General features: G+C 43.6%; 1 protein-coding gene across 1 annotated transcript; it reads right to left on the bottom strand.

The window, feature by feature from the left end:
• Positions 1-81403: 81403 nt before the first annotated feature.
• On the bottom strand, positions 81404-143161 carry LOC133371350 (diacylglycerol O-acyltransferase 2-like). Its single transcript, XM_061598685.1, has 8 exons — positions 143013-143161; positions 112969-113097; positions 105755-105862; positions 96212-96282; positions 94861-95065; positions 90489-90663; positions 88270-88472; positions 81404-85055 (listed from the first exon to the last, which is right to left on the bottom strand). Exons 1-8 carry the CDS (start codon positions 143050-143052, stop codon positions 84901-84903), a joined length of 1086 nt encoding a protein of 361 aa, XP_061454669.1. The 5' UTR covers positions 143053-143161; the 3' UTR covers positions 81404-84900.
• Positions 143162-144179: the final 1018 nt, after the last annotated feature.

Here is a 144179-nt window from a genome sequence, read left to right as displayed (position 1 = left end):
TCCCAAAGTTCCTGGGAAGAGGGATTGGTTGTTAAACCACTCTGGAAATTGTAGCTTTGTGAGGAGAAGAGGGTTCATAAAATCATAGAATACTAGAGTTGGAGGGGGCTATAAGGCCATCAAGTCCAACCCACTACTCAAGGCAGGAATTCAACTTAAAGCATCCCCATCAGGTGGCTGTCCAGCTGCCTCTTGTTAGGATTCTCCTAACAACTCTCAACACCTTTAACAAATGACAGTTCCCAGGATTCTTAGGGGGAAGCCATGCCTATTTCGAATGATATGATACTGCTTTAAATGCACAGTGCAGATGGATCCCATAAATAAAACTTTCTGGATGCAAAGGTGAACTGTTTGCTTCTCATTCAGAAGAAAAAAAATGCCTCAGCTCAGAAATTTGAGAAACACTGAATGCAGTTAATATGCCTTCTCTGTGGAACTCCCTCCCTTTGGAAGCACAAATGGCCACAAACAGTCCTAGGCTATGGTCTGAAGGCACTTAAAGCCAGCTCCAGGGTCAGGTCTGGTCAGTGCCTGGATGGGAGACTGCCTGGGAACCATATGTAAGCCGCCTTGGGTTTCTATCATGAAAAGAAAGGTGGGGTAGAAATGTAATAAATAAATAAAATAAACATTAATGAGCTTTTGCCTGTTGGTGAAAATCCATTTATATTCAAAAGCCTTTGGAGTTTGATCTTGTTTTTCACTTTCACTTGGGGTTTTCGGTACCGTTGTTAATTGGAAAACAACCATTAGAAGTGATGATGGTATGTTTTAATTGCATTTTATTGATTTTGTTCTATGCCCACATTTATGGAAATGACTTGGGGGAGGTCAGTCTGATATAATGTGATATATAAGAATAGAAAACCGACTGATGCAAGACTGGGTGCTGTTAGGTAGGAAGACTTGCGCTGTAAGGGCAACAAATGAGGAATGTGAGAACCTCATAAGATAAATGATTATCTCTTTTGGACTGATGTTACACATACCGATAGTTACACCCCTTTTAGCCTCCTCTTTTGGCTCCAAACTTCCTTGCCTCTTCCCTTCTCTTTCTTTCCTAAAGTGTCTGGGTATCACTTTTTATTCTGGATGTGAGAGCATCAGTGTGGCACTTCAGATTCAGAGCTGCCTCTGTTCTCATTATGTGGAGTGGGACAGGCAGAATGAAAGCAACAAATGTTTTCTGGTGTCTGGTGTCCCTTCACTGGCTGTTCTAATTTGGATCCTTCATCCAGTGTTTATTTGCGGTAAGGCGGAGGAGAGAATCTATGAATATAAACAAAAATTAAGCTGTCCGGATAACTCCTTCATCCTTGAATTAGCATGGAAAGAAGAAAATATTCTCATGAACCAGCACGGTTGCAGAATCACACAGGTGAGTGTTGCATGACTTGCTTTAAAATATTTGGGGCGGGCACTCGCCCACAGCAAAGCGTTTCCATTAGCCACACCTGGAGGAGGAACGGGTTGATCTGCTGGTCAGCTGAGAAATCTCTTCGAAGCTGAATTTTTTTTAAAAAAGCACTCAAGCTGATCTGACCAGATTTTAGAGTAAAAAAGGCCAAGGTCTGATTAGGGTCATGTATCCTGGTTTTCAGAAAAGAGAGGTAGAGGAGACACTAGAACTGGCAGAACAGTGCGTATGTCTCTGTAGAATGCAGACTGCTTGTTCTGATCAACTTCGGATGTTCCCTTTTTCTCTGGTTTCTGACTCACTGTTCAATTTTTACCACCATTTCCCCACCCTTCACCCTTGTTCAGTGTTTATGAACCCTCTCCCTTTTGAAGAAGCACCATCATTGGACATGGTGCTTTCTAAAGTAGAAGAGGCTAGAACCAAGCCCTGAGGGGGCCTCCAATCTAAAATTTGGCATGGGGGAAACAAATGGAGAAGGAGGGAGGGTCAACATGGGGCCGATAGACAGTTACTTCAGTTACCTGCACTTCAGTTAGTTATTGGCTCACTGGAATATTTGGACTAAGGTCTGGTGCCAAAGGCAAGAAAAGTGAGCTTTGAGGATGGATTTAACGGAAATGAGAGGGGTGGCATCACGTAGGTGTCCTACTTGGGAGATCATTCTGGGCAGGAGAAGGGGTGGCAAGGGAGAAAGGGTGGCATCATTTGAAGGAGCAAGAAATCTCCAGACTCTGAGGGTGGTGGACCTAGGGCCGGAAGGTCATAGGAAGGGATTATTATGTGCAGCAAGGACAGAGAATCTTATCATCCTGAGAGCTACATTTTCTCATGAGTAACCTTTTGGGGGCCACACACCAATGGCGGATGGGGCCAGAGGAAAAAAGTGAGTGGGGCATTGGATTGGATGGTAGGAGATAAATTTGATTCAGTTTGCATTTAAAGCCAAATTTATCAAATTCACACTTTCCGAAACAATATGAGAACCAAAACATAGCCATCTTTCGAAATTCACGATTACCCGAGTACTGAGATGCAGTCCTTCAACCAATAAGTGTTTACAGAAATGCATATATTAGGGGAGAGTGTGCACAAAGTGAATATATTGGTGAAAATAGCTTACAAAAGTACACTACGTTAGGATAAATTGCTTGCAAAACGTGTAGATCAGTCAAAACTGCATATAAAAATTAGGAGAAATTGCTGCAGAAATGTGGAGAACCAAATTTAAGTTTAGAAAAATGAGAAACCGAGAGAATTAAAATTAACAGATCCTTCCATTCCTATTGGACCGTAGGCTTCATTCCAGAAATGCAAAAGTCTTCAGTTTCTACACACACCTATATTGCCATCCAGGCAATCAAGAGCCATGAACACAGCTCAAGGAGATATTTCAGACAACTAAAGGCAATTTGAGGAGAACATAGAGCAGGGCAGGTAAGGGGTGTGGCCTGGGAAGAGGAGGCGTGGCTCAAAGGGCACCTCAAGCGCTGGATAGAGAGCCCTGGGGGGGCACATTCAGTCTCCGGTCTTGAGGTTCCTCACCTTCAGGTATGTATATTTACCCAAGTCTCTCAAAGGCCTTTTTTACTTATTTATTAATTAGAACTGTTTCTATTTTACATTTCATGTAAACTTCAGAAAGCCACAGTGTACAAAAATACATTAGAATTACCCTAAAACTTACAGAATAAATAAACTAATAGCTTACCCTTGTACTTTACCTATCCAGGCATATTATTCATAACTCATGCTGTCAAGTTTATTTTCATTTCTTTTTGTTGGAGGTGTGGCAAGAGCAAATGTTTGGGTTCTTGTGTTTGCATTCCAGAAGGAAGATAGAGTTAGGGTCCTCCAGCTGGCTAGGCTTGCCTACCTTTACCTGTGATCTTCTCTACCTAACCTCCTTCCCTTGTAAGCTGATATGCTCAGGGAAGCTTATCTGCCTCTCCTTCCTTTGTCGTCTTCTTTGACTGTCCAAGGAGAGAGGAGACATCTTTGTCTTTGTTCTCTCTCCTGAGCCATGAGGGTAATACCCAAGTCTGGGCATTGCACCTCCAGCTTAGTTAGAACTAGGCATGCCTTTCCTATCTTCTATGTAGCTCTATAAATAAAGTTTTTTTTCTTGTTTTACTAAAAGCTCATCTACATGGTGGTTTAGTGTGTGTTTGATGCTACTCACATCTCCTTTTATTTCGCATGATTCACATGACTTTACTGGCAAACAGAAGCTATCACGCAATGTTCCCCTTGTAAATCCATATTAACCCAATCCGCTGATAATACAAAAAGGGAAGGAAAAAATGTCTCCACTCCGTATCTCTAGGGCTTGCAGATGCTTTGCTCCAATGCATCTGTGGGTGTGTCAATCGTTCCCCTCTCCATGCCCATTCCCTCCTCCTCCCTTCTTTCATTTCATTTCCTGTGCGCTGGAAAGCAACCTCAGGATGCTCTCCCCCGTTCTGCAAGTCTTTTTTATGTTGCTGCCGATGGTGCCTTATTTTTCTTTATCCCCTAACTTGTGCACAAACGCATAACATTGCTCAAACAAAGATTTGTATTTCTGCTGTATTGTACCAGTGAAAATACAAATAATCACACTTCCGGGTTGTTGTTTTTTAAATGAAACTAACTGATAGAACAAACTGAGTATGCCTGGTTGCTAGGTAACCAGAGGGAGTAGAAATGTTAAATTAGAGGGAGTGGTCATTAGGAAACTACGTGATTGATCCTTCCCCTCAGTGTGAATAGAAAACACCAAGTTTGCAGCTGGCATTGGGCCCTTACTGTGGACAGTGCAAACAGAAAACAGAGGTAAAAACATGAAGAAATGCTCCCATGTGGATAACACCCAAAATCTTAAGTCTCGGTGATTTAAATGCAGGGTAAAAGCCTGCTTCATAGGTAAATACACACACTGGCACACACAGCCCAGACTGCTGAGTTACTCTCCATATGCATAACAGTTTTTACTGAATAAATTTGCTATTTTTATTTTCATTTGTACTAGTTAATGAAAACAAATTAAAAACATTTTTAAAAATAAATAAATTGCCAAGATTGGGCTGTTTAGGTCATTTAGGTCCAGGATTCCTTAAGGACCACCCGAGCCCTTACATCTCATCCTGATCATTGAGATCCTCTGGAGGAGCACTATGAGCTGCCCCCCAGTGTTACAGAGGCCCAGCTGGCCTCAGCCAGTAGTTGGGAATTTAGGGCCACCGTCCCATTCTCTGGAACACTCTTCCAGAAAAGATTTGGCAGGGATCCATGCTTTTGACTTTCAGGAGTCTCTTGAAGATGTTTCCCCCCTGACAGGCCTATGCATTTGTTTTTTAAAAATTGAGTATCCAGTCTTTTAATGATTGTTTTGTGTTGCTTTGCAATAGTGTATTGCATAGCATTTTTATGTTGTTGTACGGCACCCTGTTGTTTTGTGAAAAAGCAGCATGTACATACTTTTATAAACAAATAAATATAAACTGGCATCAATGTCCATAAAAGGTCTAAGAGAATCAATACGTTTTTAGCAGATGCCAAAATGTCAGCATGACTGTCAGTGCTTCCGGTCTTAATTCAGAGGAGACGGAAGGGGGTTCCAAAGGCACCATTACTGACAAGGCCCTCCCACTGCTTATTGCAATTTAGGAGGACCCAATTGTTTAAACAGGCATTCATTAATGACACTGGGCTGATGATTTTTTAAAAAGCGCTTTCCCTGTTTGTTGCTGTATTGTAACTATGAAGTTCATTGTGGATCAGATTGTGTCATTTGATGTTTAGTTTGGGTTTAGCTGCCATTTTGAATGGTTTTTAATTGTTTCAACAATTTAGCTGTTGTTTTTGAAATAGTTTGTGAACTGTTTTGAACTGCCGCATAAGTGAAGCAAAATATTTTAAAATATTTAAATTCTTCATTTCTTAATTTTCAGATGGTATACCTGTAGATATATCTGTTTTTAATGACTGCCCAATGTTGTTTAAGCACATTAATGTAACAATAATTAGTACCAGCAGCCGCAGCACCACCAATGATTTTCAAGCTCTTTCACACAGGACTTGGGGAAAGCTTATATGAAACCTGGTCACAGGTGCCTCCACCTCTCTTGGGGCAGGTGGGCCCTGAAACTCACCCACCTGCCAACCCTTTTTCTCAGGGTTATCCCAGGGGTAGCTAGTCACTCTGTTGATGTCCTGCCCGAAGTTGAAGGACTCAGTCTCAGACAGGTCTGTGATCTTTTCTCTTTTTATTATCAAAAGCATTTTTATACATCCAAAGCAGTGCACCTCATTAACCTAACTATGCTTTCTAGGAACTTTTGCCCTGAACTAACTCTGACTAAGCATGTCTTGGCAGCTGTAAGACGTTGACTCAGCAACTGGGTCCCCCCCCCACGAGTCCCCTTAAGTAGGATGGGATCTCGCACGCACACGCAGGCTCCTCCTCAGCTCAGCCTGTTGAGCTTCCCACTTCAAACACCTCCAAGTGCGGGGTGAAGGTGGTGTGATCTCAGTTTCTGTCTCCGATGGAGGAGGGCTGCTAGCTGACAGTTCAGGTGGAGGAAGGTGGGCAGCGTTGGGCTGGGAAACGTCTGACGTCCAAGGCTGTATCTCTGGCAGCGGCAGCGGCTCCACAGGGGGTCAGGAGCTGAGGGGGCTGAGCTGTCCAAGATGGGGCCTGTGGCGCCCTGTGAGTCCATCCTGCTATCTGCCCCTCCACAGGCTCCCGGTCCAAGTCCTCACCCTCTGTTTCGCCCTCGTCTATCTGCCCGCTCCCTGCTTGGCTATGACAGTTGAAGGCCAGGAAGGGAATCTTTCAGGGCAGAGATAGAAGGCTTGGCATCCTCCCCCTCCCCCTATATTTGGTTCTCCGGTCTGAATGGCTTTGTGCTTGTAGATCAGCCTTTGACTACTTGGGACCCTCCAGGTGCTCTGGACTACAACTCCCATCAGCATTGCAGTCAGGCTGGCTGGGGAAGGCTGCTGTAAATATTTCCATAAAGCAAGGGTCCTCCTGTTATATACCAAGGCTGTTACCTGTCTCTTCCTTTCCGAATGCAAAGAAAAAGAGGGAGGAAATTTAAAGAGGAATGTGTTTGTTAAACAGCATTTCCCAGTTTTGCTATATATGGTATGCATAGATGGGGGGGGATCCACAGAGTTCCCCATCCAGACCCAATCCTGCTTAGCTTCAGAGAGGAACATTCCCTGAGACCGTATGCTTCTGCATACCAGTTACTGGAGGAGATGAGCAGCTCTCATCATGTCCTGCTTGTGTGCAAATGCTGTTTTCATTTCTGGGATGTTGGAGGGTATGGAAAAGCAGACAGTGTGGAAAAAGAGTACAGAAGCAGGATCCTGTTACCTCTTCTGGGCAGCGATTAAAAACCTGGTGGGGGCTGCTGTTAGTCATCTGCCTTGAGCACACTTTAGGCATATCTACACTATAAAAGTGTAGTCAGTATTCATATCAGTTTAATTGACATGACTTCCCCCAAATAGGGCTGACAACTTCCCCTTCTTGGCCCCTGTTTCTCTGCTTTTAACAGCTGCTTGATCTGCAGATATTAACAGATGAAAATGCTTACTTTAAAAAAAAAAAACTGCTGATTGCTGCAGACCTAGTTACAATTAAAAACACAGCAGCTGGCCAGGTCATTTTTTTCTGGTTAGTTGCCAACCCTATGCTGTAGCCACCCCATATCCTCTCACACCCCAAAGTACCCTGGAACATGTTTCTTAGTGATGTTACTGAAAATTCTTTCTCAGAGCCCCTCACCCCCATCCCAGAAAGACAGTTCCCAGGGATTCCCTTGGGGAGAAGGAATGACTGTTAAACCGGTTTATGTCTGCAGTGCAGACACACCAGCCTTTGGAAGGAGAAAGTGAGATGTTTGTATCCAGTTTTCTTTAGGGTTAAGTGTTCACAGATATATTTTTTCCATCTGTTTTTAACGTCGCCTACTGAGAATTCCAGCACCTTTTCAATAACCTCTGTTCTGCAAGTTCTATAGAAATCCCTAAAGCCAAAACCTCCATATGTGTATGTTCTCAATTAGGGTTGCAGCACTTCCATCTCATGTGTTGGTAGGATGGGAACATTTAGCAGTTCATATTTGCCAGCCTTCAGAGGTAACAGCAGAGCTTAATAGCGTTTCCCACACAGGGTTCTGCCTTCCCAAAATCACACCCAATGGGTGTATCTTGGAATCCAAGCCATGGCTGTTCCTTCTTGGGGCCACACACCTTCCCCATCCTAGCCGGCGTGGATATTTCAAAAGAAAAATCCTTCCCCCACCCACATTAAAAGTTGCTCGGGAATAATGTGCAGAGGAATTTACATCGAAAACATTGGAGATGATAAAAATATGTGGCCTTTGCATAGCACTTCAGCATCTTCAAAGGAGTGCTAATACACCATCCAGAAACAGCTCCCTGAGCAGGGCAGAGTTGCTATGTTAGCTTCCCAGCAGATGGGTCACTGCTGCTTACCAGGAGGGAGAAGCAGCAGGGAGGTCAGCATGGTGGAGACACACTGGCAAGAGTGCTGGAGTGGTTCCACTGGTGCATTTGCTCCATGCAGACATCCCCGCTGCTGCACCTCTCCTCGTCACCTTCTCGGTCAGCAAACAGCAACCTGCTTGCCAGGAATCTAGCATAAAAACTCTGCCCCACTTGCCAAAATACTTCTGACAATTAACAAACCACTTATATGGTGGCGATACATTGATGACATCTTTATGGTCTGGACAAATGGTAAAGAGAGTTTAGAACAATTTAAAAATTACTTCAACTCTAACCATCCATCTATTAAGTTTACATTTAATAGTACAAATGATAATCCACACATCCCTTTTCTTGATGTTCTCCTCACCACTGAAAACAACAAAATAGCTACTGATCTCTACAGCAAACCCACTGATGCCCCACCTACCTAAACTGGAAATCCTGCCATCCGACGCATATAAAGAAAAACACTGTGTATAGCTTAGCTTTGAGAATCAAACTTATTTGCAATACTGAAGATAAATACCAGAGAAGGATCAGTGAACTTAAAGAACACCTTCTTCTGAGAGCATATCCTCCACATATTGTCGATTGCAACATCCACCAAGCCTCCATTCTGTCCAGAGAAAACCTCCTCCAACATACTGAGGTGTCAAACAGCAGAGAGCAATGGATTCCATTTGTGGTAGATTTCCATCCAGCATCGCCTAACTATCACCGAGCAACCACGGAGAGCTACCCATTGCTGGCCAACTCTGAACATCTTGCGAGAGCCATCAGCAGGCCTCCTGTTGTAGCATTTCACCAGCCTCCTAATTAGTGTTAGTGACAGCTGTACTTAAGTCACCTATCACCAATCCTGGGTCTCATCCATGTCACTCCAAACGCTGTATCACCTGTGTGTACCTCAGGGAGACAGCCACTTTAACAAGCACTAGGACAGGCAGGACATATTACATCAAACAGAACATCACCTGCAGGTCTTGCAATATAATTTATGTCATTGAATGCAAAAGACCAGGATGTCATATCCAATATGTAGGAAAAACTACAACTGATCTACGCACACACTTCAGAAACCACAAATCAGCAATCTTGACCAAAAAAGTGGAGCAACCAGTTGCAAAACATTTCAGTACTGAGGGCCACAGCCTGTTGGACTTTTATATAACATAGTGGTTAAGGACTACGACCTGGGACACCAGGGTTCAAATCCCCACCTAGCCATGAAGCTCACTGGGTGACCTTGGGCCAGTCACTGCCTCTCAGCCTCATGAAAACCCTATTCATAGGGTCGCCATAAGTCGGAATCGACTTGCAGGCAGTACATTACATTATTACATTATAGAGATACCAACAGATTCAGCAGCACTTACTGAGAAGGAAAACTTTTGGATATACTCTCTGAACACATTGGCACCACATAGCCTTAACCTGGAGGACAGTAGGAGCATTATTTAGCTTGTGCAAATGAAGCCCCTCTGAGCATTCCATCCTCAGAGCTCTATAACTGCCACCTTGGTAACAGCATTTGCATCTTAGCAGCTGATGAAGGCGGAAGCCAAAAAGTTTTGGTAGAACAATAAAAACCTCTGTTTTGCCAATCACAATTATGTGCATATATTTTTAGGTGATTAACAGAATCCTTATAGGGATCCAGGGTAAGCTTGGGTGAAGTTCTGTTTGTTGCATATATGTGTGTGTGTGTAGATTTTACTCACAGCACAGCAGTACCCCCCCCTCTCTCTCTCTCCCCCACTCAAATCCAAGCAGAAGAAGCAAGCCAAATCTCATCCATGTTACGGACTCAGGGTTTGCCGAGAAGGAGGTAGGGGCATGGGTGGGGCACTGACAGCTGCTTCCCTCTTCCTTTCGAAAAGGAAAATAGCCAGTCTCTGCTTGCAAGGGTTGCCATATTGCCCGGTTAGCCGGGTTTTACCTGGATTCTTTGCATGCCACCCGGCACCCATTTAGCCCCTTAGGTGGCCCGGATTCTCAGCTTTAATTAAAAAAAAAATTAAGTTTCTAGGTGGTCCGGTTCTCGAGATATACATAAAAACGTCAGTCGCCCCGACTGTTAAATCTTTCTTTAAACAGTACTGTATAGCACTTCGTAGCTTTAACCCCGCCCTTCAGGATTGCAGCCAATCAGTGAAGCCAGGGTTGTGCTTCAGTTTGGTTGACCTGAGGCAGTGTCTAGAAAACCTCATGGCGAGGCCAGAAAATGGTGGTTTCACCCCTTGTTTATCTGAAAATCTCATAAATTGGGTAAGTATATACATTTCAGTTTCTTTTCCTCTTGTGTGCAGGAGTCAGATCTTGGGCAGTGTTTTGAAAACCTTCCCAATACTTGCTTTTTGTAAAAGCAATGCTAATCCCATATGCCCAGAGTAAATCCCATTGAATTCAATAGGACTTACTTTTGAGTAGACATAGTTATGAATGTGCTGAAAATCAATGGGACTTTGGAGTGAATGTAAAAAAGAATTGTGTTTGCGTTCTAACTCTTTCTGTTCCTCCCCCCTCCAGTCCTATTTTAAAGCAAGTAGGCAGGGCTTACTTAGGTATTACAGTTTTATTCTGTAGGAAACTAATACTGATTTTTTAAAAACTAATACTGATTTTTCTGCAATGACCAACTGGTTTGACAATAAACTATTATATGGACTGTATGTATTTATACACCTGCAGTGTGTGCGTGTGCGTGTATGGAGTCTTTCCAACAACCCTGTGAGGTAGGGTTGGAAACCAAGGTAGCTCACAACAAGAAATAAAGCCATTTAAAATCCGATAACCATAAAAACAAGTATAAACAATTGCAAAACATCGTAAAGTGGCATGATTCGGAATTTTGGGTTGTGTGAATGAAGTTGCTTGTCACTTGAGGTTGCATGTCTGTCCCTGTTTGAGTAAGCCCCACTGAATACACTGGGACTTGATTCTGAATAAATAAACTTAGGATTGCACTATAAATATCTTTACAGTTTGTGTAAATAATAAATATATTTGATAGTCATGCTTATATAAATATTTCTTCATTTATCATATTTTTGGTTTTCGGTTAGGAATCCTGACTGGTTGTGAGATGCTTAGTTTTCTGCCTTACTCATAGGAATCTTGTGGTGGTTGGTATGGTATTGCATTTAAGAAATCATGGTACGAAATGGCCTGAATTTGGTTCCTAAAAGTGGGAAGGGACTCAAGGGCCACAGTGACTCCAACATTTATTTATTTTTATTTACAACGTTTATATACCGCTTTATTGTAAAAAATCTCAAAGCAGTTTACAGAAAGAATTAAAACAATAAAATTATTGACAAAAGCATTAAGGACAGATACTTTAAAATATTCAAAATAATAAAACGAATAATGAGTTAAAAACAGATTTAAAAATACAATAGCTTCCACATGCCTGGAGAGGCTTGCCTCAAGAAAACTGATTTTAGCAGGTGCTGAAAAGAGGCGTCTGCCTAATGTCAATAGGCGAGTTCCAAAGCGTAGGTGCTGCCACTTTACAGGACTGATTTCTTACAAGAGCAGAACAAGTACTATGTGGCACCCATAACATGGAAAGCACAGCTTGAACTTGGCCTGGTAGCAAATCAGCAACCAATGCAGATTTCAGAGCAGAGGTGTTATGTGCTGATAGGATCTCACTCATGTCAGCAATTGTGCTGCAGCGTTTTGCATTAACTGCAGTCCCCAGGTCAGGTTGTGCTGCATGGGGATTTCTGTGACCTTGGCTGACTTGCTGCTAGGATTTCTTTAGTTTGGGTTTTTGGTTAAGAATCCTGACTGGTTGTGGGATGCTGAGTTTTCTGCCTTACTCATAGGAATCTTGTTGTGGTTGGTATGGTATTACATTTAGGAAAGTGTTACAGTAGGGCTCCGCTTTACGGCGTTCCGCTTTAAGGCGTTCCACTGATGCGGCGCCTTTCATTTTCAATTTTAAAGTTTTTTTTCCCCATTTTGTGACATTTTGCGCCATTTTCGCGTCATTTTCGCACGACGCAGCCCATTAAAGTCAATGGGGTTCTGCTTTACGGTGTTTTCCGCTTTACGGCGGGGGTCCGGAATGGAACCCGCCGTATAAGCGGGGCCCTACTGTATTGCCTTTTGTGTTGGTTTTTTCCTATTTGCATTTCACTTATCTTTAACCTCACTCCGTTACAGCCATAGAAGCAACAGCAGCATATGCAAGATAATTAACTCCCATTAGTGATAAGAGCACGAATTTATAATTATTGTTTTAATTAAAACAAGAGGCTTATCAGTACTTTGAAGAGGACCAGATATTTATTTTCTTTCTGAGCCCGGGGCTGGGTCTTTCATGATGCCTGGGGGGGGAGCAGGAGAGTAGTCGATAAGACAGACATCCTGGCATTGGTAATCTAATTAGCAAGGTATGTGTGGGGTTGTTGCACACTTCCAGGCCCAGTTTCATTTTGAGTATGGAGGTGGAAACTGTGTAGATGTGGTTGATCAAAGGGAGAAGAAATTTTGAGTTAAGCAAAGCTCTGCTTTTATAAAACCTAAGGAACATACAGATACTTTGAATGTCTGAGTGCCTGCACCAGTGGAATACTGGAGGAACTTGTAAAGCTGCAACAGTATTTAGAACTGAGCATGTGGCGTGAAAGACTCCTTTTCCTAACATTTTGGCTTCTTGTTTTTCTCCACCCACCACATCTGTGAAATATATCGTATATGTAATGGTTAACCGTACTGCTGCCCTGACTGTTATGTTTGTTGCTATTTTGTGTTTTTATTATGTTTTTATATTGATTGTGTATTTTTATTGTTTTTATTATATTTGTAAGCTGTGCTGAGCTCTGTTTTTAACAGCAGAAGGTCAGGATATATATCCTCTTAATCAATCAATAAATATTCCATAGTGTTGGAAACTAGAGTCTAGGCATTTAAGGCTGACAATGTTGCTTTTTAAAAAGATTTCTCACATCTTTCCCCAATTTTTGGTGGTAATTCCTAGGCACAAAAACAAAACAACTGGACAATCCAAATATTAATATGCAAATAATTAGCATAATATGCAAATAATATGTAAATAATCTGCATAATATGCAAATTAGCCTGCCCGGATTTGTGGAACTGGAATATGGCAACCCTACTGCTTGCTAACTTGAAAACTGATCAGCCTCAGTCACAAATTAACAGTGGAGAAGGAGGAGGCAGAGCCACTTTCCTTTATCAACACTTTCTCTCAAATTATCAATATTTTATTTCAATATTGAAATATTGATATTTTTCAAAATAAATTGATGTTTTATTTCAAAAATATTGATATTTTCTGTATTTTCTTTCATGTATCTATCTGTCTTTACTTCTGAAATATCAATATTTCAAAACATGAATTGGTATTTTGGAAATATTGATAGTTTGAAAGAAAATATTGATATTAATATCAGTATTTTGGGGGAGGGAAAAAACTGGACTGGTGGAAGCAATGGATAGCAGACAAAGAATGAACTGACTGTTAGGTCGAGGGAATGCTTTCGAAGCGGCACTGGCCAACGGATCCCATCCCTATCCTGGCCTGAGTCTGAGTGAGACCATCCAGAAACCCTCTGAAGAGGCTTCATTGGTTGGCAACAGCTTGATTCTGCAGACAATACAAAACCCTCTGGCAGAGGGAACTGAGCAGACCAACCATCCTGCTGATGGCAGAGTAGCCACTGAACACAACTGCCAGCCTGACTCTGGCTCTGGCTCTGCTTGGACTCCACTGAGTCCCTGCCCTGGCTGAAAGACCAGTTTGTGCAGAGGCTCTTGCTGCTTTATTGTGGAATTTTTTAAACAAATCATGGAAGGCCAGATATCAGTATATTTCTCTCATTCAAATGTATCTTTCAGACAATCAGCAGATCAGCATGTGTTTCAGTAGATCTATTGGCACGTGGAATAGATCAGGGCATAAATTTAGGCCTCGGTGTCTCGAGGCCTTGTGTGCTGCTGCCTCGGCCTACTTGGTTCATCCTGCGTTGGGCCTCGTGGCTGCCAGCCGGGGACTCGCTCTGGGCTGCAGCCGCCTTAAACTGAGGGAGCGAAGAAGGTTTGAGAAGGAAGGAGGAGGAACCTGCAGGCCCTGAAGAAAGAGCTGGGCCTGCCCTGGGGCATTTTTCTAAATGGAGAGAACTAATGGAGAATGTAGCAGAACCAGGACTAAGTTCTGTGGAAGGGCTGAGGAAGAAGACGACGACCTTCATGGGGAGAGGAGAGCTGGAGCTGCTGCTGGAGGCAGTTTTCGGCGTTCCTTGCTGGCTGGGTCAAGCACAAGCCAAGGTCTGTGTCTGACTCCAGACAGGGATGCTTTTAGTCCAGAATGGAGTGGGGGGAGTCATTATCTTGACATCTTGTGGTGTATTTTTTTACCCGTATATATGTCCCTCACCCCTGAACCTACAAATACCCAAAACAATCATGCCTGATGGTGTCAGGAGTTGCCCTGTTTTTTCTCTGAAGTAACAGGCATCAGTAGCAAAAGCTTCAGCGGGATTGCACTGGTGTAAGTGTCACTGGGTTGGGATTTTCATCAGTGCAAGAGCCATTGGTTTGTCCTGTACTAACAGGAGTATAACACAACAGTGCAGACGTGAACTATAGTGAATGAAGGCAGATTCATAAATGAATTGTTGTTGAATAATAGATAAGAACTACTGACATATGGAGCAATTGCCTTGGTACTGGGTGTAAGCAAGGAGCAAAGCATGCTTTGTGTTCGTTTGGCTTTTTTTTTAGTGTGGGGTGTTCAGTGGATAATTTGTGCAGTTGGAAAAATCTGCTTTAAAAAACTCTGATGGTGGATGGTCTGGGTCTGTCCAGCCCTGCACTTTGCAGTGAGCCCAACCACATTAAAATAATTTGTTTTAAATTTTAAAAGGGGGGCAAGGGCAGGAGATCTGGGGTCCACCTGGGCCTCAGGTCCCCTAGGCCACATCCTAATAGCCCCCTGCTCAAAACACTCCTTGCTTGGTTGAAGCCTCCACTGAGGCTTTTGGAACAGGCTGTAAGGCTGCAAATTCCAGTGGTCATTCTGGAAAGGTTTCTGATGCCCATTTAATAGCCAAGTGCCCACTGGAGTGTCTTGGAGATATCCCAAGATCTGTCTTGAACACCTTGATCTCAAGCAAGTCTTGTCACATGTCAATAACATCCTCAACTGTGGTCCAGGAATCAAGTTGTGGGGGTGACTTGTTGGGATTTGACTGGCAGGTTCAGTTGTTTTCATGGCACTTAGTATTTTGCATGGACTACAATGACGCGCACTGATGGAACAGACTGTGTACTTTGTGCATCTTCCCAACTATGCGTCTGATTTATTTGTCCAGACATAAAGCCAACTCCCTTCTTTACTTTATTAATAGCTTTCTATCCCACCCTTGAAATAAACTTTTCCCTTATTGTGTCCAGATTACCATGAGTATTGGTTAAGAGATCTTGAGATTAGTTTTTCCACTGGGGTCTCAGTTCAGATTGGGGGTGACAACACAGCTGTGCTGCATTTGATATCCCTTGCAATTTATTAGCTGTGAACTGAAGAATGAATAACGCAGCACTTGCTGAAGAAAGAAGCTCCCTGGGCTGGAGTAATCCTGTTTACAAGACACCCCCAGACAAAGCTCACATTTCATAACTGCCAAATAGCTTTCTTGTAGGTCTTAAGGCCGTGGAGGTGGGGAGGAAGAGACTTGTACTCTAAAATTGAGTGCACCCGGGATTGTCACATCTCTGGTAAAAGGTGGATAGTTTTTAATGTCTGATGACATTCTCCAACTACTCTTTGAAATCATCTCCACCTGCCCTAGCAATGCTTTGAGGTTTGACCCTGTGTTATTGTTTCAGATGTCAGGCATCCATGCTCAGATAGAGAAACTGGAAATACTTGGGCAAGGCAAGAGGGAAGTGCAGGCAACCCACCAATGGCTTTGCTTGCTCCTGCTTCCACTGAGCTGCAGAGAGGTCGAGCCAGCCTGACCACCCCCAGTTGGTCCCAGAGGTCTACCTGGTTAATACTTCATGGGGTGGGGAGGAGAGAGAAAGTTTCCCTGCAATTGCCCAGGTGAGAGACTTTGCATGCACAGCACTCGTGAGAAGGAAGGCTACAGGTATATTGCCAAGTTAGCAATCTCAGCTACAAGTGAACAGGAATACAAGGGCAAATAATGAGCAGATTCATCTGCCCATATGGACGGAGTAACCTTCAGACTCATCAGCATTAGAGACAAAGAGAAGGGAATCTTATTTGTTTATAATTTTTTTTATTCAAATTTTTCAAAAGACAAACAAAACAAAGTCAAACAACAAAAACATAACAATACAACAAAAGAAAAAAAATAGTTGACTTCCGATTTGTCGCAGATCAGCTATAAGTATATAATATATATCAAACCTGTCCCTTAATATATACATACAGGATCACTTTTCTCCATAGGTTATCTTAGTTAATCGTCAAATCCCAATATCATCATTTTGTTTTGATCTTTCAACAAAAAGTCTAAGAGAGGCTTCCATTCCTTAAGAAATGTGTCTGTTGATTTTTCTCTAAGTAAGCATGTCAATTTATCCATCTCTACTAAGTCCATTAATTTCAATAGCCATTCTTCCGTTGTTGGTGTTGATTCCATTTTCCACTTTTGTGCATATAATAATCTTGCTGCCGTGATCATATATAATATTATTCTTCCATATTTCTTTTCTATTTGTTTATCCATAAAACCCAATAAAAAAAATTCTGGTTTTGACTGAATATTTATCTTCAGAATTTTTTGCATCATCCTACCTATCTGTGCCCAAAATGATTTTGCCTTTTTACACAACCACCACATATGATAAAATGATCCTTCTTGTTGTTTACATTTCCAACAAACATTAGAAACATTACTATACATTTTTGACAACTTTTCTGGAGTCATGTACCAACGATACATCATTTTATAGAAAATTTATTTAAGATTATAGCATAATGTAAATCTCAAGCCTTTTTTCCACATATTTTCCCATTGATCCATTTGTATGTTATAACCAAAATTTTTTGCCCACTTTACCATACACTCTTTTACTTGTTCTTCTTCCATATCCATTTTCAGCAAGAGTTCATACATTTTCGCAATTATATTTTCATCATTTGTACACAAACCTATTTCAAAATCAGATTTACTTATTTCAAACCCATACATTTTCTTATCCATTTTATATCTTTCTAACAATTGTAAATAGGCAAACCATTGAGAACTATATCCTTCCTTTATCAGTTGTTCTCTCTCTTTCATTATATATTCTCCACGTACATTTTCTAATAGTTCTTGATAAGTTAACCATTTCTCTTTTCCAGCCATTTCTCTTCTGTAAAAAGCTTCTTGACTTGAGACACATAATGGTATTTTCGAATAGAACCTTGGTTTATATCTATTCCATATTTTCAACAGAGGACGTCTTATAAAGTGATTATTAAAGTCTACATTTACTTTTACTTTGTCATACCATAGATATCCATGCCATCCCCACTTTAGGTTATGGCCCTCCAAATCCAATAGTCTTTTATTCCTCAATAAAATCCATTCCTTTATCCAGACTAAACAACAGGCAGCAAAGTAAAGTCTCAGATTTGGTAATCCCAGACCTCCTCTTTCTTTGGCGTCTTGTAGTAATTTAAATTTAACTCTTGGTTTTTTTCCTTGCCATACAAATTTAGAGATATCTTTTTGCCATTGTTTAAAAGGTAAGTCAGAGGATATTACAGGTATTGTTTGAAACAGAAACATCATTCTCGGTAATACATTCATTTTTATCACAGATATTCTACCCATTAATGACAATTGTAGTTTATCCCATTTTAGCAGATCTTTCTTAATCTCTGTCCATAATTTTTCATAATTATTATGAAACAACTTTGAATTTTTATTTGTCATAATAATACCTAAATATTTCAACTTTTTCTCTATTGTAAAATCTGTCTTGTCCATTAACTCTTTCTGTTCCCTTAAAGATAAATTTTTCACCAACATCTTTGTTTTTTGATTGTTGATCTTAAATCCTGCTAACGGTCCAAATTCTTTTAATTTGTCCATCAATGCATTAATTTCTTCCAAAGGGTTTTCTAATACAATTATCAAATCATCAGCAAATGCTCTCAGTTTATATTCTTCTTTTTTTATCTTTAGTCCCGAAATCCTTTTATCTTGCCTTATATCTCTAAGCAGCACTTCTAAGACCAGAATAAATAGAAGGGGAGATAATGGACATCCCTGTCTTGTACCCTTTTGTATTTCACATGAATCCGTTAAATCTCCATTAACAATTATCTGAGCCTTCTGAGATGTATAAATCGATCTAATCCATTTTATAAAATTGTTTCCAAAATCCATTTGCTCCAAAACCTGAAACATAAATTTCCAATTCAAATTATCAAATGCTTTCTCAGCATATAAGAAAATCAAAGCTGCTTGTTTATCATTTCGTTGTTCTAAATATTCCAACACATTCAAAACATTCCTGACGTTGTCACGTAATTGTCTTTTAGGTAAAAACCCCGATTGATCTTCCTGGATAAATTGTTGCAATATTATTTTCATTCTTTCTGCCAAAATCATTGTAAAAATTTTATAGTCATTATTCAATAGAGATATCGGCCGATAATTTTTTGTTTTAGTTAAATCTTGCTCCTCTTTAGGTATTAATGTTATGTTAGCATTTTTCCAACTATCCGGTATCTTCCCCTCTTGCAAAATAGAATTCATTGTATACTGTAAAGGTAACAAGAGTTCTTTCCTCCAAACATTTATAGTACACTGCTGATAACCCATCCGGTCCTGGCGCCTTTCCTGATTTAATTTTGCTTATAGCTTCAGATATCTCTCTTGACGTGATAGGACCATTAATAACTTGTCTCTGAAAATCTGTAATTTTAGGCAAATTCTGTTTAGATATATACTCTTCTATTTTTTCAGATGGCATTTCCTGACACTTGTACAATGTTGAATAATATTGATGAAAAACTTTTTTGATTTTTACATTATCTGTCAGCATCTCATCTCCTTCTTGTATCTTTAAAATAAGATTTTTTTGACGTTCTTTTCTTAATTTATATGCTAACCATTTCCCCGGTTTATTTGCAAATTCAAAAGACCTTTGTTTAGCAAAATTTAGTTTCCTTTCCATTTCTCTAACTGTCAGCATTGATACTTGATTCTGTAACATTTTAATTTGATTTACAATAGAAACTTTAGTTGGATTCTTTTTCAATTCTTCCTCTTTTTGTTTTATTTCTTCCAAAATTAATTCCATTTTCTGTTGTTTCTTTTTTTTTAATTCAGAGTTACATTTAATAAAATATCCCCTCATAAATGCCTTACTTGTATCCCAGACAATATTTTCATTTGTTCCTTTATGTAAATTATGTTCAAAAAACTCTTTTAATTTCTTCTTACATTCTTGTACTACTTTATCATTCTATAATAAGGATTCATTTAGTCTCCATCTAAATCCAAGATTTTTTTTTTTTGAAAGTTAATATCACAGGATTGTGGTCCGAAAAAGTTTTTGGTAATATATCCATTTTAAAAATGTCTTTCACTAGGTTTTTAGACATCCAAATCATATCAGTCCTCGAGAATGTTTTATGTCTTTCTGAAAAATAAGTAAATTCCTTTGCGTTATCATTTATATATCTCCAGGTATCCACCAATTCTAAATTTTCCATCAATTCAAAGCAAATCTTCGGTAGTTTACCCTGTGTCTCTTTAATATTTTTTTCAGAAAGTCTATCAATTTTTGGTGAGATTACCCCATTCCAATCACCCATGACACACCAATGATCATATGAAAACTCTGACAATTTGTCCATAAGTCCTGTGTAAAACCTTGTTTTATCTTCATTGGGGGCATAAATACCCACTATCAAAATTTTTATACCCTGTAAAGTAATTTCAGCTCCCACAAATCTACCACTATCATCCAGTAATATCAATTTAGGAAGCAATTGTGGATTAATGTAAAGAACCACACCATTTTTTTTTAATCCAGCCGAAATAAATTCTTCGCCCAAATTTTTACAAATCAAATATTTGGAATCTTTCTTCTTAATATGAGTTTCTTGTAAACAAATTATATCCAATTTTAATTTTTTCAAATAATGAAACACTTTCTTTCTCTTCTGCGCCGTGTTGGCTCCATTTATATTCCAAGTTAGATATTTGTAATCCATCTTTAATCGTGTATTTTAAAATGTACCTGATGCTCCCTTTAATCCATCATCTTCCTTTCCCTCCTCTGCATGTTCCTGTTGACTTTGTTTCCCAGGAATTATATCCATATCTTTGAGTTTATCTTCTTCCATGTCGTTTGAAGCTTTTCTCAAGAAATCCCTTGCTTTTTGAACAGTATTCAATCGATATTTCTGTTGTCTGAATGTAAAAATCACTCCTTCTGGAACATCCCATCTAAATTGAATTTTGCATTGCTTGAGTTTTTCTGTAAAGAAAGCATATTCTTTTCTCTTACGTAAAAGTCTAATAGGAATTTCCTTCATCACCAGTATTTCCTTGCCATCAATTTTAAAGGTATTGTTGAAGTGTTGTTGTAATACCATATCTCTGGTCCTCTTTTTTATAAAGTGAACAAGCACATCTCTTGGAATTTTTTCATTGTTGCATATCTGGAATTAATTCTATAAACTTTATTTATTTCAAATTCCATCCGATCTTCATTCCAATCCAAAAAATTTACTAAGGCATTAACAATTTTATCTCTGATATCTTCACCTGTTTCCTCAGGGATTGCACGGAATCTCAAACAATGTTCTTTATTTCTGAATTCCATCACAGCCATGTAATCCAATTTTTTTTCTAATTCCAGATTTAATATATCTGTTCTATTCTCCAAGATTTGTACCTTTTCTTTAGTATTTTTTACATCCTCTATTATTTGCCCAATTGTCCCTTTAATCTCATCCACTTGTGTTTTAATATAGTCTTTTATATCTTTCAATTCCATTTTCATTTCTTGTTTTAGATCACTAATCCCTTCCATTATTTTTTGAAACATATCTGGGGATACAGCCCCTTCCTGTGGATCAATTGAACCTCTTCGCTCCTGAGCCTTAGCTGCTTTTCTGGTTGTCATTCTCAAAAAAAGCCTTTAATTTCTGATATTAACCACTGTTCCCAAACCTAGAGGCAGTCTATTTCTTTTTTTTTTTCCTCCACCAACAAAAGAGTTAATATTCCAGGCCTGTTATTATGGTCCGGCCAGCACAGTTCTTAGTAATTTAAGCCAAATGATAAGATTTAGACAGAAGGAGGCTCGCTGGTTATAGAACGTTTTTAAGAAGAAAAAAAAAGTCTCGCTTTTTTTCAGTACAGCTTGTTGGAAGTCCTGACTTCGTCTTCAGCCGATCGGTATGCCTTCTTATCTCAGGGAATTCCTGATCAATTCCAGCCGCCGACAGCTCAACGAAGTCCTGTGGATAATCTGTTCGGTTCACCTTTGCCTTGGAGAACATTTAAGCCAGTCAAAGTTTCCTCTTGACTGGTTTTTAATCTGAAAAAAGCTTCCTCTGAGACAGAGATCTCTCAGAGACGGCCACCAGCTGAGCACTCACTTCCGGGAAGTCCAAGAGAAGGGAATCTTATGAGCTAAATAACATTTATGATCCAGGCAGGAGTTTTAGCAAAAAATTCTCTTGTTTTTCCTGATGTGGGAAAGCTACAGATTGATAACAAGCTGTACCTTTCTCAAAGCCATCAGCTATTCTTTATTTAGATTTATAAATTTTCATGTTGAGTTGCTCATGGTAAAGCAATGCTGCAGTACATACATCCCTGTTATTGCTCCAGTCACTGGTCAGAAGGCAAGCATGACCCAATTGCATCTCCAACTGCCTCATCTCTGATCTCTGGGATCCTATAAAGGCTGGTGGTATGGAAGGAAGCCAGCTGACCGGGCAGCGAGGACAGACCGTAAGAGAGAGGGAATCACTGAGTGGCCTTTGCCTGGGCATCAAATGGCTCTGACTGAGGAATCAGCTCAGACCAGCAGCCTCACAGGGCCAGTCAGAACCCTGTTGGCCCCATGTATCACCAGACACACCCACACTCACTATTTGGAGCTGCAATGCCATTTTTAGGCACTCCCAGTGGTGGCACTAAAGCACAGTAGTCTGCAGGCCAGCAGCTCTAGCAGGCTGCACAGCAGCACGCAAACAGGAAGAGGCCTGAGTCCTGCTATCAGAGACCCCAGTCCAAATCTTTGGCGCCTTAGAAATACTGACCACACGGTGGGCTGGGTATCTTTCTGCCTCTCTCAGCCTCTCCAGGTCAGCTACCTTGGCTTCAGGGAACAAATTTGTTCTCTAAGAGCCAGGAGTTCATTGCTCCAAGAACACCTCTAGAATTATTGCCCCACAGTCAGTCAGTTATGCATGTGGACAATACATTGGATAGCTCTTATACCCCTACTGGGTGTTCTGCCTTCATAACTGGTATGGGATATAGACCTTGTTTACTTGGCCTCCTGACCATGTCTCTAAATTCACAGACGTACATAACTTGCCCCACTGCATCCTGTTTCCCTTGGCATTTTCGTGCTGGGGCTGCCTCCTGCATGCAGGGAGTCTCAAGCCCCCTTCATGTTCAGTTCCACGACCACTTGAGGCTCACAAGGGAAGCAAGCAGTATCCAACCCAGAGTCCCTGTCAAGCAGAGAGCATACAGAACCTTGGATGGTTCCAAGGGCCCTGCTAAGGCACTTACGAGAGAAGTTGCCTCTGCAGAGGGCTAGCACCAACTGAAGCCTTATGTAGGATGCCATCAAGGCTGTATCTTCTAACCAGGAGGGCTCATCTGGTGGCTGTCTGTCCAAGGAAGAGCCTGAACCAAGTCTTCATCTGAGACTTCAGCTGCATACTGCAAGGTCTCCAGGATGTGGGTCGTGACCCCTCCTCTGCCATTGGTTTAGCAGCTCTCATGTCATAGAGGTGGAGGGCAGCTGAACACTTAGAAGAGAGTCTTTAGATCTAGAATTCTTAAGTCAATGAGAAACATATATCCTTATCTTTTTTTGTTTAACAAAGTTTATATACCGCTTGATTATGAAAAACCTCTAATTAGTTTACAGGAAACATTAAAATCATCAATGAAGACAGTTAAAGCAAGCAATCAAAAACATTTTTAAAATTATTAGACTAAAAAGAGATTGAAACGCCATCATCTATGTGTCTAGATAGACATTTTTAAACCGCTACTGGAAAGAATACAGCGAAGGTGCCTGCCTGATGTCTGTAGGCAGGGAATTCCAAAGTGTAGGTGCTGCCGCACTAAAAGAGCAATTTCTTACAAGAGTGGATGGAAGTTGAAGTCCAAAACAACTGAAGAATAGTGGTAGGTTGTGGAAGGCTGCTTTAGAATTGCGCTCTCTCTCTCTCCTGCTTTTTCCCCAGATCATATTTTAACGGCCACCTGTTGTAACCCTCTGAGTCCCCCAGGGTAAAGATGCTGGCACATGTGACTCCTAACAGGCCAGGTGCTGTTAGAGGGATCTAGCAGAATATGAACAGAACATCTTGATGAAGAACAAAAAATAATAAGTCAACTGTTGCCAGGGAGGAATGCTGCCAATTAAAAAACTGCATATGGTACTATGCAGCCTCCTGCCTCTCCCCACAAACTTTTTTTTATCACTGGAATAATTCCCATCAAATCCAAAGGAAGGCACAGCAGCTGCATGGTGAACCAATAACGAGAAAAAGCCAGTGCCTGCAGGTGAATCTTCAGCATCAAGGAGTTCAGCTAGGAATTTTCTGAATTCTTTTCCGTTGCATCCCTTGGGCTCAAGGCAGAGATAACCCCACACATAGCAGCACTGCTCACTGTGCTCGATTTGCATCAGTTGCACCTGAAACTAACCAGGCTGAAATTAAAGCCAGACAAAAGGAAAGAAATGCTGGAAGGTAATCCCAGTGCTGTCTCAAGGGCATCTTACGACAATGCTCTGGTACTCTCCTTGTCAAATACTGGTGTTTTTAAAGATTTTAAGGATTTCATGGATTTGTGTATGCATGGTTCTTTGTATGTTTTTGTATTTTTAAATTTCTGTATGGTTTTATGTATGCTTTGTGTTATTCAATCTATGTAATCCGCCTCGGGACCCACATTCCGGTTGAGGGGCGGACAACAAAATAATAATAATTGTTGGTGTTGCTTTTGCATTTGTATGCCACCTTTACCTTTCCTCCAAGGAGCTCAAGATGGCAAACATGATTTAATTTTTTGTAAGATGTTTTGAGGTGTTTTTAGTGTTTTGTCCCTTGTTTGCATCCCAGGGCTCCTGGGAGGAAGGGCAGGATAGAAATTTAATTAATAACAACAAACAACAGCATGTTTTGAACAGAGGCACTCTTATTTATTTTCTTGCACTTTATATCTTGTCTTTCTGCGATAGTGCTCATGCATATGGCCCCCAGGCAGTCCCCCATCTATACAACTGATGAAATCCACACCTGCTTACCTTGAGCAGTGGTAGCCTCTTGCGCCTTCAGACCTGGGAAGGTCTGGGAAATCAAGGAGATACCCTCCAGATGTTTAGACTGCTACTCCCAACATCACTGTCCATTAGCCATGCTGGCAGGACTACCATCGCTTTTGGAGATGCTGCGTCAGGGGCGAGACTCAGAGGCATTTGGTGGGAAAACTAAGAGGGCGACTGCATTACCGAGCAGTCTTCCTCTCAGAGCCAGGCAGGGCTGAGAGGTGCTGCTACCACTGTCATCACCAGTCCCCCTGCATATGTTTTCACCACTGAAGTTCGCAGGCACACCACTGCTGTGACCAGGGCCCATCACATCAGTGGCAGCATCCCTCCCTCGTTATTTGGCTAGAAGGGGCCACAAGTCTGCCTCTGGGATTTCTACTGCAGAACATCTTGCCCAAGGCTCCCTTCAACCTGGAGCCAGCTCTCCATATTTCTTTTAAGGCCCACTTGGAAATGTGGAAGCCCCACCAGCAAAGAAGGGTGGCCACAGCCTTCATGCCAATTATTTTGTATATTTACTGAAAGCATCAACATCCCACTTTACAAGAATACAACCTCCCCCCCCCAAAAAGAAATAAACACAACCTCCCAAAGTGGTTCACAAAATTTTCAGAAGACTCAGTAACAGTGCATATTGCATACAAACATTACAATATAACAGAAGATCAGTCAAACTAAGCATATTTATTTATTTATTTATTTATTTATTTATTTATATACCGCCCCATAGCTGAAGCTCTCTGGGTGGTTTACAGCAATTAAAAACAAATATACAAATTTTAAACCACAAAAAACAATTTAAAAATGCATGCTAAAATGCCTGGGACAAAAGGAATGTCTTGACCTGGCGCTGAAAAGATAACAGTGATAACACCTCGTCAGGGAGATCATTCCATAATTTGGGGGCCATTACTGAGAAGGCCCTCTCCCTTGTTGCCAGACTCCCAGCTTCCCTCGGAGTAGGCACCCGGAGGAGGGCCTTGGATGTTGAGCATAGTGTATGGGTGGGTTCATGTTGGGAGAGGCGTTCCATCAGGTATTGTGGTCCTAAGCCGTGTAAGGCTTTATAGGTTAAAGCCAGCACCTTGAATCAAGCTTGGAAACATACAGGCAGCCAATGCAAGCAGGCCAGAATCAATTTGATATGTTCGAACCATCTGGTCCCTGTTACCAACCTGGCTGCTGCCATTTGCACAAGCTGCAGCTTCCGAACCGTCTTCAAAGGCAGCCCACATAGAGCGCATTACAGTAATCTAACTTGGAGGTTACCAGAGCATGGACAACTGAAGCCAGGTTATCCTTGTCCAGATAGGGGTGTAGCTGGGCCACCAACCATTGATAGAAGGCACTCCGTGCCACCGAGGCTACCTGAGCCTCAAGTGACAGAGATGGTTCTAGGAGAACCACCAAGCTATGAACCTGCTCCTTCAGGGGGAGTGCAACCCCATCCAGGACAGGTTGGACATTCACCATCCGGTCAGAAGAACCACCCACTAGCAGCATCTCAGTCTTGTCTGGATTGAGCCTCAGTTTATTAGCCCTCATCCAGTCCATTGTTGCAGCCAGGCACCGGTTCAGCACATTGACAGCCTCACCTGAAGAAGATGAAAAGGAGAAATAGAGCTGTGTGTCATCAGCATATTGATGGCAACGCACTCCAAAGCTCCGGATGACCGCACCCAATGGTTTCATGTAGATGTTGAACAGCATGGGGGACAGAACTGACCCCTGCGGAACCCCATACTGGAGAGTCCAGGGTGCCGAGTAATGTTCCCCAAGCACCACCTTCTGGAGGCGACCTGCCAAGTAGGAGTGGAACCACCGCAGTGCAGTACCATCCACTCCCAACTCAGCCAGTCTCCCCAGAAGGATACCATGGTCGATGGTATCGAAAGCCGCTGAGAGATCAAGGAGAATCCACAGAGTCACACTCCCCCTGTGTCTCTCCCGACAAAGGTCATCATACAGGGCGACCAAGGCTGTTTCCGTGCCAAAACCAGGCCTGAAACCCGACTGAAATGGATCCAGATAATCGGTCTCATCCAAGAGTGTCTGGACCAGTCGTTCCAGGACCTTGCCCAGGATAATCAAAAGCCTGGGAAAAGAAAGTCTTCACCAGGTGTCCAAAAGAGTATCTCAATTAAAATAAATGGGGCAAGGAATAAAAGGAACATGGCGGTTGGAGTCTACTACCGACCACCTAATCACGGAGGAAACAAGGATGAAACGTTTGAAAAGCAAATTGCCAATATTTCCAGGAAGTATGATGTAGTAGTAAACGGGGATCAATCAGAGCCTGGCAAAGAGAGAAGGCTGGCAGAGTCTAGCTATTCATTCAGTGTTCATTTCAAGTAGATGTGATCAAATTCACAATTTCTGAAACAATATAAGAGAACCGAAACACAGCCATCCTTTGAAATTTTGCATTTATTAGGATTTTGGGATGCAGTTCGCCAACTAAACAACATTTACAAAAATGGATATATGAGGGGAAAGTGTGCATGAAAATGGGTACATGAGTGAAAACAACATGCAAAAAGGCATAAAATGATGAGAAATGGCTGGCAAAAATGTGTATCCTTGTCAAAACTGCCCACAAAAATGTGTCTATTTGGAGAAATTCGCACTAAAATGCTGGAGAATTTTCCTGAGGATTTTAAAAAAAAATTCACAGATTGCTTTAGAAATGTACAGAACTGGAAAAATAATAATCTGAGAGAACCGAAACCGACAGATCTTTGCATCCCTAGTCTGTATGCAAGATTTACCTGGCCTGGTTGTTTCATTTCAGACATGCGTATTGTTAGATTTTCATAAAAAGTTTGCTGAAATATGTTGAACTTCTCTTCTTTTTTTGGGATGTAGGAACCTATCCCTGTTCTTTCCACATTATTCCTACCTGTGGTACCAAACTTTCTGTGAATGAAGTCATGTCCAGGAACGCATCTCCTGAATTTCCTGAGATATTGCTGTACAGGGATCTGCTGTTCATTTTAAATCCAGGAGGCACAGTAGAGGTCTGTTGTGTGGACTCCAGCACCCTCCAGCGGTGTGCTGAAAGTGTTGCCCTCATTTTATTTTAGTAGCCAAAGCATCTCTCCCTCCCTGATTGCTCTCCCTTGATGGGAGCAGGCTGTCTCGAAGTGGGCAGCTTCACACATCCCACAATTTCTGCACAGAAAAGCAAATCTGTCTGTGCAAGACTGGTGTGGAGAAATGTGGCTGAACTGCAACTCCCATCACCCTGGACATTGGCCATGCCGGCTGTGGCTTCCATGTGTGTAGATTGTATTTATATATTTATTTATTGCATTTGTATACCGCCCCATAGCCGAAGCTCTCTGGGCAGTTTACTACAATTAAAAACAGTAAAAACAAATGTACAAATTTAAAAACACATTTTTAAAAAGCAATTTAAAAACACATGCTAAAATGCCTGGGAGAAGAGGAAAGTCTTGACCTGGCACTGAAAAGATAACAGTGTTGGTGCCAGGCGCACCTCATCAGGGAGATCATTCCATAATTTGGGGGCCACCACTGAGAAGGGCCTCTCCCTTGTAGGCACCCGGAGGAAGGCCTTTGATGTTGAGTGTAGTGTACAGGTGGGTTTGTGTCGGGAGAGGTGTACCATCAGGTATTGTGGTCCCAAGCCGTGTAAGGCTTTATAGGTTAAAACCAGCAGCTTGAATCGAGCTCGGAAACATACAGGCAGCCAATGCCAGTGGGCCAGAATCGGTTTTATATGTCTGGTCCCTTAAGCAGTTTTGTATGGCTGCAAGTGAAGCCCCCTAAACAAAATCTCAAGGCCACATACTCTTTCTTGTTCTACACACATTTTATACTTCTATTTGAAGTCAGAGAAGTTCTCCATACATTTATGTCAGTCTGGTGTTCTCTGGCCAATCAGCTTCTTGTTCTTTGGTACCACTCAGCCAATCCTAATCCAGAAGTGCAGCTATGGCAAAGAGGCCCCTCCCCTTGTTCCGCAGGCTTGTCAGCCCTCTTAGAAGGCTTCTACTGCACCTGTTGTGAAGCGGCCTCTCTGACACGCCCACCATGGCAAAGTACGGAGGAGTCAGGGAGGAGCCTGGATGGCTTCAAGAGCAGCTCACTTGGTACTGTTAGCCTAGATCAGACTGACACATTCCTTCTGAGCATGCTCAGACAAACAGAGACATATCTGTAAGAGGCGTGGGACCCTATAGATTGTATTGGGTTGGGAAGGGAGAGGAGATTCTCCTTGGTGGCAAACTGCCCCTACAAATACTTGGTTGGCATCATAAGGGGTGGGGATCTGCTTTCTTCATGGGCCAAACTGGCCTTTTTATTATCAGGTTGGGAGGAAGAGGCTGTTCTGGGGGGCAAACTGCCCTCCCAAATATTTGGCTGGCATCATAAGTATGTGTGTGTTTGTGTGTAGAGATTTTGTTTCATGGGCTGGTCCTGAACTGGACCTTTTTATTGTCAGGGTCGGACAGAGGAGAGATTCTTGGTGACAAACTTGGTTTTCCATGGAAATGGTAAATACTGATGACATGGGGAATGCTGAGGATGACGTTGTGTGGATGCTGCCCAAGGCTTGCAGGCCATGTGGAAGCACCCAGAGGCTGCGTCTTTCACACATACTAGTGAGTAGGCCCCACTGAACAACAAGGCAAGAGTTACTACTTAGTAAGCATGGGCAGGACTGTGGCGTGTTGGGAGTGGAAAGTGGTTTTTGGAGAGGCATCCCTTCCCATGGCACGTGTGCACACTTTCCTCCCGCTGCCTTCCCTGGTCAAGCAGGTTTTTGAAACAATACACTAACCAGCAAACCCTGTTTGGCCAGAGCTGAAAGAGCTTTTGTGTGTCCATGGCACAAGAAGCAGCAGCCTTCTAGGGAAGAAAAACTCTCCTCTGTCTCTCGCTCTCTAACCTGTGTCCTCCTGACAGACCCCTTTTTGGGGATTATTGGAAAGCAGCCAGAGGATGGGGTGCACTCTGAGGGGAGGAGTAAATAGCAAAATGTTACTTGTTGTGCCTTTTTAAAAGCGGAAGTGTGGCTCTGAAAGCGTGTACGCTGGAAGGATGTGGATAAATTGAGCCGGGACACACAAAGTTCAGCAGAACTGAATTGAGGAAGTGCAAGCCCACCTAGGCAGCTCTGCCAAGCGCTTGGCTTTCTTTCATTATGCCTTTTTATCTTTCTGGCCGATCGTTAAGTCCCATGTCTATCAATCCACTTCTCACATTTTCCTTTCTGTTTCAGCAACAATAATGCCACAAACATCACAAATGGAGACGTCTGCCCAGCCAGCCCTGGAGGAGCCACCGGTGCATGTGAATGCGAGTACAAGGAACCCACCATCCGGATTGACAACTACACCATCGACCCTATGAAGGGCAATGAATATGTCATCATGGACACCAAGACAGACAATGAATACGAGTCCCTTGTGAGCAAGATGGAGTCTGAGTATGAAGCGGTAGATACCAAATAAGAAGCCTGCTGTTGCCACCTCCAGCGCTGGATGAGGATGTAACCCCTGTGGCTGAACTTTTCAGACGCTGATGAAGAGGACCGTGTCCTCTTTCTCTGCCCTTTCTGTGTGGGCCTGTATTAGTGTGCTTTATTTGAGCTGGAGGATTGCATTGCCCTCAACCTGGGGAGGAGCCTTAGCCGAGTGGCAGAGCTCCCGCTTTGCGTGCAAAATATCCCAAGTTCAACCCTGGCATCTCCAGCAGAAAGGATTTGGCAGCGGGGGAGAGGGAAGGCCTCTGCCTGGGCCGCTGCCATTGGAGGACACGTGCTGGGGTACAAGGACAAACCGTCCGACAATACGACTTCAAATTGTTCATTGAAGATATTTCCATCGTGTGGTCAAGAAATCTGAAGCAAAAGCGTCTTCTACCTGCCTTGCATAGAAAAAAGGGACCCTTCCAGCTTAGATTCTCCAAGGGACTCTGTAGGGACAGAAACGGTGCATGTATCCCTAGCGCTATTGGGAACTGCATATGCAAACAAGTGCTGTATGCACATTCCAGAGCCCAGTCCACAGCCATGGCTGCACCTGGACCGTGGCAGTCAGATCCCTGGCAATCATGGCGCTTGCAGCCATGCAGGTCAATTGCCCAGGAGGACAGAGGGCTAGAGACTAGCCTGAGTCTCTCTTCCCCTTACCTGAGGAATGGCTGGTATCCAACTGAGGCTGTGGAGGTGCAGCCACAACTCTGCAGGGGTATGAGTGGGTTGGGGCCTCAGAGGACTGTGGGAAGGCAAGAGAGGCCAAAATCCTGATGTCGTCGAGCAGGGATGGGCAACCTTTTTCCTGTTCAGAATCATGTTCCTCCTGGGGCAATCTGGAGCCAAATGAGGGTGGTGGGCAGAGCCAGAGGCGATGATCGGTGGGGAGTCTGGCTGACATCACTGTGTGTGGTTTGAAGACCAGCCTGTCTCACTGCTGCTGTTTCCTCTATAATGTTTGGTTCTGATTTCAGCAAGGCCCAGATGAGATCTTTGGCCAAGATGCTCTTGCTTTCTCGCTTTCCATGACCATTTATGAAGGAGACATAGGACAAAACCTGCAAAACGCACCAGTCTAGAGGGGCCCTTGGACGACTATACAGAGTAAGCGAAAATCCTCAGAACTGGGAATTTGCCATCGCTACTGCAGAGGCATGTTATGAAGAGCCATCATGAACTACTAGCACCATAAAGCTTGGTTTTGAGTGAGGGATATTAAAAAATGCCAACAAGAGATAAAAACCACAGGAGCGCAAGTCCAGGTGGCACTCATCTCACAGCCATCTGAGAACCTGGTAAGGCAGCTACCATTGATGTGGTAGAAAAAGTCCCTGGAAAGGGGAGGAGGGCTGTGTGGTTATTGGAAATGGACTCTGCTGACATTCAGAGACCTTTTCTTCCAGCAAATCCCTTTAAGATCCGGACAAGTATAGATACATGTAGATGAGGGAAATCCGTTTGCTCAGTGGTAGAGTGCCTCCACTTTGCTCGCAGAAGGAGCCAGGTGCAATCTCTGGTGACATCTGCAGGCAGAGCTGGAGGAGACCCCAGCCTGGATCCCTGCAGAACCGCTGCCAAGTCTGTGTAGGCGATACTGGCCTTGATGGACCAATGGTCTGACCTGGTACACAGCAGCCTCATAAGTTCATGTTTGCACAAACATCTTCAGCTTTTTCAGTTCCAGTATTCGCTTGGGTCCATGGGTTTGTGTGCAGCAGCCCAGGCCAAGCTAGAGCACAGAGCTTTTATTGAAATAGCCCCCACAGTGCCAAGAACACCCTAGACATATTATGTTATGTTACGGTTTATTTCTATGCTGCCTTTTGGCCAAAACGGCCCTCAAGGCGGCTCACAAAAAATAAACCCAAATACAAAATACACATCAGAAAAGAACAATACAGTTTACAAAAATTTAAATAACAAAATATTAACATTGTTTGAAAAGCAGCAGCAACATCTTTCAATAACAATGCAGTAACAATCAGCACTTCCTAATGTTTTGACAATATCTACTAGTTCTTATGAGAGCCAGTGTGGTGTAGTGGTTAAGGTGCTGGACAATGACCTGGGAGACGAGGGTTCGAATCCCCACACAGCCATGAAGCTCACTGGGTGACCTTGGGCCAGTCACTGCCTCTCAGCCTCAGAGGGAGGCAATGGTAAACCCCCTCTGAATACCGCTTACCATGAAAACCCTGTTCGTAGGGTCGCCATAAGTCGTAATCGAGTTGGAGGCAGTCCATTTCCATTTACTAGTTCTTACATCAATGCGTTGACATCAAAGGTGGTGCCACTGGGGTGTCCTGCTGGCACTGCACTTGCCAGTCCTGGTGCCAGAAAGGGAACAGGAGGAACCCCAGCTTTTTGCTGGTCTTATCTTTGCCATTCAAAACTAGCTGCAGTCTGGTGGAAACCTGCTATAAGTGACATTTGCATCTAAATCAAACCTATAAAATTACATCCTGATTAAAAAAAAATACTCTGATTCTTGAGTTAATGTCCTCATTTTAAAAGAGGACATACAAGGAGCTCCTTATTTTTTTTTATTACAGAAGTAGTTTTAAAGAAAACATTTTACTTAAGTGCATCAGTTAAAATATTTAAATGGACTTGAAGTGTGCATTTAAGCATAGTATTTACTCAGAAGTAATGTTTAATGGAACAGCATTTGTGTCCAAGTAGGTGCGCCTAGCATTTCAGCCTCAGATTCATTTTCAAATGTGAATATGCTTCAAAATTGTTTTATTGCATAATAATTGAAAAAAACCAGCATGATAAAAAAATTTTTGAAGACTTTCAAGCAAGGGATCACAGTTTCTCTCAGGCAGTTCGAGAAACCAGCACATCATTTTCTAAGCCTTGGCATCTGGGTAGAATTCTAAAGATTTATTTTCTTTTTTTTCTAGATATGCCAATAAAAGCTATAGATTTAAACGTTTAATTTTATTTCCTCCTCTCTTTAAAAAACTAATTAATAATATTTCAGCTCTTAATTTTTCTTCAGTTCAGCCATGCATACTAGTCCTAAATCCAACAGCTCTCAAGTAATAATTTCATACTCTAGAGAAGGTAGGAAGAGATTAGCCGCAGGTGGCAATCACACACACACGCACACGCGCACGCACGGACACAGACACAGTTACTTGGGAGTAAGCTCTATTGAACTCAATGAGGTTTAATTCTGAATAGACTTGTATAGGGGTGTGCTGCTTATTGTAAATCCAGATGCACAGTAAGGGACGATTATGTGGACTCCATCGCCCTCTAGTGATGTGTCTTCATTTTATTTTAGTAGCAAAAGCACCTCTCCATTGGGAACAGGGTGAACATCAGACGGCAGCTTCACACATCCTGCAATTTCTATATAGAAAGCATTTATGTGCAGCCGGACAGGTGTGGAGAACGTTTGGCCCTTCAGATGTTGCTGAATTACAACTCCCATCACTCCAGGCCTTTGGCCATGCTGGCTACACCTTCCATGTGTGTAGATCTTGAACCCCAGAGGTTCCTTCCATTTCTGCTCTTGGCTGTCAGGATCTTTGTGAGAGGAAGTTTCTTGGGGATTGTCTGGATCATTTTAGCTCTTAAAGCTACTAGTCTTCACTACTGAGCCACTTTTCAGGCATATATTTATCCAGGTATGGCACGGGCCAGGGAGAAGCCAGATGCTCAAGCAATCTGGAGGTGAATATATCATTTTTTAGTAAATACATCTCTACAACTGAATATAAAACTAACTCAGTCTTGATCTCAGCTGATGTGATTACATCACACGACTTATGGTGACCCTATGAACCAGCAACCTCCAAGAGCATCTGTCATGAACCACCTTGTTCAGATCTTGTAAGTTCAGGTCTGTGGCTTCCTCTTTTTCTACCCCCCTCTGTTTTCCCCAGCATTATTGTCTTTTCTAGTGAAACATGTCTTCTCATTGTGTGTCCAAAGTATGATCACCTCAGTTCCATCATTTTAGCTTCTAATGATAGTTCTGGTTTAATTTGTTCTAAATTATTTATCTTTTTTGCAGTCCATGGTATGGTCAAAGCTCTCCTCCAACACCACATCTGAAATGAGTTGATTTTTCTCTTATCTGCTTTTTTCACTGTCCAACTTTCACATCCATACATAGAGATCGGGAATACCATGGTCTGAATGATCCTGACTTTAGTGTTCAGTGATACATCTTTGCATTTGAGGACCTTTTCTAGTTCTCTCGTAGCTGCCCTCCCCAGTCCTAGTCTTCTTCTGATTTCTTGACTATTGTCTCCATTTTGGTTAATGACTGTGCCAAGGTATTGATAATCCTTGACAAGTTCAATGTCCTCATTGTCAACTTTAAAGTTACATAAATCTACCCTTGTAATTACTTTAGTCTTGACATTCAGCTGTAGTCCTGCTTTTGTGTTTTCCTCTTTAACTTTCATTAGCCTTCATTTCAAATCATTACTGGTTTCTGCTAGTAGTATGGTATCATCTGCATATCTTAAATTATTGATATTTCTCCCTCCAATTTTCACAACTCCTTCATCTTGGTCCAATCCTACTTTCCATATGATAAGTTCTGCATATTGATTAAACAAATAGGGTGATAAAATACACTCCAATTGGTTTCTCCATATTCTGCCCTTACAGTAGCCTCTTGTCCAGAGTATAGGTTGCGCATCAGAACAATCAGATGCTGTGGCACCCCCATTTCTTTTAAAGCATTCCATAGTTTTTCATGATCTACACAATCAAAGGCTTTGCTGTAATCTATTAAGCATAGGGTGATTTCCTTCTAAATTCCTTGCTCCGTTCCATTATCCAACGTATGTTTGTGATATATCTTGTATCTCTTCCTTTTCTAAATCCAGCTTGGACATCTGGCGTTTCTCGCTCCATATATGGTAAGAGCCTTTGTTGTAGAATTTTGAGCATTACTTGCATAGTATTTTATGGCAATAGTTCGATAATTACTGCATTCCTTGGGATCCCCTTTCTTTGGACCTGGAATGTATATTGAACACTTCCAGTCTGTGGGCCATTGTTTAGTTTTCCATATTTGCTGACAAAGTTTTGTCAAAATTTGGACAGATTCAGTCTCAGTAACTTGTAGCAACTCTATTAGCATGCCATCTGTTCTTGGTGATTTGTTTCTTTCAAGTATTTTAAGAGCAGCTTTCACCTCACATTCTAAAATTCCTGGTTCTTCATCATATGGTTCCTCCATGAATGAATCTGTCATCCTTGCATCTCTTTTATAGAGTTCTTCAATGTATTGCTTCCATCTTTCTTTTATTTCATCTCTGTCAGTCAGTGTGCTCGCCAGTGGATTATTCAGCATCCCTACTCTTGGTTCAAATTTCCCTTTTATTTCTCTAATCTTTTGGAATAGGGCTCTAGTTCTACCTTTTTTGTTGTCCTCTTCTATTTCTATACAGTAACCACTGTAATAGTTCTCTTTGTCCCTATGTACTAGTCGCTGTATTGTTGCATTTAGGGTTCTGACCGTGTTTCTATCTCATTTTGTTTTTGCTTTCCTTCTCTCTTTAACCATTATAAGAGTTTTATCAGTCATCCATTGAGGTCTTTCTCTCTTTTTAACGAGAGGTATTGTCTTTTTGCATTCTTCCCTGATAATGTCTCTGACTTCACTCCATAGTTCTTCTGGTTCTCTGTCAACTAAGTTTAAAGCCTCAAATCTGTTCCTGTATTAGCAGAACGCCAAAAAGTGGGCCACCCAAAAGCGGGGCCCTACTGTATTCTTCTGGGATGTTATTCAAATTGTATTTTGGCATTATGATTGCTTTGTTCTTCTTCTTTAGCTTTACTCTGATTTTCAATATAACCAGTTCATGATCTGTACTGCAGTCTGCTCTTGATCTTGTTTTCTCAGAAAGTATGGAACTTCTTCTGCTTCCAATTATATAATCAATTTGATTCCTGTATTGACCATTTGGTGATGTCCACGTGTACAGTTGTCTTTTCGGTTGCTCAAAAAATGTGTTTGCAAGAAACAAATGATTGGCTTCACAGAATTCAATAACTCTTTCTCCTGCTTCATTCCTATCTCCTAAGCCACATTTCCCCACAATTTCTAGTTCTTTTCTGTTCCCTACTTTTGCATTCCAGTCCCCCATGATTATCTGAACATCTTGTTTTGGTGTGATCAATTTCTTCCTGTAATTCTGCATAAAATCTCTCAAATTCCTCCTCTTCTGTGTTTGGCATTGGAGCATAGACTTGGATGATGGTTATGTTAACAGGTTTTCCGTTAAATCTCATTGATATCACTCGCTCAGTCCTTGTGTTATAGCTCCTGATTGCTTTTGCTACATCACTTCTCACTATTAAAACAACCCCGTTACTTCTTAATTTCTCATTTCCTGCGTAAAATATTTTGTAGTTGCCTGATTGAAAATGTCCCATTGCCATCCATTAGTAATAATAAATAAATAAAATGTTATTTGTGAGTCGCCTATCTGGCCGAATAAACGGCCACTCTAGGCGACGTACAATATCATGATAAAATACAATTGTAGTATTACAATAGTATTGTAATGTTGATGCGTTCCATTTCTTGCTTGACAGTTTCTAACTTTCCCTGGTATTTAAAAAATATCTTGAACTACATTTTCTTATAACATCGATCCTTTGTGGTTTTTATGTTTATGTTCTTGTTTGATTTATTATCCTCCTCCAATCATCGTACCTGTTTGAGAAACCATTAGGTTTGCTACAGCTGACTTGTATGAGGAGCAATATCACTGAGCAGTATCGCTCCCTAAGCCATCCCATCCAGGCCCCGAACCAGCTCCACTGGTATGGTTAAAATTATGCTACATTCAAGCAAATATAATGTTATCTGTTCAACGTTATCATCAAGAGCCTTCCCTCGATAGGTAGGATGGCTCCATTAGTCATCTCACTCTGGCTGGACTCATATCCTTATTTGCTTTCCAAATGGGGAAATGCAACAAATGGGATCCATTCTCGTTGGTCATGGAAAGAATGGCGTAGAAACTAGCGAGTCCCACCAACTGAATAGCTTTGCCTTAGTCACCATTTGTGTCACTTTTTGTTCTTTTGGGTTTGGTTTTGTTTTTAGCTCTACAATATCCTTTTTGAGGTGCAGTGATCAGAACTGTACCCAGTATTCCAAGTATGTATGTATAGATTTGTAGAAAGGCATTTAGGATACTGGCAGTTTTATTTTCAATCCCTTTCCTGAAGATCTTTAGCATGGAATTTGCCTTTTTCACAGCTGCTGCACACTGGATTGATATTTTCATCCAGTGGAAGAGATCTCTTTCGAGGTCACTCACTGCCAGTTCAGTCTCCATAGGTGAAGTTAGGCTTTTCTGCCTCAATGTGCATAAACTTCCTTCTATGGAACTGCAGTGGCCATCTGAATGCTTATTCTATGAGATTGGAGGGACCCTTTTGGAGTGCCCTTGCAATCCCTTCTTGTTCTTAGAACCCTGAACAATTGGGTGTCAGCAGCAGAGAACCTTGCTACCTCACTTCTCACCCCTAACTCCAGTTTGAATGAAATACTTTATTGCTTCTAGCCGTAGCCCATTGCAAAATATACTATACAGATATAAAACATCATTTTAAAACATTATGAGCAGACAAAACATAACACAGTTATTCAGGGTTTATCATTATTAGATTTGACAAAATGAGCTCTAATGTGCTTTGCTGCCAGCGCAAAATTTGTGACCGCTAGGGTAACCTCTTTATAATTGTCAGCCAATAAATCAGCTATTAAGTTATCAGGGTTAAGAGCCTCCCTGGGCTTTAAAAACGGGTCTAAGAATTTGCGTCTGGGCAGTTTGTAAAGTGAGCAATTCAGTAAATAATGAGTAAGATCCTCTATCGCCCCAATTCCACATATACAGAGACGTTGGGATTTCGGGACGCCCCTATATCGGCCTTCTAAAACTGCTGTAGTCATTGTCTGGAACCTCAATTCAGTAAAAGCTCTACGTTTCGTAGAAGAAAGTAAAATGGTAAAATAGGGAGCAATAACATGATTAGTTTTAAAGAGGGGGAACCAATGCAAATATAAGGACATCGCTATGTGGAACCTATCATGGGCCTCATCCTGGTTAAGGACCCAGTTTCGTAGCTCCCTGGGGGAGAATATTTTTAAGTTGCTGGCTGTAAGGTTATAGTGCTCAATTAAGGTCATAGTTAATTGAGCCCAACCTCCTTTTTGTAATTGTTCCTGCCAGCAACCTTTGAGGACAGATAAGTTATCATGCAGAAAAATTTCCTCGCAAACCTTAAAACTGCCAAGTCAATTTTGGCAGACAATGAGTGGATACCCAGTTCGAACCTTACGTGGGCAGAAGGGGTACCCCGCGGTAGGCCCAAGAGGAGTTTCAGGAAGGAATTTTGAAGGGGCTCCAAATATGATTTAAGGGAGGGACCCCACAATTCGGACCCATAAAGTATTTTAGATAAGACTTTGGCTACATAGATTTTCAACATTGGTGCAATCATTTGTCCACCTCGAGTATAAAAGATTTTTTTTAATTGGCCAAGTATTCTAGAGGTAGCGAGTTTAGTGACTTCTGATTGTGATTTCCATGAAAGTGTGTGGGGGGGGGAATTTATACCAAGGTATTTATATGACTGGACTTGTTCTAAGGGTATTCCGTTCAATGTCCAAAGACTTTTGGCCTTCCTATGATTTCCACATACCATAATTTTAGATTTTGAATGATTAATCCGCAGGTGATTTGCTTTACAATATCCTTCTAAATTTACAAGCATTCTTTTTAAGCCAATTTTGTTTAAAGAAAAAAGTACCAAATCGTCAGCGTATAATAAAACTGAAATTTTGTTTACTCCAACAGAGGGGGGGGGAAACTTAAGAGAGGACAGGGTTGGAATTATATCATTTATAAAAAAATTAAAAAGGAAGGGAGCCAATATGCAGCCCTGTTTCACACCTTTTGAGGATGGAATAGTTCGGGAAAGGGCCCCATTTCTGCCTAAACGAACTCTTAAAAGGTTTGACTGGTGGAGAGATTTAATGAGCCACCCCAATCTTTTATCCACATTAGATTGGGCTAGTTTGTGCCATAAGAGCTCTCTATCCACCGAGTCAAACACAGCCGCAAAATCTATAAACGCAACATAAAGCGACGAAGATGGACTTTTAATGGCCTTATTTATAAGATGGTGTAGGATGAATGCTTGGTCTAGTGTGCTCCTTCCCTTTCTGAATCCTGCCTGTTCTTGATGTATAATCGAGTTCTTTATATCCCATTCCTCCAATTTATTTAGTAAAAAACGGGCATAAAGTTTAGCAGAAATATCTAGGAGACTGATAGGCCTATAATTACTAGGCTCAGCTGGGTCACCTTTCTTATGTATAGGGATAATTATACTAGTACGCCAGCCTTGTGGATAGTCACCCGTGCTATTAATATGGGTGAAGAGAGGGGCTAATAGCAGAGTCCACCATGAAATTTCCTCAAGGAAAATCTCCGGGGGCAACATGTCTTCTCCTGGAGCTTTATTTGTACGGAGCGTCAATATCAAGTCGCCAATCTCGGAGCAGCTAACTGGGGGCCAATGGGGCATGTTAGGGCACCTTGTTGAGGGGGAAGGCGGGGCTGATGACACTGCACCAAAAATGTTAGTGAAATGTGCGACCCAGGTTTCAGGTAGAATCGGAGGAATAGAAGCTGGATCGGACTGAGCAATACCCCCGTGAACAAGTTTCCAGAAGGCATCATCCTTTCTCAGTTGGAATGCCTGGTCCAGCTCTCTCCAGTTATTTACATAAAAATTTTGTTTTTTTTCCTTTATGGTTTTTTATAAGCTCTCTTCAGTAGCAATAAATGGTGAGTAGCTTCAATTGAGTAATTGTGGCGCAAGAATTTAATATGTGATGATAACTCTGTCCTCTTGTCTCTGCATTCCCGGTCAAACCAGGAATTTGGACCTCTATTTGATCTTACAGGAGTAACAGAGGATACTAGACTTTTAAGAGCTGAGGACACTTTCTCAAATATTCCCAGGATGTCCTCAGGGTCAGTAATAGCCTGATTACGTAACTCTGTTAGTAGAGGTGAATCTAAGCACTGTTTTACAGAGGCTGCAGTGTCAATTGACCACTTAATGCACCTTAAGCCTGTAAAATTGTCTAAAATGGGTTTAGAGACACAAGGGAAGATGTTTAGGCTAGGCGCTCTTATGTGTAGACAAAGGGGAACATGGTCACTATCTGCCCTATTTATTATCACCATGTCTTTGACCAGCGGAAGTAAGGAAGGGGTATCTACGAAATAGTCAACCACACTGGCTCCCCCGGATGAAATAAAGGTGTAAAAACCATGGGAGGAGTCAAGAAAGGTTCCATTAAAACAAATTAACTGATGACTAATCATTAGTCTAAACAAGGATTTCCCATTTAAATTTATGGATTTATCTCTTGAATCTCTGGGAATTTGAGGCAGCTCATCCAGAGAAACTCCCACTAGATCCCCCACTAAAGGATAGTTCTGACCCAATCTTGCGTTTAGATCCCCAGCAATTAAAAGCAAGTGAGATGGGTAGGCAAGCCTGAGAATTTCAAGATAATTACCCAAAGAAATCCAATTAGAGAGACAGATTTGTGAATGTAAGGGAGGGAGATAGACATTTAAACATATAATAGAAACGCCGTTAGGAAACGTGATTATTAACGCCAGGGAAAAGTCAGGTGAAGGATCAGCAGGAGTTGTTACCAAGACATCAAGCGTAGTATCTATTAATGTAGCAACTCCACCACTAGCTCGTCCCATTGCAGCACTCTTTGTGGCCGGCTTAACCCAGGTTCTAAAGCCTTGGAGAATAAATGGGTTTTGGTCGCTAATCCAGGTCTCTTGTAAACAAATAATATCAAAAGATTGAATAAAATTTGTAAAATCTGGGTCCCTGGCTTTGTTGTTCCAGCCGGCAATATTCCATGAGAGGCATGTTATGTCCGAATGTCTGACAGAAGAATAATTTGGGCAATGACGAAATATGGACTTTCCCCCTTGACTAATAGGGAGTGGGACAGGCAGTAGGGGGAACTGACGAGGAAGAATAAGGTTTGAGTGATTATCTCATTTATCTAGCACGGGCTCAGCTGTGATTTCAAGAGTATCTGCTACTGTTATAGCAGCCTTCAAGACATGAAACACATAAGGCTTTTTCGATAAGATGAGCAGGAGATGCAACAACAAGGGAGTCTTTGTTGATGTCAGCTTCATGCAATTGTAATCCTCTTTTTGTTGCGGAACTTCCGATATTAATATTCCACTGGAATTTCTCATTCGGATTAGATGGAGAACCCAGTTCTTTTGGATATAGAAACCGCGCTTTGTCCCATGAATCACCCACCATGATTGGATTTAGAGATATAGATGAATTAAGGACTGGAGGAGGATTACTAAGGCCTGGGAGCGAGGTGTTTGGTAAAAAATTTCCAAATAATCCGTGTTCTGTAGACTCCTTGGTATAATCAGCCTCTGTTGCAGTATCCTTAAGGTGTTTAATCAGTCTATTGAACTTGTTGGTGAGAATTTGGCGTTCTGCATTTGGTAATTGTGTATAAAGTTGTGTAAGTTGATTTTCCTCCGGTTCTAGCTCTTTCAGACTAGTTAGCATCGGTAAGGCTTCTGGAACTGATTCAGCAAAAGGTGTTGATGTCGTCTGAGATGGATGGATAGAGTGATAGAGATTAGCACCTGTGGCTAAATCTTCTGTAGAGAGATTGTTATGATATTTCCCAGAAGTGACAAGAGCAGATTTCACAGCAAGTGGATCAGGGAAAGCCATATTAATAAAATACCTTTGTAGAGTATAATTATATTTCCTTAAAAGATAGTCTTTTTCTTGAAAGATTTGTGTGGCATAATGCTGTGAATGAAAGGTCATTATAAGTCGGAACTTATAGGGATTGATGGATATGTTCTTCATCGACTTAATATAGTTAGTTCTAGTACCATGATGCAATGCTCTGCCAATATGTTTGTCCAGATAAGGGATACTTGGGAAATGAAAATTGGATCCTTGGGGTGAACGATTGTAAGTAATAACTAATTTAGTAGATTGAAGAACCAGGTTCCAGGGGGAAAAATGATGTTTGGAGTTAGCTGTGCTCGTGTCAGAACTGGAGTCTGTTTGTGTTGACGATGACGTCAGAGATATTGAAGCAGTGTCATCATCTTTGGGAGAATCAATAATGGAACTTTCGCTTTTTGTGTCATGGTTTATAATTGCTTGCTTAGAAGTAAGCTTAGATCTCTTGCCTTTCCCCTTAAGCTTTGCACGTTTAGATTTTGTTTGGGAATCCAACACCTTAAATAACGGTGTAAAATTAAATTTCTTGGATTTTTTTGGTTGAAAGTTCTTAATGTTTTTGGATTTTTTGGTCTTTTTACTTTGTTTGACATCAGGGAGGAGTAAAGAAGTTCTCTTTATAGCGTTGTCTTTACTTTCGTGAACAACTTTAGACAACATAGGTGTTGGAGCCTCATCATTCTTTGTTGACTTGGGACTCATGGCACGTACCAACGTAGTGAGTAGTTTATTCGTTTCTACTATATAAATTTTTACCAGATTTACTTCTTCAAGCAAAGCTTGATATCTCTGTAAACAGAGAGCTTCCAAGGCAGTGTTAGATTCTATTAGGTTTTCAACACCAGGTGGTGCTAGTTGTTCCTCTAAAGCTTGATATGAGTCAATTGTTATCATGTCTTGGTATGTTTCTTCATTTCTCACCCCTAACTCCAGTTTGCTTATGAATCATTTAAAAACCAAGGGTACCAGCTGGGCTTTTTTTGTGGTGGAACTAGGTGGAACTGAGTTCTGGCACTGCTTGTTCTGTTGCTGCATGGACACAAATTATATAAGGGTAGTATGCACTCAATTTCCATCCTTTAAAAAAACTGCCCAACCATACCAATCATAGGCCTGGAGTGTGTCTGAGCAAGACCATCTAGAAACCCTCCGAAAAAGCTTCATTGGTTGGTAACAACGTCATTCTGCAGACAATACAAAACCCTCTGGCAGAGGGAACTGAGCAGACCATCCTGCTGATTGCAGAGTACACAGTGAACACAGCTGTCAACCTGACTCTGGCTCCACTTTGACTCCACTGAGAGAGAGGCTGCAATCACAGTACCCAATCAAAGCGTTTCCATTAGCCATACCTGGAGGAGGATTGGGTTGATCTGCTGATCAGTTGTGAAATCTCTTTGAAGCTGAATTTGAAAACAAACGCACTCAAGCTGCTCCCACCAGGTTTCACAGTAAAAAGGGGTGGGGTTTGACGAGTGTCGTGTGCCCCCGTTTTCAGGAGAGAGAGATAGAGGCACACTGGAACCGGCAGAACAGCGAGTATGTCTCTACCCTCAGTCGCCTGCCTGAAGAAGCAACCTGTGCAGAGGCTCTTGCTGCTTTATTGTAGGTGTTTTTTTAAAATCACATAAGGCCAAATATCAGAAGATTTCTCTCATTCAAAGGTATCTTTCAAGCAATCAGTAGATCAGCATACATTTCAGTAGAGATTTCCGTAGACCTGGCAATATCGGAATAGATCAGGGCATAAATTTAGGCCTCGGTGTCTCGAGGCCTTGTGTGCTGCTGCCTCGGCCTACTTGGTTCATCCTGCGTTGGGCCTCGTGGCTGCCAGCCGGGGACTCGCTCTGGGCTGCAGCCGCCTTAAACTGAGGGAGCGAAGAAGGTTTGAGAAGGAAGGAGGAGGAACCTGCAGGCCCTGAAGAAAGAGCTGGGCCTGCCCTGGGGCATTTTTCTAAATGGAGAGAACTAACGGAGAATGTAGCAGAACCAGGACTAAGTTCTGCGGAAGGGCTGAGGAAGAAGACGACGACCTTCATGGGCAGAGGAGAGCTGGAGCTGCTGCTGGAGGCAGTTTTTGGCGTTCCTTGCTGGCTGGGTCAAGCACAAGCCAAGGTCTGAATTTTGCTTATCTTGCTGACAAAAGGAGAAGGCCAGTGTCAGAGAGGTACCAATTTTGGCAGCACAAGTTTGATGAGGCAGCAGGAATAGAAAAATAACTTTCAGGGGGATCCATTGCCCTTGTATTATTATTATTATTTATTATTTATTAAATTTATATACCGCCCGACTAGCGATAGCTCTCTGGGCGGTGAACATAAAATAGTATAAAAATACAATGAATAACAAAATAATATTAAAATACAATCAACAATACAATAAACATTATTAAAATTAGATCAATGTAACTTAAAATGCTTCAGAGAATAGGAAGGTTTTGACCTGGCGCCGGAAGGAAAGCACTGGTGTAAGCGTCACCAAGTCAGGATTTACATCAGTGCAAGAGCCATTGGATTGTGTAACAAAGAATTAATCTTATATTTGCTGGCCAGATGATGCTCTGATTTAGTGACTGAGTGATATGTTTTATTAAGCCAGCAGTTCCTAAATTGCAGGCCAGAGCACACTAGCATGCCATAAGAGAACTGCTGGAAAGAAATTAAATTCTCCCATAAGCCTAAAGTGTCCGTTCATTTATATTCCACCTTTTCTCCAATGGCGTCAAGGCACCATACATGGCTCAGCCTTCACCAACCTGGTGCCCTCCAGGTGTTTGGACTACAACTCCCATCAGGCCCTGCCAGCACAGCCATTGTAGTCCAAAGCATCTGAAAGGCAGTGGCTTGGAGAGGTCTGCCCTATCTTATCTTCACAACAACCTTGCGAGGTAGGCTGGAGTAAAAGGGAACAAGAGAAGGCAAGTGACCAAAGTCATATAGCAGTTGCTGGAAAGTGAAGGAGGGGAGCGTGCTCTTGTGCTTCTCATAGAAGCATCGGATCGGGCACTGTGCGGACAGGATGCTGGACTAGATGGGCCTTTGGCCTGATCCAGCAAGTCTTCTTATGTTCTTATTCAGCGAGCTTTATGGCTGAGTGGGGATTTGAACCAGCTCTGCTTTGCAATATTGGCTTCACTGCTCACCATGTGCAAAGACTGACTTCCAGGATTTGGGGTTGTGGCTCAGGATCCATGGAATACCCACCAATCGGAAGTCTGTCTGTGACCATGTATTAAGTGTGGATATGTGCAAGACATACCTCCCTGTGCCACTAGATGTCAGGGCTGCAGTGCAATAAGGAAACAGAGCTGGAAATGCAACTTTTTCTTGCTCAAACACATTGCGACTGGTCTGACTCTATTCTCACATTGGCTTCATAAATGCATTCAAGGTTGTGCACACCCATGTTGATTTTCATGTATGAAAATAGCACAGGTGTCTAGAAACATGTCAGAAACATGTATTTACTCTGCTTTGCGCTTGTACTATAACAAGCCTGATCCCCACACACACTTTTCCTCCCCCCCTTTCCCAAGCCTGAACTCCTGCTTCCCCTTTGGAGAACTGAGCCCATGGTACTGATTTTGCTTTGCCCTTCTGCTGTAACCAAGGGTGATAAGTAACCAAAGGTGGCAGGTGCGAGGTAACCTTAAAGTTGAAAGCGGATGTGGCCTTCCTTTAGGAAACGCATCTCCCATCAGAGCAGAAAGGTAGACTTTGTGAAGAATGGCTAGGGGAAGTCTATGCCAGTGGGTCATCTATGAAGTCCAAGGGGGTAGCTGTAATGTTCCACAAGGGAGCCCCTCTCTCGGTTCTGGAAGTGGTAGCAAACCAGGATGACCAGTATCTCATTCTCTCTGCAAAGGCACAGACGGAAGTGTGAACATCTGTGGACCCAGTGCAGATGCTGATCGATGCTGCCCTTCATCTTGGCTTTGTCCAACCATCCTTTCCCTTGCTCATCCACCCCATGAAAAAAACAGGACACAAGTTGTACAATTTCAGGACCATTTTTATTTATCTATTGTATAGTTTGATTTAGTTTCAAAAACATACAAACATAACATAATCACTCCACAAATACCCATCTCTACCCCCCCCGTGCGCATCTCCCACCTGTGCGCATCTCCCAGAAAAGGCATCACAGAGTCTCTCCATTATTCTGTAGTCACACTCGCCATTGTGACATCAAGGCCATTGCTCACTCTGGTGCTCCCTCATCGGTCCCATTCCCAAAGTCTTAGACCGGCTGGGGATAACTCCATGTCCAACTGGTGCAGTTTGGTATACTGTAGAAAATTATGCCATGTGGCATAACAATCTACGGCAGAGCACATCCCTTGTGGTACTCGGATGTTAACCTCCCATGGGCAGCTGGTTGACCACTGTGAGAACAGGATGCTGGACTAGGTGGGGCACTGGCCTGATCCAGCAGGTTGTTCTGTGCACCCATGGCAGTTGGTTTTTGTGGGCCTTCTAAAGGTCCTTTATGATGAGATCCTCTGGATGGAAGAGAAAAGAAGAAAAATTATACTTCAGGAAAGGGAAACAATTGCAAGCATGAATTACATGGGCATGTGTGTGCCCATGTGTGGCATAAGGGCACCTTCTAATCGAAGTTCTGCATTTGGAAGCTTTCACTTCCAAAGCATTGAGGAAATGGTGGTGGTACCTTCTCTGCAGCCTTTTTCCCCAATGATGATGAATCTGTGGGAAAGGTCAGAAGGAAAGCAAAATGAGTATCGCCCCCTTCCTCAAATGGGAGCCTCCCAAGTCTCCTGCCGCCTCCTTGTCCACTTCTCTCTGGCCTCCCAAGAATTCCCCTTCGCATCAGACATTTCTCCTCACCTGAGCTGCTAGAGCCGCTCATTTCCACCACCTGGTCCTCGGGCCTCTCGTAGATGACATGGATTTTGGACTCCTTTTTGGAGGCCAGGGGATGGGCTCTGCAGTCCCTGCAGCATCTGCGCAGCATATTGTATATCCTTCTGAACCTAGGACAGAATGGGGAGACAGTGAGAAACAGGTTATAATTGTGTCTTCATGCACTGAATCTGAGGCACCTCCAGGCTTGACATGCATTTGCTGTCAGGAGCCTCTTGTGGAGAGTGCAGCAAGGAGTTAGGCCCTCTGAGGACATCTTGGCAAAAGACCCTCCAAAACCTGGGGGTGGGCTTGGTCCCAAGGGGTACTAAGTCTGCACGGATGGGGAGAGAACCAGCATAAAGAACCCACTAAGAAATCCTACTTACATTTTCAAAGAGCCTCCTTCACTTTCCACCTCCCTCCCTATCGCCTGACTCCCCACAAAGAGTTGAACTTGCCAAAGCTCCCTCGCAAGTCATCCAGCTGGGGGACATGTTGCAATGGAGGATATGTCAGCGTTACTTTGCCAGCCTTGCTCAACAAGGGGCATTGTTCCTCTTTATATCAGTCTTTATAGCTTTCAATGGATTCAGCCATTTTAATTTTAATTTTTAAAAAAGTTCTAGACCACCCTTCATTCAGTGGATTCCATTGCAGTGTCCAGTCATAAGAACACAATAAATCCTCTCCCCCTCCAACCATTCACTGCAGATGCTACAAAACTCTTCCACTGATAGCCTGCATTCTAGTATTATTTATTTATTACATTTCTGTCCCACCTTTCCTCCCAAAAGGAGCCCAGAGCGGCAAACAACCCTAAAAACATCTTTTGAAACATCTGCAAGCAGTAGAGATGTGCACTGGATTTGGCCAAGGCCCGAGCCAAATTGGGCCCGTCTGGAGGGTTTGGGGCCTCGGCCAACTCAGGTTCAGACAGCGAGGTCTGCAGGTCAGACCCAGCGTGACCAGGGCTGTCAGGGGTGGGGCACGAGGCAGGTAGAAGAGGCAGCTATCAGACGGCCAATCAGCGAAAAGGCCAAGAAGGCCGGCCACACGCTGCAGCTCTTTCCTGCCCTAGTGTTGCTGACACTGTTACATGGTCCACATCACACTCGTTCTGCACTGATTAGCCTTTTCGTGTGGCAGCATCTGCACTATGGAACTCGCAGCCTATTGACATCCGGCAGGCACCTTCGCTGTATTCTCTGCGGCCCCAGCTTAAAACATTTTTAAATCAAGTGTATCCAGGCATGTAGAAAGTTCACATGTAGTTCAATTCACTTTTAGCTTAATATAAATACATTCTTTTTTTATAGTGGGGAGAAAAGGCTGGAGCGGCTGCTGTGTCAAAAACCTCCCCAAGCAGGGCCAGACCGCAGAGGAAGAAGAAGAGCAGGAAGAGGCAGCACCACACTCACTGCGGGGCCAGCGGCAGGCTGCAATGGGCGAATATCTGCTGAATTCTTACCCCTGTGGACAGAATTAAGAAGACTTTTTGCTCACCCTAGCCTGCCATCTGTCCCTTGGCCAGTGGTGTGGTGCTGCCTCTTCCTCTTCCTCCTCTGTGGTGTAGCCCTGATCCGGGAGGCTTCTGTCCACCCAGGGAGGCCCCTTCTCTCCTGTCGCCTGCTTCCCCATGATTTCCAGGGTGAGCAGGGCAGATCAGGGGGTGAATCCCATCCATAGTGCTGCCGTCGTCTGACCACGAGTCATTTGCTGTGCTTGAGGATGTGGGGCAGTTGTGTCAGTCTGTCTGCCTGCTTCCAAATTCTTTGTTTAAAAGTATTTCTAGTGACATTTCCTCATGGATTCAGTACCTGTAAAGAGAATCCAAGATTTGGAATAGTTTTGAGAGTTGTTCAACGAAAGGTTTCCTAGAGTATTTGCCTTCTGATCCTCTAAGCGGACTTTAGGAAGCCTGCCAGCTGATTTATCCTACACCAGCAATTTACCACCCGGTCATAGATTAGGCCAGAAATCTTTTCCATGACCAGCTCTGCCCTAATTAAATAAGCTGGGGTAGATTTGGAAACAAAAAGGAACTTTGAAATCTTTCCATTGTCTGAAAACCCTGAAATGTCTACGTTAAAGATTGGCATGGAAGGGGAAATGGAGAGGGGGAAGGAGGGAGGCCGAAAAACCAGACCCAGAAACTGTTCAATAAGCAACAGAACTTGTTTCCCTGGATCAACTAAAATTCCAGGGTTCTTAGAATATAGCAATCAAACATATTACGAATTTGATAAAATACTATTACAAATTGAAAATTATTAAATATTGGCAAATAAATAGTGACAAAACCATTAATCCATTTTCAAATTAAAGAACTGGAGGGGATATATCAAAATAAGGCTTTATTAACATATTTTTATTTTTTATTTTGGAAAATTACATGAACTGAAACAGATCAAGAAGTGATACAGTCATGCCCAGAAAAATTGGGAATGCAGCAACTGAATCAGAATCAAAGAAGGCATTTAAATCAACCATTCACATCTGAAGAAATTAATAAGGCCGTAAATGTGAAATCACCTGGGAAGGCTGGATTTCGGGGGGGGGATTATATCCATGTGCAGTGTTTCTGTGTACACTTTTTAATTATATAAGGAGTGGTGGCTGCATCCTTAATTTCTGGAAAGACAGTAACTTTCTTGTAATACCTAAACCTAATAAGGACAAGGAGCTTACAGAATCATATAAACCAACTCCATAGATAAGCATTGACACTAAACTGTCTACAGGGATATTGGCGGAGACATTGGCCACACTGGCCCCTAGCTGTATATGGGAAGACCAGGTGGGATTTTTGGAAAGACAGTTTATTGCAGATCTGTTATTGACAGACCTACATAAATTGAATATGGGCAAAACAATTACAGATACGATCCAAGGTTCAATTCAATTCAATTTGTTTATTACGGTCATAGACCCGAACAAGACAAAAAAAGCAGAATACAAGTCCTGCTAGACATACATAAGAAATATAAAAGACAGTGTACAAGCATATATAATTAAAACTAAAATTAGTTGGCCTTACAGATAAAAATATGAAGTAGAAATTAAAATTAATAATATCAGCACTGAAGGATTCTAGCTTGCCTTTTCCGTAAAAATTGCGCAATATATAGAAATTTGGCTACTTGTTTGGTTATAGTTTTATCTTTATCAGATAAGAGGTAGCAAACAAGCCACTCTGGGGATTGTTCAGGATATCCTGAAATGAGTGGTAAAATAACTTTGGTTCTTAAGTCTTGATGTAGCTCGCATTCAAGAAGAACATGTTCTAGGGTTTCAGGTGTGTTTGAATTACAAATACAAAAACGATTTTCTTGTGGGGTACCTTGGTACTGACCCGTAAGAAGAGCAGAGGGTAGGCAGTTGAATCTCGCTCTGGAGAACAAGAATCTGTATTGAGGGAAAGTGAGTGTTTCTAGATATGACGCATGCAATGGAAAGCGAAAGTTCAGGTCGAAGTAAATTGGAGAGCAAGATGTTTTTGCCTTAGAGAATAAATATTGACTATCAAGGTCTTTTATACGTTGGTTAATTACAGATGTGGCCAGTTTATAGCTCCAAGATGACAATAGTTCTTTGGATAGGCCTAAAAGATTTAACTTTCCGTTGAATGTTTTGATCCAGGAACTTTCAAACGGGTCTTCCCATAGAAGATGTGGGAGCCCAGAAGAAGGTCCTGAATAAGCTACCTTAAGCCAGAAATTAAAGGCTTGCAGCCAAGCTGTACACTCTATTGAATTGAATCCCGCCTCTAGTCGGAGGCCAGCTGAGGAGGCACAGTTTGGGGAGCCAAAGATGCTCAAAAGAAAACCTGAGAGTATAGCTTCATACCATAGAGAAGTTGTGAAATAATTTTAATTTTAAAAACTTTGGAGACTGCTGGGATAAAGCAGCCTCCTTTAGTATAAAAAAATCTAATGAGAGCTTTAGAAATGTTTTGTGCTACTTGGGTTGCAGCCTTGATATGGGGAGTCCAGGAGAGTGTAGAGGAAAATATAATCCCAAGGTATTTGAATTCTTTGACCTGTTCAAAGAGTTTGCCTTTTATTTTCCACTGTTTTGAGACCCTTTTTTTGGAAAAAGCCATTATTTTTTATTTTGTATAGTTGATGGTGAGAAGATTTTGTTCACAGTAACATAAAGATTCGAAGAAGGCGTTTGAGGCCGATTTCGGAGAAAGACATTAGGACCGTATCATCTGCATATAATAGCAGAGGGCATCTCGCTCCTGCAATGTTAGGGGAATGCAGATATAAATGGGACAAAAAATCCCCTGAATCTTTAATATATGATCCTATCATAGGTATAAATGGTTTTATATATAAAATAGAACCACATCCTGAAATGATGGGTCTGCCAGGGACTGGAGAAATGCCTTTATGAATTTTAGGAAGTAAATAAAAGATAGGTGTTCTTTCCTGTGATTCCAATATTTTTACTTTATTTAATAATTTGCATATAGCCATTGGCTGTTACAAAAGGAACTAAAAACATTTGTACAAAATGAAAAAAAACATTCTGAGTTAAAATACAATAAAATTCAAATAATTTGGTTACAACAACTGTTCGTGATGTAGGAGACTCTGAGTTTCTTAGCTGCCAAAGCAGAATTGGCAATAGAAATTATTATACATGGTTGAATGGAAGATAATAGGGAAATCACTGTCTGTGTGCTACTATTGTTTGGTTGGATTAGAGGTAGAATAAATCTCGCTCTTGGGAGGGAAAACAATGGACATTCTAGCATATAATGTATTAGATCTTCCGGGACTTTACAGCCTGCTATGCATAGCCTGTCGGCGTGAGGGATGCCTAGGTATCTACCATAGAGATACGCCGAGGGCATCACCTGAAAACGGAGTTCAGTATATGCTCTTCGGAGGGGGGCACTTGTCAGAATGTCCAGGTAGTGGGGCCACACTTGGTTAGCTTTGATCTGAGAAAACCATTTGGAGAATTTTGAGGTAGCAATTGCTAAACTGTCTAACTTTGCATCCTGGTCGTAGATCTGTTGTCGCAGGGCCTTTGCATTTAAATTAGCAAGCATAGGAGGGGTCAAAAGATATTGTACCCCCAGAGCAAAGAAATTTTTGGCCCAACCCCCATTTTCCATCTGCTCCTCCCAACAAAGTTTGACCAGTGAAGAAGGATCAGCAACCGAGAATTTCTTCCAGAGTCGCAAGAACGCTAAATCGACCCTGGCCATTAGGGAGGGAGAATTTAGTTTGGCTCTTAAATGAGCTGCCGGGGTGCCCTTGGGCAGACCCAGAATTTGTTTGTAAAAAGTGTTTTGGATCGGCTCAAGGGCTAGTCGCAAAGAAGGGCCCCAGATCTCACTCCCATACAAGATGGCCGGGAGAGTTTTTGTTAAATAAAGTTTGGTCATGGGTCTCAACAGTTGACCTCCCTTGGAGTAAAAAAAAATTTTCAGTGAGCCGAGGGCCCTGAGTGCTTGACATTTAATGTGGGCCAGTTGGTGGGACCATGACAGTTTATTATTGATGTATATGCCCAAATATTTGAAAGTGTGGACCTGCTCAATAGAATGTCCATTTAAACGCCAGATGGATTTGACTTTGCTATATTTCCCACATGTCATTATTTTAGATTTTTTGTAATTGATCTGGAGACATTGGGAATCGCAGTAATCTTGAAAATGCGCAAGCATTCGTTTAAGGCCAATTCTGTTTTGCGAAAGCAGGAGTAGATTGTCGGCGTACAATAAGACCGGGATTTTCCTTTCTTTAATTGGAGGTGGAAAAAATGCAGGGGAGGCCAGTACTGAAACGATATCGTTAATGAAAAAATTAAATAAAAAAGGAGCCAGTATACATCCCTGTCTTACGCCTTTTTCCATTGGGATTTTTTGTGATGAGACCATTTTGGCCTAGGCGAATTCTTAAAACAGTATCCTGATGGAGAATTTGAAGAAGCCAAAGCAATCTCTTATCGATGCCTGCCTTATCTAATTTACTCCAAAGAAGATGGCAATTAATTGAATCGAAGGCGGCCGTAAAGTCAATGAAAGCTAAGTATAATGAGTGAGGGGGTCTCATCTTTATTTGCATGATGAGATGCTGTAATATGAACAGTTGGTCTAGTGTGGAGGCCCCTTCCCTAAATCCTGCCTGGACATCTGATATGATGGATTGTTCCATGTCCCAGTCCAGGAGTTTATTTAGAAGATAGCGCCCATATAATTTTGCCGCTACGTCCAAAAGACTGATGGGTCTATAATTAGCCGGCATGGCAGGATCGCCTTTTTTAAAAATGGGAACAACTATACTCATTTTCCAGCCCATGGGGATACTTCCGGATTCGTTAATTTTTGTAAATAAGGTTGCAAAAATGGGAGACCACCAGGCGGGAAAGGATTGATACAGATCTGAAGGTATCATGTCTTGGCCCGGGGCTTTTCCTGAGCGTAATGATGAAATTAAATTTTCGATGTCAGCCACAGTTACTGGGAGCCATTGAGGGCAATCAGGGGGAATGATAAGTGAACGTTGAGGTGTGGGGGTTGGATCGCCAAAAATAGTTTGAAAATGTGAGATCCATGTATCTGGAGGAATTTGAGGGCTTGGCGTGAAAGAATTTCCAGATAAGGAACCATGGACCAATCTCCAAAAGTCCCCTTGGTTGCCATGGAGGGCCGCAGAACCAAGGCGTTGCCAGATTGTGGTTATGCAAGTGATCTTTTGAATTTTAATAAGTTGTTATATTCTTTTTTAAGAATTAAGAGCTTAGCTATGGCCGTTTCTGAGTAGTGTTGCCTAGTGAAGCGTGTTTGGTAACAAACTTGCTTCTTTTTGGCCATGCAGAGCTTATCAAACCATGGCTTATCGTTGTACTGAGCCTTGGCTAGATGCGCCTTAGTTAAAGTGACAGTTGGATGGAGAAGTTTGATTATCTGGTCAAAAATCTCCCTAGTATCATTTGTTGGTGAAATAGCTTTTTGTCTTAATTCCATCAACAAAGGGGACGACAAAGTTGTTTTGACCTCTTCCAGTAACAAAGGAGACCACCTTCGACGATTCAAGCCTGGATGAACGCCCATGTCGGGTATAGATTTTAGACAACTAAGTGGAGAGGACAATGACAACCATAACGGGAGACGGTCACTATCTGATCTGTCTGCAATAGACAAATTCTTTACAGAATCAAGTAATTGTGGGGAGATCAGAATGTAATTGACTACGCTTGCTCCTTTTTTTGTTATAAAAGTAAAGAACCCTTTAGATGAATCATATTTTGTGCCGTTAAGGCACAAGAGGTGGGCACCTAACAACATTTCATATAAAGCATGCCCATTTCTATTTATTATTTTATCATGTTAAATGCGAGGGAGGAATGAGTAATCACCTAGGGAAGTATCTGGAAAATCCGGAGATTTCTGAAAGGTGGTGCCCATCCTAGCATTGAAATCTCCACCAATAATTAAATTAGTTTTAGGATACTTTTGTTGGATTAGATCTATGAAATCCAGAAGCTCTTGCCATCTTTGAGAACTTAGCCTTGAACCAATAGGGGGAAAATATACATTAATACATATAAACGAAAAATGTGAAGAGGAAAAATGTGTAGAAGTTGTTTTGAGGGAGATGATTAAGGCTTGGCAATTTTCTGGAGTTGAATATGGTATTTCTATTACTGAGGCATTTAATTCGGAGGAAATTAGAAATGCTAGACCCCCACTAGCTCGGCCTTTCTGAGCTAAGCGTTTAGCTGGGTTTAACCAAGATTTAAATCCCTTGAAATAGAGAAAATGGTCTTCCGTTAACCACGTTTCTTGAAGACATACGATGTCGAATGAAAGAAGAAAAGATAATAACTCCGGGTCATTTGCTTTGTTGTTCCAACTGGCTATATTCCAGAATAATAAGTTAAAAAAAGAGGATGAAGATTGGACGGGAGGATCAACCGTGGGAGACTGGGACACCTTGTCGGCGCAACATAATGCAGGATTTCAAGGATTTGGTTTGTCTAAAGAGAAAATTAAATCTAAATCCGGTCTTATGACACTTACGTTTGTAATAGGCAATTTGTCCCCCCGTTTGGAGCGCCGGGGAACCTGTGTAGGTTGGGATACTTCAATCTCATTGGGAGCCAGGTATCACATCTCTGTCCAAGAAACAAGGGGTGAGGTGGAAACCTTGGTATGCGGTAAGGAGGAGCCCTTGGTGGATGTTACTGAGGGTCTGGAGGGGATGGGAGGAGGCAGCTGATGCTGTTGTTGTAAGTTGGCCTTCAGACGATCTATTCTATTGATTATTTTTATTTGCTCCTCTCGAGGAAGGTCGGGAAAAACTTCGATAAGTTGGAGGTCTTCCGAGTCGCGTGATTCATTGCATATGTCCTTAGGGGAAACTTGCTGGTCGCAATCGGACAATTGAAGTGAGCCAATCGAATCGGAAAGGGGGTTAATGGGTTTACTTAAGGAGTTACTTATACGAGAAGGATTAACCACCAACGGGAAAGGAGGAGCTACATTTTTAAAATCGTGAACGATAAATAGTCCAATGTCCGCCAGAAGTGGTTTCAAAGAATAAAACAGCCGTGAGGTCTCCTTGTTTATAAAAGTTATTATTACACCAGTAGTGGAGTAGTTGCTATGGAGAAAAAAGAGGTTGCTTACATCGGAGGCAGTAAAATGAATTGATGCAGTAGACGTTAAAAACTCACAAAGCTGATATTTGTCAGGATAGCATCCACGTCTCCTTGGAAATTTTGGAAAATTTAGGAGGACAACTTTATTTTGTTCCATAACTAAGTTCATGCAACTCTTAGATAGATCAGTTTCTATCACCTTTTTGAAAGAGGGTTTCATGACTGGCATTGATGAAGGCTTATTTCTTGCAAGCAATCCCTCCTCAGCCTTTGCGCAGGAAAAATGTTCTTGAGCGTTAAGAATACAGGAAGAAAGGGCGCTTTTTTTTGAACCATTTGCACAATTTGGAACATTCACTGTTCTCGAGTCAGAGTGGACTGACTTGCTGGAGGACAAGGAGGAAGTGAAGTCTAACAATTTCAATATTTCAAACAAGGGCTTAAAGTTTAACTTCGCCCGAGTGGAGTGCTTGTAGTTCTTCATGTTCTTAGGTTTCTTTAGTTTCCTCTCTTCTTTCTTGCGTCTCTTGATTTTCTTTGGCTGGGATAACTGGGTAGTCGTGTTGGTAAGCTTTAAATGATCCTCCTTGTTTACTTTAGTTGTGGTTGTAGCAGAGGTTAGAGATGAAGCGTTATTTGACAGAAGAGCTTTAGCTGTTGTTATTAGAGTCTTAAGGAGAGCATTGGTCTCCTCAAAGAAAGGCTTCATTAAATTGAGTTCATCAATAATGAAAGACCCAAATTGTTGCCAGACTGCGTAGATGACATAAGTTCTTCAGTCATCGTGCTTTTATTTAGAAAAGAACACAAGGTAGGAATGGTGGGCGAAGGTGGCACAAACTGTATGCACGATTGAGGACAGCTGGCTGGAATCCCTCTAATTAGTAGATCGGCATCTGCCAACTCCACGCTAAGTGGAGTAGAGTAAGAGTCTTGTCTCTGTTGGGGGGGTTCGTTGATGTAATTTAGAGACCAATCCAATGTTAAAGGTGTTATCTTTGGGTCAGAGTCTGTTGATGGACTTCTTAAATCTTGTCGTTCCGGGAGCGGAGTCAGGCAAGAAAAAGGAGGTAATTTTCGCCTGGTAGGCTCCTTGTGATGATGTTTGAGACTGTGATTGCTGGTTGTCCATGAGCTCTCTACATCTTTGCCTGGTTAGGACCATTTTGATGTACAGCTACAGCGAAAGGTAAGCAAGATTTAAAATATATTTTTGTAAAGTCCTGTTTTCCACTCAGTTTAGAAGATTAAGAAAGTTCCAATCCAAGATAAAAACTGAGCCTCTCCCAAGAATTCTCAGGAAAGCACCAAGAAAACACCAAAATAGCAAGGGATCTGTCTTGTAAAATAAACTGTAAGCAGGAACGTCCGGGGGAGAGAAAGCAATGAATCAAAGTTTCTCGCCGAAAGCTTCAAAGTAAACTTAGCTGAGGTTTTAATGAGCGAAGAGTTGAATGTTGCTTAAGATAGTAGAGCCTTTCAGGTGGGAGCTGCTTATCAAGGAAAGAAGTCAATAGATCATTAAATCAAATTCTTACAGGAGACGTTTTGCAGCGGCTTGGGGAATCGCCGCCATCTTCCTTATTTCCAATAAGAAATCATAAATTTTTCTGGTTATATATCCTTCTAATAATGCTTCTTCCAGTATCTGAACTATCAATTGTTTAATTTCTTTTGTGGGATCCAATTTACATTTAGAATAATGAACTTGTGATGACAGTTGTCGATATGCCTCCGAGAGGTAATCTTTTTTATCCCAGACCACTTACATAACATTAAGAGGTTGAAAGTGGATGTGCCTTTCCTTGAGGAAACGCACCTCCCCTCAAAGGAGGGGATGGACTGTGTAAATAATGGGTAGGGGAGGTCTCTGCTCACAGGTCATCTACGAAGTCCAAGGAGGAAGCTGTGTTGTTCCACAAGAAAGCCCCTCTCTCAGTTCTGGATGGAGTAGTGACCCAGGATGACTGGTAACTTAGTCACAGTACAAAGGTGCAGATGGAAGTGTGCGCTCTGCTGAACATCCATGGACCCAATGCAGGTGCCCCAGTGGGCAAAGGCACCAAGAACCAGAACTAGCCCTTGAAGCTGTGGCCTGATGTTGCCCTTGATCTTGACCTTGTCCAACTATGCTTTCAATTGCTCATCCCTTGGTCACATTGGTACCCTCTAATTGAACTACTGACACAGAGAGTTCAGCTTTCACTTCAAAATCAGTGAGGAAGATAGTGGTGGTACCTTTCCTCCACACCTCGAGGTGCCGGAAGACTTTAGGAGGGTTCTTCTCCTGAATCGTTCCTTTAAGGGGAAGGTTATGTCCATTGGGCTTGAGTCTGATGATGAAGATGCTACAGGAAAGGTCCAAAGGAAACCAAAATGAATATCACCCCCCTCCTTCAAATGGGATGCCCCAAAGCCTCCTTGAATCAGAGACTTCCCTCCTTTTCACCCAGTTTTCACTGGCCTCCCAATTATTACCTCTCAGCCCAGGATGTTTCCTCACCTGAACTGTCCAATCCACTCGCATCCCTTCCCTGGTCCTCAGGCCTCTGAAAGATGACTTTTATTTGTTGTCCTTGTTTGGAGACCAGGAGATGCTTCTAATCCTTTTGAACCTAGGACAGAACTGGGGCTGTCCTGTCTTCATCCACTGAATCTGAGTCACCGGATCCCTCTGGACTTGACATTCATTTGCTGGCATGAGCCTCTTGTGGAGACTGCAGCAAAGAATTAGGCCCTCCGAGGACATCCTAGCCAAAGACCCTCTCAATCCTGGAAGTGGCCTTCTTGCCATCAAGCCATTTCACTTGAAACCTTTAAACTGGCTCTGAGCATCATCCTTCAAGAATAATGCAGCCATGACTGGGGTGGGATGGTCCCAAAGGGTACTAAGTCTCCATGGATAGGGAGAGAACCAGCACAAAGAAACTACTAAGAAAATCTACTTACATTTTCAACGATCCTCCTTCTTCTCTCTGCACAGCCCTCCCTATCGCCTGATTCCCCACAAAGAGTTGAACTTGCCAAAGGAGTAAATTATCTTCCATTTGGAGCTGCACACAATGTTTTTGCATAGATTCCACTTTTGCAGTGTATTTCTTTATTTGATCCTTTTCGGCTTGTAGTGCTTTTTACTTCCAAGAGCTTTTCTCCGAGACTTTGCTTTGCAAGGGAAGGTTCATTTTCAAGATGTTTCATTTTACTTTTAGCTTTCCTTAAGCCATTGTTTCTTTCTTGTAGATAATATTCTTGTTTTTCTCCACCAGGTCTCTTTCTTGGACAGAGATCTGAATGATTCATAAATAAAAAGCAAAGTTTATATGGCTCAACCATAATTCTTGATTTTCTTTTCCCCATCAGACTCATGGAATTAAATTGTATTTTTAGCAGTAGCACGGTTGTAGTACCAATCTTGCTCAACAATGGACATTGTTCCTCTTGCTATTACTTTTTATAGCTTTCAATGGATTCAGTGTTTTAATTAATTTTTAAAAAAAATCTAGACCACCCTCCATTCAGTGTATTCACTGCAGTGTCCAGTCCTAAGAACGCAATATAAATCCTCTCCTCCTCCAACCGTTCACTGCAGATAAAAACCTTCCACTGGCAGATGCATACTCCTACCTCCCTTGACCAAGGCCTGCACAGGAGACTCTGCTGAGCCAAAAAAGACACAAATATGCCAGGGAGAATCTCAAAATGCCAGAGTCTGGATACTTGGGATGGGAAGACTTGCATCTCAGTGCTGGAGAGCAGGAATGCTTCTCACTGTCTTCGAAATTAAACCTGAACGAAAGCATTGCTTTCCTTGTTTACTTATTTTTCTCTGCGGTTCTTGCTACTTTGCTATAAAGAGCACAGTGGGTTTCACAGGCAGGGTGTGAGTGCCAAGAGTGCAAAGGCCGAACGAGGGAGCTGCCTTTTTTGTCTAATGCTGGGCACCCAGGAAGCTGCCTTATCCCAAGTCAGACCGTTGGTCCATCTAACTGCGTATTGCCTTCACCAAGGGCTGCATTCAGCTTTGGCCAACCCCACAGGGATTGCATGCCAGCAGTGGCTGTGGCCACCCCACACTCTGCACTGGGGGTGGGAAACGTCAGGCTTGGGGCCAAATGCAACCCTCTGGGCCTTTTCACATGGCCCTCTGGACTCTCCAAGCCACACCCCCTGTCCCTAGGCCACACCCCTCACTGCCCCGCCTCACACCCTGAAGCAATATATTTATTTATTTTCTTACATTTATGTCCCACCTTTCTTTCAACAAGAAACCCAAGGTGGCATACATGTGGTTCCCGGGTGGTCTCCCATCCAGGCACTGACCAGACCCAGACCTGCTTAGCTTCAGCAAGGTGGTGGCCTCATGTGCCTTCAGACTATCCCCTGGGCTTGAATAGATGCTTGAACTCTCAGCCTGTCTTTAACTGACTCTCCTTCTGGATGCTTGGGTGACATCTGTGGCCAGGATGAATGGGAACACACATGAAACATGAGAAAAGCCCACCAGAAATCTATCTCTTCAAGTGCCTCCAGGCCTAGCTAATCTGAGCCTGCTTTTTGACTATGGGCCTGTCCAAACTCACCCGGATAATCCTCATTTTCCCTATTCGCTTTCTGCTTGGATAGTCCCCACTTCGGCTGTTTGTTCGCTTTTTTCAAAGTAAAGAAATCCGCTGTTTTTGAGCCCACACATTAAACAAATTATTTTTGGTTTTTCCCAAAGCCCCAGCCCACTCCGCCCCTGTGAGGCAATTGGTCCGCAAAATATGATGTGTGCTCTCCCCCCCTTGCACCAAAGCACAGTAACTCGCAGGCGTTTGGACGCAAGAGCGTGACATTTTGTCGTTGGCTGCAGTTGGGGCAGACTGACACTCAGCAAGCCCATGGCCATGATGCCCACCCCGGCAGGGCTGCAGACAGAGCGGGCCACCAGCAGGTTGCCCTGGACTGCTGGGGAATGCAGATGCCTCTCGCACCATCCAACACCACAATTTCCCACCCACTGAGCCTCCAGCAACGCCCAGGGCATCCCCATGGAAGCTGCTTGCGCCTTCCTTGCTGCTCGCCACTCCAGAGCGGGCTGGCTGGGGGGGGTCTTCAGGTGCCCCTGACCATCCAGGGGGATTGTGGGCAGTGCAAGGGATCAGTGCTTGTAATCGCCGGGCAAATCCCCATATTCCCTGGGCTCATTCACTGCAGGTTTCAGCCCAGAGCATTGTGCGGCTTGGCTACAGGAATGCTGCCCCCGAGGGAAGCAAACAGCCCACCAATGGGTGGCCGCTGTGGGCTCGGGCAGGGAATGCTGGCAAACAGCCACGCGCTGCTGTGTCAATCTGTGCTGAAGCGCCCAGCACAGGCTTTGCAATGTTCCGTCTGATAAAAGAAACATGCCAATAATTCCTGTGTTTTTGTTTGCTTGTATTTGCGATATTTTGCAAAAGCAAATGTATGTGGTTTTGCCTTTATGCATATTCAACTTTCTGGAGATACACGTGGCTGGCAATTCCACTTATTTCTCCAGAACTGCAAGTAAGGATGTGTCTAGGGTTGCCAGGTCTCCGGTTTTCTGCCGGAGTTTCAGGGAAAAGGGGGCCGTCTCCGGCCTCCGGCTATACTTCATTTAAAAAGGTGGATCTCTGGCTTTTTAGTGAGGCCGTGAGCCACGCATGCGTGATAGACATGGGAGCCTCCGTAGTCGCTCCTGCAGGGCCCCTCCCAGCAGTGGCTCGAGTTTCGTCGTCTGCAAATGATGACGTAGTGTAGGTTGCTGGGCAGGAATGCCTTTTATCGGCAGGCTGGTCACAGAGAGAGAGAGGCCTGTCAGCCTCAGCAGGAGCCGTGGAGGGCAGGCCGGGCCGGCTCCTTTTTAGCCCCGGAGCCGGTTCTCCTGCTCCGGAAAGGACGGCCGGCCACTTTACCCCTCCTGCTGTGGGTGCCGCTGGGCGGGAGTGGCCGCGATGAAGCTCAGTGGCGGCGGCGGCGGCCACAGCATCTCTGCCTGGGGGGCCCCATCGATGTACTTCCCTGGAGCGGAGTCTGGGGGGAAAGAATGCTTCCAGTATGGCTTTTTTACTGCTGAGGGGAAGGGAGGGTTGTTTCTCAGGCATCTGTATTTCCCCACGAAAATATTTTTTGCTTAACATGGTGTATAGTTTCCAACAAAACGTTAAAGTAAGTAGTTTCTTTTCTTTAAACATGGATGCTGCTCTTTCTTTCTCACTAATAGCAAGAGGCAGGCAGCATATTAATGCTGGAGGAGGGGAGGTGGAAGAGCTTTTTGGCACAGATTTCAGTAGCTGTAGTTTTATGTTAAACTGCCTTAAAATAAAAAGACAACTTGTTTATTGCACCACACTTTCTGACAGCACCTCCTATTTGCATAAATGTGTGCATAGGAATCTGTATGCCTAGAACAATATTAAGTGCACAGCAGGACCAAGTTTAGCATGTAAATATGGGACCAAAATGCAATGTTCAAGTGGTGTGTGATGGAGACACTTTTGGACAGCGGTATCATCTTCCCCTTAAGCCCCTATTTAATAAATAAAATAAAGGATTTGTAAATTTAGCTTGAACATACTTATATTGCTATTATTTTTCTTCCCCCAAGGAGATAATAGTATTTGCTGCTTCTTTAAAATACAGCTACTAAAAAGTGTGTGAGAGGGAGGCAGGAAACCAGCAAACGCAGACGTTATTAAGCCATCTGCAACATTTTTCATTTTCATAATGGCATTCTGCACACAGTGCAACCAGTTCTATTCGTTCAGCCTCTACCTACTGAGGGATCTTCTGCCTGTTGCTTATATCCAGTACCCCATAATCCAACATATTTCTTTTCCATGCAGTGCCATTGCGGGCGGGGGAGACTGTTCAAGCCTGTGTAGCAAATAGAATGCTGGCATAGATGGATTTCAGTCCGATTCCACAAACCTGTCATGTTCTTAGGAGGAAAGGAAGTCAGTGTCAAAATGCATAATCACCTCTGCATGCTGTAGACTATTGATTATATTATGTTTGTGCCACCATTGTACAGACATGTGTTATTACTTAATATGACCAAAAGGGCCCCCAAAGCAGTGAACAAGGTATTGAAAATAAAATATAGTTAAGTACAATAGAAACAGATAAATAGCATGTTGTTGTTGTTATGTGCCTTCAAGTCGACCACGACTTATGGCGGCCCTATGAATCAGCAACCTCCAAGAGCATCTGTCATGAACCACCCTGTTCAGATGTTGTAAGTTCAGGTCTGTGGCTTCCTTGATGGAGTCAATCCATCTCCTCTTTGGCCTTCCTCTTTTTCTACTCCCTTCTGTTTTTCCCAGCATTATGGTATTTTCTAATGAATCATGTCTTCTCATTATGTGTCCAAAGTATGATAACCTCATTTTCATCATTTTAGCTTCTAGTGATAGTTCTGGTTTAATTTGTTCTGACACCCAATTATTTGTCTGTTTTGCAGACCATGATATCCGCAAAGCTCTCCTCCAACACCACATTTCAAATGAGTTGATTTTACTCGGGGGTGGGAGGGCAGAGAGGTGCCGGGGCTGAAGCGGCCCAGAGATCACCAAGGTTGCCTGGCCCAGAAGGCCCTGGCGTCGAGGCTGGGTGGGGCAGCTTCGGGGGGAAACGGAGGCAGGCGCTCTGCACAGTGCACATGCTTATTGCTTAGGAGGAGGCGCTCTCTTCCTTTATTTTTATTTTTTTTCTTTTTCTGGTCCTCCCCTCCCTCCTGCTGCCTGTCGGTCCTATATAAGGCCTCTTAAAGTAGAAAGGCAATTGCTGCCTACACTCACCCTGGTTGTATGGCCATAAATATTAGGGGACACCCACTGCAGTAGCCAGCCAACACATAAAGTTGCAGTGCCTTATGGATAACTTTGTGGATGATCCCCAGTCAAGTCTTAGCAACAGCACAATGCTGACAGGCAGTTGCCAACTGCTTGCCTAGAATGCCCTCCCTTGTCCTTAACATGGCTGCAACCATATCTGCTCAGAAGTAAGTCCTATTGAGTTCTATGGGGCTTAGTTCCTTAATAAGCATGTTTACAGTTGCTGCCTTCAGGGGCATCCATCTGTGCTCCCATCTAACATCACTGTAACACTAAGCTCCTTTCTTCCAATAATGGCCTGGCCTGAGGGCACGAAAACCCTTCTTGCCAGAAGCAAGTAGGCTAGATTAAATGTTCCCTAAAGGCGTTGAACTGTGACCTGGCAGACCAGGGTTTGAATCTACACACAGCCATGAAGCTCACTGGGTGATCTTGGGCCAGTCATTGCCTCTCAGGCTCAGAGGAACGCAATAGTAAACCACCTCTGTCCCTATCATGAAGACCCTATCTGGGATCAACTTGAAGGCAGTCCATTTCCATTTTGCATCCATGCTCCCTAAGCTTGTGAGAAGGAATGACCTTGTCACTTGTCAATGTGTTTCATTTAATCAATGTGTTTCATTTAATTTTTTTTTTCCGTTTAACTTGTTGCTGATTTTATTGTAATTTTATTGTAATATTGTATTTTAATCTTGTTTTGTTCACCGCCCAGAGAGCTATTCGCTATGGGCGGTTTAAAAATGAAATAAATGAAATGAAAATGAAAACTTCACATGGACCTAGGAACACCCTATTTTAGGTAAGATTCCTATTTTAATCTCCAATCAGAGATTTTATTTTTGAATGGTATGCTCCAAGCAACTGTGGTTGATACAATGTATCATGCTTAATGATGTCACTAGGGACCGCCCCATGACATCACTACGGACCGCCCCGTGATGTCACTAGGGATGGCCCTGTGACATCACTAGGGACCGCCCCGTGACATCACTAGGGCCCGCCCCCATTTTCTCAGGTTTTTGGATGGCTCCGACCTGGCAACCCTAGACGTGTCATGTCTAGGGAGGTAGACAACCAGTCTCTATGGTTGTGGGTGGCTGAGCTACTCTAGCAAACCACTTATATGCCAATAATTCCTGTATTGTTGTTTGCTTGTGTTTGCGATATTTCGCTAAACCGAACGTATCTTTTTGCCTTTATGCATATTAAACTTTCTGGAGATACACATGGCTGGCAATTCCAAATATTTCTCCAGAACTGGACGTGTCATGTCTAGGAAGGTAGACCACCAGTCTCTATGGTTGTGGGTGGCTGAGACGCTGTAGCAAAGAACGTGCAGTTTGTCAATAGGACTCTGAGCACTTCTCCCTCCCAACGAGAGAGGAAATCCGTTCCAAAATTGTTCTTGGTGAAGCTGCACCAGCAACAAAAATAGTTGCTGGCTCTGGCAAGGAGCTTCCTTTCTCTGAAGAACAGGGATGTGCCTGAACAGGGACTTTGGTGCGTTTAATTCTGGGCTGTTTGTTAAAGAGGGAAGCAATGCCTTACAGTGGCGTGTGTAAGGGGAGGTATTGGCGCACTGAGGAGCTGCTACTACTTGCTTCTTTTGTAAAGAATGGCAGGAAAGCTGAGCGTTTAATGGGGAGCACCCCCCTTCTTACAGCACCAACTTTTCCTGGGGTGGCACAGCAGCTTTGTGACTCTGGGTATTTGTGCACACCCGCCCAGGTGCGTTCTCGATTCAAATGACTAAAAGCTGATTTCTTCTAAGTTGTCCTTGTACCTTTGATTTCCCCCCAAATGTCCAATAAATTGAATACCACGCAGGAATGCCAGCTGGGACCTCTGGCTCTACTGCAAGGTTCCTGACCCCCAACATACGGAGAGACAAGCCCTTGCTGTTCCATCCTCTGTTTCTTGAATTGGCTTTCCCCGTCTCTCTGTCCCTAACGAGGCTTGCCGGGGTGGACACAAGGCTGGTTGCCGCTCTCCTACTTGCCATCAACGGCAGAGGTTAAATGCTGAGCTTTTCTCTCTCGCTCTGCCTGCCTCTCACTCTCCGCGTATCGTGCGCAGGCGGCTCTGCTGCAGGAGCAGCGGCGGTGGCACCATCAGGGAAGAGCCACCCTCCCCAGCCATTTCCCAACCACTTCAGGCAAAACTTGATGCTCCGTTGCCTTCACCCCCCCTCCCTTTCCGGGCAAAACTTGATGCTGTGTTGCCTTCACCCCCCCCTCTTTTTCCCTTTCCTTCCCGTGGCCATTTGCAAAGTGCCAGGCTCTCGCTTTTCTCTGCCGTGTGTGCCTGTGTGTGTCTGTCTGCCTCCCAGCGAGGAGGAAAGAGCAAAGCGATCTCCCTGCACCAACCAGCCGCACTTGAACGAGACCAGCCAGGAAAAGGGGGGCTTTACAAACAACCACAATTGCAGATCTCACCCAGAGCAGCTGTCCAGTTCACAGGCTGGGTAAAAATAAACGGCTGTGACTGCTTCTGCACAAATGCACATTTTTGCATTTGCGCAGTAGAAGTTGCAGAGCCCCCCCAACACCACTCCATTGCTCTGATTAGTTCAGTTTTCCCGGGCTTTCCACGGACATTCACGCACATGCGCAAAAGTAGAAATACATGATTGGCTAGGAATGAGGGAAGGGGTATGGGGAAATGCCCATGGACTGCCCATAGCTCTAAAATCATCGGTATTGCATCCGAGCACCTTAAGGTAAAGCAGATGATTTAAAAAATCATATTGCATTTTTCGTGGTACTACAAATGTGGATTTAACAGCGCGAAAATGCTCAAAAATGGATGATGTCATATGGGCCACCAAAAATTAATGAATGCACAAAGCGATCATATCGCACATTATACAGTCGTTTGGATGAGCCCTAAGTAGAACACTGGGGAATGATAGGGAAGTGTGGAATTTGCAGATTGTGTTAGAAATGTAGAGAACTGAATTTAACACTGGAAAAATGAGGAACTGAGAGAACCAAAACCGACAGATCTTTCCATCCCTAGTCTGTATGCAAGACTTACCTGGCCTGGTTGTTTCATTTCAGACATGAGTATTGTTAGTTTGGAATAAAAGGTTTGCTAAAATATGTTGAACTGCTCTTCTCTTTTGGGGTGTTGGAACCTATCCCTGTCCTTTCCGTGTTGTTCCTACCTGTGGTACCAAACTTTCTGTGAAAGAAGTCATGTCCAGGAGCGCATCTCCTTCATTTCCTGAGATATTGCTGTACAGGGATCTGCTGTTCATTTTAAATCCAGGAGGCACAGTAGAGGTCTGTTGGACTCCAGCACCCTCCAACAGTGTGCTGCAGTGTTGCCCTCATCTTATTTTAGTAGCCAAAGCACCTCTCCCTCCCTGATTGCTCTCCCTCGATTGGAACAGGCTGTCCCAAAGTGGGCAGCTTCACACATCCCACAATTTCTGCACAGTAAAGCAAGTCTGTCTGTGCAGGACCGGTGTGGGGAATCTTCACTCCTCTAGATGTGGTTGAACTACAACTCCCATCCCCCTGGACATTGGCCATGCCGGCTATGGCTTCCATGTGTGTAGATTTTAAGAACTAAGCAGTTTTGTATATTTGCAAGAGAAGCCCACTGGGCACAGCGCCAATGGAGGCTGGTCCATTGGGGCTACTGGGCAGAGCCCTCTCAATGAAAATGTCAAACAATTTTTTTATTTTCCTCCACAAAATCTCAAAGCCACACACTCTTTCTTGTTGCACACCCATTCTATACTTCTCTTTGAAGTCAGAGAAGTCCTGTATACATTCATGTCAATCTAGTGTTCTCTGGCCAATCAGCTTCTTGTTCTCTGGCACCACTCAGCCAATTCTAATCCAGAAGTGTAGCTATGGCAAAGAGGTCCCTCCCCTTGGTCCACCGGCTTGTCGGCCCTGTTAGAAGGCTTCTGCTCCACCTGTTGTGAAGTGGCCTCTCTGACACGCCCACCATGGCAAAGTAGGGAGGAGTCAGGGAGGAGCCTGGATGGCTTCAAGAGCAGCCCACCCAGTTGTCTTAGCGTATATCAGGAAATAAGCTTCTTTTAATAAAAGTCTTTTTTGCTTATGATTGGGGCCGTCTATAAATGCCAGTATGAGCTGGCAAATCTCCATACTGTTGACATCTCTTCTAATTTTTTTACTGTGGAACTCAGCAAATATAATTGTCATGAACCAACCCTGGTTCGGTCCCAAGAGTCAATCCCCAAACCCAGGGCAATGATCCTGGCAAGGTACAACCCCGTGCCACCCTTTACTAGGGCTGAGTAAACCAACAACAACCCTGTAAGGTAGGGAGACTGCCACCACCCCTGAATCTGGTCACGCACTCTGGGCCAAAGGGAAATCCAAAGTGCTGAATATAAATTACTGTTACTATTTCACTGTCATTTTGTATTTTATGTGTATTTTATTGTGATGTATTATTGCATTTGAATTGTACGTCGCCTAGAGTGGCCATCGGCCAGATAGGCGACACATAAATTAAATTATTATTATTATTATTATTAAATCTGCCAAGGATTCCAACGGACAAGAGCCAAAGGTGCACTCCTTGTCTTGGAGCCTTAGGCAAAATATCCAATTATACAGTAGACTGTGGTCATGTAGCCAAGGTACTAGATTCGGGGCCCCACACTACTCCTGTAATGAACACACACAGGTAAATAAGAAGTAGCTTTAGTAAACAAAATATAAGTGCACAGATATAGCAGCAAATTGGTTCCTTAAAATCCATAGCCCTGTGGGCCAGATAAAATACAGAGAGTTACAGTCACAGACAAAAATAACAAAACTGTCTAGCCTATTCTGTACTTACAAAGAGATAAACAGCAAAATAGCTTCATGGTTCCATATCTCCCCAGAGATGTATAGCCTGGATAGCAGATGGTAAGGTGGAACCCCACTCAAGTAGCATCAACAACCCCTGAGGGACATTGAGGAACAAAGACCTCAGGTCTAAATCCTATTCTTAAGGGAAAATCCCCAGCAACAGCCGGGAATTAATTAGCCAGTAAGGGGGCTTTCAGATGATAAAATGCTTCTGATGTTTTCGCGCCTAACGGTGGCGTACTCCTCAAGCCTTCCCAGGCCTGTGGCCTTGATGTCCCAGTCTCCACTGATAAGCAGGTGCTCTTGCTTTGGCCTAATTAACTAGCTTCAGCCGTGGAAACTGCAAAGCCATGCCTCTCAGAGGCTCCATCTCAGGCAAGATGTCTTTCCCCAGAATTCTTTGCCTGTGAGCCATTTTAGAAATCAGGCGTTCTTGACAATAATAGCCTCATCTTGATTTGGAGGTGCCCACATCAGTGGTCTCCAAAAAAAAGGGGATTCTAAGGAAATGCTCTTCAGAATTAGAAGGATGGGTCTCTTGAAGAAAAGTAAAAGAGGGATTTTTTTAACATAGTCTGAGACTCATAACCTTTTAATAGCACCTCTTCATCCCTCTCTCCCCCAACTCATGGTTAATATTTCGACATCCATCCCAGGGGATTTGCCTCGATCCCCGTCCATCCTTCCAAATTAGGACCAGATGTCTTGTCTGGATGTGAATTGAGTGTATATTGCCCAAGAACATGGCTCAAACAGTAATATTACAATAAGAACAAACATATCAGTTCCTCCTCTAGGGTCTTCCTGAGGTATCATCTGTTGGTTCTCTCATAACCTTTGGGCATCTCCCAACAGGGAAATGACAGCATATGCACTTCTACACTTTGCCTCCACCAAACCAGCTATATCTTGCCCCAAAAGGGGGGGGGGTTATATAGATTACATAAACCTCTGTACCACATTTCACCAGTGTTTTGTAGAAATATCCTGGCTCTCCAAAAGAAAAAAAATGCGTAGTCAAGTAAGTGGCACAATCTTGTAACCACAGCACCAAAACTGATTCCGACGTCTAAAGTCACTCAGCTGGCTCAGCCTTTATGATTCATTTTCTGTTTGCAAATAATTATCTCGTTGACCAAGATGTGTTGGTGCGACTGACTGGGCCATGCCCTGGTCTTGGTCTGCAATGTTTCAGTGCAGAAGGAGGAGCCGAGTTTGAATCCTCCCTATCTAGTATTGCCACTCTCTTCCTCGGCATCAATTTCCTCTTCTAGGGGACTGAGAGGGTGTTGTTGTTTTTTGTAACTCATGTTGCATCCCATCTACAAGAAATTAATGCAACGGGGAAGCCTCATTGATGCTCCATTTCCATTTCCCTCAGGAGCTCAGCTGCTGGTTTGAAGGCTTTCCTACGCTATCATGTCTCAGCACTCAGGTCCTGCAAGACTAGCATTTTTTTCATTCTCAGCCCTAGGCTGAGAGTTGGTATTTCAGGTATCAGTTATGAAACTGCACATACTGAAGAGTATTTTTTGCTTGTTGTTTTTTATCTGGGTTGGCAAACTTTTCTTGGTTTTGTTTTGGTATTTTGCTGTAAATATGACGAGTATGAAACATAGCAATTAAGGAAGGTGAGTTCCTTTTCTGCCTTTCTTTTCATGATCAGTGAATGACATATATTTGTATCTTGCTTTTCCACCCAGGAGTTCAAGGTTGTGTTCATTATGCTTCACCCCCCTCCGGGTTTATCTTTGCAACAGCCCAGTGAAGTAGGCTAGGCTGAGTTAATATATGTACATAAGCAATAGTTCTTGCCAATAGATTATGGGGAAGGGGGATGGAGGAGGCCCAATCCACATACAGTGTATCAGGGCCAGGAAATCCTATCTCAGCATAAGCTTTTGTGCAAGAACGAATGCTCAATAAATAGCTCAACTGGAGGAGCCCTCATATGCAGGAGAGTCAGAGGAATGATCCAGGGATGCTGTGAGCTGAAAAGGATTGGGAACAGATCTAGAAGGTTGATTCCCATTTTCCTTATGGTGGATAGATGAGGGAGGGCATAAAAAAGTGGATTGCTGGGGCATTTTCTATTAGGAATTGTCTAGGATTTTAAGTCTTTAGTAATGCCATCCACCATCGCTCTATACATCTTCCTTAGGAAATAGAAAGGAAGGGAGGGGCCTCATTTGCCCACATCAATGCCTCAGGTGGTAAACACAAAGACACTTCTGTTCCCAATATAGAATACTGGCAAAAGAGGAGGGCCATCAATAACGTAAGTGTAAAGAAATACTGTATATTGGTGTGCCATGCTTTGCAGAAAAATCTCAGGTGGCTTCTGGCACTCATGTTAGCCATGCAGACCAAGCAACAAGCAGTTTGGCAGGCCTCAAAATACTTGTCTGTGATGTTCTCACCATAGTGCAAGACAATATTGGCCGTGCAACTCAAATGTCAAATGTATATGAGGTGCTAAACTCATCTATCAATGTCATGTAGCCTCTTCAATTGTTTGAGATTGTGTGTGTTTTTGATCATGCACTTTATGTCAAAGCTGTAGAAATCACATGGAAGCATCCAGATAAATTCAAATATACCACCATAATGAGAATGGGTGTATTTCACATCTTACGCACTTTTTTGACCATTCTTGGTAAGCAGTTTCAGGATGCAGGATTGCAAATTTGTGGACTGAGTCAGGCACAGTTGCAGAAGGTTAAGTGGCGGGGTAATAGAAGGTCACAGGTATAAGCATGCAGTTAGACCTCACAAGCTGGTTTATGAAACGCTCACAAGGTTAGCATGGCATGGTTTCCAGTCATGGTTGACAGACATGCAAGCAGAAGACATTGTATTGGATGACATGCTGCACAGCATAAGCAAGCATAAGCAAACTCTGCCAAGATATATGCACAGCTTCGCTGAAGAAAATCCTTGGTAAGCAATCATGTTCAAGGATTATAGAGCTCTTTGAGGACTGCCGTAATTACCTCAGATGTGAAAATGGAAGTCTCTCAGCATTTGGGGTGTCCTATCTGGACATGTAAGAAATTCTGCTGGGCTTAATTAGAACATCACAAGAAGGTGATTGGATGCTTCACTTGACATGCATCCATGCAATGATCTCATGGTGCTTTGCCTATGACAGAATGAATTATGCATGCTACCTTCTCTAGTATTATGACCAGGCTGCCCACCCAGAGATACATGAACATTTCATGAAAGGTGGGTTTTCAGCACTGCTGGGATCTAGCTGGGATCACCCTTTGGATGAATTCCTGTAGACCAGGCAATACAGGAAACAGTCAACAAAGACACTCAAGACTCATCTACATGATTGTTTACTGGGTGTTTGGTGCTACTCACATCTTTTAATTCACATGGTTCACATGACATTATTGGCAAACAGAAGCTATCATGCAGTTTCCACCCTGTAAATCCATTCTAACTTAGTCCACTGATAATACAAAAAGTGTGTTCCTTCTTGCAGATGCTTTGCTCTGATGCTTTTAGTGGATGTATCAACCGTTCCCCTCTCCATGCCCACTATCTCCTCCTCCCTTCATTTATTTTATTTCCTGTAGGCTGACAAGCAACATCCGGTTGCTCTCCTCTGTTCAGCTGGCCTTTCTTATGTTGCTGCAAACAGTGCCTCTGTCTGTCTGTCCGTCCGTCCGTCCGATTTATACCTAATAAAGATATTCAGTAGGAGCCCAGGGTGGTTCCTATTTGTGCAGCTCCCCTAACTTGTTTGCAAAAGCATAACACTACTCAAACAAAGATTTGTATTTTAGCTGTATCCTATGAGAGAAAACACATATATTTGCACTTCTGGATTTTTTAAAAAGGAATCCACTGCAGCATGCTCAGTTGCCAAGCAACCAGAGGGAGTGGAAATGTTAAATTAGACGGTGTGGTCATTAGGAAACTGCGTGATTGATTCTTCCCCTCAGTGTGTATAGAAAACACCGTGTTTGCAGCTGGCATTGAGCCTTTACTGTGGACTGTGCAAATAAAAAACAGAGGTAAAAACAGCGTCTTTAGAACAAAGTAATGCTCCCATGTGGATAAGCCCTCAGACACCAGGAAGAACAAAGGGATTTAGCCTCAATCAAGGAGCTTAGTAAATACTATCTGACATCAGAATACAGGAGAATGTTGCTGAATCTGTTGAAACACATGATTGGTCACTGCAGCAGTAGGGTGACACATCCTGATTTCCATCTGAACAGAATAAAAATGGTAAGGCAGATCTCCAAGCTTTAGTTGACCTAATGATGAACAGCTGGCTGAATCCAGTGAGCCATGATCAGGCAGATTGGATTAGTTTGTCCAGTGGTTTAGCAGCTTCCCCTGATGTGGCCAATTATCTTTTCACAGTTCATGAGACTGGAGAAACAACATGTTTGGATTTCAAGAAGATGCATTTGGAACAAAGTTCTACAACTACCAACTTCCATGACAAGATGCCCAGAAAGAACCTTCAAACATTTTCCACTGTTAACAGGAAGACACTATTCAGTTATGGTGAAGCTAAAGAAGTTGTAAAGACCCTCCGTGGCGCAGAGTGGTAAGCGGTGGTAACACAGCCGAAGCTCTGCTCACGGCCAGAGTTCGATTCCAACGGAAGGAGGAAGTCAAATCTCCAGTAAAAGGGGTCGAGGTCCACTCAGCCTTCCATCCATCCGTGGTCGGTAAAATGAGTACCCGGCATACGCTGGGGGGTAAAGAAAGACCAGGGAAGGAACTGGCAATCCCACCCCATATATACGGTCTGCCTAGTAAATGTCACAAGACGTCACCCTAAGAGTCGGAAACGACTCGCACTATAAGTGCGGGGACACCTTTACCCTTTTTTAAAAGACGTTGAACTCAAGGCTGACAGAAACCTCCTTGGGCATATGGTCCTTGTTGCCCAAAGTTGACAGCTGCATATGACAGATGTCTTAGCTCAACCCTCTGGGACCTTTGCCTTGAGCACTTGCAAATGGAGATGAATCACCATGGAAGAGTAACAAGGCTCCACTTGCTAGAGCATTGGGGGAAAAATGTCTCTCCAGCAGAAAACAACACACCAAGTCTGTCACTGATGGAATGAATTTGGTGCAGATGATAAATGGCAATGAGAAAATTTTTGAACTGGTAGCAGAATCTCTGTTCTGTGTTATAACACTATGCAGAGTGAAAGGATCAATATTGTCTTTGATGTTTACCTGGAAACTTCTATCAAAGGTGTGGAAAGATTCAGGCGAGCCACAAATGCTAATCTGCAGTTGAATAACATTACACCAGCTCACAAAATCAGCAGTTAAGGAGGTATCTGAGCAGCTCATCTAACAAGTCTGGGCACATCAATTTCTTGGTGCAACTTAGGAGTTTCCTAAGTACATGAAGAGGGTGGAAGACAAAACATTTTATGGAACAAATGAGGAGGCATGTTTGAAAATCACCAACAACTATTGTGATATAGAATTGCAGAATCATTTAGCTGCAATACATCCTGATTTCAGGGACAATGGGAGGGCATTACTTGGTAAACCTGACTATTCCTAAATTCAGAAAAGTTTTACATTATCTAGATTCAATTATTTACCACTGGTGCTTCTGGAAGGAAGATTTAGGAGTGTTCTTTACCAAGAGTGATTATTTTGTTTGGGTAAACTCCCTGGTCCATCTCTAGGATGTACACCTTAACTTGGTGAGTGGGTTTGAGAGTGTTGAAGAAGCTGAGAGCAATGCCGTCAGGAGTCTAGACCAAGAGGTTAGACTCCTAGCAGGGGCATCCAAGGCAGAATGGTCAAAGCTGAGGCACCAGACTAAGATGCATCCAAACTCAAAGGAAGGCAATGGTAAACCACCTCTGAATATCTGTCACCACGAAAGCCCTATGAACAGAGTATCCAAAATGCAACACGAGATAGTGCTGGAAGATGAGACCCCCAGGTCAGAAGGCACTCAACGAGCTACTGGGGAAGAACAAAGGACGAGTATGAGTAGCGCTGTGACTAATGATGCAGCTGGGTCAAAGCCGAAAGGAAGCCCAGAGGCTGATGCGTACAGATGCAAAAGGAGAGTCCAGAGTTGTACAACACAATAGGAACATGTAATGTGAGAAGCATGAACCAGGGAAAGTTAGAAATTGTCAAGCAAGAAATGGAATGTATCAACATTACAATACTTGGTGTGAGTGAATTAAAATGGATGGCAATGGGACATTTTCAGGCAACTAAAAATATTTTATGCAGGAAATGAGAAATTAAGAAGAAACGGGGTAGCAAAAGCAATTAGGAGCTACAACGCAAGGTCTGAGCGAGTGATATCAATGAGATTAAATGGAAAACCTATTAACATAACCATCATCCAAGTCTATGCTCCAACAGCAAACACAGAAGAATAGGAATTGGAGAGATTTTAAACAGAAGTACAGGAAGAAATTGATCACACACTGTTAAGGGTTAATTTCTTCTTTGATATAGTACCGCCTTCAGGGTGGCATCTGTTCTGTTATGACTTAGCACCTCCATTCCATAACGGATGTCCTGCATCCACCATCTTAGAAATATAAGCTGATAATGCACTGGGGCCGGAAGCATGACTCAGGGAATACTCTGGGAGAGCCAGTTTAAATGTAACACAGTGTAGTATTACCTTATTTGGAGTTCCTACCGTTTCCTTATTTGGAGTTCCTACTGTAAGCTTCCTGTACGTTCACTGAAGGGTATAAAAATCAGGGAACGAAATTAGTTATGGTCGACCCACCCACATTGCTTGCCATTTGTGTGAGTGTCTTTTTAATAAATATTTTTATATTTTTCTTATAAACTGCTATCTGACTCCTTAAAGAACAGAGCGAGACACGGACTCCTGTTTACCATAACAACACCAAAACAAGATGGGCTGATAATCATGGGAGACTGGAATGAGAATGTAGGGAACAGAGAAGAACTAGGAATTGTGGGGAAATGGGGCTTAGGAGACAGAAATGAAGCAGGAGAAAGACTTATTGAATTCTGTGAAACCAATAATTTGTTTCTTGCAAACACATTTTTTGAGCAACTGAAAAGACAGCTGTACACGTGGACATCACCAAATGGTCAATATAGGAATCAAATTGATTATATAATTGGTAGCAGAAGATGGAGAAGTTCCATACTTTCTGCGAAAACAAGACCAGGAGCAGACTGCGGTACAGATCATGAACTGGTTATATCGAAAATCAGAGTAAAGCTAAAGAAGAACAACAAAGCAATCATAATGCCAAAATACAATTTAAATAACATCCCAGAAGAATACAGTAGGGCCCCGCTTTTTGGTGGCCCTCTTTTCGGCGTTCCGCTAATACAGCAGCTTTCAAATAGAGTAAGGCCCCACTCATACAGTGCTTGTTCCACTTTTACAGCATTTTCCGGGCATCAGGCACCATTTTATTGACGGAGTTCTGCTTTTCGGTGGGTTTCGCTTTTAGGCGGAGGTCTGGAACATAACCCACCATATGAGTGGGGCCCTACTGTATAAGAAATAAATAAGGAACAGGTTTGACGCTTTAAACTTAGTTGACAGAGAATCAGAAGAACTATGGAGTGGAGTCAGAGACATTATCAGGGAAGAATGCAAAAAGACCATACCTCTAGTTAAAAAGAGAGAAAGACCTCAATGCATGACTGAAGAAACTCTTAAAATGGTTAAAGAGAGAAGGAAAGCAAAAGCAAAAGGAGACAGAAACACAGTCAGAACCCTTAAGGAAGCAATACAGTGACTAGTATGCAGGGACAAAGAGAACTATTACAATAGTTATTGTATAAAAATAGAAGAGGACAACAAAAAGGGTAAAACAAGAGCCCTATTCCAAAAGATTAGAGAAATGAAAGGGAAATTTAAACCAAGAGTAGGGATGTTGAATAATCAACATGGGAACACACTGACTGACCGAGATGAAATAAAAGGAAGATGGAAATAATACACTGAAGAACTCTATAAAAGAGATGCCAGGATGACAGATTCATTCATGGTGGAACCATATGATGAAGAACCAGAAATTTTAGAAAGTGAGGTGAAAGCTGCTCTTAAAATACTTGGAAGAAACAAATCACCAGGAACAGATGGCATACCAACAGAGTTGCTACAAGCTACTGAGACTGTCCAAATTTTGACAAAAATCTGTCAAGAAATATGGAAAACTAAACAATGGCCCACAGACTGAAAGCGTTCAATATACATCCCAGTTCCAAAGAAAGGGGATCCCAGGGAATGCAGTTATTATCGACTGTTGCCTAAATATCTCATGCAAGTAAAGTAATGCTCAAGATTCTACAACAAAGTCTCTTACCATATATGGAGCGAGAAATGCCAGACGTCCAAGCTGGATTTAGAAAGGGAACAGACACCAGGGATCATATTGCAAACATACTTTGGATAATGGAATGGAGCAAGGAATTTCAGAAGAAAATCACCCTGTGCTTTATAGATTACAGCACAGCCTTTGACTGTGTAGATCATGAAAAACTATGGAATGCTTTAAAAGAAATGGGGGTGTCATGGCATCTGATAGTCCTGATGCGCAACCTATACTCTGGACAAGAGGACAGAATATGGAGAAACTGATTGGTTCCCAATTGGAAAGGGTATGAGACTGGTGTATTTTATCACCCTATTTATTTTATCTATACACAGAGCATAGGATACGAAAAGCAGGATCGGACCAAGATGAAGGAGGTGTGAAAATTGGAGGGAGAAATATCAATAATTTAAGATATGCAGATGATACCATACTACTAGCAGAAACCAGTAATGATTTGAAACGAATGCTGATAAAAGTTAGAAAGGAAAGCACAAAAGCAGGACTACAGCTGAACGTCAAGAAGACTAAAGTAATGACAACAGAAGATTTATGCAACATTAAAGTTGACAATGAGCACACTGAACTTGTCAAGGATTATCAATATTTTGGCACCATTATTAACCAAAATGGAGACAATAGTCAAGGCATCAGAAGAAGGCTAGGATTGGGGAGGGCAGCTGTGAGAGAACTAGAAAAGGTCCTCAAATGCAAAGATTTATCACTGAACACTAAAGTCAGGATCATTCAGACCATGGGATTCCCAATCTCTATGTATGGATGTCAAATTTGGACAGTGAAAAAAGCGGGTAAGAGAAAAATCAACTCATTTGAAATGTGGTGTTGGAGGAGAGCTTTGCGGATACCATGGACTGCGAAAAAGACAAATAATTGGGTGTTAGAACAAATTAAACCAAAACTGTCACTAGAAGTGAAAATGATGAAACTGAAGTGATCATACTTTGGGCACATCATAAGAAGACATGATTCACTAGAGAAGACAATAATGCTGGGGAAAACGGAAGGGAGTAGAAAAAGAGGAAGGCCAAACAAGCGATGGATTGATTCCATAAAGGAAGCCACAGACCTGAACTTATAAGATCTGAACAGGGTGGTTCACGGCAGATGCTATTGGAGATCGCTGATTCATAGGGTTGCCATAAGTTGGAGTTGACTTGAAGGCACATAACAACAACAACAAACCTCCCTGGTAGTCTGTGAGAATGCTGCGAACATAATATATCTCAACTTCAGCAAAGCTTTTGACAAACTGCCCCATGATATTCTGATTAGCAAGCTAACTGAATGTGGGCTGGATGGAATAACTAACAGGTGGATCCACAGTTGGCTACTGAATCATATTCAAAAAGTGCTGATCAATGGTTCCTTCTCAAATTGGGGGGAAGTAACGAGCAGGGTACCACATGGCTTGGCCCTAGGCCCAGTGCTCTTCAACATTTTTATTAATGACTTGGATGAGTTGCAGGGAACACTTATCAAATTTGCAGATGATACAGAATTGGGAGGGATAGCTAATACCCTGGAAGACAGAAACAATTTAAAGTGATCTAGATAGGCTGGAGCATTGGGCTGAAAACAAGACGAATGAAATTTATCAGGGATAAGTGTAAAGTTCTTCACCTAGGAAAAAGAAACCAAATGCACAGTTATAATATGGGCAATACTTGGCTCAGCAATACTGCATATGTGAGAAGGATCTTGGGATTGTTGTTGATCACTAGCCAAATATGAGCCAATAGTGCGATGTGGCTGCAAAAAAGGCAAATGTTATTTTAGGCTGCATTAACAAAAGTAGAGTTTCCAAATCTCATGAAGTACTAGTTCACTTCTATTCAGGACTGGTTAGGCCTCATCTGAATCCAGGTCTGGATGTCACACTTTAAGAAGAATGCAGACAAACCTCAGAGGATGGCAACGAGGATGATCAGGAGACTAGAAACAAAACCCTATGAGGAGAGGCTGAAAGAATTGGGCATGTTCAGCCTTGAGAAGGGAAGAATGAGGGGAGATATGATAGCACTCTTCACTCTTCAAGTACTGTACTTGAAGGGTTGTCACACAGAGGAGGGCCAGGATCTCTTCTTGATCATCCCAGAGTGCAGGACATGGAATAATGGGCACATGTTACAGGAAGCCAAATTTCAGCTGCACATCAGGAAAAGCATCCTAACTGTTAGAGCAGTACGACAATGGAACCAATGAATACTGGAGACTTTCAAGAGGCAGCTGGACAGCCACCTGTTGGGTATGTTTTAACTTGGATTCCTGCCTTCAGCAGGGGGTTGGACTCAATAGGCCCCTTCCAACTCTACCATTCTATGATTTGTTTTTTATTATTAATTTTTATTAATTTCTTAAGACATATAAAACTCAACCATGAAGCAGAGCCAGCATGGCTTCTGCAAGGGTAAGTCCTGTTTAACCTATTTGAGTGTCAACAAGCATATAGATAGAGGTGATCCAGTTGACATCGTGTACTTGAACTTTCAAAAAGATTTTTGCAAGGTACTTCACCAAAGACTCCTGAGGAAGCTTAGCAGTCATGGAATAAGAGAAGAGCCCTCTTGTGGATCAGGAATTGGTTAAGTAACAGGAAGCAGAGAGTAGGAGCAAAAGAACGGTCCTCCCAATGGAGGATGTATAAAGTGGAGGGCTCCAAAGATCGTTATTGGGACCTGTGCTTTTTAACTTCATAAATGCTCTAGCATTAGGGGTGAGCAGTGAGGTGGCCAAGATTGCTGATGGTATTAAATTGTTCAGGGTTGTTAAAACAAAAAGGGATTGTGAAGAGCTCCAAAAGGACCTCTCCAAACTGAGTGAACGGGTGGTAAAATGGCAAATGCATTTCAGTGTAAATGAGAATAGAGTGAAGCAGATTGGGCCAAAAAATCTTAATTTCACATTTCACGGTCATGGGATCTGAACTGGTGGTGACTGACCTAGAACAAGACCTTGGGGTCGTAGTGGATAGTTCAATAAAGATGTTGACCAAGCATGCAGCAACGATGAAAAAGGCAAATTTCCTGCTAGGGGGTTATTAGAAAAGGGATTGAAAATAAAACTGCCAATATCATAATTAGGGTTGCCAGGTTCATGGCCTGAGACTGATCCTGTAACTTTAGGAGAAGAGAAAGTCAGCCAGGCCTGGCCTCCAAGAGGTCTTCTGTATCTTTAAAAGTTGTGCAGGGGAAAGGGAGAATTCCACCTTGTGGTTTTTCCCATTACAGAGTTGCAAGAACACCTGCACTTGGCTGACTTTCTCTTCTCCTAAAGATACAGGATCAGTCTCAGGCCTGAACCTGGAAACCCTAACCATAATGCCATTATACAAATCTATGGTGCAGCCACATTTAGAATACTGTGTACAGTTCTGGTCACTTCACCTCTAAAAGGATATTGAAAAAAGTTCCAAAAAGGGCAACCAAAATGATCAAGGAGGTGGAGCGACTCCCCTATGGAGAAAGATTGCAGCATTTGGGGCTTTTTAGTTTAGAGAAAAGGCAAGTAATAGGTAGCATGATTTTGTTGTTCTTATGTGCCTTCAAGTCGATTACGACTTATGGCGACCCTATGAATCAATGACCTCCAATAGCATCTGTCATGAACTGCCCTTACAGATCTTATAAGTTCAGGTCTGTGGCTTCCTTTATGGAATCAGTCTGTCTCTTGTTTGGCCTTCCTCTTTTTCTACTTCCTTCTGTTTTTCCCAGCATTATTGTCTTTTCTAGTGAATCATGTCTTCTTCTCATGATGCGTCCAAAGTATGGTAACCACAGTTTTATCATTTTGGCTTCTAGTGATAGTTCTGGTTTAATTTGTTCTAACACCCAATTATTTGTCTTTTGTACAAAATTATGCAGGGCATAGAGCAGCCTTTCCTAACCTTTGGGTCCCCAGATGTTCTTAAAAACTCTTACGCTCTTAAAAAAATTAAATCAGGTGCACACTAGTGCCAAAATCTGTCCTTAGTTTTTCAAAGGTTTTTTTCTCCTACAAATGAGGCTTTCGTTCTTCTTATTTTTCAGGACACTTTAGAATATCTTTAGAATTTCAATTACAGTAGGGCCCCACTCATATGGTGGGTTATGTTCCGGATACCTGCTGTAAAGCAAAAACCGCTGTAAAGCAGAACGCATTGAATAGAATGGCGCGCGATGCCTGAAAACCGCCGTAAAAGTAGAACAAGCGCCATATGAGTGGGGCTTTAGTTTAATTGTGTCTAACTGAGAGCGCTGTATTAGTGAATCGCTGTAAAGTGAAGCTCCGTAAAGTGGAGCCCTACTGTACTCTATAAGGTAAGGCAAGATGGCTGAGGGTGGTTATGTGTTTTTATTTCTATTTAATATTTCTCTGCAGCCTTCTCAGCTGCCTGAACTTTCTGATCTGATCTGAAAAAGCTCCATAACAGGGATTTCCTCAAGACATTTCCCCCTGGGCACTGGTTCACATGGCGATTTAATGTGGGATAGGTGCCACTAGCATCCCTGTTTAATTCGCAGGGTTTACATGACATTGCAGGCAAACTGCAGCCGCAGGATCAGGTTATGCTGCATGGGGATTTCTGTTAAAAACTTTCTAATGAATAATGTCTTCTCATAGTGTGTCCAAAGTATGATAACCTCAGTTTCATCATTTTAGCTTCTAGTGACAATTCTGGTTTAATTTGTTCTAACACCCAATTATTTGTCTTTTTCACAGTCCATGGTATCCGCAAAGCTCTCCTCCAACACCACATTTCAAATGAGTTGATTTTTCTCTTACCCGCTTTTTTCACTTTCCAACTTTCACATCCATACATAGAGATCAGGAATACCATGGTCTGAATGATCCTGACTTTAGTGTTCAGTGATACTTCTTTGCATTTGAGGACCTTTTCTAGTTCTCTCACAGCTGCCCTCCCCAGTCCTAGCCTTCTTCTGATTTTCATCTTAAGCTGTTTTGCAACTGTTTTATACTTGTTTTATGGTTATTGGATTTTAAATGGAATTATTTCTTGTGAGCTGCCTTGGTTTCCAATTGGCAATCCTACCTCACATGGTTGTTAGAAAGACTCCATATACACACACTGGAGATGTAAAAATACATACACTCCATATAATGGTTTATTGTCAAAACCAGTTGGTCATTGCAGAACATTTTTTAAAAAAAATAAAATACAATCGGCATAAGTTTCCTACCAAATAAAAGCAGTGACACCTAGGTAAGCCCTGCCTAATTGCTTTAAAATAGGATTGAAGGGGGAGAGAAAGATTTACAACACAAACACAATCCTTTGCTATGTTCACTCAAAAGTCCCATTGATTTACAGCACAATCCTAACCATGTCTACTCAAAAGTAAGTCCTATTGAATTAAATGAGGTTTACTTCCTGTATGTGGGATCAGCATTGCAGGTTTACTCCCAGAAAAGCATCTATAGGATTACAGCTTCATACTGGGAAGGTTTTCAAAACAGGCTATGTTAGATAAATAAACTGTCCTCTTCAACAGCCTGGCAAAATTTAAACTTGTTTGACTCTTCATAATTAGAAAAGTATACACATTGTGTGGCATCATAAGCTGCATGTACACTTCTTTTAAATTTCTATTCAAAAATTATTTGAAAGATAAAATGTATAATATGCTATTTTTGCAAGTAATTAAAAAACCCTGCATGTACACATTTATTACAATCATAACTGAAATTGTTTACATTAAACAATTGCCTACCAAGTTCCTGCTGTGATTTTTTGTTCTACATCTCCACGCAGAGAGAAAGGGACTTTTACTATCGCTGAAAGCTTACTCAGTTATGATATTTTCAGACAAGCAGGAAAAGACAACCGTTTTCTAGTCTTACAATGGGTTCTAGTTATTGCCTGGAGGTTAACAAATTCTTTGGTCAATCACAACCCTGACTTCACGTATTGGCTTGCAAACCTGAAAAGGTGGGGTTAGAGCAGCCAGCTACGAGTTCATTTAACAGAAGTTGCAGGTGCGGCTGACGTTTTGGTGTATATCTCTTGAACCAGACCACCAAGAAACTTAATCTTTTTTTTAAATGAAAGCTGAGAGTCTGGAGATTGGGGTGACATGTGGAGACTTCGACCCTAAAAATCTGGAGTCTCTGGGCAAAAACCAGAGACCTGGCAACCCTAGACCATTCCATGCTATGATATCAGGATGGGAAGCACTAAGTACCAATACAGAAATATCTGAGCAAAATCAGACCAAAACCACTATGACTGCTAAATCAGGCCTGGCACCAGAGGGTGGCCAGGTTGGGCCCTGGCCGAGGACCCCTGTAGCCCAGAGAGGCCCCAGAAGGACCCCTGCTTAGGGTGGGAGGATACCCCTCCCATTCCATGATCTTCAGTAGTGTCAGGTACTGCAACCCAATATTGCCACAGATCTTGGAGTGAGGGCTTACAGGCACACACACCCTATATAGGCAGTGTGGGCTTCAACAATCCCACACACGTGCCCCATCTATCTCTCCCATCTGTGTGCAGGTCATACATGATGTGTGCATATGCCTGCCTGCCATCACCCAAGATGACATTGGGGGCTTTCTTAAGGGGTTCATTACCCGCTGCCATCTTGATTTATGGCAGGCATGCATGCTACACATGCACATCATGCACACTGCTGTAAGAGGTAGGGGGCGCATGGGGGGCTTATTAGCCCCCACGCTGCTTGTATCAGGATTGGGTGGTGGGCTACAGTACTGTACATCTGGGGTAAGCTAGTGCCCAAGGGCCCAGTGATGCCTGGTGCTGTCCCTGACTGAAATATCCTATCCCAACCAAGCTCACTAAAGCGAACCCCAGCACTGGCACCCTTATATGGGCATCCTAAGTAGCTGCCTCAGACATCAGGCACGGCATGCTGGGAGAAGGCATAGGCTTCTGTGCCAACTCCACAACACAAAACACAAACAAGTTCCACAGAAACAAACAATGCACTTTTTGCTGGGCAGCATCTGAGACTGCAGGCAGGAATTGGGGAGGGTGATCCATAAAATTCCCCAAGGTGAAGCGCCTGGCCCACCTTGCCCCATGTGAGGGGATTCTGTTTTCCCCTCCCCCCAAAATAGGAGCATTCACATCTGTAATCACCCCTCCAGGGTCTTAAATGGTACAGTCCAGGAAAAACAGCACTGTGTGTTCTTGCTGAATGTGGAAAGTGGCCCTTGTTTTATATTGTGGAGTTGGTGAGGGCCAGCAGAGGGTGCTTGAGCTTCATATGTGTGCCAAAGTCCATGTCCAGAGCACGACCAGCTGGTTAACCCTTGCCCTTTATGAAACATCACAATTATTCTATCCAGCCTCTGGCAGCAGAAGCATCTGAGCCCGCTGTGGTCCCAGGAAGCATCAGCCAACCTTACTAACAATACCCAGATTACTCGGGAATGCAAGAGGTTAGATACGCTCATGAATCATGGCTGGAGTCTAGCCACACACACACACATACCACCCCATGAAGCAGCCTGGAGCATCTGCAGGGTAACAACACCCGCTGAAAGGACTTGCCTTCAGTCACTGCCAGGTGAGTGGTAACCAGGACGACCACTGAAGCCACGCAGCAGAGGCATTCCTGACCTGGACAGTCTTTCTGTGTAATAAATGATAAGCAAGCACGGGCAATTGTTATGGGCAATCCTGATGGCAGGAGTTGGGAAGTCATGTTTTCTCAGCCCTCAGGCAGAGAAATATATATATATATATTTGGTGCTAGGAAGAGTCAAGCTCCCTTCATCAGCACGGCCTTATTTCCAGAGCGAGTCCTGGATCAAGCACCCTCCGATTCACGCTCCACCAACAGGATTGGCACATACCACCAAAGTGATTGGAGTGGGAAATCCACATGTCACCCTCCCTTCCCTCGCAATCTGCACTTCACGAGGAGGTTCTCCAGCACAATGTCCACAAAATGAAGATCTGTCCAGATTTGACATCTTGCTGGAGCCGGACAGCTAACTTGAGGGTTAGCCCACCGGGGCAGATCTTTCCCTCTGCTTTCCTTACCGTGCCTCAAAACTGTATCAGCCCTGCTCCCTGCCCCCTTTGTTGCCACCCCCAGCCATGAGGTCAATCCCCATGCGTAAGGTCAATGGGGAAGTCCAGAGACTGGCGCACGGTGGTTGTGATGATTCTGCCCCTCATTGCAGCATAACCCAAATCTGCTGTTGGAGTCAAGGCCTCGGCTCAAGTAGAAGGAGCTTGGGAAGTTTACCAGGGCCTGGACTTGCATTAGCCTTTCCTCTCTTTGCTAGAACAGGAGGCAAGGGGGAGGTCCCTCGTGTCTAGGCCGCTCCATCTAGCTCAATAGTGTCTACTCTGACTGGCAGTAGCTTTTCCTCATCAACTGCTAGTAGATTATAGTGATATCTGGGGACTGAACCTTCTGCAAGCACACCATGTGTTCTGCCTTGCAATAGCTCTGCCCCCGCTCCCTCTTGCACCCGACGGACCAGTCAGGTACAAGAGCAGGTGGGGGAGCACTTGCTGGACTCCCACCCCAGAACCCCAAAGCAGGCAGCCCCCAGGGGGTTAAGGGATCGGCAGCTTTCTCTCCCCCACCCCATCACTGGTCTCAGTCACAGGATCCGCAGTTCAGCTGTCTCTGACAATCCATACTTGACTTTGTGGTCGTTGAAGAGTTTGCAAAGAGACTGGATGTACATGGAGTGATACAGATCCACCATCTCACACGTCGGCTGCTCAATCTTGGGCACAGTCACCGGCTCTCCAACTAACGGGGGAAAGAGAAAGAAGAAGTTGGTCAGGCAAAGCTATGCACACGCAGAAAGCTCCCCTGTCACCCAGAGTGCCTATTTCTGGATGAAGTGGCAAGTCTAACTTACATAAATGATTGACAGCATGGAGCTCATGACCTTTGGAGAAAGATGCCATATACAAGGTTTTTATATACTAATGATAGATTGGCCAAGCTGGCATCCTTGGTTTTAAAGGAGATACAGTGGGCATGACAGAAATCTGGTGGAATGGAGGGAACCAGTGGGACACAGTTGTATCTCGGGATACAACTTCTATAGGAAAGGCAGGGAAGGGTGTGTACTGGAGGTGGTGTTGCTTTGTACATCAGAAAAGACCTAGAGTCCAACAAGAAATCTGCCCCAAAGGGGCAGGCTGCTCTGCAGAATCACTGTGGGTGGCACTATCAGCCCCCCTAAATGTTTAGTACTGGGAACATGCTATTGCCCCCCCCACCGCCACCAAAATGCCCGGGGTGATCTTGAGATGGAAAATAAATCAAGGAGGCATCCAAAAGAGACCTATGGAATCATGGGTTCTTGAATGCTTGGGGTGGTGGTGTCTGGATGGCATGGATGGTGCTCCTGTTGAGGGTATTGTCACACTATGGAATGGTAGGTTAAGCAGAATCATTGACCCAATCACTCCTGAATGCCTTCACCATTGCTGTGGAGCACATAGGTCACCTGGGTACTCTAGTGACTGAACATACGAGCATGAAAACAGGAAGATCAGTGGCTAGCATGCAGGTGGCATAAATCTCTGACCAAACATGGGCGAAGTCACACTGCACTCAGTTGGACTGCAGAAGCAATGAGGGGAAGGAGGCCAGTTGCAGCAAAATCCTCTTCTCTAAAGGAAGATCAGCCTGGCTCCTGTTTGAAGACTGGCCTTTTGAGCTGATCTCCTCCTCCTCCAGCCCCCTTCCCTTCCTGTGTACCCAATTTTAATTGCTGCGAGTGTCAAAACAGAGAAAAAAATAGGGAGGGGAGGGGATGCAACGCCATGTTGCCACTGCATCCGGATGATTACTGGGGTATTTCCCTCTGATGTTTTTATGAGTCCTCTTCAAGAGGTTGAATTTGTATTTGAGATTATTGAACGGAGTTCAGGATAGTGAATTATAATGAAACTTTCCTGGTCAGTGAGTTGGCAAAAAATGCTTTTTCATTGTCCCAGTAAAGGTTATAATAAGTCCATATGAACTTGTTTAAAAGAATGTAACTTCTCAGTGTGAATTCTATTGTGTTTAAAAGGTTTGCTACTTGTGCCAATCTGAACAGCTGCGCATTGCCTTCAAAATCTTGCCCTTTCACTGGTAAGTCGAGGTGTGCCTGGCACCAACACTGTTATCTTTTCGGCGCCAGGTCAGGACTTTCCTCTTCTCCCGGGAATTTTAGCATGTGTTTTTAAATTGTTTTTTTAAAAATGTGTTTTTAAATTTGTATATTTGTTTTTAATGTTTTTAATTGTTGTAAACTGCCCAGAGAGCTTTGGCTATGGGGCGGTATACAAATGTAATAATGATGATGATGATGATGATGATAATTATTATTATTTCTCTGTTTTCTGGTGTTTTTCTTGTTATTACCTACCATGTCGATGAGCATGGATTATAAATCCAAGGAAAGCAAAAAGTTTGATAAATACGTGCATGCATTCAGCAGCCCTTGGGGTGGGGGCAGGGGTGGGGAAAGTGGCGGGGGGGGGCAAAAAGGCTTCTAGCAACAGAGGCAGTTGCACAAGCTTCCAGGAGGTGGCAGCACCGCACATGCATTCCCAAAAGGGAGTGGAATACTGTCTCCTCACAAAAGGCAACACAAAAAGCAGTCGCTGGACATCCTTATGCTGGCCTTGTTAACAATACTGGAACCTGCCAGCAGGGGTGTAGTCATCCGGGGTCTTGAGGGGTCTCTTAGGGGCTTTTTTGGGAGCAGGGTCCTTATGTCTCCAGCATCCTGCAAGCCAATCAGCATGCAAGAGGAGTGTGATGGCCACTGAGAAGTCTTCTAACTTGCTTCCTTGTCCTTTCCTGCTGACTGGAGCCAATCAGAGTGAAAGGAGGTGAGTCAGCCACTGAGAAGACTCTTCTCAGTAGCTAACACTCTCCCCTTTCATTCTGATTGGCTCTTAGGGACATCTGTTGTTGTGGAAGACAGTGTTAACAAGGATCTCATTCTTAACCCAGCAGCAAAAATAAATAATAATTTTTAAAAGGATGAGATGAGGTATTGCTGTGACTATCATGAAGGGACCCTGCACTTCTGAATTTGCCACTGTGTGACTGCCTGTCAGTATTGCCTGCTCTGATTGGCAGCAGCTCTCCAGGGCCTCATGCAGGGAGGGGTCTTTCTCACTGCCTGATCACCTTAACTGGAGATCGAAATGGAGCCTTCTGAATGCAAAACATATGTTCTAGCACAGATACGGCCTCTCAGATCATTGCCGCTGTGCATGCGACGCCTTCAGGGGCTCTGCTATCAGAGTAGGCACATGACCCAAGCAGCCTGCCAGCCATAGTTTGGCAGGTTGGATGATCTGTTTTTATATATATATATGTATTTTATACATACCTTTATAACCTGCCTTTCCTCCAAGGAGCTCAAAGAGGCATGCACAGTTGTTTTGGTCCTCATTTTAGCCTCACAATCACCGTGGGAGGGATGGTGATTGGCCCCAGGTCATCCAGTGAACTTCATGGCTGAGTGGGAAACTGAACCCTGGTCTCATAGATTTTGGTCCGACACTCTAACCACTGTGCCACCCTGACTCTCATGCATCATGTTCGGATAGGACACATGCATCGTGGTTTTGCAATCCTTGTCAGGCATCACAAAACCAGAGGCTTCTTTGGCCATCAGGCTGTGTTTTGCTTCATGGGTCTGGGGTCTATGATTTCAACCACTCTCATTAGCCATTATCATATTGGAACTGGAGGGTGGGACAGGCAATCCCTGAGACTGAGTGGACCTTGAGAAATTTAGAAAGGGATAAAACTTTATCAATTGCTGCCACATGCCGTAAGGAATGGTCCCAACTCAGGATCACCCTCGCAAGCCTCTCACTGGCTCCCATGACCACTTTAACACAAACAATGACGGATTTAACCCTCTTTCCAGTTCCCCAAAACCAAAGTGACACAAGGCAAGCTCTGGGGGCAGTGGGGGGTCGAGGCGGCAGGAAATACTCACTGATGGTGGTGACTGGTCTGGGAAAAGGCAGGAAACCACGGGAATGGGCTGAAATGAAGCCCCTTCCATAAAAGAAGCAAGGAGCAAAGCCCAGAAATTTTTTGAATTTGTCTTGAACTTTCCTCATCCAAGTACCTTCCTCAAAGAGCACCTGCTGGAAAAGATCATTCTCTCCAAAAGAGAAAGCAGGAACCAGGTGGGCCCTGTGGGAGAGAGAGGACAGGGGAGTCAGATGTGTCACACTGGACAGAGAACATCAGACCAAGCCCCGAGAACCCCCCCACCCCACCAAGCTACAGCAGCTCCCCAACCAACCCCACGTCCTCCTGGTGGGTCAGAAGATGTGCCTTCGTGGTTGGCCGACGCAGCACCTCTCCAGCTTGTTTGCTTTGAGGGATTCTCGCTTTCGGGCCAAGCACATGCCGTGCACTTCCAGCTCAGGGGTGCGAAGAGGCTGGGCTTGAAGCCCTCTAGAGAAGAGGGCCTGCCTTGCCACCTCCATTCGCATAGCAAGGCTGAGTTGGCGGCTATGCAGAATGAGTGGGAGACTGTGAAAGATACAGAGGCAAACTCTACAACAGTGACAGGATGGTGTAGCTCTGCGCCAAAGAAAACTTTTATTATTCCTCCACAGAATGCTTGTGCGCAATACCAGGTCGCAAAAGTGATGTGTTATATTGGGTCACCAATCTTTGTCGGCCAGTGGACACATTTGGACGGGTGCCACTTCCTCTGGTCACTTCTCTCCACAAACGAGGTTCATTCCCCCCCCGCCCAAGAGATAGAAACAGGGGTGCAGAGGTCCAGGGTCTCAGGGGTCTTAGACCCCTTACTTTTTTGGTCCTAATGCCTCCAGTGTCCTATGAGACAATCAGCATGAAAACGGAGTGTGTTAGCCACTGAAAAGGATCTTCTTACATGGTTCCTTGTCCTTTCCTGCTGACTGGAGCCAATCAGAGTGAAAGGAGGCGAACCAGCCACTGAGAAGACTCTTCTAAGCAGCTAACGTACTCCTCTTGCATGCTGATTGGCCCCTATGGACATCTGTTTTTCTAGAAGAAGGGGCATGTGGGAAGGACTGAGGAGTGTGGAGATGGTGACAAAGAGCAAGCAAGTGAATGGTGGGATGTAGCTATGAGGAGGCGTGGCGTGACTATCATGAAGGGACCCTGCACTTCTGAACTTGTCACTACACTACTGGATAAAAATATAGAAAGCCTGGACACACACTCTTCGCTTTTCCAAGGGACCTGGGAAATAGTCACATCCAGTTGCATTAATCTGAGCCTTGGGAAGCACATCAAGTTGAAAGAGGCCGTGGAATAGAGGACAGAGCAGCTCCTGACATCCCTCAGTCAGCCTGTGGGTCCATCCAGCTCAGAACTGTCTCTTCAGGATTTCAGGCAGGAGCTTTTCCCAGCCCTGCCGGGCGATGCTACCAGGCATTGAGCTTGCCCCCTCTGGCCTGCAAAGCAGATGCGCTGCCACTCTGGCCCTTTCCCAAGCGGGAAACAGCCGTCACTCTGCCAATGCCCTCTTTCAGCTTGGCATACTTTTCAAGGGAGAAAAGGGTAAGCCCCCTCAGCACCTCATGATTGGGGGGGGGGCATGGGAGTGCTCAGACTTTTCGTGGGCACTAGAGGAAGATCTATTACTCTCCTAAGTGGGAGATTCAGGAGACAAAAGAAAAAACGTTTCTTCACACAATGCATAATTAATTTATGGCAGGCATTGCCAAAAGATGCAATAAAATGTAAATGGACTGCCTTCAAGTCGATTCCCACTTATGGTGACCCTATGAATAGGGTTTTCATGAGGCTGAGAGGCAGTGACTGGCCCAAGGTCACCCAGTGAGCTTCATGATTATGTGGGGATTCGAACCCTGGTCTCCCAGGTCGCAGTCCAACACCTTAACCACTACACCACACTGGCTCTCAAAGATGCAAAGGATGGCTTTACAGAATGAAGAGACAAATCTGCACAGCTGTGATGGCTCTGTGGCATCTCCAGAATCAAAGCAAGGACTCTGCTGAATGCTGGTGCTGGGCCTTCCCAGAGGCAACTGGTTGACCAGTATGGGACCTTTGCTCTGATCCAGCTGCAGGGCCGCTCTTTCATATGTTGTTTCATTCTTAGGGGATTGCCTGTGGCCATCCTATGGGTCTCTTTACCTCTAGACAAGTAATGGAGAAACTCAACGTTCAGCAGATGGTACGCACCCATGGCGGAGGGCCATCCGGACAAAACCCTTGCGTTTGTTTAGAATTAATGTTGTCACTCCCGGCTGGCAGGAGAGGGCCTCAGCCGCACCCCCAACTACTATTGCCACAGCGTTTCCAGTGCCATTCCTGGATATTAGGTGCTCTATTGCCTTTTGGGTCACGGGACACAAACCTGCAAAGTGGAGAATCATGAAAGTGTTAGAACCCCTCTCTCCAGGCAAGAGAGTTACCCTGCCTCACGCCCACCTCCCCACTCCCCACTTTTGCCTTTTGTCTTTCGTTTCTCCAGCCCTTTAGCCCTAAAGGGTCTGGTGCCTGCCATATTAGAGCAACAACATCCTCAGATGAAGAGATGACTCATGGGGAAAATACCACAAACCAAAAACATAATATAGTCCTTTAAAGCAAATGACAGCAAGGTTAAACTAATTGAATAGTCATTTAAAATTTGCCTTTGGGTTTATCAAGAAGGCTGTCAACAATCAAGGGCTCACCACCAATGTGTGCCAATCTGCTGGGACATCCTCACAGCTTGGATTTGAAGCTGCAATCCTGAGCATAATTCCTAGAGATCATATCCTACTGAGCTTGGTGGGACCAGCTTCTGAGTAAACATACTTAGGGCAGCATTGCACAAGTAGCAGAAGATGCCCTTGTTAGGGTGAAAGAGCTCTAGCTTTTTGTCATCCAGTAAGAGCCACAGGCAGGTAAATATCAAAGTGAATGTCAGTGGCATTCTTTAAAGCAGGAACTTCCACAATGCTGGATGGGCCTTTGACTTATTTTCCAATAGGGAACATTCCGTTTTTTTACAGAACAAAAAATTAGGATGTATTGTAAATTGTTGTAACCCACCCTGGGACCTCAGGGTGAAGGGCGGGTTAATCATCATCATCATCATCATCTCCCACATTCTTCAAAATACTGGGAAAAAACAAACACAGTAGCTATTGTTTATTTACTTGTTAAGTTGTCTAAAACAAGTACTGGGGACGTTCTATTGTCTGCCCCCCCCATCAAAACACTCAAACGATCAAAACACTCTAGATACCCTAAATGACTGTGTTCTAGAACAGTTGGTCATGGAACTGACCAGAGAGGTGGCGACCCTGGAGTTAATCTTAAGTGGCCCCCAGGATCTGATGCAAGATGTAAGTGTTGTTGAACTGATCGGGAACAGTGACCATAGTGCTATTAAATGTAAATGGCCAATTGCCAAGAAAAGCCAACAAGGTCCATTTCACTTCAAAAGAGGAAACTTCCCCAAAATGAGGGAATTGGTAAAAAGACAGTTGGAAAAAAAGAGTCCAGGGAGTCAAATCACTCCAAAATACTTGGGAGTTGTTTAAAAACACAATATTAGAAGCTCAACTGGAGTGTATTCCATAGATCAGGAAAGGCACCATCAGAGCCAAGAGGATGCCAGTGTGGTTAACAAAAGAAGCTATGAGAGGCAAGAAGGCTTCCTTCAATAATAGAAATCTTGTCCGAATTAGGAAAATAAAAAGCAGCACAAACTCTGGCAAAACAAATGCAAGAAGACAATATGGGATGCTAAAAAAGAATTTGAGGAGCACATTGCTAAGAACATAAAAACCAACAACAACAAAAATCTTCAAATACATTCAAAGCAGGAGACCATCTAGGGAGGTGGCTGGATCCTTGGATGACAAGGGAGTCAAAGGTGGGCTCAAACAAGATAAGGAGATGGCAGAGGATTGAAATGAATTTTCTGCATTTGTGTGTCTTCATAGTAGAGGATATAGGGAAAATCCCTGCACCTGAACTTACAGGAAGGGAGTCTGAGGAACTGAGGCAAATAGTGGTGATGAGTGATGAAGTTCTAGGTTTAACAGATGAAAACTGACAAATCGCCGGGTCCAGATGGCATCCACCCAAGTGTTCTCAAAGAACTCAAATGTGAGATTGCTGATCTTGTAACAAAAATATATGACTTGTCCCTCAGATCCGCTTCCATATCTGAGGACTGGAAAGTGGCCAATATAATGCCAATCTTTAAAAAAGGATCGAGGTGAGATCCTGGAAATTACAGCGTGGTTAGCTTAACATCTCTCCCAGGAAAACTGGTAGCAAGTATTATTAAAGACAAATTAACCAAGCATACAGAAGAACGAGTCCTGCTAAAGCAGAGCCAGCATGGCTTCTGCAAGGGAAAGTCCTGTCTCACTAACCGAGTAGCAGTACTGTAGTAGCAAATGCAGAAGTGCAGGGTCCCTTCATGTTAGTCACAGACACGGCCCTCCCCCCTTTTTGCTGCTGAGTTGAGAACAAGATCCTTGTTAACTCCTTCTTCCACAACAGACAATAAGCATGAACGGGAAAAGTGTAAGCTACTAAGAAGAGTCTTCTCAGTGATTGACTCACTTCCTTTCACTCTGAATGACTTCAATCAGCAGGAAAGGACAAGGAAGAATGTTAGGAGGCTCTTGTCAGTGGCTAACACACTCCCCTTTCATGCTGATTGGCTTGCAGGATGCTGGAGACATACAGACCCTGCTGAGACCCTGCTCCCAAAAAAGTAAAGGTCTAAGACCCCCCGAGGTCCCAGAGAACTAAACCCCTGCCTATTAGAATCCTTTGAGAGTGTCAACAAGCATATAAATAGTGGTGATCCAGTGGACATAGTGTACTTGGACTTTACAAAAGCTTTCGACAAGGTACCACAGCAAAGACTCCTGAGGGAGCTTAGCAGTCATGGAATAAGGGGAGAGGTCCTCGTGTGGATCAGGAATTGGTTAAGTAGCAGGAAGCAGAGAGTAGGAGCAAAAGGACGGTCCTCCCAATGGAGGGATGTAGAAAGGGGAGTCCCCCAAGAATCAGTATTGGGACCTCCTGTGCTTTTTAACTTGTTTTAACGATCTAGAGTTAGGGGTGAGCAGTGAGGTGGCCAAGGTGGCTGATGATACTAAATTGTTCAGGGTTGTTGAAATAAAAAAGGGATTGCAAAGAGTTCCAAAAGGACCTCATCAGACTGAATGAATGGGCAGTAAAATGACAAATGCAATTCAGTGCCACTAAGTGTAAAGTTTTGCATATTGAAGCAAAAAAATCTTAATTTCTCATATGGACTCACGGGGTCTGAACTAGCAGTGACTGACCAGGAATGAGACCTTGGGGTTGGAGTGGATAGCTTGATGAAGATATTGACCCAGTGTGTGGTGGCTGTGAAAAAGGCAAATTAGGAAAGATATTGAAAATAAAAACTGCTGACATCATAATGCCATTGAATAAATCTATGGTGAACGCATTTGGAATACTGTGTACAGTTCTGGTCCCACCTCAAAAAGGATATTGTAGAGTTGAAAAGGTTCTGAAAAGGGCAACCAGAATGATCAAGGGGATGGAGTGGCTCCCCTGTGAGGAAAGGCTGCAGCATTTGGGGCTCTTTTAGAGAAAAGGCGAGTCAGACGTGAAACGAGTGTATAAAATTATGCATGGCACCGGAGAAAGTAGATAGAGAATTTTTTTTCTCCCTCATAACACTAGAACTCGTAGACATTCAATGAAGCTGAATGTTGGGAGATTCAGGACAGACAAACAAAGTTCCTTCATGCTGTGCATAGTTAAACTATGGAATTCGCTCCCACAAGAGGCAGTGATGGCCACCAGCTTGGATTAGACAAATTCAAGGAGGAAAAGGCTATTGATGGTTACTGGCAGTAATGGCTGTGCTCTGCCACCGTAGTCAGATTCTTCTGAATGCAGGTTGCTGGAAAACGCGGGAGGGGAGAGTGCTCTTGCATTCAGGTCTTGCTTGTGGGTTTCCCATAGACAATTGGTTGGCCCCTGAGAGAACAGGATGCTAGACTAGATGGGCCACTGGCCTGATCCAGAAGGCTCTTCTTACGTTCTTTTGTTCTAAGAGATTGAAGCAATGGCTCCATTACTGGCGTGTTGCAAAATGTACACCTTTATATCAATAATATACCGGAAAGGTACTTATAAACAATGCCCTTCAATATTTATTTAATATTAAAGATATAATCCATAAAATGCTTTCGTTAAAATGCATTTAATTATTCAGTTAATTAAAATCCAGGCAGTTAGTTAATTATTGGTTTCCCTAACAATTAGTTGTCACTAGGAGCTGAGCCTAAGAGAAACTTGCCCACAGCTACCCAAACAGCCCAATCTCCTAGATGTACAGGGAACATGATTCGAATCCTGGCCCTGCCACAGATTCCCTGGATGACTCTGGCATTCTCACTACCTCAGTTTCCTCATCGGTGGGGTCCACTCATTAAAAAGCATGCTTTGCATGCCCCAAAGCTCTGCCTTCTGTCCCAAAGGAAGTTGGAGATTTATCTGGCTGGAAATCAGTTTAGGGAGGGCCCAGAGACAGACTCACCACCACTCATCAGGTATTCTCTGAATCCAGGCATTCGGAAGTTGCCAGCCAGGGTGGCCAAGAAGGGTTTGATTCCAGGAAATTTTTCGCAGAAGCCAGTGGAATAAGTGACGAAGTTGCAGAAAGCTCCAACACACAGGATCCCATGCGGATGGATCCCAACAATGTAGTTGTGGGTGGGAAGGAGGTTGTGTGTCTTCACTAGCTGGAAGGTAATAAGACACGCGTGAGGAGGACTCTCGCTTTCCCACACTTGACACGGGCATGTTGGTTAAGGGAACCCTGCACCTTTGAGAGGAAGCTGTGGGCTCAGTCGACTGAATTCATGTTGGGGTCAAACCTTCTTGGCCGCATTGTCGACCCCAGTGTGCTGAGTGCTCTGGCTGGAACATTACCTCCACCCATGGAGAAAATGGAAGTCCCCCCCAAAGATCAGTCCTGGGACCTGTGCTTTTTAAGGACTGGAGCCAGAGAGAGTGAAGAGGTTTGGGGGGGGAGAGGAAGAAGGTGGGGAGGAAGAAGGACGAGCAGACGAGACAGGTCAGCAGAGAGAGGTCGCAGGAGCAGCCCCGAAAGAGTGACTGGCTGCTGACTTGAAAAGATGCTGAAAAGGAAGCAAGAGAGGAGGGAATCCAGCTGCACCAGTCCCTTCCCACTCTCTCTTCTCTGTGGATTGACTAGCAGTGCTGCTGACCAGCACTGCCCCATCCTGTGCTACATGATGCCATTCAGAACAATAAGGCCCAAACACGGCAGTGCAGGGGGCAGCTTTGGCTCCGGACACCCTACCTCATGCTTGCCTATGGGGTGGTGTTTTTAAAGGGGGGCCTGGAGCTGGGGGGGAGGCTGGCCCCAATAGTGATGATTGCTGATTGGCCAGCACAAGAGAGAGACGGAATCAGCTGTCCAAGTGAGTGAAAATGGATGAATAAGTGTGCGTGAGAGGCGGGAGGGCGGCTGGGCTCTTCTGGCTCTCGGGGTTCTGGGATACTTTGGGAGGACAGTGCCCCAGTGGCCTAAGCTTAGTTATTTATCTAATTTATATCCTGCCCTTCCTCCCAGAAGGAGCTCAGGGCAGCCACGTGTGTTTGAATGTCTGAATTTGGCTCCTCAGTTGCTTATTTGAATTTCAACTCTTGTCTTATCTCAGGGTGGCTTAAAACATCTGAAATACTCCACTAGCTTATTTTGCACCAAAGCAAGTTCCACTCTGTTTTAAAGGTCTGCCAGTAGACTGATCGGTATGGACTCTCTATTCATTTTATACAGCCAATATTTAGCCGAGCGCTAAATCTTGACGTGGAGCCTTGCCGTGTTTGGGAGGACACACTTGTCCCCTATCAGCGCTTACCTGAATAGGAAAATAATCTCGGAAGTGATACCAGATGGACCAGTTCCGGACCCAGGAAGAACTTCTCCCACCTGCAAGGCAGCACAGAAAAGGGAGCAGTTTTAATCCTTGCGTGTTCAGTAAAATGCCTGAGCAGAAGACCGAAGAGGCTCCACTTCAGCTGGAAACAAGAGAACTAACATCTTGTGTCATCACCAGTGGTTTGGGGTTGCATTCGTTTGTGGCTTTGTTTATTTATTGCTATAATTGTTAATTTGTGTTAACCAGCTTAATCAACAGTGTTAACGAAATATTGGGACAGTCTTGAACAACTGGCAATTTGCCACCACATGCACAGATGGCAAATTGGGAGTGGCTCTTTTAGACCTATTTCAGGACTACAGTCCCCCACCCTCAGCCTGAAACTGTTTACGATGGTGGCCAAGGATCTCGCTCTCTGTCACTCTCCTTTTAAAAGCAATTTTGATGGCACTGGAGATCTGACAGCTGATGCCCTTCCCTGGTCCTCTGAGAAAGGTGGCTTTTAAGAGTTAAAAAGGGGGGGAAAGAAAGTCTCCACTATTTATTGTAGGCCTCATGTAGCCCCCAGACTGGTGTAAATCACATCACACTGGGCCCTTCTCTCCAGGGATTGTCAAAAATACCCCTCCCTCCAAAATTGGACACCCCCAAAAGGGGAGACAGGAGATTATCACTGGTGTCCACAGGGTGTGTGTGTGTGTGGGAAGTGTTGTGACCCTGGGTCAGACTCCTTCAGGGGGGGCTTGGGGACTTGCCATGTGCAGCAAGAACTCCAGTGAGGACAAGGCTATGGCTACTTCCTCAAGGAGGAACTACCACTACTTTATTTGGGGCCCTCTGGCTGGAGGACTCAGCCCCCTCAGTGGCGGCTGGTGTCCACTGGACCTGGTGGGACTGCTAGGAGGTCACAGGGGGCAATGAGAGGTCATAGGGGCAAAGCCAAGTTGCTCTGGTTTTCTCCCCATCTTCCTCCCTTGCAAAGACGCTGTGGACACTTAAGCACTGCAGTTTTACAAAGAGCACCTAACTAAACTGAAAAAGGTCTTTGGTTCAGAAGGGTTCCCTGCGGTCGCGGTTGCTCTTCTGCTGGGAGAAAGGTTGTGTAGCCTCCAGCTGTTCTGGTTCTCTTCCTGTCCTCCCTTTCCGAGAACAGTGGATGCTTAAATACTTATTTCAGAAAGGGCCGTTGCTGTGCTGTCACAGTTTCTCATGCAGGTCCACGGCATGCCACAATAACTGCACATTACTCAGAAACAAGCCCCAGTGATTGCTCAGTGGATTCATTTTATTTCCTATAGGCTGAAGAACAACCTCCAGCTGTTTGACCCCGTTCTGTTGGCCTTTTTATGCTGCTGCAAACGGTGCCTTTCTTTTCTTTTCCCTCTAATTTGTGCACAAAAGCATAATACTGCTCAAACAAAGATTTGTATTTCAGCTGTATCCTACCCGGAAAAACAGATATTCGCACTTCCGTGTTTTTTTTAAAAGGAACCCACTGCAGCATGCTCAGTTGCCAGGTAACTAGAGGGAGTGGAAATGTTAAATTAGAGGGTGTGGTCATTAGGAAACTGTGTGATTGATCCTCCTCCTGGGGAGGAGTCAGTGGTCGTGGTGCACGTTGGCACCAACGACATGGGGAAATGCAGCCATGAGGTCCTGGAAGCAAAATTTAGGTTGCTAGGTAGGATGCTGAAAGCCAGGACCTCCAAGGTGGCTTTCTCTGAAATGCTATCGGTTCCACGCGCAGGACCAGCCAGACAGGCCCAGCTTCACAGTCTCAATGCGTGGATGAGACGATGGTGTCGGGTGGAAGGGTTTGGATTTGTTAGGCACTGGGGAACATTTTGGGACAAGCCGGGCCTGTACAAAAGGGACAGGCTCCACTTGAACCAGAATGGAACCAGACTGCTGGCACTTAAAATTAAAAAGGTAGCAGAGCAGCTTTTAAACTGACTGAGGGGGGAAACCCGACAGGAGCTGAGAAAGGTCCGGTTCGGAATAAACCTCCCCCCTGGGATAAAAACCAAAGAAATGATGAAATTTTAAAAGGGGTAGGCCTAGAAGTAGGCATTGTGAGAGCAGGGGCACAGGATATAAATTCAGAAGAGCAAAATTACCACAGGCCAAACCACAAGTGCCAAAGACCCTTGAAGAGAGACACTGCTTACAAGTGCCTGTACGCTAATGCTAGGAGCCTCTGAACCAAGATGGGAGAACTGGAGTGCTTGGTCTTAGAGGAGAGCATTGATATAGTGAGCATAACGGAGACCTGGTGGAATGGAGAAAACCAGTGGAATACGGTTATCCCTGGATATAAACTATATCGGAAGGACAGGGCAGGATGTATTGGTGGCAGAGTCGCTCTATACGTGAAAGAAGGCATTGAATCCAGCAAGCTCGAAACCCCAAAAGAGGCAGACTCCTCCACAGAATCATTGTGGGTGGTGATACCATGCCCCTGGAGGGACTTAATACTGGGAACGATCTATTGTCCCCCTGATCAAAATGCTCAGGGAGACCTGGAGATGAGATATGAAATTGAGGAAGCATCCAAACTAGGAAATGTGGTAGTAATGGGTGACTTCAACTACCCGGACATAGACTGGCTGCATATGTGTTCCAATCATGACAAAGAAGCAAAGTTTCTGGATATTCTAAATGACTATTCCCTAGACCAGTTGGTCATGGAACCGACCAGAGGGACGGCAACCCTGGACTTAATCCTCAGTGGGGACCGGGACCTGGTGCGAGATGTAAGTGTTGTTGAACCGATTGGGAGCAGTGACCACAATGCTATTAAATTAAACATACATGTAAATGGCCAATTGCCAAGAAAATCCAACACGGTCACATTTGACTTCAAAAGAGGAAACTTCACAAAAATGAGGGGATTGGTAAAAAGAAAGCTGAAAAACAAAGTCCAGAGGGTCACATCACTCGAAAATGCTTGGAAGTTGTTTAAAAACACTCTATTAGAAGCTCAACTGGAGTGCATACCGCAGATCAGAAAAGGTACCGCCAGGGCCAAGAAGATGCCAGCATGGTTAACGAGCAAAGTCAAGGAAGCTCTTAGAGGCAAAAAGTCTTCCTTCAGAAAATGGAAGTCTTGTCCGAATGAAGAAAATAAAAAAGAACACAAACTCTGGCAAAAGAAATGCAAGAAGACAATAAGGGATGCTAAAAAAGAATTTGAGGAGCACATTGCTAAGAACATAAAAACCAACAACAAAAAATTCTATAAATACATTCAAAGCAGGAGACCATCTAGGGAGGCAATTGTACCCTTGGATGATAAGGGAGTGAAAGGTGTACTAAAGAATGATAAGGAGATTGTAGAGAAGCTAAATGAATTCTTTGCATCTGTCTTCACAGTGGAAGATACAGGGCAGATCCCTGAACCTGAACTAACATTTGCAGGAAGGGATTCTGAGGAACTGAGACAAATAGCGGTAACGAGAGAGGAAGTTCTGGGCTTAATGGACAATATAAAAACTGACAAATCACCGGGCCCGGATGGCATCCACCCGAGAGTTCTCAAAGAACTCAAATGTGAAATTGCTGATCTGCTAACTAAAATATGTAACTTGTCCCTCAGGTCCTCCTCCGTGCCTGAGGACTGGAAAGTGGCAAATGTAACGCCAATCTTCAAAAAGGGATCCAGAGGGGATCCCGGAAATTACAGGCCAGTTAGCTTAACTTCTGTCCCTGGGAAACTGGTAGAAAGTATTATTAAAGCTAGATTAACTAAGCACATAGAAGAACAAGCCTTGCTGAAGCAGAGCCAGCATGGCTTCTGCAGGGGAAAGTCCTGTCTCAGTAACCTATTAGAATTCTTTGAGAGTGTCAACAAGCATATAGATAGAGGTGATCCAGTGGACATAGTGTACTTAGACTTTCAAAAAGCGTTTGACAAGGTACCTCACCAAAGACTTCTGAGGAAGCTTAGCAGTCATGGAATAAGAGGAGAGGTCCTCTTGTGGATAAGGAATTGGTTAAGAAGCAGAAAGCAGAGAGTAGGAATAAACGGACAGTTCTCCCAATAGAGGGCTGTAGAAAGTGGAGTCCCTCAAGGATCGGTATTGGGACCTGTACTTTTCAACTTGTTCATTAATGACCTAGAATTAGGAGTGAACAGTGAAGTGGCCAAGTTTGCTGACGACACTAAATTGTTCAGGGTTGTTAAAACAAAAAGGGATTGCAAAGTGCTCCAAAAAGACCTCTCCAAACTGAGTGAATGGGCGGAAAAATGGCAAATGCAATTCAATATAAACAAGTGTAAAATTATGCATATTGGAGCAAAAAATCTGAATTTCACATATACGCTCATGGGGTCTGAACTGGCAGTGACCGACCAGGAGAGAGACCTCGGGGTTGTAGTGGACAGCACGATGAAAATGTCGACCCAGTGTGCGGCAGCTGTGAAAAAGGCAAATTCCATGCTAGCGATAATTAGGAAAGGTATTGAAAATAAAACAGCCGATATCATAATGCCGTTGTATAAATCTATGGTGCGGCCGCATTTGGAATACTGTGTACAATTCTAGTCACCTCATCTCAAAAAGGATATTATAGAGTTGGAAAAGGTTCAGAAGAGGGCAACCAGAATGATCAAGGGGATGGAGCGACTCCCTTACGAGGAAAGGTTGCAGCATTTTGGGCTTTTTAGTTTAGAGAAAAGGCGGGTCAGAGGAGACATGATAGAAGTGTATAAAATTATGCATGGCATTGAGAAAGTGGATAGAGAAAAGTTCTTCTCCCTCTCTCATAATACTAGAACTCGGGGACATTCAAAGAAGCTGAATGTTGGAAGATTCAGGACAGACAAAAGGAAGTACTTCTTTACTCAGCACATAGTTAAACTATGGAATTTGCTCCCACAAGATGCAGTAATGGCCACCAGCTTGGATGGCTTTAAAAGAAGATTAGACAAATTCATGGAGGACAGGGCTATCAATGGCTACTAGCTGTGATGGCTGTGCTGTGCCACCCTAGTCAGAGGCAGCATGCTTCTGAAAACCAGTTGCCGGAAGCCTCAGGAGGGGAGAGTGTTCTTGCACTCGGGTCCTGCTTGCAGGCTTCCCCCAGGCACCTGGTTGGCCACTGTGAGAACAGGATGCTGGACTAGATGGGCCACTGGCCTGATCCAGCAGGCTCTTCTTATGTTCTTATGTTCTTATGATGTTTTAGACTACAAGATTTGAGTTTCAGAGCATGTGCAGCGTTCCTTGCATGAAAGGAGAGAGCTTAAAAGCATCTTGGGATCCATAGTTTAGAAAACACTGTGTTCGTAGCTGGCATTGAGCCCTTACTGTGGCGGTGCAAATAGAACACAGAGGTAAAAACAGCATCTTTAGTACAAAGTAATGCTCCTGTGTGGATAAGCCCCTCTTCCCTGACGGCCAGGAGCTCATTGCACCGAGGGGGACATATCCATGTGGCAGATAGTCGTACAGATGAAAGACAGTGCAATACGCTGCCCCCACATCCTCTCTTGCTTTCTAACTGCATATCTGTTTTTGTAGTTTATTGAGTAACTTTCCCAGGGGGCTTTGCCACTGGGGCAGAGACCCTCATGTAGGGCTGTCTCTAGCTTGTGGAGTGAACAAATGGCGGCAGAAACAGCAACACTCCCAGACCAAATGAAGCAGAGAGGGGTTAAGGCCGATCAAGAGGCCCAGCTGCAGAGCAACCAGGTGACATTGGTAAAGAAAACTTAGGAGCCGGACAGATGGCTGACTTACTTGGGCTGTGCACACATCAAAGTGTTAATGTGCACACAGGTTGCACGGTTCTAATTTTTCTCTATGCATTATGTGCATGTTCGCCCACACATGAGCACTTTCAGTTGAATTCTGTTTCAGTGTAGTCTGCATCTGTGTTAGAATTGCTCTTTGATATGTTTTTATAGCTTTTATTAAAATGTTTGTAAAGATGTTTTGTTTTATTCATTTATTACATTTATATATACCGCCCCATAGCCAAAGCTCTCTGGGCGGTTTACAAAAATTAAAAACATTCAACATTAAAACAAATATAGAATTTTAAAAACATACAAAGTTTAAAACCATAAAGCACAGATGAACAAGTTAAAACACCTGGGGTCAGCACATGTTGTTAGAATGCCTGGGAGAAAAGGAACGTATCGATCTGTCGCCGAAAAGATAACAATGTTGGTGCCAGGCAAACATCGGGGAGATCATTCCATAATTTGGGGGCCACCAGTGAGAAGGCCCTCTCCCTTGTTGCCAGTGTCCCAGCTTCCCTCCGAGTAGGCACCTGGGGGAGGGCCTTGGATGTTGAGCATAGTGTATGGGTGGGTTCGTGGCGGGAGAAGCTTTCCATCAGGTATTGTGGTCCCAAGCCGTGTAAGGCTTTATAGGTTAAAACCAGCACCTTGAATTGTTTTAATATGTTTTTAATGTTTTGTTTTTAATATATTTTAATGTCTGTTTTTATGATGTTTTCAAGTGTTTTTAGTGCTTTTATTTGCCACCCTCGGCTCCTACTGGGATATAAATCTAATAAATAACATAAATAATAATAAATAATGTAGACAGTGCTTGATGGGATGTAGCTACACTGTGTGTGGTGTTGTCGATTCCCCTCAATTAGCAATTCCCCATCCTGAGTTGTGGAAACCAGAGGGCCATTATGGTCAGGCAGGCAGGCATTTGTTTAGCTGTGCATGGCCAATTTGTAATTTTTATTACTGAGATTCAGGTATTCCAACATACTAGACTTGTACAAAACAGTGATGTCATCTGGCCCCACCAGCAGCCACCAAGGAGCACCTCAACAATGGAAGAAGGAGATGTGATAGATGGCACACAGCAAAACATGACTGCACACATTTTTTTTTTAAAAAAAAACCCACACAAGGTGCTTCAATATGTCCACAATTGGGTAACCTATGATTTTATGTTGAAATTGTTTCCCTTACTGGATTATCTGCAGATCAAGAAAATCCAAATTAAATGCGGTGGGGGAGTGGGGGAGCTGTCACTTGGATGAAGACAGTGTTGTGTCTGGACAAAGGAAAAGAACATGCAGTGCACAAGGGATGCATCAAATGCACTTTCGACTTCTGCTGTGGGTTCCTTAGAATCTAGCCTATAATTTGAGTAGGGGAAAATCAAAAGGCTTTGGCCAATTTGCAACTAATCAACAGATGAAAATGAAAAGCTGCACATAGTTTTTTGGAAACTGGAAATAAGACAGTGAGAAATGAAGGAAGAGGAGCAGCCTACTGTAGGAGCAAGTGTCTTGCTGGTGGACCAACAGCCAATCATCTCTTCTACCTCAGATGTTCACCAGGAACCTTGAGAGTAGGGGGCAGATCTCCTCAGCAGGGCCACTTCAGAAACCCACTCTTTATGAGAGCAAATTATTCTTGCAGCCCATTTATTTATTTATTTAAATTTACATCCTGTCCTTCCTCCCAAAAGGCGCCCAGGATGGCAAACAGGCAATAAAATATTAAAAACATATTTAAAAACAAAACTTCTTTTAAAAAAAAATCTTTTAAAACATTTTTTTTAAAAAAATCTTTAAAATAATCTTAAAAATAATTCAATTACAGATGCAGACTGGGATTAAGGTCTCTACTTAAAAGGCTTGTTGGAAGGGAAAGGTCTTCAGTAGGCTCTGAAAAGTGAAGAGAGGTGATGCCTGTCTAATATTTAAGGGGAGGATATTCCAAAGGGTACTGACCTGATAAGACGGTATCTGCAGGAGGCCTTCAGCTGCAGAGCGCAGTGATTGACTAGGTATATAAAGGGTAAGTCGATCTTTCAGGTAACCTGGTCCCGAGCTGTATAGGGCTTTGTACACCAAAACTAGAACCTTGAACTTAGCCTGATAGCTAATGGGCAGCCAGCACAATTCTTTCAGCAGCCGGGTAACATATTGGTAATATCCTGCCCCAGTAAGCTGTCATGCCATTGCATTTTGCACAAGCTGCAGCTTTCAGACCAACCTCAAGGGCAGCCCCGCATAGACAGCATTACAGTAATCCAGCCTGGAGGTTACCAGTGCACAGACAACAGTGGTCAGGCTATTCCGGTCCAGAAACGGATTCAGCTGTCTTACCAGCCAAAGCTGGTAAAAGGCACTCCTAGCCACTGAGGTCACCTGGGCCTCTAGCGACAAAGATGGATCCAGGAGCACCCCAGACTACAGACCTGCTCTTTCAGAGGGAGTATGAACCCATCCAAAGCAGGCAACTGGCCAATTATCCAAACTTGGGAACCACTTACCCACAGTGTCTCTGTCTTGCTAAGATTCAGACTTGGTTTGTTGGCCCTCATCCAGCCCATCACCGAGTCCAGGCAGCTGTCCAGGGCTTGCATGGCCTCTCCCAATTCAGATGTTACTGAGAAATAGAGCTGGGTATCATCAGCCCCAACTCTCCTAATGACCGCTCCCAACAGCTTCATATGGCTTTCCCAACTTTTGGGTCCCCAGATGTTGCTGGACTACAGTTCCCATAATTTGCCATGCTGGCTGGAGCTGATGGGAGTTATATCTGGGGATCCAAAGGATGAGAAAGGCTGATACAGCTGTTAAACAGCATTGGGACGAGATGGCACCCTGCAGCACCCCACAGCGCAACTGCCATTGGGATGAAAGGTGATCTCCAAATGCTATTCTCTGGAAATGATCTTGGAGATAGGATCGGAACCACTGTAAAACAGTGCCTCCAATACCCATCTCACCAGGTCAGCCCAGAAGGATACCATGGTCAATGGTATCAAAAGCCGCTGAGAGATCAAGTAAGAATAACAGGGTCGCACTCCCCCTGTCCTTCTCCCAATAAAGGTCATCCATCAGGGCAACCAAGGCCGATTCAGTCACATAGCCAGGCCTGAACCCAGACTGGGATGGGTCAAGATAATCTGTTTCATCCAAGAGTACTTGCAATTGCTGCGCCACAATCCTCTCAATCACCTTCCCTAAAAAGGGGGTATTTGCAACCATGTGGTACTTGTCACAAACCAATGGGTCCAGGGTGGGTTTTTTAAGGAGCAGTTGGATCACCACCTCTTTTAGGGCAGCTGGGACCACCCCTCCAGCAAAGATGCATTGAGTACACCCTGGATCCCCTTGGCAAATTTTAATAAGCCAAGAAGGGCAAGGGGTTAGAGGACACATTGCTGGCTGCATCATCGCAAGCACCTTGCCCATGCCACCAGGCTAAATCGACAGAAACTGATCACAAGAAGTTGCAACAGACATTTGAAGTAATCTCCCAAATAAATAGCTGGACAATGGACAGTGAGGGTTCTTGGCAGCCAACTGTAGCAGATCAGCAATAAATCCTGATGGTTTTGCAGAATTTACCATTAGACAAAAGACAGATATATCCAGGAGAAAAGGCCAAGCAGCTGTAAGAGATGCCTCTCAGTTATTTACTTATTTTTAATTTTTAATTTATTATTTGATATATATCCCACCCTTTCCCCCAGCAGGAGCCCAGGGTGGCAAAATCCCTTAGAGTAGTTCAGCTGTATCGCCGTCACTTACCTTTCTCAGGTGTATTCCAGTCAAAGATCAGCCAAGCCAGGTAGAAGGCAGAAACCGGCCAGAAACTGGTGAAAACCAAGTAGGTGAGAAAAAGCAAGATGGCAGTTCCTGGGGAAGAACAACCAACATGTAAGTAACCCACTCATGTACATTTCGTCAAAGCTTGTTTCCCTCCCTGCCCCCCTGTTAGCCCCCAAATATCCCCAGTTCTACACGATACATTTGGAAGCTGAAACTATCTTAAATGTAGAGAGTAAACACACTCTGCGAAGATCCATCACCAGTCTAGGGCTAGAGAGAAGAAACTGATATTTGTCCAGAGCACTAAAATGAGTATGAAAGCCTAGTTAATTAGCATGACCCATTGAACCCCCCCCCCATTCGTACCCCTCCCCAAGCACTTCTGCCTGGTTAAAATGCATCCTTGAACTGTGATGATGCCTCTTGTCTGGCTGGAGAATGGAGACATAACACTGACACGTGGGGTGTAGAAACCTCCAACTTTTGTGTGGCTGGAGTGCACATTGGGTAATTTGGTGAGTGTGATGGATATGGCCTGGAAGGCTGGGTAGTTCAGTGGGTGTGAGCAGCCACTGTGCATGGGAGCTGCACTTGCCTCCCTCTTGCTGCTTTCATTCAAAAGTGCCGTCAGTCCGAGGTCAGGCAGAAGTTAATTTTGCCTGCTGGTCCTAGACGGAACGGTTCCTAGACAATCCTCTTGCCTTTTGGATCAGTGGTGAGTCACGAAAAATGAGCCCACTTTGTTTCTTCTGCCCTCTTCCCCAAGCAAGCTCCTTCCCTTTAATCATATCCAGTTGACTGTATTCTGCATCCTTATCAGATAGAGCCTTCTTCCTTAATCTTTGTCCTTTTTGTCTTTAGTTGTTAAGTTGCAAGGACTTAGGCTGAGAGCACACTAGTCACCTACAGCAAAGCTTTTCCATTGGCCTGAAGGGGGAACAAGCTGATCTGCCAATCGCGAAATCTGAAGCTGAATTAAAAAAAAAAAAAAAAACCCATGAGCTGCTCCCACTAGGTTTTACAGACTACCAGTGTTGAAACAATGATCCTCCAACATCAACTTCGCTGGACTGGCCATATTGTTCGAATACCTGATCACCGTCTTCCAAAGCAGCTACTTTACTCCCAACTTAAGGATGGAAAACAGAATATCGGTGGACAGCAAAAGAGGTTTAAAGATGTTCTTAAAGCTGATCTAAAAAACTGTAACATGAGCATCGAGAACTGGGAAGCCTTGGCCCATGAGCATCCCAACTGGAGGTCGGCCATTATCAAAGGTGCTATGGACTTTGAAGAAGCACGATTACAGGGCGAATGGGACAAGCGAGCTAAGCGGAAGGCACGTCAAGCAAATCCTCATCATGACCATCTGGAAACCTATGTCCTCACTGTGGGAGGCTGTGTGGATCCAGAATTGGCCTCCACAGTCACTCACGGACCCACTGTTAAAGACCTTACCCTGGAAGACAATCTTACTCAGCCACAAGTGATCGCCAATGAATGAATGACAGTCAAAAAGGGCGGGGTTTGACTAGCATCATCAGTGCCTGTTTTCAGAAGAGAGAAGTGGAGACGCATTGGAACAGGAAGAACAGTGAGTGTGTTTCTACCGTTCATCTTGATAGAGCTCCTATACCTTTGAACAGTTGCACAGACAGGAAAATTCAACCAACCATAGCTTGTCAGAGTAATGCAATGGAAAAAAGCACACAGGCTGAAATTCTCCCTTTAATGTGACCCTTAAATGTATAGGATATTCTAGCAACTTTATTTGTGTCCAGCTTATTACAAACACACACGCGCGCGCACACACACACGTGTGTGTGTACTCAGTATTCAAAAACTGTGGCATCAAATAATGAAATCAAAGAAGCATCCCAAAGAGAAGATGTTGTAGTAATGGGTGTCTTTAACCACCTTCACATAGACTGGCTGCATACGTGTTCCAGTCACAAAAAAGAGATAACATTTCTAGATACCTTAAATGACTATACCCTAGAACAGTTGGTCATGGAACTGACCAAAGGGATGTCGATCCTGGACTCGATCTTAAGTGGCATCCTGGACCTGGTGCAAGATGTAACCATTGTTGAACCAATTGGGAACAGTGATCATAGTGCTATTCAATTAAACATACATGTAAATAACCAATTGCCAAGCAAATCCAACACGGTCACATCTGACTTCAAAAGAGGAAGTTGAAAGCCAAAGTTCAGAGGGTCAAATCACTCCAAAATGCTTCCGAATTGTTTAAAAACACAATATTAGAAGCTTAACTGGGATGTATATCACAGATTAGGAAATGCACCATCAGGGCCAAGAGGATGCCAATGTGGTTAACGAGCTGAGTCAATTAGCACCAAGAAAGCTTCCTTCAAAAAATGGAAGTCTTGTCCAAATGAAGAGAACAAAAAAGAACACAAACTTTGGCAAAAGAAATATAAGCAGACAATAAAGGATGATGAAAAAGAATTTGAGGAGCACATTACTAAAAACATAAAGATGAACAACAAAATTCAAATACATTAGTAGCAGGAGACGGTCTAGAAAGGTGGTTGGACCCTTGGATGACAAGGGAGTCCAAGGCATACTAAAGCAGGAAAAAGAAATTGCAGAGAAGCTGAATTAATTATCTGTGTCAGTCTTTACCATGGAGTATACAGGGCAGATCTGTGGACCTGAACTAAATTTTGCAGGAAGGGAATCTGAGGAACTGAGGCAGATAGTGGTGATGAGAGATGAAGTCTTAGGCTTAATATACAAAATAAAAACTGACAAATAGCTGGGTCCAGATGGCATTCACCCAAGAGTTCCTGAAGAACTCAAATGTGAAATTGCTAATTTTGAACAAAAATATGTAACTTGTCCCTCAGATCCGCCTCCATATTTGAAGACTGGAAAAAGACCAATGTAACACCAATCTTTAAAAAAGGATCCTGAGGGGATCCCAGAAATTACAGGCCAGTTAGCTTAACGTCTGTCCTGGGAAAATTGGTGGAAAGTATTGTTAAAGATAAAATAACCAAGCATATAGATGAACCTTGCTGAAATGAAACCAGCATGGCTTCTGCAAGGGCAAGTCCTGCCTCACTAACCTATTCTTTGAGAGTGTCATCACACAAGCATATGGAAAGATGTGATCCAGTTAACATAATGTACTTGGACTTTAAAAAAGCTTTCAACAAGGTACCTCACCAAAGACCCCCAGGCAAGCTTAGCAGTCATGGAATAAGAGAGGATCAGGAATTGTGTGAATTGGTTAAGTAGCAGGAAGCAGAGAGGCCTCCAGAGATTGGTATTGGGACCTCCTGTGCTTTTTAACTTGTTTTAATGATCTAGAGTTAGGAGTGAGCAGCGCGGTGGCCAAGACTGCTGATGATTCTAAATTGTTGAAGGTTAAAACAAAGAGGGATTGCAAAGAGCTCCAAAAGGACCTCTCCAAACGGAGTGAAGGGGAGGTAAAATGGCAAATGCAATTCAATATAAACAAGTGTAAAGTTATGCATGTCCAGGCAACCCCACCACCCCTAAATTTCACATATACAGTATGCTCATGGGGTGTGAATTGGTGGTGACCTTGGAGTCATCATGAATGGCTCGATGAAGATGTCGGCCCAGTGTGTGACAGCTGTGAAAAAGGCAAATTTCATGCTAGGGATCATTAGGAAAGGAACCAAATATAAAACTGCTGATATCATAATGTGACCTCAGTGGCTAGGAGTGCCTTTTACCAGCTTTGGCTGATAAGACAGCTGCGGCCGTTTCTGGACTGAGATAGCCTGACCACTGTTGTCCAGGCTGGATTACTGTAATGCGCTCTATAAAGGGCTGCCCTTGAGGTTGGTCCAGAAGCTGCAGCTGATACAAAATGAGGCAGTGCGACTGCTCACTGGTGTGGGGTATTGCCAACACGTTACCCTGCTGCTGAAAGAATTGCACTGGCTGCCCATTAGCTACTGGGCCAAGTTCAAGGTTCTAGTTTTGGTGAAAAAAGCGCTATACAGCTGGGGACCAGGATACCTGAAAGACCGTCTTATCCCTTATATACCCAGTCGATCACTGCGCTTTGCTGGTGAGGGCCTCCTGCAGATACCATCTTATCAGGAGGTCCGTTCTGCACAACATAGGAAATGGACCTTTATTGTGGTGGCACCTACCCTTTGGAAGTCCCTCCCCTTAAATATTAGACAGGCGTCATCTCTGTTATCTTTTTGGCACCTACTGAAGACCTTCCTCTTTCATCAAGCCTTTTAAGCAGAGAACGTATCCCGTCTGCGTCTGTGCTGGAATTGCTTTTTAATGTGTTCTTAAAGCTTTTTTTAAAAAAATATTTTAATATGTTTTAATATGTTTTAAAGATGTTTTGTTTTACTGTATTTTGTTTTTAAGATGTTTTAGTGTGGGTTTTAGTGTTTTTGTTTGCCGCCCTGGGCTCTTTCTGGGAGGAAGGGTGGGAGAAAAGATATTGCAGAGTTGGAAAAGGTTCAGAAAAGGGCAACCAGAATGATCAAGGGGATGGAGCGACTCTTCTATGGGGAAAGCTTGCAGCAGGCTTTTTAGTAACTAGTGTATAAAATTATGCATGGCATGGAGAAATTGGACAGAGAAAAGTTTTTCTCCCTCTCTCATGGACTGCCTTCAAGTCAATTCTGACTTATGGCAACCCCATGAATGGGGTTTTCATGGTAAGCGGTATTCAGAGGGGGTTTACCATTGCCTTCCACTGAGGCTGAGAGGCAGTGACTGTCCCAAGATCACCCAGTCAGCTTCATGGCTGTGTGGGGATTCGAACCCTGGTCTCCCACATCATAGCCCAACACCTTAACCACTACACCACACACTAGAACTCATGGACATCTACTGAAGTTGAGTGTTGGAAGATTCAGGACAGTCAAAAGAAATTCCTTCTTCACACAGCACATAGTTAAACTATGGAATCCGCTGCCACAAGAGGCAGTGATGGCCACCAACTTGGATGGACTTAACAGAGAATTAGACAAATTCATGGAGGATAAGGCTACCTATCAATGGCTACTACCCATGATGGCTATGCTCTGCCACCATAGAGGCAGTATGATTCTGAATACCAGTTGCTGGAAACCACAAGAGGGCAGAGTTGCTGTTGCTCTCAGGTCCTGCTTGTGGGCTTCCCATTGGGACATCTGGTTGCCCATTGTGAGAACAGGATGGGTCACTGGCCTGATCCACCAGGCTCTTCTTATATTCTTATGATAGCTAGCCCAGATAAAACTAGCAAAAAGTGAAGTGGTTCACACATTCAGTTTCCAGAATTCCAGTCCTGAGTGATGGAATATCAAGTAATGTATGGCTGGTTCATGCATTCAGTTCTGTGTCTCTTCATTGTTTTCCAAGGATACATTCACATGGAGAACTTCTCTCTCGTAATTCGTTCTTGTGGGTGAGTCACTTGGAAAAGGTGCCACTATCGTTACAGAAATCACTGCAGACAAGTGCTGACTGTTTCTCAAAACAGCATCTACACTTATATGAGATGTTGTCTTCTTGAGTTGATTCCATGTGGAATACTTAAGGAGCACAACAGTGACACAGAAGTGACCACACACACGAACAAGCCAGGATATGGAGGTGTGAACTGACCTTGAGAGATTTATTTATTATTAAATTTATATCCCACCTTTCCTCCCAGTAGGAACCCGGCAAAAGAGTGATAAAACTTTTAAAAACATCTATAATGTCTTAAAAACAAAGCAACATAATGAAAAAAAATCTTAAAAACAAAACATCGTTTAAAACACCTTAAAAGCCCTTTTTAAGCCTTTGAACCCTTCAGTACAATGTTTAGTATCCAATTATCAGTCTTATGTTCTAGATCATCATCAAGCAAGTTCCTGGAATACATACGTTGTATAAGACATATACAGAGGGAAATTCTACTTACTTTTTTTCTATAACTTGTATATAATTAGTCTTGGCCATTCAAAATGATTAACTGGTCCTCAGTGCCCTTACACTAAAATACTGGCATCAGTCATTTGCAGTGCAGTCCTATACGTGTCTGCTCAAAAGCAAGTCCCACTGAGTTCAACAGTGCTTACTCTCAGGCAAGGCTGACTCTGAGGTTGCAATGTAGGAAGTGCTTCTGACGGAAAGTGCTGCTAATGAATCTCCAAAACAGAAAGTGTGAAGCAAGATCATAGCAGAGACCCGCAAGAGTTAGTTCTGGGTGTGAAGGAGTGGCACTCATCATTCCCTACCCCAGGAACATTCAAAAATTCAAAATTTTGTATTGTTTTTCTTTGACACTGATTTGCCATTATCAGTCAATATTTCTTTTACTTGAAAGGGTGGGGGGCCAAGAGGGAGGGGGAGTATGGTTTCAGGAGGAAAGGGAGAGGGAGGGGGCAAGCCCCCCCAATAACCTGTGCCCCAGGGCCCTTCGAAATCCAGAGCCAGTTCTGACTATATAGGTTTCCAGTGGCAGATTGAGAAAGCGATGTGACATATTTGCACAGAGACAGCACTATTGTCTCTGTTTACAGGTTTTTGTAGTGATTCAGAAACCTGCAGAACTTTTTTGGCCAGAGACAACAGTGTGTCAACTGAACAAACATGAGCAACAAGGCTGTTGGTGTTTCAGCTTAGAAGTTGAAAAACTATTGCCTGTCTTTCAGACATTTTTTCAACAAATCTAAGCCTGTAGCAATTTCAGTTGTAAAGAATAAAGTCCTCCTTCTAGGTGCTAGGAGGAGTATTTATGGAGCACAAGGTCAGTGTCCTTGCAGGGAATCAGGTTGTCTTAGCAAAGGTATGCTCTACCTCATCTGAAAGGTTAAATTTCTCTAATAAATGCTTAGCCCAGATGTAGCCATTAGAGGGCTGGACTGCACTGGAGAAAGAGTGGGATTTAAAATGTAATAAGGTAATTCTAATAAACAAAATAATAATTCTTCAGCCTTTACCTAACCTCTTTTTGAAAATAAGATGATAGGAATTGGCCTTCTTGGATTAGGCTAGCACAGCCCCCCAAATGTCTCTGGAATTTCAAAAGCAGCGCACAGAAGGCAAGTGCCTGGATGTCTGGATGCACATCAAGTATCCAGGGGTGCTTGCTTCAGTCTGAGCATGGGCTTCTTTCCAGGAATATGTCAAGTCCTCATTTTCTCAAGAAGACTGTTGGCTTGGGGAGGAGAGGGAGAGGAGATACTACTCACCCATGATTAAGAAACTTAGCATCCACTGAAGAACTGACAGCAGCTGGACGACAGCCCGGAAATCTCTTTTTGAAGGCCAGGGCACAGTTAGCAGAGTGTGCAGGGCAGCCTGGATGCTGGCATGACTCCCTGTAAAGGACAACAGTCTTTGTGACCAGGTCATGTCACATTTCCCTGTTTACTCAGCTTTTCCCTATCTACCACACCGAGGAACCGCCCTCCGCAGCTGAGCCAATCCCTAGCCATGGCTGGTGCATTCCACCCTCGAGAAGCATAGATTATCCCATCCTGTAAGAAAACAGCAGTCAGCAGCTGGGCTGGCATCACAGGTCAGCACGGATGGGCATCTTCCAAGGACCACTGACAAAATAGCCCCTCCCTGCTTGGCAAGTAAGCGGGCGGCAGCAGTGATCTGGAAGAGAAGCTGCAGCAACTGATGATGGTGGTGGCGATGGCAGAGAGGAAGTGGATTCAGTGACAGTCCAGATGCAGAAGAACTGAGCATACGTCCTAAGAGCAGGACTGCCAGGCTTGGCCAATGAAATACTTCCACGTGTGTTAGGAAGCATTTCCTACTTTTCTCTGTAAAGGACATCACGCCACAGCCAGGTTCTACTGCTTGCACCCTTTTTGTCAGGTATGGGGAGCCTTTGGCCCTGTAGATGTAGCTGAATGGCAACTCCCATCAGCCCCAGCAAGCACAGCCAATGGCAGGGCCAAAGATTCCACATTCCAGCTCTGTGTGGTGAAGAAAATGTTCAGAACTGGGGCTATTGTTGTTGAACCGATTGGGAAGAGTGACAACTGTACAATTATATGTAAATGCTACCTAAATGGAGGCCCAAAGCAGAGACTTTTGACTTCAGGAGAGAAATCTGCTACAAAATGAGAGGACTGGTGAAAAAGTAAATTGAAAGAGAAAGTCGATAAAATAAATAATAAAATAAAGCCAACAGGGTCAAATCCTTTTAGAACGCTTGGGGTGTGTGTGTTTAAACCCACAATAATAGTAGCTCAGTTTTGGTTATACATAGAGATGTGAAGTCTTGGGAAAAACAGATTTTGGGGTGAGGATGCTTTTCCCTATTAGCCCCCCCCCAAAAAACTTTTTTCCATTTTTCCAATGGAAAAAGTGGATATTTTGGGGAACATTGGGGAAAAAAACTCCTACGAAAGGTTTTCTCAATTGGAATGATTGATTTTTGAACAAAGAAATGATCGGGTGGCTCCCTTATGAGGCAAGTTACACCTTGGTTGGCTAATGTGGAGGAAGCTGATCAGTTGGGGCCAGCACAGGAGAGACCTGCTTCCAGGCATGGGCCTTTTAGCTGCTGCCGCTGCCTTACTATTCTGCCAGACGAGGGTGGGTGGCCCCACGTGGCAGCACTTGACAGAATGTGGTTTCCCCATTTAAATCTGCAGTGCCTGCTGGTCACATGGGGACATCACCTACCACACAAAAGGAATGGAGGAGAAGACCACTTTCTGAGGGTCTCTTGTTTAATTTTAGGAGTACAATTCTCCTCTGTCCTCTTCAGACGACGAGGAAGCAGAAGACTCTGAAGCAGAAAGGGAAGGTCACGCAGGAAACAACCAAGAAGCCAGCCCCCCCCACCACCAGAAGATGCGTTCCCACCACCTTCCAGCTGGGAGGACTCAGTGCGGCCACAGACGTCCCCTGCAACACTCCCTGTGGCAGTGAAAGGCTAAACGAGAAGGGGGCGGTCTTTTCTACAAAGCAGCACCTTCCAGTACAGCTGTCCTGCTGCTACATGGGGATGCTGAGGCAATATAGGAGCACAGCTAGAGCCCACCCACCCCGCCGCATTCAGGCTGAACTCTCCTTCACCTAGTCTTGCCTCACCCTGCCTGCATCCAGCCTGAGTTTGGCCTCGCCTCAGCACAGATCACAACAGTCCTGGAAGGTCAGGGAGGGAGTCAGATGATTCTTCCACTCTGCCCTGGAGTCTCCAAATACCCCCCCCAAAAAAGATAAATACTTATTAGGACCCTGCAAGTCCCCACCCCTTGGTTCTGTTCAGGACCTGATTCAGCAATTCCGAGTGGGGCCCAGTTCTGCAGATTCATCTGGGCCCTAGCCAATTCAGTCTGTGCCTCAGATCCAAATCGCAATCCGTACGTACAGCAGATCATCGGTCCTCCCATTCATTGCGCTGGGAAACCGAAACAGCCCCAACTTTTTTGTTTTTTACACATAGGTGTAGGCAGAGGAAATACTTCAGAGAGAGCTCCAGGGAGTTTTGTGCTAGCCAGCCACATTTTAAAGTTTCCTGTTTTTTTAAAAAACGTTTTTTAAAAAAGACTCTAGGGAGCCAAGGAGCAAAGCAAGTCAGGACAGGAGAAGCTGCATGCTGCTCCTTTGGCGTATGCTCCCGCTGTGGGCACACGGAAGGAAGGGACCCAGGCAGCTGCGTGGGCAGAACCAACCAAAGGATGGTTTTGGGGACTTCAAGGTTTACAGTGACACTGCCTCAGTATCTGACACAAAGAGACAGACAACAAATCCTTTATTTTTAGATTAAGGAGTAGGATGGAACTGAGATTCAATGGGGAAAGGGTTGGAAAACAAACAGATGAGCTGGCTAGGGGAAGGTAGCGGTATGAACTGAACTGAAAGATAACCAAAGACGAGTGGAACAAATGATTCAGGATACGTCTGGGATTGATTGGAAAAGGGTAGAAAACAAGCAGGCATGAGACTGGATAGGATAAAGAAGACAAGGAGCACAACTACATGGGAGCATTTCTTCATAGAAAATACACTTCTTTTACTTTCACTTTTCATTTGCATCATCCGCAGTTCCTGCTCAAAAGTTAGTTGCCAGTCGCTTTTTTCCATTCACGCAAACAGGCATTCCTCTGGGAAGGATTAGTCATGCTTTTTCCTTGTGGCACTGCCTCTAATTATACCTTTCCACTCCCTCTGGTTTCTAGGTGACCGAGCATGCTCAATCTATTCTACAACTGCAGGAGTTTCCTTTAAAAAAAACCCCCGGAAGTGTGAATATCTGTGTTTTCCCTAGAAAGATATAGCTGAAATACAAATTTTTGTTTGAGCAGTGTTACGCTTTTGCACGCAAGTTGGGTGTGTGTGAAAGAAAAAGAACAGCGCTGTTTGCAGCAACATAAAAAAGGCCAGCAGAACAGAGGAGAGCAGCTGGAAGTTGCTTGTCAGCACACAGGTAACAAAATGAAAGAAGGGAGGAGATGATAGTGGGCTTGTAGAAGGGAACAATTGACATACCCACCTAAAAGCATTGGAGCAAAGCGTCTGCAAGCACTAGAGAAAGGGAGTGAAGACTTTTTTCCTTCCCTTTCCATATTATCAGTGGGTTGGGTTAATATGGATTTACAGGGGGGAAACTCCGTGATAGCTTCTGTTTGCCGGTAACGTCATGTGAACCATGTGAATTTAAAGCAGATGTGAGCAGCATCAAACACATAGAAAACCAATGTGTAGGTGAGCCCAAGCTGCCAGCCAAACTCCTTCTAGGCTTCAGAGAACTTACACAAGAGCAAGGAACTGAAAGGTAGACCATGCACTTGTAAGACTTCACCATCCCCAAGCCCTGTGACTGGAGACAGTTGAGTGACATCCTTGCCCTTGATTGGAAGCTATGACTCTCAAGAAGCAAAGCCCAGAACCCCTCCTTTCCTCCTCCCCCTGGCATTTTCCTTATAGGGTGTTGTTAATAAGAAAATTGTAACACTAAGGAGACATTCTGTCTGGCTTTACAGAGAATGTTTTTGAGTAATGAAGCAGGAGCGCTCCGTGTTGCTGCAATTCAGTCAGTACAGGTAGTAAGCTTCGTCCAGCCGGTCTGGATCTATTCTCAATCAGTTCAATTTAGTCAGTTATTTGGGATATGAATGGAACAGTTGCACAGCCCTAATATGTACCATTTCACTCAGTGGAGTTTATCTCCAGGTGGACATGCTTAGGACTAGTCCATCAACAACCTCATTTTGGAACATCCACTTATATAACCGCATTGACCCTGTGCATGTCTACGTGGAAGGAACTCTCACTGCATTCATTGATGTAAATGTGCAGAGACTTGCAGCCTTTACTAGTGCAAGCCTCCAAATTCTGTGAGAGTAAGGCTACTTTGAGAAGGATTGGAAGGATCTGGAAGCATATGTGACAGCAGAGCCCATCCTTTGAGTGGTGAGAGACTTCAGGAGTGCCAGCATATTATTCAGTTCAGTTTGTTTATTGCTGCTTGGGCCATAGGCTATTGTTGCTCATACCAGCAGGAGGGACTGATGGAAGTTCAAATAATAAAACTATTAATCAGGTAACTGGGGATGATGGTGCCTTTGTGTTAGATGGTTTCATTTATACACATAGAGAGGCTGAACATAAGAGGGAAGGGCTCAGGGCATGAACATCCCAAACTATCTTTCTACCCCCCCAATTCCCCCCCAGCCATAGCTTTTGCAGGGTGTCCAGCCTCTGTCTTTTCAGTTCCCAGCTCCAAATGAGACTGGCCTATTGTTCTCTAACCCCAAGGATGACATGGAAGCATCCCTAATTAGTAGTTTCTATGGCAACAACATGTCTGTATTTGGCCTACCCTTTAGTCATGCAAGGAGACACTTAAGGTGTGTGCACTACACACGCATGGCATTAGCCCCACACCACTTGTATTGGGAGGGGGTGTTGGGCTACAGCACTGTGGGGCAGGCTGGTATTCTCCACATTCCTGCAGCAATTTGTGTTGTTGGGAGAGGATCCTGCCATACCTAATTACCACTGAGTATCCTGAGCTTGTTGACGAAACAATCTCTCTGCAGCAGGAAAGCAATAGACAAATTTTTACTAAGCAAACTTCAAATCACCCTTGGCTTAACTATTAACTAACCCTGGTGGCAGATCCAGTGAGGATTTGCCACAAGGCGCTCATACAGGGAGTTGTTTTGATTTACTATTACAGTTGGCCTCTGGTGTGCAGGCACTGCCTTCAGCTCCTGTGCATCACAGGTGGGCTGAACCAGGGCCACCAACAGACAGGTAGAAAGAAAGAGTCTGTTTTTCCAGGGTGCAGCTTTCATTTTTTTAAAAAAGCAAGTTCCTAAGTGCTCTGGATCAAGAGATAAACACCCCACAATCACCGTGACAATCATTGTAAAAAAAAAATGAGCTAGTAGCTGGCTGCTCCAATCCCCGTCCTTTCATGTTTTTACCCAATAAGTGAAGTCAGAGTTTGATTGACAAGGAATTTGTTGACCTCCAGGCAATAGTTAGAATCCCTTGCAAGTTCTGAAAAAAGTTGCCTTTTCCTGCTTGTCCTCTTGAACCTAAGGATTCACCCCCCTCAGTTCACTCAGTCACAAATTCTCAAAATTTTCTCTCCCACTCCTATCACCAATGCTCTTTCACTTTACTCTCCTTTGAAAACACTTGTTTTCATCAGTTAGGTATGAGCGGGTCAACTACCAAACGAAGGGGGGAAATATCCTGAAGCCACCCAGCTCTCAGTATCTCTAAATTCAAAAACCCTCTTGCACTCTTCCACTCAACAGTCTTTATCACAAATTCTCAGCTAGGTCTGCCTTCCACAGCACTCTCTATTTCCATGTTACTCCCCTGTTTTCCACTGAATTCCCTGTTTCAACTGGATTTCCTTTTCCAAATGGGTTTCTCTCACCTGTTCCCACGGATTCCCTGTTTCGGCACCAACTGAAAATAAGATTCTAAATTCTAAATTATTGGAGCCAGTCAAGGTTCATGCACAACATGCCAAACTTTGGCCCATGCATCAACCTTCACTGAATTCCTCACCCTGGTTCTATTTCCTCAGTAGCAACTTGGTGGAACAAGGAGGAGAACACAATCTATTACTAAAAACCATAAGCTCCAAATTATAACTGAAACAAATACACCAATTTATTAAAGGTGTGAAGTCCACAAGAATTAGATTTCATAATGAAAAACCATGATACATTCATTAATGATGGAACAAAATAAAACAACTAAAAGTTACATTGGCAATCTTTGCATAAACTTAATGGTGCTATAGGGTTGATAGAAAGCAAAACCAGGATAATATCTGAAACTACAGCAACTTAAAATAACTTGGAAGATTTCTTAAAATTATATATATATATATATATTCGCATAAGCTAATTAATTAAAATAATAAAAATATGAACTAACAGAATAAATAATATATTGTCCCCTTAAACTCCCTCTAGCCCACTACTTGCATATTTTCCTCTAAATTTCCTAGAATATTAAAAAAGACATAGTTGCCTACAAGCAGGTAGGCTTGAAGTCTTCAGCTTGGCAAAGCATACGAAAGCAGGGCAGAGCAAAGCAGATAGCAGCAAGAAAAGAAGAAAAAGTAATCCAAAGGCAATTCCCTCTCTCTCCGAAGAAGAAGTTTTTTTTCCCTAAAGAGTAAATACGTCCCATTATATCACCCACAAACTTGGATCAGGAGGTTGGAATTATCCAATAATTGAATAATATGAATTTTAATAATTGTGGGTGGCACCCCAAAATACGTAGACCATCTGTCTGGGAGGGGGATAAAATGAGTACCTGAGACCCTTGCATCAGTGATCTTCCAAGCAGTGCCTTTTTGCACAGGGTCAGCTTTCACATCGACATTGTTTTGGCTAAACAGCAGCTTCATGTCAACTTCTTATCAGAAGCTCTTCTCTAGCAGCAGAAAGTGTAATGTTCACAAAATTGCAAGCAGCCTTCAGCGAGAAATGACACACACACCATGAAATTGGCCTCCATCATGATCTATCATGGCTTCACTGTGGCTTCTCTATTCTGTGCATCCACTTCTAACCTGACTGCCATATGTAAATTTATAGGGTCCAGCAATTACCTGATTAACATCTGTTCATCACATGAATTCAGTAAGCTTATAGCAGCATGTGTGCATGCCCATGCCTAGTTTTCTTTCTGTGTGCATCCAGCATGAGGTCTAGAACAGAAGACCACACCAGGATCTTGGTAGGCATGCACAGTACACAATTTCAGTGATGATAATAACAAACATGTACATGCAGGGTTTTTTTTTAATTACTTGCCAAAAAGAATCATGTTATACATCAAATAATTTTTGAACAGAAATAAAAAGTGTACATTCAGCTTATGATACCTTTAGAATGTGTCACAGTTTTCTAAATATAAGTTTAAATTTTTCTGGGCTGCTGAAGAGGGCAGTTTATTTAATTCATAGCCTGTTTTGAAAACATTCTCAATATGAAGCTTCAACCCTACATTCACTTTTCTGGGAGGAAAGCTGCAATGCTAATCCCACATACCTGGGGTTAAACCCCATTGAATTCAATAGGATTTCCTTTGAAGTAGGTATGGAGTGGGCAATCTCCCAGAGGTGGTAAAGATGGTTTCCAATAGGACACTGCTTTTAAAAATGTACAGTTAACATGTTTATATCCACCTCTTCTCCGAGGAAGTTGGGGCAGCCCAGGGAGACTTCTCTGCATTTTTCCACACAACAACCCACTGAGGGAGGTTAGGCTTAGAGCTTAGTGACTGGAGTTGAAGGCCACCCAGTGAGATTTAGGACTATGAATTTGAATGTGGGTCTCCAGCTCAAACTCCATCATGCATATTTACAATATCATAGAACCCCATATTCTGAAGGTGGTTTAAAAAAGTAGGAAAATATACAGTATATTATGTGTCTTGCAGTCAAATTTAAACTAAAACAATCTGCTTGTGTGTTCCTACCACCCAAAGTGCAATCCTAACCAGGTCTACTCGGAAGTATGTCCTGTTGAATTCAATAGGGCTTACTCCCAGTTAAGTGGGGTTAGGATTGTAGCCTCAAGCTCAAACCTAGACTTCTTGGTGGAACTCTGGTACTGGCTCATTCCAGTTATATGAAAATAAAACTGCTGGTGCTATTGGAACGATGAGAAGGGGCGGCCAGAGCGAAGGTTTCAGCCCAGGCAAAAGTTCACCCTTGCCAGTTGTCCACCCATTGGGGGGGATATGTTTGGTGGTTGTCTGCAGTACAGCTGCCAAGGCTGACAACCAGGACTCTGACAGGATATGAAGTGACCTAACTTCAGAAAGCAGACAGGAGGATAAAGGTAAGAGGCAGCAGGGTCAGCACGGATGAAGGAGAGGCCCAGGTGGACAGGTGTTGCCTTGGACATTCCGGAGAGTCAGGAGAGCAGAGTCCAACAGGGAGAGGCAGCAGTGGGCAAACTATGTTTAAGAACTGGAAATAATCAGAAAGATGTTAATTGTAGGCAGTTTAAGGTAGACTGCGATTTCTTGGAACCCTTTTGAAAAACTGGCATTATGCTGGCTGATTTCGAGTTCACATTTGAGTTATCATGTGATCTTCATCAAGTTTCCTGTTAATAATTTAATAACAGGGTGGCTTTTTTGTCATTTAGCCCTAGAACTGCATGTTTCTTCACCTATATTTGACTTGGGTTTTCAGACACACCCTCCCCAGCCCAATCAATAGCTTCGCCTGTAAATACCAATACAAAGAATTCATTCTCTGCAATTGTCCTCTCCTATTTTAGTAATCCATTTGTATCTTTTGTCTTCAGCAGTACTTCCTCAAATTCTCTCTCTTTTTACTTGTCTTTATTTTTCACAAAGAGCTGCAAGGGATATTTAGCATCACATCCCCACAGTAACTTTCTCGACTGTCACTTCACTGAGAGATGAATTAATTACATCATATTGAATTCTTATAATATTTTGTACCCTTGGGCAGAGCTTGGAAGTAACTCATTATTTTTAATGAGTTACTTGTAATTAGTTACAATTTTAAATAACGAGTGGGTAATTCCATTACATTTGGCAAGTAACGGAACGACTAGTAATTTCCCTACTTTTCAGCTGCAACTTTAACGTTTCCACGTTAGGTTGGACGTTACTTGGGGGCGGGAACAAGGGGAAGTCAGCTCCTGGCTGTGATTGGTTAACACAAGACATGTGCCTCACACTGATTGGACCTCTGCGCAGACTCTCTCTTCCCTCGTGATCTGTGTTAGGAGGCACGAGGGAAGAGGTGAATAGGCAGGGCCTGCTAGCGTCTGAGAGGAAAAAATGGACGCCGGAGAAAAAAGCCAGGGCAAGGACAACAGAGAAGAAGGCAGCAGCAGAATGGCGAAGAGCTGTGGAGGTGAGTGACGATGATTTGTGTGTGTGTGTGTGTGTGTGTGTGCCCCCTGTGGCCCTTCTGCCCCCCCGTGGCATTTTTGCCCCCCCACAGCCCCTTCTGCCCCTCCCACTGCCTCTCCTTGCCTTGCTGCCACCCCCCCATCAATCACAAGGCACTTCTGAAACTTCGGCCTACTTCTCTTCCTTCCCCCCCTTTTTGAACTCCCCCTTGTTCCTATGCATACCTGTGTGCTGTATTTATCCAGACAGAGCACTCCTGCCTTTTAAAATGCCGGCTAGCTTTTTATTGTATATTTATTTGAACTCCATCTTTCTTTTTATTTGTATTTTTGTCCTGTTTAATCACAAGACTGAATTGTATGTGGGACAAAAACTGTCTCAGTAATAATAATAATAATAATAACGGTCTCGGCCCAGTTTATCTGATGGAGCACCTCCAGCGCCACCAACCATGCCGCCCAACAAGATCAGCCACACAGGACCTTCTCTCAATCCCGCCAACTAAAACAGCTAGGTTGGCGGGGACAAGAGAGAGGGCATTTTCAGTGGCGGCCCCCACTCTCTGGAACTCCCTCCCGTATGACCTTCGACATGCCCCTTCCCTGAATGTATTCCGCCAAGCTTTGAAGACCTGGCTCTTCAGACAGGCCTTTGGGACTTACGGGGAGGGTTAAATTTTTACGACCAATAGCCTACTACTCTGTACTGGAACTGTTTTATTGTTTTATTGTTATATTGTATTTTATGATGCATTTTATTATGATGTAATGTATTGTTGTTAAATTGTACGTCGCCTAGAGTGGCCATTGGCCAGATAGGCGACCCACAAATTAAATTATTATTATTATTATTTATTATTATTAATAATAATATAATTAGGCATATAATAAATGGCTTAAGGCTGATTTTTTTGTTCTTGGCAGAGATGAGGTGAGAAGTAGGGTCCTTGCAGCTCCTCCTCTCAGTACCCCAGCTCTCAAACTCATGTTCTGTGAGAAAGAGATTCCCAGTCCCAGAGAGAGATAGACTGTTGACAATCTCTGCTAATATCTATACAAATGTACATAACATGCATCACCTGAACTCACATGATCTAGAGTTACCTTAGATCTTGCAAGATTTGCAAATGAGAAGCAATAGGGTTTTATATTAGTTCTGATTTATTGGGCTATCATAGGTTATACATTTTTTTCATTTTCTATGGCAAAAACTCCAACTTCATAATAATAATAATAATAATTTTAATTTATAAGTCGCCTATCTGGCCAATGGCCACTCTAGGCGACATACAACTCAATTAAAATACATCATAATAAATACAGTACAACAATAAAACAGTAAAACAGTGGCAGTTCAGAGTAGCAGGCAATTAGTCAAAAAATTAACCCTCCCCGGAAGTCCCAAAGGCCTGTCTTAAAAGCCAGGTCTTCAAGGCCTGGCGGAATACATTCAGGGAAGGGGCATGCCGAAGATCATATGGGAGGGAGTTCCAGAGAGTGGGGGCCGCCACTGAGTAGGCCCTCTCTCTAGTCCCCACCAGCCTAGCTGTTTTAGTTGGTGGTGAGAGAAGGCCCTGTGTGGCTGATCTTGTCGGGCGGCATAATTGGTGGCGTTGGAGGCGCTCCATCAGATAAACTGGGCCGAGACCGTGTAGGGCTTTAAAGGTTAATACCAACACCTTGAATTGGGCCCGGAAAACAACTGGGAGCCAGTGCAGATCGAACAGCACTGGGGTGATGTGCTCCCGGCGGCGACAGTTTGTAAGTAGTCGAGCCGCCGCATTTTGTATAAGTTGTAGTTTCCGGACCGTTTTCAAGGGTAGCCCCACGTAGAGCGCATTACAGTAGTCCAAACGAGAGGTGACCAGGGCATGTACCACCAATGGGAGCTGATGAACAGGGAGGTAGGGTTGCAGTCTACGTATGAGGTGTAATTGATACCAAGCTGCCCGGCTCACTGCCGAAATCTGAGCCTCCATGGACAGCTTGGAATCAAGGACAACCCCTAGGCTGCGGACTTGGTCCTTTAGGGGCAGTTTCACCCCATCGAACATCAAGTCAATATCTCCCAACCTTCCCTTGTCCCCCACGAGTAGCACCTCGGTCTTATCAGGATTCAGCTTCAACCTGTTCCTTCCCATCCATCCACTCACGGATTCCAGGCACTTGGACATGGTCTCCACAGCCAACTCTGGTGAGGATTTAAACGAGAGATAGAGCTGAGTGTCATCTGCATACTGGTGACACTGCAGCCCAAATCTCCTAATGATAGTCCCCAGCGGCTTCATATAGATATTAAATAGCATGGGAGAGAGGATAGAGCCCTGTGGCACACCACAATTGAGAGGCCAAGGGTCTGAAACCTCCTCTCCCAATGCTACTTGTTGATGCCTATCGGAGAGAAAGGAGCGGAACCACTGCAGTACAGTGCCTCCTATTCCCAGTCCCTCCAGGCTATGTAAAAGGATACTGTGGTCGACTTCAGTGGAATTTATGTGATGTGTTCTAATCATTTGAATTTGGCTAATGAATGCTTTATTCTTTCATCAGAACTTTAGCAGTAGTACTAAAATATTAATAAAAAAGAAAAGGGAAAGAAAAAATACTTTACATACATCATTCAGCTGTATTGCTAATTATAGCTATAGATATAAAAGATAAACGGCATTTTGTCAAAAGTATTTTTGTCTACATTTTATACCTCATCCTTGGTTTTCCAAGCTTGGCATGGAATGCTTCTCATACACAATTAATTTGAAATGCTGCACATTTATTATCATAATCATCATATGCAAAATAAAAAATATATGTACCGCCTTCAAGTTGATTCCAACTTATTATGGTGACCCTATGAATAGGGTTTTCATGAGGCTGAGAGGCAGTGACTGGCCCAAGGTCACCCAGTGAGCTTCATGGCTATGTGGGGATTTGAACCCTAGTCTCATTTTGTTCTCACAACAACCTAAAGAACGATAAGGAGATTGCAGAGAAGCTAAATGAATTCTTTGCATCTGTCTTCACAGTGGAAGATATAGGGCAGATCCCTGAACCTGAACTAACATTTGCAGGAAGGGATTCTGAGGAACTAAGACAAATAGTGGTAACGAGAGAGGAAGTTCTAAGCTTAATGGACAATATAAAAACTGACAAATCACCGGGCCCGGATGGCATCCACCCGAGAGTTCTCAAAGAACTCAAAGGTGAAATTGCTGATCTGCTAACTAAAATATGTAACTTGTCCCTCGGGTCCTCCTCCATGCCTGAGGACTGGAAAGTGGCAAATGTAACACCAATGTTCAAAAAGGGATCCAGAGGGGATCCCGGAAATTACAGGCCAGTTAGCTTAACTTCTGTCCCTGGAAAACTGGTAGAAAGTATGATTAAAGCTAGATTAACCAAGCACATAGAAGAACAAGCCTTGCTGAAGCAGAGCCAGCATGGCTTCTGCAAGGGAAAGTCCTGTCTCAGTAACCTATTAGAATTCTTTGAGAGTGTCAACAAGCATATAGATAGAGGTGATCCAGTGGACATAGTGTACTTAGACTTTCAAAAAGCGTTTGACAAGGTACCTCACCAAAGACTTCTGAGGAAGCTTAGCAGTCATGGAATAAGAGGAGAGGTCCTCTTGTGGATAAGGAATTGGTTAAGAAGCAGAAAGCAGAGAGTAGGAATAAACGGACAGTTCTCCCAATGGAGGGCTGTAGAAAGTGGAGTCCCTCAAGGATCGGTATTGGGACCTGTACTTTTCAACTTGTTCATTAATGACCTAGAATTAGGAGCGAGCAGTGAAGTGGCCAAGTTTGCTGACGACACTAAATTGTTCAGGGTTGTTAAAACAAAAAGGGATTGCGAAGAGCTCCAAAAAGACCTCTCCAAATTGAGTGAATGGGCGGAAAAATGGCAAATGCAATTCAATATAAACAAGTGTAAAATTATGCATACTGGAGCAAAAAATCTGAATTTCACATATACGCTCATGGGGTCTGAACTGGTGGTGACCGACCAGGAGAGAGACCTCGGGGTTGTAGTGGACAGCACGATGAAAATGTCGACCCAGTGTGCGGCAGCTGTGAAAAAGGCAAATTCCATGCTAGCAATAATTAGGAAAGGTATTGAAAATAAAACAGCCGATATCATAATGCCGTTGTATAAATCTATGGTGCGGCCGCATTTGGAATACTGTGTGCAGTTCTGGTCGCCTCATCTCAAAAAGGATATTCTAGAGTTGGAAAAGGTTCAGAAGAGGGCAACCAGAATGATCAAGGGGATGGAGCGACTCCCTTACGAGGAAAGGTTGCAGCATTTGGGGCTTTTTAGTTTAGAGAAAAGGCGGGTCAGAGGAGACATGATAGAAGTGTATAAAATTATGCATGGCATTGAGAAAGTGGATAGAGAAAAGTTCTTCTCCCTCTCTCATAATACTAGAACTCATGGACATTCAAAGAAGCTGAATGTTGGAAGATCCAGGACAGACAAAAGGAAGTACTTCTTTACTCAGCGCATAGTTAAACTATGGAATTTGCTCCCACAAGATGCAGTAATGGCCACCAGCTTGGATGGCTTTAAAAGAAGATTAGACAAATTCATGGAGGACAGGGCTATCAATGGCTACTAGCCATGATGGCTGTGCTCTGCCACCCTAGTCAGAGGCAGCATGCTTCTGAAAACCAGTTGCCGGAAGCCTCAGGAGGGGAGAGTGTTCTTGCACTCGGGTCCTGCGTGCGGGCTTCCCCCAGGCACCTGGTTGGCCACTGTGAGAACAGGATGCTGGACTAGATGGGCCACTGGCCTGATCCAGCAGACTCTTCTTATGTTCTTATGTTCTTAACCCTGTGAGATAGTAGGTTAGACTGGCCCAGGCAGGGTTATTCAGTGAGCAAAAATGATGCAAATAGGATCTCTTTTAATTGTGCTATCGACCTGCTTACTTCCACTCTGACTGGGGCATCTTGCAGCATGGGGAAGAGATGGGGGCACATCACAGCTGAAGTTCACCCATATAGGAGCATTATCTCTTGTTTATTACAGAGACGCCTGTTGCAGGTTTTGCTGCTGAGAGCAGCAGTCAGTTAGTGCGGCCACTTGAGTCACAGCTTGTTGATCCTGAGGAGGCAAAACTAGAAAGTGAGGTTCAGAAAGGAGGCCCTGTGCATGAGGAGGAGGAGGGCATGAAGCAGTGCCAGTTGCCCACAGCCACATCTGCAGAACAGCAAGTACCATGGTTTGGCTTTGAGAAAGCTTGTACATTTGTGAGCCAGAGTGGGAAAAATGTTGTTGTACGATGCAATTACTGCCTTCCAAGGATCAAAAATCTGAGATCAGCTGTTTCCTCCTCATCCAATGTGAAGAAACATTTTGAGGTAAGCCTTTGTCATGCTGGTCCTCAAAGAGTGTCCATTGTCTATTTATGTTTAAATTGTGAAGTTCCTCTTCCATTTTTTCTTGGATTCATGCTTTGTTCTTCTTCCTGAGAGGGCACACCCTGAGAAGCTGAGAGCAATTGAAGAAGCAATAAAGGCAAGGAGACGTGGCCTTCCTGAACCAATGCATGACACCCCTCCTCCCAAAATGCTGAAGCAGCAGCAGACAACCCTTGAGAGGTGGGGATCTGGCAGGGAGCCTGTCACCCAGAGCAATCTCGACAGGAGAATCGTTGATTTCATTGTAGAGGAGACATTACCACTTCAGAGTGTGGACAAACCATCATTCATTAATCTGGTTCGTATTGGACTCCCCAAAGATCTCACCATCATATGTGCCAAGACTCTGAGAGACAGAATTGAGAAGAGAGCATGCCACATGAGAGAAACTCTTGCAAACCGAATGGGTGCTGTGGCATATATAGCAACCACTGCAGATTGTTGGACCAATGGCAAGAAGAGTTACTTTGGGGTAACAGCCCACTGGATCAACCCAACTACCCTGAAACGTGAGGTCGGGGCCTTGGCTTGTAAGCGTCTGAAGGGGCGCCATACATACGATGTCCTTTCAAAAGCACTGCATGATGTACATGTGCAGTACAGGATCCACAACAAAGTTATGTGCACTACTACAGACTATGACTCCAACTTTGTGAAAGCGTTGAGTTTTCATGGCCAAAGAACCAGTGGAAGCTGCAGGCACCAGTGACGGTGATGGTGATAACCAGGAGGAGGAGGAGGCTGAGGTGGAGTTTGTGCCTATCTGTGAGATCCTGGACACAGGACCTGAGGCAGAGGAAGAAGCTGCAGACTCAGGAGAGGATTTTGTTTTACCACCACACCAGAGATGTGCTAGCCACACCCTCAACCTTGTGGCAACACAAGACATAGAGGCCATGCTTTCTGACTCCTCCAAAAGTAGTCTTCTTGGTCCTTTCAAGAAACATTTTCGTTCCTTGATGGGAAAGTGCAGCAAGTTGTGGTCCAAGCAGAACCAGTCAGCCCAGATTGCTGAGTATATCCGTGCGCAATGTGGTGTGTATCTGAAGGTACCGAATAAGACCAGGTGGAATTCCACCTTTGATGCGTTGAAGCAACTACATGAGCTCCTGTCAACTGTGCCACTAAAAATGCATGCCATAATGGACCGCTGCTCCTTGTCCAGGATCACAGCTGCCGAGATTGAAGTGGTACAGGAATACACAGAGATTATGGAGCCACTAGCCCAGTCCCTAGATATCCTGCAACGGGAGAACGGCATGTTCATGGGGTATTTGCTACCAACACTCTGCAATCTGGACCGCAAGTTAGAAGGACTGGAAAACAAACCTGAGAGGTACATATACTGTTTTCAGCTGCTGAGAGGTGTGCGCGAAGCCCTAAGAAAGCAGTTTGCAGCTATCTGGGAGGACAAGAGGCTTCTTCTGGCAGCCTGCCTACACCCTCGCTTCAAACTAGATTGGCTGGAATCGTGTCAGGCCACCACCCATACCAAGTAAGAACATTAGGGAAGCCCTTTGGGTGGATTACTCCAAGGGAAATGTTGTCTCAAGGGAGGCATCAGAGGGCTTAAGGTGGTAGGCAGGGGCTGGGCCTTTTCTTCCTGGGGCTCCTCATCACAACCTTGGGTTGCTGCAGGTAATCCTTAAGGGTCTGCTGTGCTGCCCCATGAGTGTGGTGACTTGGTCACCTTCCTACCTTCCATGTCATCATCCACAGGCTCAGGCTGGACCCTGAACCAGGGGACATGACAAGCATCAGGAAATGAAGAGCAGATGATGGTTTCCTAACATATATGTGTTAACATATCCTCTCTCTTTCTTAGATACACAATGGAAGCCTTGTTGAAAGCTGAAATAAAGATGGGTGTACTTAATGAGGACAGTGATCAGTCTTCAGATAAAGACCAGGAAGGAGATGACTTAGAAGATGACATCTTTAATTTTCTGCCCCAGGGCAAGAAGTCAGCAGTGGACACTGCTGAGGAGGAACTGGTGAGGTACCTGAGGTCTCCCAGCAGGGAAGTGTCATCACTCCATGGCTTTCCACGTGTGCTGCGGTGTTTTTTGCAGCACAACACAGGCATGCCTTCAAGCGCCGCAGTAGAACGCCTGTTGAGTACTGGTGGCAACGTAATGACTGTAAAAAGACATTCCTTGTCTGACATGCTCTTTGAGCATCTTGTTCTTTTGAGACATAACAGAAACATATTATAAAAGCATTTCAAGTGTAAAATTTGATTTCAAGAGTTGGGGTATCTTCATTGCTTGGGGGGATGTGAGATTCTGTTATGCCATCATGTTAATCTTATGGATAATTTTTTTTATTCTACTACCCCCTGTGTGTGTGTGTTTATTTTTAATATTGTTTTAGGCTTCTTAGATGTGCAGCAGCCAAGGCCAGCACCTTGTAGGAGTTTTTTTTTAAAAGTAACTGAAATGTAATTGTAGTGATTACTTTTGAGAAAAAGTAAAGCAATCAGTTACTTTCAGAGCAATTGTAATTGTAACGGTAATTACTATTTTTTTGGGCCAAGTAATTGTAACTGTAATTTATTACTTTTTAAAAGTAATCTTCCAAGCTCTGCCCTTGGGGATAATTTGACTACATCCCGATTCTCACAATGGCACACAGACTGGTTTTCAGTGATATACTGCATCTGTCTCTTCAGGTTTCACTCCCATCATGACTATCAGACATCCACAATCTTCTCTATGAATGTCCCTAATCCCCTTTTAAAGCCATGTAATTCCATAAATTATTGATTCATTGTGCCCTGAATCTCTTGCCAACCAGCTTAATTGGATGACCCTGAATTCTAGTATTTTGAGAGGAAGAAAAACTTATCTCTATCCCCTTTTTTCCACAGCATGCATAATTTTATAAGCCTTGGTTGTCTTTTTTCTGGGGGCTCATCTACATGGTGGTTTACTGTGTGTTTGGTGTTCGCATGGTTCACTTGACGTTATCGACAAACAGAAGCTATCACACAGTTTCCCCCCATAAATCTGTACTAACCCAATCTGCTGATAACACGAAAAGTTTAGAACAATATGGCTCCACTTCACTCCACGTGTCTTTGAAGACAATTTGCTTTGATGGTTTTTAGTGGGTGGGTGAATCGTCACTTTCAGCTATTCCCCTTTCTCCATCCACTAACTCTCCCATGAATCCCATTTTGTTTCCGGTGGTTTATCCAGCAACTTCCGGCTGCTCTGTCCTCCCCCCTTCAGAGTTTGCCACAGCCCTCCCTTCTTTCCTCTCTTTCTCCCCAAGTAAACTGCCTTCACTCCTTGTAACTAGCGATGGGAATTGCCATTCGATTTTATCATTCTTTCTTACATTCTCTATCTTTGTGGAGAGAATTTTAAGTGACATCTCTCTGCACCTGGTTTCTGTTTTCCCCCCCTAAAAAATCTCAAGTGGATTTTTTTTAAAAGTTACTTCAAAATATTTAATATTGATATTTTGAGAAAATATTGATATTGATATGTTATTTAAAATATCAATATTATATTGATTTGTTTTTCCAGCATAGAAAAATTAACCCAGAAAAATCAAGGAGCCACGGCGAAAGAAGGTGCCTGTGAGTTATCTTCTTTTCAACCACCAAACTTCAGGAAGTGGGGGGGGGCAGGAGGGAATGGAAATACTGTGCAGGTCAGAAATATTTGCATATGCCCAGTAACTGAGCAACCGGAGGGAGTAAAAATGTAAAATTAGAGGGCGGGGCCACAAGGAAACAATGACACTAATCCTTCCCAGAGGAAGGCCTACTTGTGTGAATGGAAAACAACAGCTTTGAAGCTACCATTGAGAATGAAGTGTGAACCTTGCAAATCTATTATGACAGTAAAAGCGGTGTATTTGCTGCAAAGAAATGCTCCCATGTGGATAAGCCCTAAATGGAAAAGCTCCATTGTTCCTTTCTGCACTTTCTCCTGCTCTACAATATCCTTGAGATGCAGCAACCAAAATTTAACACCAGATACAGAAATGACACAATCATGAAATCTAAAAACAAAAAAAAGCAACAATATAAAACCAGCAACAGTGAATAACATTTTTACAAAGGATCTAAAAAGAACTAAAAGATTTTACAGTTGAGAACCTTGGGAAAATAAAAAGGTCTTCACCTAGCTCTGAAAAAATCAGGCAGTCATTCCATAGCTGAGGTGCCACCACTGAAAAAACGGTCTCTTTCACCGCCTTATTTGGCTGAGGGTCATGGAAAACCGCTTAATGATTTTTCTGCCTGTTCTAATGATTATAATGTGCTGTGCTAGATGATGTATGATTTTTAATTACATTTTTATTGCTTCATAAAAACACAATTAACCGCCAGTATGAATAATGCAATGGATGTGAAGTCTCTTGTCTTCAAGCACAAATCCACAGACATGCTGCAGTTCACGTGAATGAAGCCTGTGGACCACAGGTGGATCGTGGACCACAGTTTGGGAAGCCTGATTTACTGCCATCCATAAATTTGGCCATTTTGTCAAAAAGCACTGGTCCCAACAGAGATTCTTGGGGAGCTCCACTTCTTACTTTCTACCGCTATTATTCCTGCTGTGACTCCTAATCTTTAACAAGTTGCCAATCAAGAAAAGGAGACATTTCATAACTGCTTAGTTTACTCATGCGCTTTGGGTGGAAGTCCAAAAACTCAAGTTGCAGGAAGCCAGATTTCAGCTGAACATCAGGAAAAACTTCCTGTTAGAGCAGTACGACAATGGAACCAAAGACCTAGGGAGATGGTGGGCTCTCCAACCCTGGAGGCCTTCAAGAGGCAGCTGGACAGCCACCTGTCGGATATGCTCTAAGTTGGATTCCTGCATTGAGCAGGGGGTTGGACTAGATGGCCTTATAAGCCCCTTCCAACTCTACAATTCTGTGATCTCGTTCAAAGTAATTAGGTATTCCTTAACCATTTGTCTATCAGTCTCAAGCTGCAGTCCTGCCCCTTCAACCTGTACTTCAAATTTGCCAGGAGATTTGTAGACCCTCTTTAGGAGAAGACAGAGACAAAGTAGGAATTGAGCACTTCTGCCTTTCCCCCGTCTACCATTTTGCCATCCTCATTGAGTAGCTGAACCACCATTTCATTTTTCTGTCTTTTACTATGCATGTACCCGACAAACACTTTTTTGTTGCTTTTAGCATCCATATTAACCACAGCTCATTCTCAGCTTTAGCTTTCCTGACACCATTCCTGTAATCCTGTGCAACCTGCCTGTACTCTTCCTTTGTGGCCTGGCCTTCCACTTCCTGTATGTGCCCTTTTTTTGTTTTCAGGTCATCTCTAAGCTTTTTGTGAAGCCACATTGGCTTCTTCTGCTGTCTTCCTTTTTTTCATTGTTGGAACTATTTGCAATTGTACACGTATGTCTACACACAGCTTTTGCTTCCTTTAAAACCAAGAACTCTAGTATGGTGTGGTCACTGTCCTTTCCCCCAGAGTTCCCATAACTGCCACTTCATCCACAAAGTCTTCTCTGTTAGTTAGAATCAAGTCAAGGATAGCTGATCCTCTAGTTGCTTCCTCCACTTTCTGTAGGAGAAAGTTATCTCCAACACATCAGGAATTTCTTGGAGGGGCTGCATTTGGCAGAATTTGTCTCCCAGCTGATATCAGGGCAACTGAAGTCTCCCATTACTACTACATCATGCCTCCTTGAAACATTGGGTTTCATCTTCATCTTCTTCTTGATTGGGTGGTTGGTAGTAGACGCCAACCACCATGTTCCTTTTATCCCTTGCCCCATTTATTTTTATCCAGACGTTCTCGGTGGACCTACCAAGCTCATCCTCCTGTATTTCTGTGCAGGGATATATATTTTTAACATACAGCACGACTCCGCCTCCCTTGCTATTCCTACTGTTCTTTTTGAACAAGCTATATCCTTCAGTTGTTGTGTTCCAGTCATGGGAGTCATCCCACGAAGTTTCAGTTATACCTATCAAGTCGTATTTACCTTCCTGTATTAAGAGTACAAGTTCAACTAATCAGATCATCTTGTATCCACACGTGCATATTAACACTTGCAAAGAACAGACAGCTTGCCCTACATCTTCCACAGTGATAACAGACAAAGTAATTCCGGATTGTAATCTACCTGTTCTTCCATAGCCCACCTTTCATTTTGTTGTCATTTAACGGTTCAATCTATAAACCAGGCAGTCTATCTTGGATACCAGGGAAGATACTAGAACAGGTTATAAATGAGCCTATAAATATCCTGACAACAGTACAGTGATTAGTTAAAGCCAGTATGGATTTATCACGAATAAATCCTGCTAGATTAATTTTATCTCTTTTTTAAAACCAGGTTACTAGCTTGGGCAGATAGTGGGGATGCTGTGGATGTGTCTTGATTTCAGCAAAGCATTAAACGAACCCCCCCCCTCATTGGCATGACCCCTGAATTTAGCAGTGACGTGGACCCAGGGTCAGAGGTTGCAGGGGTGCCAGATAGGGAGACTATAGCACCTGAGGCTGTTGGACAGGGATCCCTAGAGGAACCTCCCAGAGCACCAGGGCCTATGCATCCAGAGTCTGGTCCTCCTGAGCCTGAAGAATCAGATGCCTCCCACCGCACATCACCAGTCCATCGGCGCAGGAGGAGCAGGAGGAGAGAGAAAGTATGGAACGGAGGAGGAGTGCCTGTCTTTAGGCCAAAGGATTGGCCATTTAAGGCTCTGGAGTTCTCTCCAATTAGAAGTAGGATGTGTGGTGACCGATAACACCCACTGATGTCACATCTGAAGAACTGCCCACCGAGCATAGGGACCACATTGGAAAACCGGAACTGCCTTCTATTGAGTCAGACATGAGTCCGCCTAGCTCAGTATTGTCAACACAGATTGGCAGCGGCTCTGCAGGGTTTCTGGCAGGAGTCTCTCCCTGGCCTACTTGGAGACGCTGAGGATTGAGCTTGGGATCTTCTGCATGGAAGGCAGATGCTCCACCCCTGAGCGACATCCCCTTCCCCAAACATGACGTCATGTTGTGCACCTGACACTTCTGCTGGGCGCCATGTGAATTTGGATTCATTTTTCTTATCGGGTTAGCTGGATTAAAGGGGGAAAGTGTGGTCTGTCATCTCAGTGAGGAGGAGATCCTGTGGATGCAGGGAAAACACAGATGAGTAGCGGCAAATTCACATTAAACTCACGTATGGATGCTCCTTCAGGTTTTCCATAGACTTCCCAACTGTTTCCCGTTGGCATCAGTGAGCAGTCCTTGGCAGAATGTTTCTGTGCCATATTTTCAGCTGGTGTTCCCTCGCCCTCCACTACTTTTTCCCATTTGGGGCACGTGCACAGATATTTCTGCACTTGTGTGCATCTCTCTTTTCAAACAATGTTTTTTTACTGGAAGTGCACCAGAGCAGAAGTGTAAAGATTACCAGTTTAGCTACGTTTCACAATGGGGGTAATGCAGGCTTGCACGTTTTCCAATTGGCAGGGTTTTTTTCTCCTTCGGAAATATTTCTTTTTTGAATTTTTCAACCTTTATATAACACTTTGACCTAACAGCAGCAATTTGGCACTTTAATTTTAACTTTAAGTTTTAATACAGAGGTATTGCACAAGACTAATAATTAGCTGTGCAAAAATCCAGACAAAATTATGGTGCAGAACACTGCATGGAATTTTCCTGATGTATATAATGTGATTAGCCTCCATGGCAATTCCCCACTTGTGATGAGCTCTTGGGGGAATAGATCCTCCAAATAATTGGAACTCAGTTGTGGCATTTGGTGGAAATAGACATGCCCATATCATGCTCAGGTGAGGAACAAACCTAAGTAGGCGTGTGATGTGAAGATAGACTACCTACCACAACATTACCACACATGACAAACTGAGCTTCCACACCAGCAGCAACTGCAGCTGTAGAGAACACGTAAAGAAGCCCAGGCTGTCTTTTTGGTGACCATGATGTCATGTGGATGGTGTGAAACCCTTGCATGCATGAGCAGCATAGATCCCACAATAAACTTCCGTCTGGAGCAACCTCAGAATCACCGATTGTGCCGCCTGACGAGATCAGCCTCGCAAGACCTTCTCTCGGTCCCACCGGTGAGAACAGCTAGGCTGGTACGGACCAGAGAGAGGGCTTTTTCTGTTGTGGCCCCCACCCTCTGGAACTCCCTCCCTCTTGATCTCAGACATGCTCCCTCCCTGTCCAGCTATCGCCGAGCCTTGAAGACCTGGCTGTTCAGGCAGGCCTACAAGATTGGGACAGATTAACTCTATGTTATAATGAACTGAAGAATGGTTTTTAGCTTAAATTTGCTTGTGATATATATATATATATGTATTGCTTTTTATTCTTGTTGTAAGTCGCCTAGAGTGTCCCTAACCCGGACAGACAGGCGACTGAAAAATAAAAATTATTATTATTATTATTATTACTTTGTCATCAGTGCTTCCTCACAGAACGGGTTTTGAGAAGGGCGCTGCAGGGCTCCAGGCCCGGTACTCTGTAGTGTTATTACATTTGCAAATGACACAACACTGGAAGGGGATGGATCACTAGCGCCTCAGAAGGCAGGAATGAAATTCAAAATGAAAACTGGACTGAAAGCAACAAAATAAAATTCAAGAGATGCAAAGTTCTGTAAATACGCAGAACACGCACAATGGGAAAACCTGGTTAGGCAGCAGCACATGTGAAAACTGGGGTGTAGTCTCCTGGGGTCTCGGAGGGTCTTAGACCCTTTATGTTTTGGGAAGCAGGGTCCCAGGAGCATCCCTATTCCTCCATCACCCGACAAGCCAATTAGCATAAAATGAGAGTATGTTAGTCACTGAGAAGAGTCTTTTAACATGTTTCTTTGTCCTTTTCTGCAGATTGGAGCCGATCAGAGTGAAAGGAGGCCAGTTAGCCACTGAGAAGATTCTTCTCAGTAGCTAACATTCTCCTTTTTTATGCTTATTGGCTCCTAGGGAAGTCTGTTGTTGTGGGAGAAGGCATTAACAAGGATCTCATTCTCAACCCTTCAGCAAAAATTGTGAGGGGAGAGAGACTGTGACTAACCAAGATTTTGGTTGAACATGAGGGCAGACTTGTTGACTGTCTCAGGGTTATTGTGAAGATAAAATGGGGAAGGGGACAGACCCATGCAAACTGCTTTGAGCTCCTTGGAGAAAGCCAGGATAGAAAAGTAACTCAGCACAACAGCCTCCATTGCCTGCCTGGCTCACGAGGGCTGGCCCAAACTTTCACCCATCCAGTCTGCAGGAGTGGAAAGCGGCTACCTGTGGCCCTGGGCCAGCCACACCTGGACTGTTGAAACAGCTCCCTCTAGTGATGTGAAAGCCCAGGAAAAACCCAGGAAATTTCAGAAAAGATCATGCCGGGTTCCCCCCTTTTCTTTCTGAAGCCTCTTTTGTTTTGTTTTCTGAAGAATTGAAAATTTTTGGATTACGAAATATTTTCTTTTAGAAAGATGAATAAAATGTTTAAGACATTCATCTATTTACTCTTCCCCCCCCCCAATGATTGCAAAAACCAAGAGACAGGAAGACTTTTAAGTAAGACTACATACAGTATCAGATCATTTCAACTGCTGTACACTGAGGACAAGTAAGTCCCGAGTTGGACTTTGGGAGCACAACTCTGTGGTGCAAGAGCAAGACGCACTTCAGCCTCTAGGGCTGCTTTCACACTGCACTTTATTCCGTTATTCTGACAATTTCTTACCTGGTAATTTGCGCATTATATTTGATCTCTCACACAACGCACAAGCTAGTTCCAGAATTCTAATGGAATGTAGTGCAAGTTTAGCGTAAATTTCCGTGATAAATGATACCAGAAAGAATCCATTAGCAAGGCTGGGAACCTGGAAGATCGCGGGAGTTTTCCGCAAGTTGCAGCTCCTCGCGTGACAGACATCCCAGCATGCAGTGCATTCCTGCCCTTTAGTTATGTGGGGTTTTTTTTACCTAACAAAACTTGTACTGGTATTCCAGCATCAGCGCAGATAGCAGCAGCATTTCCTACACACACCTGTGTCGATACAACTAAAATAATGTAAAAAGTCAGATCCTAAAGGGAGAGGGCTTGCATGGCCACAGGACAGGATCTTAGACCTCCTACACGGGGGGAACAGTGCGCATGTGCATAATGGGTGAGGGACGAAAACAAGCCATGTAAAGACAGTTGCATGAAATGCCGGCATGTCGGCGTAAAAATTGACTGTTCCTTAACACAACAGGTACTGCAGTTTGAACGGGATTTTAGAAATCGGGACAGAAGGATACCTTTTCAATCCGTTAAACTAACGCAGTCAGCCCCACGTGTGAAAGTAGACTAGGAGACATGGCCATTGACACAAGAGGAGGAAGGAGGACTCGGTGCCTTCTGGGCTTCCTCGGACAGGGGCATAGCTGGTGAATCTGTTTCTGTCCTCTTCACAGGACAAGACAGAAGAACAGAAACTCCTAGTGATAGCTCAGAAATGAGACTGATTACTAATATACCAGGCATGATAATTTTATGGACAAACCAAGTTATGCATATTACATTTTATGTTCTGAAAGTAACAAAGTGACTTTCAGTCTGTAAAGGATGCTAAAAAAAATAAGCATTGCATTTTCAATCCCCCCCATTTCTGTTTTTCCCCCTGAAAAATGCCCCCCCCCCCACATGGCTTCAAATGTCTGGGTATTTCACATCTCTAGCTGCCTCCCTACCTGTTCTCCTGTGACTGATAAGGGAAGCCTCACGCCAAGATCCCATCCTGTCTCTCAGCCTCAACGCCCCAGGACCTTGGCACCTGATTTCCTCGTGGCTAAATGAGGTGAAACATTAACTGCCACAGATATCACAGCACACAAAGGGGGGCAGGAGGTCAATTGATTCTCTCTGAGGAAATGTGCCTGACTGGAAAACCCAGGTGCTGGAAGGGAGTTGGTGTTTGAGGGGGACTTTTCAGCTGGGCCTGGCTTGCTCTAGCCTAGCCCAAGATGGTTTTTCACTGACACTTCACACTAGCCCCTCATGTGACACTTACACCCAGTGATGGCCGCATCATCCCATCCAGATCCCATTGTGCTTCACTGCTCACAGTGAGACATCACACTCACACCCGGCCCACACAGCAACATAGGTTTATAAGAGAGCTTTTTACTCCCTCTTGGCAGCAAGCCCACCAAAGTTGGAAATGGAAATAGACTGCCTTCAAGTCGATCCCGACTTATGGCGCTCCTATGAATAGGGTTTTCATGGTAAGCGGTATTCAGAGCATTGCCTCCCTCTGAGGCTGAGAGGCAGTGACTGGCCCAAGGTCACCCAGGGAGCTTCGTGGCTGTGTGGGGATTCGAACCCTGGTCTCCCAGGTCCTAGTCCAACACTCTAACCAAAAGCATTTAGGAGCAGCCAAGCCCACAAAGGCCTCTGGTTGGTCATCTGTAGCATAATATTCAGGGCATGAGGAGGTTTGGTCAGCCTTGCAAGGCAAGATTTTGGTGTGGTGCAAAAAGGAGGTTAACAAGAAATGTCCTGTGCTATAAAGTACTTGCTTACCACCATCCTGACTAACCAGGGAGGGGCCACCCATGTCTTTTTTTAAAAAAAGACAACTACAAGAGAATGTGCTTCCAACGAAGGACTGAATCACCACCTGCTCTCAGGCTCCCTCTTAATGCAGCTCTCAAAACTCCTGAAATATTATTGTGTCTTGACAACGTTGCTGAAATTTGTCTTGCTTGCTTTCAGTGACAGGACCTCTTTTTACCACTTTGGAGCTGGCGCCGCCTCCCTCTTGCCGCTAGTAATGTGATGCAAGGGATATTAACTTTACTAGTCAAAGGAGGGCACCCATTGCAAAGCATGGCGGAAAAGCAAGGAGAGAGGCACCCAAAAGTACTGCAACCAAGGAGAGGGGAACTCTCAAAGTGCCTTGCCAGTGAAAAGCAAAAGTGTTTTTATTGCTGCCTGATGCATTTCGGGTGGAAAGAACCCTTTATCAAGGATAATCTGTAAAAGCATACATATACACAGCATTAAAATCAATTGTCAATCATACCATGAATAATAATATATTTATACATTAATCTGTTTAAAACGAACAATTCCATGATATACTAGTCTGCATCTGCGTTGGAATTGCTTTTTAATATGTTCTTAAACTTTCTTTTTTAAAATGTTTTTAATCTTAGAAGATGTTTTGACAGCTTTTTTTAAGTAACGTTTTTGAAGATGTTTTGGTTTAATGTGTTTTAAAGTTTGTTTTTATCATGTTTTAATGTTTTTAGTGCTTTTGTTTGCCGCTCTGGGCTCGTGCTGGGAGAAAGGGCGGGATATAATAATAATAATAATAATAATAATAATAATAAACACTGGCTGCAAAAGCACTAATCAATAAGGAATATTGTATAGACCCCCCCCTTGACCTATTTCGGCCCTTTAGGAACATCAGATTGCGCCATTTTTTAAGAGACACCACATTGAGTTCAATGACACCCACACCCCTTTCCATCCACCTTCCCGCTTCATGCCTGCTGGCCCTGCAGATCCAGGCATACAACTGTCTGAACGCAAGGGTTTATCTGAACTGGAGAAGACTGAAGCAACCATTGCTCGTCCTTGGTCCAATCTGACCCGTTTAGAATCAGTTACGCTGCACAATCTAGCAGCACCCGAAGCAGCAATCTGCCCACTCTAGCAGCATATGATAGACAGGCCCTTAGAGCAAATATCACAGACAATGCATGTGAAACTGGGGATGATCCAAGGCTATGGGGCGGTATATAAATGTAATAAAATAAAATAAATAAATAAATCCTCTGATCTTCATGGCTTAATGAGAATGTGAAGCATGGCCTCTCTGGTCTGATAATCGCTCACTCTCCAGATTTATCCCATTGCTGAAACACTCCCATAGTTAAGTAAATTTTCCTATGGAATCTTCTTCCTAGAGTTTTTTTTTTAAAGATCTATTGGGATACTTTAAGCACAATAACATTATTTGGAGAAATTCTAATGCACGTTTCAGGCAGGGAAACCTGTAGGGCCAACCAGTGACTACTAACCATGATGGCTATGTTCTACCTCCCCTGTTGGAGGCAGTATGCTTCTGAATACTAGTTGCTGGAAACTACAGGAGAATGCTGTTGCACTCAGGTCCTGCCTGTCAGCTTCCCATTGGGGCATCTGGCTGGCCACTGTGAGAACAGGAGGCTGGACTAGATGGGTCCCCTTTTGGCCTGGCCAGCTGAAGGGCTCTTACTTTCTTAGGGCACTTTTCAATACACACCAGAAAGCCAAAATACCTCCAGGTGACTGTCTATTACAATATGCATTATTTTAAGGAAATGGCTAATCCCTAAACATTCATGTCGTAAGACAAAGTACGGCGCTTCTTCATTTTCTAGCACTTTGTCTGGACACAGTCTCTCCAGGTCTGGCTGAAATGAATTGGAACAGCAGCTAACAGCAAAACAAGAAACATCTCTGTGTGATTTGGGCAGAGGAATCTGTGTGTGTGCGTGTGTGTGTGAGAGAGAGAGAGAGAAAAGGACTGTTTTGGCAGATTGATAATTTGATACTGTCTCAAATTTCCAAGAAGGTACAACAACAACAACAACAACAGGAAGAAGCAACAGCAGCATTTATAGATCCCAGGGTGGGTTACAACAACCTTAAAATACAGTGTTAAAAACAATTAAATACAACCAGAATCACAAAATGGGATGGGTCCTAAAGATACACGTCTCAGGTGTCAAAGGCTAGGCTAAAGAGGTGCATCTTCAGCATTCGCCTAAAGTTGTACAGTGGTTGCCAGATGTACCTCGGTGGGGAGGGAGTTCCACAATTTAGGGGCTGCCGCAGAGAAGGCCCTCTCCTGGGCCACCACCACCAGGGCTTCTGAAGGTGGTGGAACTACCAAAAGGGCCCCCTCTACTGACCTCAACCCCTGAGAGGGGCTGTAGGGAAAGAGGTGGTCTTTCAGATATTTGGGATCTAAGTCATTTAGGGCTTTAAACACTACCGTGAGCAGCTTGAATTGGGCCCAGAAACAAACTGGCAACCAATGAAGCTGTTTCAAAACAGGGGTTATATGAGTTCTAAAGGGAACTCATGCTCTGGTAACTTCTAGATTGGACTACTGCAATGCGCTCTACGTTGGGCTGCCCTTGAAGACAGTTCGGAAACTACAGTTAGTCCAGAATGCAGCGGCCAGATTGTTGACGCGGACAAGAAGGTCCGCTCATATTACACCCGTTCTGGCTCGTCTGCACTGGCTTCCTATTTGTTTCCGGGCTAGATTCAAAGTGCTGGTTTTGACCTATAAAGCCTTACACGGCATGGGACCGCAATACCTGGTGGAGCGCCTCTCCCAATATGAACCTACCTGTACACTGAGCTCAACATCTAAGGCCCTCCTCCGAGTACCATCCCACTGAGAAGCTCGGAGGGTGGTGACTAGAAATAGGGCCTTTTCGGTTGTGGCTCCCGAACTATGGAATGGTCTTCCTGATGAGGTGCGCCTGGCGCCGACGCTGCTATCTTTTCGGCGCCAGGTGAAAACCTTTTTATATTCCCAGGCATTTTAATGCGTTTTATTATATGTATTGTTGTATTTTGCTGCTGTTTGATTATTTTTGTTTACCTTTGTTGGCTTGATTTTATTGTATTATTGTATTTATATATTCCTGACTGTTTTATTTTATGTACACCGCCCAGAGAGCCCTTGGGCTTAGGGCGGTATATAAATTAAATAAAATAAATAAATAAATAAATAAATAAATAAATAAATAAATAAATAAATAAACCACATCCAGTAATCTGGCTGCTGCATTTTGGACCAGTTGAAGTTTCCGAGTTGTCTTCAAGGATATGTAAAGTGCATCGCAATAATCCAATCTGGAAGTTACTAGAGCATGCAGTACCGTGGCCAAGTCATTTCTGTCCAAAAGAAGCCAAAGTTGGTGAACCAGCCGGAGCTGGAAAAAGGCACTCCTAGCCATGGACGCCACTTGAGCCTCCAGTGACCATGTTGGATCCAGAGGTACCCTCAGGCTCTGTGCCTGCTCGTTCCAGGGGACTGCAACCCCATCCAGAACAGGCCGTCTCGCCACCACCCAGACATGAGCACTTTGGACACATAACACCTCTGTCTTTGCAGGATTGGACCTCAATTTATTGGCCCAGATCAAGCTCTGAAACCTGCACTGATTTCAGGCTTAACAATTTTATTTCCATTAAACTAGCCAGAAATATAATTAGATTTTGGGGTGGATCTTCATCAGCATTATCCCCAGATAACCAAATCCCACCCAATGTATAGCACACATTCCTACACCTTGCCAGACCTGCTGGGTGCCCCAAAATCAAATGTGTTATTCTGCACATTGTCAACCCACATCACCAAACAACTCAACATTAACAAGGCCATCCCCAACAAACACATTTGCAATCTCTTTAAACCTTCCACTGGTGATTTTGCTTACCGCTCTGGTTTTGGGAATAAGCAGCGATTATAGTTTTCATAGTGCACCCAGATACTTGGGACTCTCTTTTGCAATCTTCCTCAGATGTTTGCTCAGCAGGTTAAAAGGCAGGTCTGTAAGCAACGAACTCTGCAATTTATTAAACTTTCAGGCTCCACCATCTGGATAAAAAGAAAATGAACAAGTAGGCGGGGAGATGTAGTGGGCAAATCCTGATCCTGCTTTTAAAACAACAACAACTGATTGGGGGGGGGACCTAGGAGTTCAGGGGAGGCAGGACTTACTGGCAAATCCGAGATGGCTATTTCTGCAAAGAATTCCAGCAAAGTGCTCCAGTTCCTTAAGAGTTATAAAAAGTATTTAGCAGATGTCTCTGTGGAAAAAGGAGTTCCTAGGAAGAAAGGTTCTTTTCTGTGCTCATAAACAGAATCCCTCCCCAAACAATTTGCAGCAGATCAAACAATCTGAAAATGTGACCCTGTTGATCTTTGGGGGTGGTAAAAAGAATGAGGTAGACAGCAGATGCATCAAAGGCAAAATCCTGCCACAAGAAAAGCTGAATTCTGCTATTCATTTATTTTTATTTTATTACATTTATATCCCCATTTCTTTCATCAATGAATCGAAGGCAGCATACATGTGGTTCCCAGGTGATCTCTCATCCAGGCACTGACCCAGACCTGCTGAGCTTCACCAAGGTGGTGGCCTCATGTGCCTTCAGACCATACCCTGGGACATGTATTGCCATTTAGATAGACATGCATTTGCATCAGCCACCAGCCACTGCAATTTATGTACAAAAGGCAAACAAATAAATATCTCAGCAGACAAAATTGCCAAATTAAGTTAAAAATTATTAGAGAGTATCATTGGGACAACTGCTAGACACTTGGCACTCTTTGCTATCACCCCCTTATCTTGACCCACAAGGTGAAACGTCTTACATGCATGCTTCTGATTCTATGACTGGCCAAGTTGGGGGGTGGGATGACTGAATGGTGCAGGATCTTGAAGCCATCAACTCAGCCCTCCCCACCCTCACGTCCTGAGGGTAGGTTGGCCTTTGAGGATAGAAACTATTTTTTTAATGAAAGCCAATGTTGAATTCTTCACCTCAAAAGAAAAAGGAAACTAAAAGTTACTAAAAATGATATCTCTTTCAGTGAA

The sequence above is a fragment of the Rhineura floridana genome, chromosome 16, assembly GCF_030035675.1.
Source record: "Rhineura floridana isolate rRhiFlo1 chromosome 16, rRhiFlo1.hap2, whole genome shotgun sequence".
NCBI lineage: Eukaryota > Metazoa > Chordata > Lepidosauria > Squamata > Rhineuridae > Rhineura > Rhineura floridana.
Note: the sequence above shows the minus strand (reverse complement) of the source record. Positions and strands in the feature narration are given on the sequence as shown.

Excerpts from the sequence above, each read along its gene's own strand:
- LOC133371350 (XM_061598685.1), bottom strand. The coding sequence starts at position 143,052 with ATGAAAACTATAATCGCTGCTTATTCCCAAAACCAGAGCG. Across the intron at positions 96,283-105,754 it reads CTGGAATACACCTGAGAAAG|GTGGGAGAAGTTCTTCCTGG; the intron begins GTAAGTGACGGC and ends GCTGCCTTGCAG. Across the intron at positions 95,066-96,211 it reads GAGATTATTTTCCTATTCAG|CTAGTGAAGACACACAACCT; the intron begins GTAAGCGCTGAT and ends ATTACCTTCCAG.